Source organism: Hylobates moloch, unplaced genomic scaffold, assembly GCF_009828535.3.
Source record: "Hylobates moloch isolate HMO894 unplaced genomic scaffold, HMol_V3 SCAFFOLD_5, whole genome shotgun sequence".
NCBI lineage: Eukaryota > Metazoa > Chordata > Mammalia > Primates > Hylobatidae > Hylobates > Hylobates moloch.
Genome location: NW_026652280.1, coordinates 129,942,400 through 130,086,578, shown reverse-complemented (window position 1 = coordinate 130,086,578; position 144,179 = coordinate 129,942,400). Strand labels below are relative to the sequence as shown.

The window sequence follows — 144,179 nt, the reverse complement described above, 5'->3', positions numbered from 1 at the left end:
AGACGGGTTTTCACCATGTTGGCCATGCTGTTCTCGAACTCCTGACCTCAGGTGATCTGCCTGCCTCAGCCTCCCAAAGTGATGGGATTACAGGTGTGAGCCACCAAACCCGGCCCATATGTGCTTCTATATTTAAAGTGGAATTCTATTTAAAAAACAAATAAATGGCTTTCTTGTAGACAACATAAAGTTTTTTTCTCAACTCTGACAGTCTCTTTTATTTATTTATTTTTATTTTTTATTTTTGGGTGTACATAGTAGATGTATAGGATTATGGGGTATATGGGATATTTTGATACAGGCATACAATGTGTAATAATCACACCAGGGTAAGTGGGGTATCCATCACCTCAAGCTTTTATCCTTTGTGTTTCATATAATCAATTTATGCTATTTTAGTATAAACAATCCAATTATAAACAATTTATAAACAATCTAATTATATTATGTGATTTTTAAAATATACAATTAAATTATTATTGACCGTACTAGATCTTATTCATTCTTTCTATTTTCTGGTAACCATTAATTATCCCCACTTCTCCCTAACCCATCACCATTCACAGCCTCTGCTAACCATTCTTTTACTTTCTATCTCCATGAATTCAATTGTCTTAATTTTTAGCTCCTACAAATAAGTGAGAACATGTAAAATTTATCTGTCCATGCTTGGCTTATTTCACTTAATTAAGGGACCTCCAGCTCCATCCACATTGTTGCAAATGAGAGTTCTCATTATTTTTTATGGCAGAATAGTACTCCATTGTGTATATGTATATGTACCATGTTTTCTTTATACATTAGTCTGTTGATGGACACTTTGGTTGCTTCCAAATCTTGGCTATTGTGAACAGTACTGCAATATACATGAGAATGCAGGTATGGCTTTCATATACTGATGTCCTTTCTTTGGGGTATATGCCTAGCAGTAAAATTGCTGTATCATATGGTAGCTCTATTTTTAGTTTATTGAGGAACCTCCAAACTGTTCTCCACAGTGAGTGTACTAATTTACATTCCTATCAACAGTGTACAAGTGTTCCCTTTTCTCCACATCATCATCAGTGTTTGTTACTACCTGTCTTTTGAATAAAAGCCATTTTAATTCGAGTGAGATGATATTTCACTGTAGTTTTGACTTCCATTTCTCTAATAATCAATGATGTTGAGCACCTTTTCATATACCTGTTTGACATTTATATGTCTTCTTTTGAGAAATGTCTGTTCTAACTTTTTGCCCATTTTTAATTGAATTATTAGATTTTTTCTGATAAGAGTTGTTTGAGCTCCTTATATATTTCTGGTTATTAATCTCTTGCCAGATGGGTAATTTTCAAAAGTTTTCTCCTATTCTGTGGGTTGTCTCTTCACTTTGTTGATTGTTTTCTTTGCTGTGCAGAAACTTTTTAGCTTGATATAATCTTTGTCCATTTTGCTTTGGTTGCCTGTGCTTGTGGGGTATTACTCAAGAAATCCTTGCCCAGTCCAATGTTCTGGAGAGTTTCCCCAATGCTTTATTTTAGTAATTTCATAGTTTAATATTTTAGATTTAAGCCTTTAATCCATTTTGATTTGAATTTTGTATTTGGTGAGAGATAGGGGTCTAGTTTTATTCTTCTGCATATGGCCATTCATTTTTCCCAGCACCACTTATTGAAGAGACTGTCCTTTCCCCAATGTATGTTCTTGAAACCTTTGTCAAAATGAGTTTATTGTAGATGTATGGATCTGTTTTTGGATTCTGTATTGGTCTGTGTGTTTGTCTGTTCCCTTGGTCTGTGTGTCTGTTTTTATAGCAGTACCACACTGTTTTAGTTACTACACCTCTGTTTGAAAATGATATGCCTAGTTATACTTTTTTGGGCATTCATTCTACATGGTGTTCTCTGAACTTCCTGGGTTTGTGGTTTGTCATCTGACATTATTTAGTGAATTTCTCAGCCATTATTTTTTCAAGTATTTTTTGTTGTTGTTCATTTCTCTCTTTCTTCTCTTTCTGGCAGTCCCACTGCACATATATTACACATTTTGTAGTTCTACCACAGTTCTTGGATATGCTGTTCTGTTTTTTTCAGTGTTTGTTCTCTTTGCTTTTCAGTTTGGGAAGTTTCTATTGATATTCCCTTAAGCTCAGAGATTCTTTCCTCAGCTGTGTCCAGTCTAGTAATAAGCCAATTGTTCTTTATTTCTTTTACAGTAGTTTTTATGTCTAGCATTTCTTTTTGATTCCTTCTTAAGATTTCTATGTCTCTGCTTACATTGCCCATCTCTTCTTATATGCTGTCTGCTTTATCCATTAGAGCCCTTAGCATATTAATAATAATGTTTTAAATCCCCAGTCTGCTAATTCCAACATCCATGTCATGTCTCACTCTGATGTGTGCTCTATCTCTTCAAAGTGTGTTTCCTGCTTCTTAGTATGCCTTGTAATTTTTTACTGATAGCTGGGCATGGTGTACCAGGTAAAAGGAACTGCTGGAAATAGGTCTCTAGTAATGTGGTGCTAAGATATGGGGAGAGGGGAAGTGTTCTATAGTCCTATGAGCAAGTCTCAGTCTTTTTTGTGAACTTATGCTTCTAGACTGTGAACTTCACAAGTGTTTCTCAGTTCTTTCCTCTCTCCTTTGGTGGGAGAGGATGGCCAGAGCTGTGTGGAGCTGAGTATTTCCCTTCCTTGGGTCAGTTAGGCTCTGATAATACCATAGCAGGTTAAGCTCTGGTTAACTAGTTGCTCCCGAGGGCAAGCTTTCTTAAGAACAAAGTGCTCTAGCACGTTTAAAAATGGTTTTGTTTTCCCTCCTGCTATAGACATGAGTGAATTTTTCTCCAATATTTACTCTGTTAAACTGGTTGAACCCCTAGAGGTAAATATCACAAAACTGTTGAGCACTCTCCATGACTGGGTCACTCTGGAGTTTTTAACTCTAAGACTTGTCCACACTGAGCCTCCAGCAATTTGTTTATAGTTTATAGTTCTGGTTTGCCTACTGAAGCTCCGGTTCTTGCAGCATTTCCACTCATGTGTGTCTACTCTGGTAAACCATGACTCCTTGTATTGGCTTATCGGTCTCTCCAATCTTGAGGGAAGCAGTTTGCCTTTTTTCCTCACCTCTCTTATGGATCCTAGAAGAGTCGGCTATTTTTGAGTCTGCTCAGCTTTTTACTTGATGTTAGGATGAAGTGACAGCTTCCAAGCTCCTTACATGTGGAACCGGAAACTGAAATTCTTCATCCTGTTATAGTTCTTTAAGATAAACCTTAATTTGAATCCCACAAATTAAATGTGGCTAACCATTAAGATTTTTTTACATTATTTAGGCATTGTTAAAAAGAACATCGATTTTGAGGCTCAGATACATTATGGCACTATCTTCTGATTTGGTTGATTGGCAACATATTCTACAACCTAAATTCACTTTGGAAGGATTCCAAGTGAATTATCAAGCAAAACTCCATGCAGAGACCACAAAGTGCAAAATGAGAATCAGGCCATTTTTCACTTGATGTTTCTGTTTCTTGTTGTCATCTCCTTTCTTCATTTCCAATGAAAGAAATAGCATCCTAATGCAAACCTAGTTGAATAGTTAATGTGAGCTTACCCTAGCTTCCTGGCTGTTCCAGCTGTAACAAAATTTCCAGACTGTTAAGTTGAAACCTGTACATACTTTAAGGATTAACACAAATATACATACCTGTACTGCATAGATTAAGAGTCCTACAAAGGCTTGCATGATCCTCTAAGGTCAAACACAAGGGAATATACTAATGAAAAAAAGTAATAAAATTTCAACTGAATTAAATAATTTAGCAAAGCCCTTTTTCCATAAACCTATACAATACACATTTTTATGATATTTCAGGCATATAAACATCTCATTAAACCTACCTTAAATATATTCCTGACTTGTACTTTAATGACAAATTAATAATTTAGAGCAGTAGTGTCAGTGGGGAAAAAAAAATTGTCCAAGAAATATATCCAAGTGTGATTCACTTTCTAAATTTGTATTTGAATTTTTAAAAGAAGGAATTAAATGCAGATATCTGTGATCTCTTTCACTAAATGATCTTTCAAGTGTTTTTTGAGTTAAACTTTTGTCTTTAATCGTCTTTTTACTAGTCAAATCTCTCATTCCTATAATTGCAATATTTAAATATTTAATTTAAAATAAGTACATAATTTGAATGCCACTAATTCAGGTTAGTCCATATCTTCCACAACCAGGCCAAATTGGTGATATTTCCTGGTACAAATACAGGGAAAGTGAAATGCTTAGCAAACTATGCCTAGTACACAGTAGATACTCAATAAATCTTTGTTGAATTATTCAATGAATGAATTCTATAAAACCAGGAACTGAAAAACCAATGTGGATCTTTTTCTTTTCACAAAACGTCAACTCAAAAACATAGGAAAGGTGTCTTAGTGAAAGAGAAAGTGCATTTAATTCCTTCTGCATGAATATCCCAAAGATTTCAAAATCAATTTATGAAATGAATTTGTCCTGGATGTATTTCCTGAACCATTTTTTAAAAAGATGGTTCACTATCCAGGCAACCTACAGAATGGGAGAAAATTTTTGCAATCTACCCATCTGACAAAGGGCTAATATCCAGAATCTACAAAGAACTTAAACAAACTTACAAGAAAAAAACAAACAACCCCATCAAAAAGTGGGCAAAAGATGTGAACAGACACTTTTCAAAAGAAGACATTTATGCAGCCAACAGACACATGAAAGAATGCTCATACTCACTGGTCATCCAAGAAATGCAAATCAAAACCACGATGAGATACCATCTCACACCAGTTAGAATGGTGATCATTAAAAAGTCAGGAAACAACAGATTCTGGAGAGGATATGGAGAGACAGGAACACTTTTACACTGTTGGTTGGACTATAAACTAGTTCAACCATTGTGAAAGACAGTGTGGCAATTCCTCAAGGATCTAGAACTAGAAATACCATTTGACCCAGCCATCCCATTACTGGGTATATACCCAAAGGATTATAAATCATGCTACTATAAAGACACATGCACACGTATGTTTATTGCGGCACTATTCACAATAGCAAAGACTTGGAACCAACACAAATGTCCATCAGTGATAGACTGGATTAAGAAAACGTGGCACATATACACCATGGAATACTATGCAGCCATAAAAAATGATGAGTTCATGTCCTTTGCAGGGACATGGATGAAGCTGGAAACCATCATTCTTAGCAAACAATCACAAGGACAGAAAACCAAACACCACCTGTTCTCACTCATAGGTGTGAACTGAACAATGAGAACACTTGGACACAGGAAGAGGAACATCACACACCAGGGCCTGTCGTGGGATGGGGGGCTGGGGGAGGGATAGCATTAGGAGAAATACCTAATGTAAATGAGTTAATGGGTGCAGCACACCAACATGGCACATGTATACATATGTAACAAACATGCACATTGTGCACATGTACCCTAGAACTTAAAGTATAATAAAAAATAAATTAATTAATAAAAAAAGGTTCACTATCACTACTGTTTTAAATTATTAATTTGCCATTGAAGTATAATTCATGAAAACATTTAAAGAAGGTTTTGTGAGAGGTACTTATGCAGGCACACCGTGAAATAGCATTCTCTATAACTTCATGAGTATATAAATAAATACAATTATTTTTGAAATATTCAATGAAGGAGTTTTGCTGATATGATTATATAAATGTGCTTCTCAGATCTCCTGCAGTGGAGAGCAAAATTCACCAAAGCCTCAGCTGCTCATGCCCTTCAAGATCTACCCCAACCCCAGCCTGATCATGGCAAGACCACGTTCCCAGAAAATGGATATGGTGGGGGACAAGCTTAGTCCTGCAAGGCATGGCATTCCTTAAATGAGTTGCTTTGGCTCAAAAACTCCTTATTGGCCTGATCAAAACTCTTAAATATGGCTTTAGTCTGCAACTCCTACTACTGACTCCTTCCTTCCTCCTCTTCCTCACAGAGAGCAAATCTACATTGCACACCATCTGAATGCTCTTTCCACTTTCTCTGGCTCCTTCCCCTTTATATTTCACAGATATTTCCCCCAATAAATCTCCTGCACTCCTAACCCCACCTTTGTATCTGTTTCTCAAGCCAATCTAAAGAACAAGGCTGAGTAATTCAGTGTAGTTGAAAGTTTGATTGTTTTCTCTTTAAAATCTTCTCTGGGATTTGAGGATCATGCAGGCTTTCATAGGACTCTTATCCTATCCAGTATAGATGTACATACTAATAATAACCATTAATATATGTATAGAATTCGACTTAACAGTATGGAGCTTTTATTGAGACTGGGAAGGACAGCAGGACAAGGCAAGCCCCAAATAGCTGTTCAATTAGGTTTGCATGAGATACTAGGCCCCTGGACTGGAACTGGAGAAAGGTGTTGAAAATCAGAAAGAGAGAAACATGGCCTCCTTCTCATTTAGCCCATTGTTGACCCTGCTTCTGAAATGCTTCTAAAGTAAACTCAGGTTGTTGAACATGAAAGCCAGTCAACCAAATCCAAGAGATATTGCCATTATGTCTTGGAACTCAAGAATTATTATAACATTTCTTTAGGATCGAATTGTGGTTAAAAAAATGAATCTTAGTGGTGAGCCATGCCTTGATTTGTGAAATTAAAACAAAGTTTAGCTTTGAAGATCTTATAAAACTTCCCTATTTTAGTAGAGGACAAAAAAAAAGTTAAGATATGATTTTTTGGGGGCTGGGCGCAGTGACTCAGGCCTGTAATCCCAGCACTTTGGGAGGCCAAGGCAGGTGGATCATTTGAGCTCAGCAGTTCAAGACCAGCCTGGCCAACATGGTGAAATCCCGTCTCTACTAAAAATACAAAACTTAGCCAGGCTGTAGTGGCACATGCCTGTAATCCCAGCTACTTGAGAGGCTGAGGCAGGAGAAAGGAGAATCATTTGAGCCTGGGAGGGTGAGGTTGCACTGAGCCGAGATCCCTCCACTGCACACTAGCCTGGGTAACAGAGTGAGACCCTGTCTCAAAAAAAAAAAAGATGTGTTTTTTTTTTGTCAAAAAAGTATTCTTATATTTAAAGAGCTCTCAAATATATGCTTGCATGTTAGTTAATTTTAAACACCGCAGTTTACTCCAATTTAATCTTCACCACTAGGCTGACAACTCTCTAGATGTGTCCTTGTTTATCCAATGTAACGATTCTTTTTCTACATGTATAATTTCATATCAAGCATGTTTCGTTGTTTTAATGTTGTTTTCTTATTACAAACAGGAAAATAATTGTGAAAGAATGCCTGGAAGAGAAGAGTAATAAGTTGTATGACCTGTGAAAACATTAAAATGTAACGTAAAAACTACAGTAAATAACTACCATGAATTGGTTGACAAAACAGAGAAAACATTATTTGCAGTGATTATAATTGCACACCTGTGCAGAAGCAAGGTTTTAGTATTAACTATCAAGGAACACAGCTGAGGCATCTGCAAGACATATGAGAAAAAGAGTAGAATGTTGTAGAATTTTGAAAGATGTGAATAAATGAAGAGGCCAGCTAGTCTTGCTGAGGGTATACATGGGGTTTGGTAGCCTGTGAAGGGAACCACCACAAAGACCCCCCCAAAGTAACAGATTCCCAGGTTTCAGCCACATCATATGCTTCCTTCGCAAGTACAAGGCTGAATTCCCTTTTTCCAACAGGAGTGTCCTTTGGAAGAAATGTAATCACAAGTACATCACATTGTGCCTACATATTTCAATGCCTTTGCTTGGCCATAAAAAAGTAGGGAGTGCGGGCCATAGTGGAACTATAGCATGTGAAGGGGAGTTACGGCATAGACCAGCCACACTCCCTTCCAAAGACTACTGCCAGAGATAAACTCTGGGTTTAAATAAGATGATCCATAATTTACTAATATGTTTTCCTGATTGTAAATCAAGTATCTCCCCTAAAGCCAGTTCTAATAGAATATGAACTCAGGAGCAGACATCTTTGCAGGTTTTGCTCACTGTTTTATCCCAAGCACCAAGTATAGTGCCTGGCACAGAGTAAACACTCAAAAAACTAACTGTGTGTTGAATAAAAGATCATCCTCCTTCAGGAAATAGTGAGATCCTTGGGAGCAAGTTCTGTGTTTAATTGGTGTTTGTAAATCCAGCATCCAGCTTACTGAGACCTCCTTGGCATCAGTGAAGGCTTGCTGCATTAATAAATTGACTATTTAGAAATAGAACTAATAGAGAAAACACTTTCCTTCCAATCCAGAGATAGTACTTGGGAAGCTGTCTTTTGGTCACATGTCTGTGGCTTTTGTTTAGCAGGTGTCCTAGAAACTCTTCTAGCCAGCTATGAGGTTCAAGGATAAGAATGAGAGTGTAATTCGCTTTTCTATGAAATCCACACAGAAGCTGATGCAATGCTTAGGAAACACATTACAGTGCCATTTCCTAGACCTCAAGCATTCAAATATCACTTTTAGTGTTGCTGCTTGCCCTATGCCTTGCTGCACTGTTATGCAATATGATTTTCAACTATTATGAAATAATTTTAGACTCACAGAGAGATAGTACGTGTGCAGATAGTACAGAGAGTTCCCATATGCTCTTTACCCATTTTCCCTTAATGTTGACATCTTGCATAATCATGGTACATTTGTCAAAATTATGAAATTAACATTGGTACAACACTATTGACTAAGCTACACTGTATTTGTATTTGGCCAGTTTTTCCACAAATATCCTTTTTCTGTTCCAGGATCTAATTCAGGATACCATGATACCAATTTAATTATAAAGACTCCCTAGTCTCCTCTAACCTGTGAGAGTTTCTCATTCTCTCCTTGTTTTTTATGATCTTGACTGATGAACAGTTTTGAAAATTCTTGGTCAGGTATTTCACAAAGTGTTCCTCAATTTGGGTATGTCTATTATGTCATCATTAGACTAAAGTTATAGATTTTTGGGGAACAACGTCCCAGGGGAAAAGTGCACTTGTCCATTAATTTCTAATGTTCCAAATTATAATGCTATTTCACGAAGCAGTGTGAGCATTTCAAATCACATACAACACATATCAAAACTTAAGCCAGTTTTTGGTTGTGCAAAATCTAGAAATCTTGGTAAATAGTTTTTTTGCTTACCAGAACAATTTAATACATATTCTAGATACACAAAGGTAGGCTGGGAGTCTAATCTGGGGGTGGGAGGGTCAAGACCTAAATTAGATGGTTGAGTAAAAACATCTACTCCTGTTTTGCCCCTATCATTACTGATCCCAGCAGCCACTAGAGAAGAGGAAAAGAAAAATAGACTATTTGGTGGGCATACACTCAAGTTTTTTTTATATTGATGTCATAGGGGATGATACACTGCACAGTACTTGGCACATACTAACTGTAATAAATATTTGTTAGATGAATAAATAAATGACTGAATGGCCAGTCCCCAAGGCACATCTACTGGTACCAATGACAGAATATTGGGCTCTGGGGACAATGGATTTGACCTAGTATGTCTGGCAATTTTTCTCTTTAGATGTCACAATAACCCGCCAAGATTAGCTTTATAATAGATAGTTGAAGAGAAACTGCCAGTAGGATCACATCAGAGGCTATGATAAGTATAAAAGCTAGAAATTAAGTTGAACCACACAACATAAGTTCATTTTTGCTTTCTTTTTTGAACCAAAAAGAAGATCCTAGAAAAAATTATTCTTTCCATTATTTTAATTGGATATATGTATGTAACAACCTTAAGTAATTACATTTTGTATAACATTAAAATCAAGTGTATTGTGGGCAAAGATGACAAGAATTTTCTTTCTGTTGCCAGACTTAAGTGTAGTATATATTATTGGCAGTACTTCATTTTCATTATTCTCAAGGGGTTTACTTGGATAAATTCAAAAATGCACATATTACTGAGAAGGCAGTTTTCTATTTCTGAAATAATTCCCCCTTAAATAATGTTCCTGGCTTAAAGAAAATTTGGAAAAGGTTTTCTCTTTGAAAAAAAAAAAACTCAGATGATTGAAGAGATTTCACCTTCAAAGAGTTTTACTCCAGAGGGAGCCCCCTTTGAGAATTTTAAGCATTGCATGAGAAATGTATTCTTTGAAGATTTTCATGTTAAAAAACAGTTGCATGACTTGGGTATCCTCTTTGAAGTTTTTTTAAAAACAATATTTAAAGGATTTCCCCCTTCGAATACTTTCATGTTCCTGAGTTCTGTTTTTCTGAAAAATATGACTCTCTACACAGGTGGTTTGCGTTTCTTTTCATTTCCCCCCATTATTATTATAGCTTTAATTATTTTGTTCTAATAAGAGAGACTGAAGACGTTACTATGCTAGGGCTCCTCCTATGTACTGTAAAACTAAGATTGGCTTTCCCACCCTCTCCCTGCATGAGATCAGAATCAACAATACTGTAAAATTACTACCTCCCAAAAGGAACCAATGTAGAGATGTGACCTAACATTGGAGATTTTCTTTTTTTTTTTTTTTTGAGACAGAGTCTTGCTGTCGCCCGGGCTGGAATGCAGTGGCGCGATCTCGGCTCACTGCAGGCTGCGCCCGCCGGGATTCACGCCGTTCTCTTGCCTCAGCCTCCCGAGTAGCTGGGACTACAGGCGCCCACCACCTCGCCCAGCTAATTTTTTGTATTTTTAGTAGAGACAGGGTTTCACTGTGTTAGCCAGGATGGTCTCGATCTCCTGACCTCGTGATCCGCCCCCCTCGGCCTCCCAAAGTGCTGGGATTACAGGCGTGAGCCACCGCGCCCGGCGTAACATTGGAGATTTTCTAAGAGTTGTTGGTATTTGGTGAATTACTCAAGAGCATCGTAACTTGATTGTAGGTAACAGAGAATACCTCAATGAATAATTTAATTATCATATTCCTAAATCAAATCCAGCTAAAGAAGGGAGAAAGAAATATTTTAGGGTAGATTGGGAGAGGCATAACTTGACTAACAGCAGGTTTCTTTCATCTGCCTAACTTCTAGTGAGACTCTGTTTTATTTCCGAGGTGCCAAAGAAGACACAGCACAAATAAAACACCACACTTACTTTCAAATAGTTTAGGGGTTTACTTGGACAGTCTAACACAGAGTAAGTGTATAGTCTTACAAGGAGCCTAAAATGCACACAGATATCTACAACACAATGTCTTGTGTTAATAGGTGCTTCAGTGGAAAAAATCCCTTAGAGCTTAGAGAAAGGAAAGGCTATTTCTGATTAGGGGCATAAAAGTCTTTGTAAAGGAAAGGATATTTTATTAGGTTGGTGCAAAACTAATTGCAGTTTTTGCCATCAATAGATAAGCATTAAAGCAATGCTTCCATTTGGAGCATAGTAATCCATAATTGGGTCAAGGAAACAATTTGATGGGATGAGACTAGCATTTTCTTTTAATAAAATAGAATGGTAGAGAATAGAATGCAATATAGTTTAAAAAAAAGAACGTTCATCACAGAAAGTGGGAAAATGTGCTTTAATGAAAATTGTGTTTTATTTTTTAATTTCTGTGTATGTGTATGCATGTTTGGTTACAATGTAATAGATTTCTTACAATAAATCTCAGTGAAACCACTATTTTAAAAGATGGAAAAAAGGGTCCAAGGAGAAAAATGAGCTAGGAAAATGAATGCTAAATGACGAGTTAATGGGTGCAGGAAATCAACATGGCACATGGATACATATGTAACAAACCTGCACATTGTGCACATGTACCCTAAAACCCTAAACTATAATAAAAAAAAAAGAGAGAGAAAAATGAGCTAGGAAAATGAATGCATATTTTGTAAAGGCCTCTGCCTTTGGAAAGATGGAAACATGTTGAAGGACAAGTTAGTGCACTATCTAGAAGAGTGTTCACGAGAGGAGTGAGATAAGGCTGAAAAAGTAAGATGAGGTGAGAAAAGTGGTGAACTACAGAGGACTTGAAATCCAAGCCAAAGATTTCAGGTTTTGTTCTCATGTAGAGGAGAGCCATTGAAGATTTTTGGACAGGGGAATAACAGTGTCAGAGTTACGTACTAGGAAGATTAATCCATCAGTGATAGATTGCAGGAAGTAGGAATTAGGCCTGGGCAAGAGACTAGTGGTGTATTATAATACTGACTGAACAAGAGTGATGTTTGTTATTTCAAAAATAAAACATAACTATATGAAAAATACTTTATACATTCGTAATAACTAACATAGGATAAAGCATCATTGCTATTATCCCAAATAGAGATTTGTTTTCTTATAAAGAAATTAAAGTTTGAAAAACCTTCCCCTTTAACTGTGTTCTTTCAAATAAAAAGAATAAAAATTACATGATAGTGACACTATTGCAACACCGCCTACAAACAGTATAAAAATTGGGAATTAATTTGTAGGCCTTTTTCTGTTTTCTTAATATTAGCATTAGGCTTTCTTTTTCCTAGGCATGCAAAAATTATAACTCAGAGATTTCCTTTGAAGTTATAGCACCCTCATGTTTAGTAAATTACCAATATAGGTAGAATTTATATTACTGATATGTCTAAGAATTACCATAACTCAAGAAAACCCTTCAAAAGGCCAGATTATGTCTATGCCTCACTGTATTTCAGGCCCTAGCATAGTGCCTGATGCATAATAGGTAAGGTTGCCATATTTGACAAATAAAACTGCAGTATTCCTAGCAAAATTTGAATGTCAGACAAAAAATGCATATATTTTGGTGCAAATATGTTTTATTTCAGAAAAACAACAAATAATTTCTTAGTATGCATATGCCCCAAATATTGTATGGGACCTATTTACCCTAAGAAATTATTTATTGCCGGGCGCGGTGGCTCACGCTTGTAATCCCAGCACTTTGGGAGGCCGAGGCGGGCGGATCACGAGGTCAGGAGATCGAGACCACAGTGAAACCCCGTCTCTACTAAAAATACAAAAAAATTGGCCGGGCGTGGTGGCGGGCGCCTGTAGTCCCAGCTACTCGGAGAGGCTGAGGCAGGAGAATGGCGTGAACCCGGGAGGCGGAGCTTGCAGTGAGCCAAGACTGTGCCATTGCACTCCAGCCCGGGCGACAGAGCGAGACTCTGTCTCAAAAAAAAAAAAAAAAATTATTTATTATTTCTCAGATTTCACTGTGTCATATATTTTATCTGACTACTCTAATACTAGGTGTCCAGTAATGTTAAATGAATGAGTGAATGCTTATATGTGTATGTGTTTTATTGTGAACAAATATATATAACATAAAATTTACCACTTTAGGCCAGGTGCAGTGGCTCATGTCTGTAATCCCAGCACTTTGGGAGGCTGAGGCAGGCAGATTACTTGAGGTCAGGAGTTCGAGACCAGCCTGGCCAACATGGCAAAACCCTGTGTCTATTAAAAATACAAAAATTAGCCGAGTGTGGTGGTGTGTGCCTATAATCCCAGCTACTTGGGAGGCTGAGGCAGGAGAATCGCTTGAACCCTGGAGGCAGAGGTTGCAGTGAGCCAAGATCTCACCACTGCACTCCAGCCTGGGTGACAGAGGGAGACTCCGTCTCAAACAAACAAACAAACAAAAAAAGCAAAAAAGAAAAAAATCACTTTATTCACTTTCCAGTGTACAATTCAGTGGCATTTAGTACATTCACATTGTTGTGCAACCATTAATGTTATCCCTCTCTGGACTTTTTCACCATCCCAAACCGAAACTCTGTACCTATTAAAAAACAGCTCCCCATTCCCTTTAGTCACCACTGTTCTACTTTGATAACCACTATTCTACTTTCTGTCTCTATGACTTTGCCTATTCTAAGTACCTCATATAAGTAGAATCATAGAATATTTGTCCTTTTATGTCTGAATTATTTCGTTTGGCACAGTGTTTTACCATTCATCCATGTTTTATCATGTATCTGAATTTTACTCCTTTTTTAAGGCTGAATATATGTGTTTTTGTTAGAGCAACTTAGTAGAATGTGAGTATAAAGATGCCTCATAATCCTCACATAGTCTTTCAAGCTTTACCCCAATTCCAGCCCTTTGGGGGTCGGAGTTTTGATCCTTATTATTGCCCATTTACAGGCCAACAGCTTTCCACCCCCCGTAAGGAGTATATAGGGGTCGGAGGGCAGCACTACCTGCAATAGAATCATTGAACAAATACATCCTCTTGTTCTGTCCCTGTGTGATGCTGCCTCCAGCTGTCACAGCTTCCTCATTTCCTAAACACAGGAGCTTATCAGCCCAGTCCTTGCAGAGCCAGCCACCAGAGTCTTCTGGCTTTGCCAAATTTCCTGAACTTCTAACACATTGTCTCAACATAGATCCTTCCAAAGCTTTCTTTGCAACTGCTGCCATGTACTGGGGTGATAGCCCATTACAACATATCCAGTAAACAATTGCAGTAAATATTTGCTAAGATGAATTGAATTCTTTTGTATTATTTTGAAAAATTTACAGTCATTGACACATCACTGGCCATTTTGAAATCATGTTGGGTAACTGTACATTTAATTCCATGATAAGACTTTTTAAAATCTTTTGAAATATGTTTATATAATAATATTTTTATATAGCTGAGATGTGTTTGATTTTCAGCTCTTAAAGCAATTTTATGCCATTCTCCATATATATATGAGATGGTTGCTAGGGAACTATTCAAGGTAAATATCAAGTAATTTGAGTTTGGGCTTCAAAGGGCAAAGATCTAAATTTGAGAGATCAGAGAAAGATAATAGCAGTTGGTTTCTTTTTTTCTTTCTTTTTCTTTCCCACTTGAAAATCCAGAGACACATACTAAAGTCTCCTTTGTTCCTGTGCAAAATAAGTCAATTATGGCACCCTGTACCTTGCCTGTGATGACACTCATCGCATCTTACGGCACTTGTTTAACAGTTTACTCCTCTGTGCTATGCTACATACTACATGAGGATTGCTTTGTGTTCCCTCTTGTTCCTTCCTCAATTCCATGTTACAAATCCAGGCCCATAGTAGGCTCTCAATAAATATTTGCTGTTTAGGTGAATAAACTGGCTAGATGAATGTAATCATTTATTTGATTTTTCCCAATTTTGCCTCTATTTCTCTTTCTTCTAGAAGTGACAGCTAGGTGCGCAGGTGATCTAAAAATGGTGGTCATTTTGTGTAATTCATCCTGACCTCACCCCAGCAATGATTAGTACAAGAGTGAAAATATGATCCAAACTTGGGAAAATCAAAAGGAATTTTAGATTTTTTGCTTGTGGAAAAGGGGAAACTGTCTTTGTCTGGGGTTGCTAAACTAAGGAATTATAAACCCAGAGCTTAGAGGGGCCACTCTGTGAATAAAGCCAATAGAAGAGAACAGAACTGACAGACTGAGGCCTCCTGACAAGTTCTGAATTTCTGAATCCAACTCTGCCTGACCTTTTCTAACTTTGCACATTTCAGTTTCATAAGTTATTGTATTTCCTCTCACTGTTTAAAAGAGTCTGAGTTTTCTGCTACTTGCAAATAAGAGTCTTGCCTGAAGTAGCAAGTTTTAAAGTAGACGGCTAATATGAAAAACCCTAGTAATTATGAGTAAAATTTCTCATTTTCAAAGTAATGAGAAATTTTCCTCAAATTTTCCTCTGTGTGTGTGTGTGTGTGTGTGTGTGTGTGTGTGTGTGTGTGTGTTAACTGTATAGCAAACATTGCTGGTCTTCTCTCCAGAAAATATTGCATGGCTTTACACTGTGAATTAGCCATGCATTTTTAGTAGGAGTAACCTTTTCATCTATTTCTGTTCAGGTAAGCACATGGAATCATTTGGCTACAGTGGTTACTTTGAGGATGGGCACATGACCTTAGTAGGTCCAATCAGAGCAAAAATCAGCATTTTATTTTAATGATTGTGGAAAGAAAAACTCTCTCCCGAATGATGTGGTGTGCAGATATATGGCCTGAAAATTGCTGCAGCCATTTTGCTACTGAGAGGTGAAGCCAGCTGGACTTCCTGGGTCCAGTGGGGACTTGGAGAATTTTTCTTTCTAGCTAGAGGATTATAAATGCACGAATCAGCGCTCTGTGTCTAGGTAAAGGATTGTAAATGCACCAATCTGCACTCTGTAAAAACACACCAATCGGTGCTCTGTGTCTAGCTAAAGGATTGTAAACACACCAATCAGCACTCTAAAAATGCACCAATCAGCACTCTGTGTCTAGCTAAAGGATTGTAAACACACCAATCAGTACTCTGTAAAAACGGACCAATCAGCGTTCTGTAAAATGGACCAATCAGCAGGATGTGGGCAGAGACAAGGGAATAAAAGCTGGCCACCAAAGCCAGCAGCAGCCATGAGCTGGGGTACCCTTCCATGCTGTGGAAGCTTTGTTCTTTCACTCTTCACAATAAATTTTGCTGCCATTCACTCTTTGGGTCCGCACTACCTTTATGAGCTGTAACACTCACTGTGAAGGTCTGCAGCTTCACTCCTGAAGTCAGAGAGACCACAAACCCACCTCAAGGAAGAAACTCCGGACACATCTGAACATCTGAAGGAACAAACTCCGGACACACTATTTTTTTTTTTTCTTTTTTTGTTTGAGACAGAGTCTGGCTCTGTCACCCACGCTGGAGTTCAGTGGCGCAATCTCCGCTCACTGCAAGCTCCGCCTCCCGGGTTCACGCCATTCTCCTGCCTCAGCCTCCCGAGTAGCTGGGACTACAGGCGCCCGCCACCACGCCCAGCTAATTTTTTTTTTTTTTTCAGTAGGGACGGGGTTTCACTGTGTTAGCCGGGAGGGTCTCGATCTCCTGACCTTGTGATCCACCCGCCTCGGCCTCCCAAAGTGCTGGGATTACAGGCGTGATGGACACACCGTCTTTAAGAGCTGTATCACTCACCACAAAGGTCCGCGGCTTCATTCTTGAAGTCAGCGAGACCAGGAACCCACTAGAAGGAACCAATTCCGGACACACTACCAGGAGGAAAATCAGTCTGAGGACCATCAACACCCACAGGAAGATGCTTTGAAACTCAGAGAGAAGCAGAGTCTAATTCCTAAGCAATTCTACTCTACTTTCATGCACCAGTATGTTGTTCTCTTTATTGTTGAAGCCAATTGAATTTAGTTTTCTGCTACTTGGGTTTGAAAGTGTTCTATTACAATGTCTTAATTAAATCCCCAGTCAGTCAACTAATAAGACAAGATAAATTCACTGCAAAATGCCTTATTTTGCTAAAATATCTCTTTTTCAAAACCAAAGAGGCTAGCACAAGGTATGGCACATAGTAGGAGTCCAATAAATGTTGACTGAATTGGAACTAAATGTTTTAAATAATAGCTATTATTTTAACAAGTTATGCCAGGCTATGCTGAGGACACGTACTTTCCTCATTAAATCTTCAAAGTTGTAGTTTATTATTAATCTTCATTTTATAGAGGAGAAGACTAAGGATTCAATAAATAATTAGTCAAAGCTGTTCTGATTTAAGAGCACTTACATTTAATTTTTAAACTATTACATGCCATTTATAAAAGGGTTTTATGTTCTGAAGCTTGGCTAAGTAGTAACTAACTCACATTTGAACTATGAGAGCTTCGAAGGCCAAAAAGGGCAAATAAATTGACCAAGGTTATGCATCATGTTTGATAAAGGGTCCAGATAATTTTACCAAGTAGGAGCTACTTTCATTTTCCCAAAGTCTTCAGACCACTGAGGAGAAGGAAGTAAAGGGAAGGAATTTACTGTCAAGGAAGTCCTTTAATAAGGTGGTCTGGAAATTTTACTAATTAAGTCCCTGTTGCTTTATTCTTGCTCCTCCCCACTGAAGATCCTGGAAAATCATAGAGAAGTAGTTGTGGGGTGATTAGGTGAAAGGAAAAGAGAGCTGGAATGGAAAATGGAATGGGAGGTGTATGAGCCACTGTTAATAAAACAATAAATAATTAAGAAGACTTGATCTAACATGCAAGTGGAGAACCCTTTCAGGAGGCTCTTGCGATTATGGTGTGTTTTCTGCCAACTTGAACATGATGGATATAGGTTTTGGCTTTTATTCTAATTATATCTAACATTAGTTACTGACTTTCTTTTATGGTTTTACCCACTCTCCTGACACTCATCCCGTTGGTTAGGAAAGTAATAGTCAAAGTGCTAAACATCACTAGAGTACAGAAATAAATGTACTGACTGTGCTAGGCAGAACAACAATACCCCCTGCCCGCCCAAAGATGTCCATGTCCTAATCTCTAGAAATTGTAAATATGTTACCTTACATAGCAAAAGGGACTTTGCACATTTTATTATGTTAAGGATCTTGAGATGAGAAGATTATCCTGGATTATGAAGATGAGCCTAATGTAATCACAAGATTCTGTATAAGAGGAAGGCAGGGGTGTCAGTGAGATAAAGCAGGTGTAAAAGAAAGCAGAACTTGGAGTGAAGTGCTTTAAAGATGTTGGAAGGAGCCACAAGCCAAAGAATGCAGGTAGAAATGCATTTCTAGCCTTTGGTAGCTAGAAGAAGTAAGGAAATGGATTCTCCCCTGAAGGCTGCAGAGGAAACACAGCCCTTCCAACAGCTTGATTTTAGCCCTTCAAGACTAATTTTGGCCTTCTGACTTCCAGAACTATAAGATAATAAATTTAGGTTGTTTTTAAGCTACTAAATTTGTAATAAGCCCTTCAGTTTGTAGTAATTTGTTACAGTAGCAAGAGAAAACTAATACACCAACTAATTTTAATGGATGCTGATCATAAACACTGGCACAGCAGTAATCGTATATACTGGCTGAATAAAGTACTGTCTGCAGGAAAACCAGTCCCTATTCCAGGGATGTGATTCAAGCCTGAGCCAATGAATACAACAAATTCCAATAGCTACAATGATTACTTCAAGGATGATTACATGAGCCAAGCCATGCAATCAGAGTAAATCTCAAAACTTTTATAGAAGCTACTGAAAAAGAGACTACTGTTTGCCATTGGATGTGAAGTTGGAAGAATATAGGCCAGAATAATCTTCACACACTTAATGAAGGTCCTGTCTCAGAATAAGACTAACACAGAAGAATCAGAACTAAGAGTTAAAGAAGGAAAAGCAGATCCTTTTTTTTTTTTTTTTTTTTTTTTTTGAGACGGAGTCTCCCAGGCGGGAGTGCAGTGGCGTGATCTCGCCTCACTGCATGCTCCGCCTCCCTGGTTCCAGTGATTCTCCTGCCTTAGGCTCCCGAGTAGCTGGGACAGTGATTCTCCTGCCTCAGCCTCCCGAGTAGCTGGGACTACAGGAGCCTGCCACCACGCCCGGCTAATTTTTTGTGTTTTTAGTAGAGACCAGGTTTCACCATGTTAGCCAGGATGGTCTTGATCTCCTGACCTCGTGATCTGCCCGTCTCAGCCTCCCAAAGTGCTGGGATTGCAGGCGTGAGCCACCATGCCCAGTCGGAAAAGCAGATCTTAATGTAACTGTTTAAAGTTGCTTTGCTCAAATTTTTCAATTGTGTTATATCAGTTATCTGTTGCTGTGTAAAAATAACATCAAAACTCAATGGCTTAAACAATTGGCATTTATTATTGCTGGTGAGTTTACGGGTCTGGGTAGTTCTGCTGATCTAGTCAGGCTGGCTCCTTTTGATTAGGCTTGTATGTGGTCGTCTGGGGACTGACTGGTCTAGGATGGCTTCATTTACATACTTGGTGATTAGTTGCCTGTAGGGTGGAGCAAAGACAACTGGTTTTTTGTCATCTAGCAGACCAATGTATGCGTATTCACATGACAATTACAGTATGTATTGGATAGCGGAAATGTACAAGGACTCTTTACTCTTGTACAATGACAGTTATTTCTGCCAAATTCTATTGGTCAAAGTAGTCACAAGGAAAACCCAGATTCAAATGCTACTGAAATAGACTGTCTTGACGGAAGGAGCTGCTAAGTCACCTTGGAAAGCATGTGAATACAGGGAGGAATGAAGAATTGGGGATAGTTTTAAAATCAATCTATCACATGTGCCTAAAATGAGTTCTACTCTTAGACGTCTCAATTATAAGAACCAATAAAGTCATTTTTTATTGAGCTTAGTTTCTTATCTCTCATGTCTACCAGAATTCTAACTAACGCAATGATTGTTTGACCTATGCAGCCAGATTTTAGGCTACTAAAGGATGAGTTTCATATGCACATATATGTCCCTCAAAGTTACTCTTGGTTGGTGCTTGGAAATTTTACTGTTTTAAACTACCATAGTTGAGGAAATATCATATCAGGACTGCCCAATAGTAGCAACTAGCCACATGTGACTATTGAATACTGAAATATGGCTAATTTGTACAACAAATTGACTGGTAATAGTATTTAATTTTTATTCATTCAAACGTAAATCATCACATGTAGTATGTGAGCATGCTATAGGTTGAATATTTGTGTCCCCCACAAAATTCACATATTAAATGCTAACTCCCAACATGATAGTATTTGGAGGTCAGGCCTTTGGAAGGTAGTGGGGTTATGAGCTCCTTCACCCCTTCTGAAACATAAGGACACAATGAGAAGACAACCATCTATGAATCAGCAAACAGGTCCTCCAGACACCAAATCCGTTGGCACCTTGATCTTGAACTTCTCAGCCTCCAGAACTGTGAGAAATACATTTCTTTTACTTATAAGCCACCCAGTCTACGGTATTTTGTTATAGAAGCCCAAACAGACTAAGACAGAGGACTAGAGAAAACTGACAATATCAGAAAGAAGAAAATAAATCTCACCTATAACTAGGATGACTATATTACTTATTGTCCAAACTGATATACTTTTAAGAGTGAAAAGGGCACTAATGACAATTACAATGGGACAACAGGTGGAAACCAAAACTGATCCAAACAAATCAGGGTATAATGTCACTCTGCATAATCCACAATGTGCCTTAATGTAAGCTAAGAGCATAAAATGAGGCCAACATAATGTGGTCCGGGGACATATGCTCTCTGATGTCTGTCATACTGTAGGGATAGATTTTGTAGTATATAAAGAAGCAGATGGATGGTGTTGCTTTCAGTCAATTCTTCCAAAATAACTTTTCTCTGGCCAGAGCTTTGAAAGTCTTTGAGTAACAAATTGAAGATTGGCACATCAGGATGTATCTCTATTGAATATTGCAGATTAAAAACAGGCCCATGTGTTTTAACAGTCAGTCAAAGAGACGGTCGAATTTGCATCTTTGGAAGCTCACTTGGAAATTCTAGCAGGAGAACACAGCTGCTCGTATACTCTTGACCAAAGAATGGTCCTCCCTCTATGAGGGAGGTCATCCTCTTTGAATGAGCACAGGAAAGATGAACATGAAGGGGATACCCGCCTAGCTAGCCAGATCAGCCCAACCAACCCAAGTAATCAGTGGGGTAACAGATGTCACAGCCAGAGTGCCATCACATCCTGCATCTTTTATTAGAATTAGCAATGTCTTGTGAAAATATTTACTATCACTTTAATTCTAGGAAAATAGGAAAAAGTAATCTCTCATTTATGTGAATGATAATTTGCTTACAAAATGAGAAGGTAGTTTAACTGTGACTTAATAATAACGGTGTTTTATTTGTTTCATTACAACATTATAGAAACAATTTTATTTGGAAAATAAAACAGATTTTAAAGATTAAATGTAATCATTTTAATGTAACATTTCAACCAATATTAACTACTTCCTTTTCTTTCCCTTCTGAACCTAGGTCTTTACATTTAAATAAATATATTTATATTTAAAGTTAAATATAAACTATATACTGGTGGACATCATACAGTTGATTCTACTTTTTACCCAAACTGATAATATCTGTCTTTTACTTGGACTGTTCACACTATTTATATATAATGTAAGTATTGCTATAATTGCATTTAAACCCCTCACCTGGCCAGATGCGGTGGCTCAAGCCTGTAATCCCAGCACTTTGGGAGGCCGAGGCGGGTGGATCACGAGGTCAGGAGATCGAGACCATCCTGGCTAACACGGTGAAACTCCGTCTCCACTAAAAATAGAAAAAAATTAGCCAGGCGTGGTGGCGGACGCCTGTAGTCTCAGCTACTCGGGAGGCTGAGGCAGGAGAATGGCATGAACCTGGGAGGCGGAGCTTGCAGTGAGCCAAGATCACACCACTGCACTCCAGCCTGGGTGACAGAGGGAGACTCTGTCTTGAAGAAAAAAATAAAAAAATAAAAAAAAATCCCTCATCTTAGTTTTTTTCTTTTTTTTCCTATTTATCTTATCTGCTTCTTCACCTTTTTTTTTCCTAAATTTTCTTGCCTTCTGTTGGATTGAATATTTTTCTGATAATATTGTAACTTCTTCTTTGTCTTTTGGCTATAATTCTTTATAGGTTTTTTAATATGCACCTTTGACTGATCATAATCTCACTGTAAATAATATTGCATCTTTTCATATATAATTTAAGAACCTTAGGCTTAGGGGGCAGTGGCTCACTCCTGTAATCCCAGCACTTTGAGAGGCCAAGGTGGGCAGATCACCTGAGGTCAGGAGTTCGAGACCAGCCTGGCCAATAAGGGGAAACCTCCATCTCTACTAAAAATACAAAAATTAGCCAGGTGTGGTGGTGTGTGCCTGTAATCCCTGCTACTTGGGAGGCTAAGGCAGGAGAATCCCTTGAACCTGGGAGGCGGAGATTGTGCCACTGCACTCCAGCCTGGGTGACAGAAAGAGACTCTGTCTCAAAAAAAAAAAAAGGAACCTTACAACATTATCTTTTCATGGTCCCCTTCCACTCCATGTATTGCTGTCATACGTTTAACATTGACTAAATTTTTTCACTACAACATTGTAAAAAAAATTTTACTTTGAAAATAAAAGAGATGAAAATATTATATATCATTTATATGTAGTATTTTAACCAATACTAGCTACTTTCTTCTGTTTCAACTCATAATAAATAGTTGTTTATTTTTGCTTTAAACAATCAATTACCTTTTGAAGAAATTTTTTTTTTTTTTTTTTTTTTTTGCGATCTCGGCTCACTGCAAGCTCCGCCTCCCGGGTTCATGCCATTCTCCTGCCTCAGCCTCCTGAGTAGCTAGGAGTACAGGCGCCCGCCACCATGCCCGGCTAATTCTTTTCTGTATTTTTAGTAGAGACGGGGTTTCACCATGGTCTGGATCTCCTGACCTTGTGATCCGCCCGCCTCAGCCTCCCAAAGTGCTGAGATTACAAGCGTGAGCCACCGCGCCCGGCCCCTTTTGAAGAAATTTAAAAGTGAAAAAGATGTTTTTAAATACACCTTTAGAGCCAGGTGTAGTGGCTCACACCTGTAATCTCAGCATGTTGGGAGGACAAGGTGGGAGAATTGCTTGATGCCAGGAATTCAAGATCAGCCTGGGCAACAAAGCAAGACTCCATCTCTCCAAAAACAGAAAGAAAGAAAAAATGAAAATCAAAAAGTTAGCTGAATACAGTGGCACATGCCTGTAGTCCTAGCTACACAATGGGCTGAGATGGAAGTTATTCCTTGAACCCAAGAATTTGAGGCTGCAGTGAGAGATGGCTGCATCACCGCACTCCAGCCTGGGTGACAGAACAAGACCCAGTCTCTAAAAGATAAAAATGAAAGTGAAAAAAACTATATATATACCTGTGTATTTACTTGTTCCAGCACTCTTCATTCCTTTATGACGATTCAGTTTCTCATCTGGTATAATTTTCCTTTTACCCGAAGAACATTTTTATTACAGTGCATATCTGCTGATAAATTTTCCCAGCTTTTATCTGGAAAAAAATACTTTTTTCTTCATTTTGGAGATATTTTCTCTGAATATAGAATTCTCATTTGACAGAATTTTATTTTATTAATTTTTTTGGAGACAAGGTGTGTCTCTTGGTCACTCAGGCTGGAGTACAGTGGCACAATCTCGCTCACTGCAACCTCTGCTTCCCTGGCTCAAGTGATCCTCCCACTTTTTGAAGAGGCAGGGTTTGGCCATGTTGCTGAGGCTGATCTGGAACTCCTGGGCTCAAGTGATCCACCCACCTCAGCCTCCCAAAGTGCTGGGTTTACAGGCGTGAGCCACCCCACCCCTGGCCCAACAGAAGTTTTTTTCAACATTTTAAAGATGTCATTGCATGTCTTCTGGATTATTATTTTTTTTTCTCCTGGTGAGAAGCCTGCAATCATTCTTATCTTTATTTCCTTTGGCTGCTTTTAAGAGTTTCTCTTTATCACTGGTTTTCAACAATTTGATTATAATGTGGCTCCATGTGGTTTTCTTTGTGTTTATCATGCTTAATGTTATTTGAGTTCTGGGATCTGGGTGTACTGTTTTCATCAAATTTGGAAAACTTACAGTCATTATTTTTTAAAATATGATTAGCCCTTTCTTCCAACTCCAGTATTTTAATTATACTGTTTAGACTGTTTAATATTATCCCATGGGTCACTGAGGCTCTGTTCATTATTTTCAACTTTTTTTCTCATGTCAGTTTGCATAGTTTTACTGATTGCTCTCTGTAAGTTCATCGATCTTTATTTTTGCAGTTTCTAAACTCCACTAGGCTCATCCCAGCAAAATTTCATATCAGATATTATCTTTCTCAGCTCTAGAAGTTGTATGTTATTTCTTTTAATATCTTAGTCATATATATTATGTAATAATGTTATATACAGTAATCTGTTTATATCTTTTATATCTGTCCTCCTTATGTTTATATTTTTATTTAAATCTTTGAGCATATTTATTATAATATTTATTTATTTATTTAATTATTTTTGAGATGGAGTCTCGCTCTGTTGCCCAGGCTGAGGTGCAGTTGTGCAATCTCGGTTCACTACAAGCTCCGTCTCCTGGGTTCATGCCATTCTCCTGCCTCAGCCTCCTGAGTAGCTGGGACTACAGGCGCATACTACTACGCCTGGCTAATTTTTGTTGTATTTTTTAGTAGAGACAGGGTTTCACCATGTTAGCCAGGATGGTCTTGATCTCCTGACCTCATGATCCACCCCCCTCAGCCTCCCAAAGTGCTGGGATTACAGGCGTGAGCCACCACACCCAGCCTATAATATCTATTTTATTTATTTTTATTTTTATTTTAATTTTTGAGAGAGTCTTGCTTTGTTGCCCAGATTGGAGTGCAGTGGCATGATCTCTACTCACTGAAACCTCTACCTCCTGGGTTCAAGAGATTGATTGTCTTGCCTCAGACTCCTAAGTAGTTGGACTACAGGTGTGTACCACCACTTCCAGCTAATTTTTGTATTTTTAGTGGAGACAGAGTTTCACCATGTTGGCCAGGCTGGTCTTGAACTCCTGACCTCAAGTGATCCACCCACCTGGCCTCACAAAGTGCTGGGATTACAGGTGTGAGCCACCATGCTTGGCCTTATAATATCTGTTTTAAAGTATCTGCTAAAACCCATCATCTGTATAATTTCTGGATATATTCCTACTGATTGATATTTTTCTTGCACATGAGTCTCATTTTCTCCTTATTTGCATGTCTTGTAATTTTGGGTTAAGTTCTGGACATTGCAAATGTTGTCTGTGTGTGTGTGGTTTTTTTTGTTTTTTAGAGTATTGAATTTTGTTTTGTAGACATCTAAGTTACTTTTGGATCAGTTTGATTCTTTCAAGATTTGTTTTGTAGCCTGGTCAGGATGGTAAGATTAGTCCTATCATGAAGCTATGACCTTTCTGGGGTCCCTACTGAATTTCTAGGGAGTTCAACAAGGACTTTCTACTATGGCTTGCTGGAATTCAAATACCTCCCAACCCTGTGCGAGCAGTGGGATTTTCTCAGTTTACAGTTCCTCAATCATTCTTTATCAGCCTTATGGAGTTTCGCCCTATGCATATGCAGCTCATTATTCACCATCAGACTTAAAGGTAACCCTTTTAGCAGATTTCTGGAGCTCTTTCTGTGCTCTCTTTTCCCTTTAATTTTCAGTACTTCAAATTTCAGGTGACTTAGCCTCGCCTAAATTTGCTATTTGATATCAAGTCTGCTTTTCTTAACTGTCTCCTCACCTCACCAGAAAATGCCTTCAACACACAAAGCTAGAGAGAACATAGAGCTCATCTCATTTTTTTCCCTTCTGTTAGCCCTGCACTGCTTGTTTCCCAAATGTATGAAAACAGTTTGATATGGTTTGGCTCTGTGTCTTCACCCAAATCTCATCTTGAATTATAATCCCCTTAATCCCCACGTGTCAAGGGAGGGACCTGGTGGGAGGTGACTGAATCATGGGGGTGGTTTCCCCCATGATATTCTCGTGGTAGGGAGTGAGTTCTAATGAGATCTGATGGTTTTATAAAGGGTTCTTCCCCTTTCACTCTCTCTTCTCTCTCCTGCCACCATGTGAAGAATGTCCTTGCTTCCCCTTTGCCTTCCACCATGATTGTAAGTTTCCTGAGACCTCCCCAGCCATGTGGAACTGTAATTCAATTAAACCTGTTTCCTTTATAAATTACCCAGTCTCAGGTATTTCTTTATAGCAAGGTGAAAACAGAATAATACACAATTGTTTTTTTATATTTTCTCAAGTTTTCTGGTGTTTTTTTATTTTAATGTTTGGAGGAGGATCCAATCCCAGCTACTCTCTAATGACTAAGGACAGATTAATTGCACATTAGAGCAACCATGTTGTCCATTAGAGTGCAGTCTAGATTCTTGTCTGGGGTCAACTAGTCTTGACTATTTACTAGCAAAGTTTCTGTTTCCCCCTGCATGCAGTGCTGCTGTGTTAGCTAGGAACCCAGATTCTACCACATGAAAGTGGGTTCAGTTTGATCTACTCCTGAGAGTTGGAGATACAGCACAGTGATTTTTGAAGAAAAAATATACAGCAGACTACTCCTGTGCCCATTATGTTTTCTGTAGCTAAAGGGACTTGTCCCCAGATGCCTAGACCGTGGTGAACCTTATACTACTAGAGACTCACTCAGGATTTGGTCATTATTTCTTAACCCAGGTGGTATCACTTTAATATTCTTTAAAGTATTTGTGAACATTTATGTATGGTATGCATGAAATATTTCACAATAAAAATTAAGAGTTTTGCTTACAGTGAAGTTGAAACTTTAGAATTATGAAGTTCACGTTTTGTGTTTTAGCATTTGTGAGGTGAACATATTCCTGTGGACATATTGTGATCAGAAAACAGCAAGCAACCAAGTAAACAAACCAAGAAATATAAACCTACCTCGCAATGTTCTATCAATTCTAAAAACAAGATGTCCAGGGAAAATTATTAATTGTTATGAGGAACCTGATTAACTATATTTCAGTATTGTAGTACTATTAAAAAGTTGCTCAATCCAGGTGAATAAAATGTAGTTTCTACCCTCAAGGACCTACAAGGTGTGTATGGTAGTAGAGTCAGGGGAATGGGGACAGATCATAGGCTTAAGGAGATAATTAAGAAACAACAAATAAGAATGGGTGATGGAGAGTCACAGGATATTTTTAGAGCACAAAGGGAAAGATTTTTAGGTAGAAATGGCTCATTAACTGACTCTAATAAAGTAAACAAATTATTTAGGCAAAGGGCATGGGTGATGTGTTGTGAGGTAATGCAGTGTGGGAAAGTTGGGAAGGTCATAAGCAGACATAAACAAGGGCACTAAAACAAGAAATGGCATGGTGGGTGCAGAAATTATTGATGTTCTATTTGTCTGGGGCATAAAGTAAGAGACTGGGATTGCCTGGAAATGAGGCTCAACACTGTAGTTTTCACACCATGTTAACAAGCTTGAACTTTACCTACTTTAAAGGGGAACCATTAGAGGATTTTAAGAAAATTGGACCCATAAACACATCTGTGTTTCACATACGGTGGAGTGTGGAGTTAATATGGACAAGAACAGAGGTTAGAAGAGTCAAACGATTATTACAGTAATTGAGTTCAGAGATGGTGCCTGCCCCTAAACAAAGGTTAACGATGGAAGAGAGGGAGTAATTGACGAATCAATGACACAGATGATATACCATCAAGGAACTAGAAGAGGTAGCCAGACTAGAGGAAAGGAGTTTGAATGGTTTATGTTTATTATTTCATAGGAAAAGTTCTGCAAGTTAAGAGAGATTATACTTTATGGCTCTGGTTTTCTCAATGAAAGTAGTCTGAAAGTAAGTGGAGTATTTCATAAGATGCGTGCAGATTTAGACTACTAGTTGAGGGAAAGGAGGCTAAGTACAAATCAAAGAATTGATGGGCACTTAGGATCCAGCTGAGGTTGGAAAATATGACTTTATTGTGACAGCATCTAAAAGACTAGGAGATTTCTCACTAGCAGCACTCAACTGTTAGGGTGTAGGAAAGAGGAGATTAAAGCCCTGATTGGGGGTTTTGTTGGACTAAGTTGAGAGGATAAAGTTTCAGAGTTTGTCTGAGTAGTAGTCAAAAGCTTTCTTTAGGTGAGCAAAACCTATTTTTTAAAACGTCTGTCCAGTACTCCTATGACAAGGAGGAAAATTGCATTTATTGGAGTTTCTCTTGGGAAGAACGATGTACACTATTATTTGAAAGAACTATTTCTGGAATAGTTCCCCAAAGGTATGTTGAAGCAATAAATTATACGAAATGATATGCATAGAGGGGGGATTTTGTTTTGATCAACAGAGAGAGAACACAGTACAAAAACAAGAAAAATGGAAGAAAGAGAAGAAGGTTGCAGAAGTCTGACTCCTGTACAATATAACTCCTCATCACCACCCCTAAGTATTTGGGGACATACTTATAAATACCTAATGGAAACTAATTTATCATGTAAACTACACAAGAAACTAATGCAATGGATATTTCAATGCAAGGGATAGAGATGCAAAATACAGATGCAGGAACTGGAGGCACAGTGAATCATGAGAATTTAACCTCTCAGGGGTGAACATTGATGATTCACATTGTTTACCTTCATTGGCAGGAAGGCCCGCACTACAGTGTCTCAAGAACAAGATTCAAACTCTTACACACAGGAAGTCTTCAATAGATAAACTCTATTCTGAGGCTTCCCCTCAAGGATGTATAAGAGGAAATGAAGAAAAAGTGACTGGATTTCTGACCTTTCACTGCCTCTGAATAAACAACTCAAAGCACAGCTCAGTACTGTCATTTTCATATAACAAGGGCATGACATTTTCAAACATCAAAGAACTATGATAGCACATGAAAATTTTCTGAGCAAGACTGGGTAACCAAAAACATATGTGCATTCAGTACTTATTGTACCTTCCTGTGGCTGAGCTAAAAAGTAAAACCACTCTAAAAGCAACCATATACCAAAAGCCATAGGTATCTGTTCCTAAAGGTAAATGCTGTCTCCCAGGTCTCTTCTGGCTGATCCAAAAAAGACATTGTCTGGAAGCAGCCTGTCAGATTGGTCACTATAATGGCTAATGCTGGATTTATCAATAATCAGGTTAAATTTGTGCTTAGTATGTCAGCAAAGCAGGGCTGCCACATTTTTTTTCCCCCAATGAAATGCTTCCAAGTAATCACTGTAGGAAAACGTACTGAGCAAGGTTTGGAATTCTTTTGATTTGGGATTATATTGGGAGCTGGAGAGATAGAAACCATACGTTTATCAGTAATTATATCTTCAAAAATTATTCTGTGGCTTCTGAAGATGGGTATTATTGGCAGACATATTGGTGTTGGTTCTTAAACACAGAGATACCAAATTGAGACAGTCACTGAGGGGGAAAAAGGAAAATGTCTAAGTTCATTTGATGAAGATGAAGGACAGAAAATATTTTACAATATTGTCTTACACATTCAGCTATCAAGTCTTAAATAACTCAAACTCTTTAAGCTAACAATATGTTGACTAATAGAAGTCCTTAGGGGACTGATTTAATGAATAGATAATTATTCATAAAATAATCATAATTAGCATATCAATTGTATGTAAATCTACTACTTCTGAAGTATTATACTTGAGGGTGTTGAAGGTGCTTAGAAACACTTTATAGTCTACATTATTTTAAACCTTCTGCTTATAATTAAATTGTACTGTCCGTAAGCAAAGAATTATTTTTGGCAAAGAAAACTTCATTTAAGTCCAGTTCAACCTCAGATATCCTAAACAATCATGAAATCTGAATACTGCTGTTTTAAAAAAGATTTTATTGTAGCTTTTATAATTTCCTCCTCCTCTTCCTCCTTTTCCTCCTCTTCCTTCTTCTTTTAGTAATACAGGGAAGAAAATCCAGAAGATGTGCCTATATTTGACATGAGTAAAAAAGAGTCCAAAGATAATTTATAAAATTATAAATTATTAACAGTTTATCTTAAAATACACCATAATTGCTCATTTTGCATTCCAAAGCACATGTAACATCAGAATGGTCAGGCTGGTATCTTCTATTTAGCTATAGCCATGTAACCAATGGGATAGTGTGTTGCTTGTTACTGCCAAAACCCAACAAAACTTTTCCTTTTTATGGAAGATATGAGAAAAGGATAGCTTTTGATGAGATATAAATAAGCTGTGTCTCTGGTTACCATCAAAAAGTATTAATCCATTATATTAACCGAGGTAAAGTTATTATAATATTATTAACATTAATATCAGTGGGAAAATACCCTATTGGCCTACTATTCAAGCTTCGAATCAAAGATAGTTTCCAGGCCATACTAAGCATCCTTAAAAAGTAACTAACAAATATCTTGGAACTTAAATATCCTCTATCCTGTCAATATTAAAGAGAAACTATAAAACATTATACTGGTTTTTCCCTCCTCTTCTGAGATATCAAGAAACTCAAGTGGCCAATTGTTTTATTAAATAATCCTATAACTAAAAAAAGGTAAGATCTCATGTGCCGGCCGGGCGCGGTGGCTCACGCTTGTAATCCCAGCACTACTTTGGGAGGCCGAGGCAGGCGGATCACGAGGTCAGGGGATCGAGACCATGGTGAGACCCCGTCTCTACTAAAAATATAAAAATTTAGCCGGGTGTGGTGGCGGGCGCCTGTGGTCCCAGCTACTCGGAGAGGCTGAGGCAGGAGAATGGCGTGAACCCGGGAGGCGGAGCTTGCAGTGAGCGGAGATCACGCCACTGCACTCCAGCCTGGGTGACAGAGCGAGACTCCATCTCAAAAAAAAAAAAAAAAAAGATCTCATGTGCCAATTTTGAATCTCTACCTAAATATCTCATATACTGATGTATGTATACATGATAGTCCTTCTGCTGCTTAAAATCTTCCAGCACCTACCTATTGCATTGCCTTTAGGATGCAATTTACATTTATTAGCATGGTATACTCAGACATTTCAGGGACAGATTTCCTATTCATTGTCCAGTCCTTACCAAAATTCTTAATGCCATTATTATCTCTCTATCTAGAGGTTCCAAGTATTGCATCCTCTCTCATGACTCCCAGTCTTTGCACACACTGCTTTCTCTATTGGTAATGCCCTTCCCTGCTGTACCTACTGGCAACCTGACACATGAATCCACAATCATTGATAAAAGCTGATCATGTGTTCCCAACATTTTCCAACTCACATTCTGAAAAAATTGCGCAGGGATTCTCTCCTTTGTGCTTCTCCTGGTTATACTGGTGCTATGCTGAATTATAATCATTGATTTTCTTTTCTTTTTGCCAGAACTTGCTTTACTTGAGGTTGAGGACTGTTGTTGCTGTTTCATCTCTATGACTCTAGGATATCACACAGAGATTGCGACATGGTGGATTTTTTTTTTTTTTTTTTAAGACGAAGTTTCGCTCTTGTTGCCCAGGCGGGAGTGCAATGGCAGGATCTCGGCTCACGGCAACCTCTGCCTCCCAGGTTCAAGCGATTCTCCTGCCTCAGGCTCCTGAGTAGCTGGGATTACAGGCATGCGCCACCACGCCCTGCTAAGTTTGTATTTTTAGTAGAGACGTGGTTTCTCCATATTCGTCAGGATGGTCTCAAACTCCTGACCTCAGGTGATCCACCCGCCTCGGCCTCCCAAAGTGCTGGGATTACAGGAGTGAGCCACTGTGACTGGCCCAGATATGGTAGATTTTTAATAAGTATATGTTAAATAACTTAATTTTTAAAAATTTTGAAGAACCACAGTTAATATATTCCCATATCTTTGCCAGCCTGGATTATTATACCTGTAATCTCATACTGGCTTTTTTTTTTTTAATCTTCCTCAGGTCTCTGCTTAAATGCCACTTTATCAGAATGGCCTTCTCTAAACTCCCCATTTTAAAAAAAATCACTCGATCCTCACTCTATTACCCTCTTTCTAGCCAGCCTTGCTATCTTTCTATATAATAGTTATCATATCCTTATGTATATATTTTTTTTCTCCTTGTTTTTTTCTCTAGAAAGTAAGTTCCTTCAGAGCAGTCAGAGTATCTGGTTTCTTATCTGCTGTATCCCTAGTTCCTAAAATAGTGTTTGAAACATAGAAAGTATAAACTTCATTCATTTAACAAATATTTATCGAGAGTCCAGTATTGTTCTAAGTGCTTCTGATACATTGGTGAACAAAGCACTTTGCCTATGTAGTTTACATTGAGTTGCTGGAGTGGAGGAGTGAGGAGGGTGAAAGAAAGATAATAAAAAATAAATATAATAGACAAGGTAATCATGTACTATATTGGAAGACATACGGAAAAAATAAAGTGCAGTGAAGAGGATCAGGTGTACTAAGGAGTCAGATTATACTGTTAAATAGGGTGGTCAAATAAATATTTAGGAATAAATAATATTTATTGAATAAATAAATATGTATTATATGAATGAATATTTGTTTAATGAATGAATAGGTCTCCTATTTGGTCAATTATTTCATATATATTCCCTTATCTAGAACAGTGCCTGGCACAAAATAAATAACCAATAAATAATTATGGAATGAATGAATTAATAGACTTTGTTAAATTTTCAGTAGTAATTATCTCTGTATCCTCAGTGCAGCAGTTGAAATAAGTAATCAGATATTACAATCACTAATTTGACATACAACATTTATATGTATGTAAAGTAGCTGACCAAACAGAATATATACGCATACATACATACATAAACTTGAATTAGTTAAATAACTTTGGCTCACTAACAACAACATAAATGAAAATTTTGTGAACAGAAACTTACTTTTGTTTGAACTAGATAGTTCAGCTAATGTAAAAATAATTTAGAAATCTATATTCTTAAATAAGGTAACCTGATCATAGGACATCTGTGTTGGAAATAAATTTGTACAATTTCTAGTGATGTCATTCCTTTCACTGAAAAAAAGCTGTGCTGTGTTTCACCCGGATAGGGCTTTAGAGGAAGAGCCAAATCTCCTAAACTACCAATCTAGTGTTCTTTCCATTGTATCAGACCAATTCAAATCCAAATTTTCATTTCTGAGTTGACCTACTAGCCTTGTATAAATGCAACATATGTTATGTCTCTAGGTAAAGTCAATTTGTTTTCTGTATTTCAGTCTCCTAAGCTATAAAAAAAGATAAGGAAGAAAAAATTTGCCATCTGCTTTGTGAGCATATCGCTAGAAATAATAATGTTCCTATGTGAACTTCTAACTCCCAACTTTAGCTCATTTATCTTGAATATCTATATATTCATATATTCAAAGATTTTTATTGGGCTGGTTCAGGCACTGTGCTAAGCACTGAGGACACAGAGATGATTACCACTGGATAATTTTTTTTTTTTTTTCCCGAGACGGAGTCTTGCTCTGTCACCCAGGCTGGAGTGCAGTGGTGCGATCTTGGCTCACTGTAAACTCTGCCTCCCAGATTCAAGCAGTTCTCCTGCCTCAGCATCCTGAATAGCTGGGATTACAGGCGCGTGCCACCACGCCCAGCTAATTTTTGTATTTTTAGTAGAGACGGGATTTCACCATGTTGATCAGGCTGATCTCAAACTCCTGACTTCGTGATCTGCCCACCTTGGCCTCTCAAAGTGCTGGGATTACAGGCGTGAGCCACCGCACCCAGCCACCACTGGATAATTTAACAAAGCCCACTTATTAATTCATTCCATAATTATTTATTGGCTATTTACTTTGTGCCAGAAATTGTTCTAGATATGGGAAGAGCAGCAAAAAACAGAATATGCAGTCACTGCTCTTATGTAGTATGCGTTTTAGGAGATGGGAGGTGAGACAAATAATAATCAACTAAACATAGATAGGCAATGTTAGGCTGATTATCCCTAAGGAGAAAACTAAAATCCAGAAGGGGATAGAGAGTGATGGGATAGTTATGATTTTAAATATAACCATCAGGAAAGGCCTCTCTGAGGGGGTCACTTCTGAGCAATACCTAAATGAAATAAGAGAGAAAACTGTAAAGATGTGGGAGATGGGCATTCAAGGCAAAAAGTAGAGCCGGAGGCTGATCTGCTTGACAGCATGTTCTAGATACAACAAGGTGGCCTGTATGAGCAGTGTGCTGGAGCCAGCTAGTACTGGCCTGTGAGGACTAATTATGTGCATCTCTTCCCAACTCTGTGTTTATCATATTTGTAGCTTGAAATTGGCCATAGTGGGAGTACTTACATTAAGCAAATCAGCAGACACAACGAAGCAGTGCTTCTCTGCCAAAGAGCCGTTTCTTAAACTTTTACTGGCACACCACTGCTTTTGTTCCAGTGCACTGAAGAAAGGGAGATTAGTAAAGGCAAAATCATCTCATTAGGATTTAGATCTGACTTCTATGAGCCCAATTCACATGGTGGAGTCCTGGTCAAATGATTGTGCTTGTTTCCTTATAAATCCTTATAAACTCCCATACCCCAAAACTTGAAGTAAACTTGATAGTTACTGCTTTTCTTATTTGCAAACAATGTCAAAGAAAAAAGCCTTTCTTCCCCATCCTTGAACTTATGTGCCATTCCTACTTTTCAAAAATGTTTAGCCTCCTCCTTTGATCTGTAACATTGGTTTTATTGTGTTCACAATACCACCATCTAAACCTGAAAGAACATAAAACAGCCTAGAGAAAGGCTAGGAATAAAAAATACTAATACCTCTCAAAGTGAGTAGGACATAATAATGGTTTCATAATACCCATACAGAATGATATAGTACTTTCGTGCGGCGCTAAAATACTCAGCATCGTAGAACTGCTATCGTAATCTTTTTAGAACTTTTTGACAGCTATGAGTGTGATGGTAGTGATGGTGAAGCAAGTAACGCATTGCAAGAAATGTCGTATGACATTGTTTTCTTTTTCTTTTCTTTTTTTTTTTTTTTTTTGAGATGGAGTTTCGCTCTTGTTGCCCAGGCTGGAGTGCAATCGTGCCGTCTCAGCTCACTGTAACCTCCACCCCGCCGGGTTCAAGCAATTCTCCTGCCTCAGCCTCCTGAGTAGCTGGGACTATAGGTAGACATCACCACGCCCGGCTAATTTTGTATTTTTAGTAAACATGGGGTTTCTCCATGTTGGTCAGTCTGGTCTCAAACTCCCAACCTCAGGTGATCCGCCCGCCTTGGCCTCCCAAAGTGCTAGGATTACAGGAGTGAGCCACTGTACCTGGCTTCATTGTTTTCAATTAATTCACAGTGTATGCAATTACAATTAATGCGTAGACAGAATCTCATTTTTACTCTTTTTTATATAAGTGATAGAAGATTTCATTTATTAACTCAGATACTTAAATACAGATAAAAAGAGGTTAAAAGCAAAATAAAAGTTTTACTGGTTATGAATCTGGTTGCAAGTCATAGAAATAACTTGACTGGCTTAAAGAAAGGACAGAGAGACACACACATACAGAGAGACAAAGAGAGACAGAGACTCAAGGGAAAGATTAGCTTTGGATCTTAGGAAATACTGGAACTAGGAATTGGAAAGCCATTATAGATATAGTCTCTGTCACTTAGTTTTGTTCTCTCTACATCAGCTTCATTCTTTTATCCCTTCTTTAGATCTGTTATCTCTCCTCTTGGCCCACATTGTAGAAACTGGCTATCCATTATTTCTTTTTTTTTTTTTTTTTTTTTTTTGAGACGGAGTCTCGCTCTGTCGCCCAGGCTGGAGTGCAGTGGCGCAATCTCGGCTCACTGCAAGCTCCGCCTCCCGGGTTCACGCCATTCTCCTGCCTCAGCCTCCCGAGTAGCTGGGACTACAGGTGCCCGCCACCACGCCTGGCTAATTTTTTTGTATTTTTTTTAGTAGAGACGGGGTTTCACCATGGTCTCGATCTCCTGACCTCGTGATCCGCCCGCCTCGGCCTCCCAAAGTGCTGGGATTACAAGCGTGAGCCACCGCGCCCAGCCTATCCGTTATTTCTGGGTTGCCATGTTACCTTTCTAATCACAAAAGAGGGCCAACTGCGTCTTTTCTCCTATTTCTAAACTTCCGTGTGGAAGAATCTGACTAGCACACTTTGATAAGCTGCCTATTCCTGATCTAATCAGCTATGGCCTAAAAGACTGGGCTCACACAGAACAAATATGGCTGCTGAAAGCCCATCTGTTTGAAGAGGGTCAAAGAATTAGGAAAGAGATAATTCATACAGAAAAAGGATTTTTTTATGGGCTAAGCCGATACCTCGTAAGTGGCCACATCAAAATCTTTTTTTTTTTTTTTTTTTATGAGATGGATTCTCACCCTCTGTCACCCAGGCTGGAGTGCAGTGGCACTATCTTGGCCCACTGCAACCTCTGCCTCCTGGGTTCAAGCGATTCTCCTGCCTCAGCCTCCCGAGTAGCTGGGACTACAGGCGCCCGCCACCAGGCCCGACTAATTTTTCTATCTTTAGTAGAGACGGGGTTTTGCCATATTGGCCAGGCTGGTCTCTAACTCATGAGCTTATGATCCGCCTGCCTCGGCCTCCCAAAGTGCTGGGATTACAGGCGTGAGCCACCGTGCCCAGCCCAAAATCTTTCATAGTAAATTCTAGAGTAGAAAGGGACTTAAAAAAATCACCAAATCCAATCCAGTGCCCAGTACAGTGATCTCTCCTGCCATCTCTCTAACAGACGCATTCAGCCTCTGCTTGAACACACATAATAGTAGAGAGCTGACTAAAGCATCAGGCAGCTCATTCCAGTATGAAGCAGTTTTATTGTTAGAAGTTTCATTCTTAAGCTGAGCTGAAATGTGCCGCTCTATAACTTTAATCCATTCTGCTTTGTAGAACAATAAAAACATGCCTAGTTCCTCTTTTTTGTATGTCAGCCCTTTATTTATTACAAGCTAACATGTTCTTCACTAGTCTTCCCCATGGTAAACATCTCCAACTCTTTCAAATATTCTTTCTTGGACATGGATCCCCTAGCCTTCACTATTTTAGCAGTCAGTTGGCTTTCATTTGTCTAAAAAAAAAATTTGTTCTTTAAATGTATAAAGCAGTAAAGGAATACCTTGGCTCATATCAGAGTCAGTCTTCAGAAAGTGGATGATTCAGCAGCTCAGTTACTCATTCATCCTTCAACAAATGTTTATAGAGTGTCTACTATGTGCCAGGCATTTGTACTAGGCACTTGAGAGGCATCAGGGACAAAACAAATTGTCGTTCTAGAACTTGTATTCCAGAGGAGGGAGACAGATAGTAAACAATAAATGTAAAACTAAATAAATTATATAGCATATTAGCATATAATATATGCTTTGAAAAAAGAATAGAGCAAGAAAAGGGGGTTTAAGATTGTCAGGGAGGAATAGCAAGTGGCTGTATTAAATAGTGTGACCAGGATATTTCTCATTGAGAAAGGAGGACTTGAATAGAGACCTATAAATGAGGGAGTTGTCTAGGCGAAGAGGGAAGCAGGGCAGTTTGAGGGAAGAGCAGAGAAAGAGCTTAAACAAAGGCTCTAAGGTAAGACAGTGTCAGGCATGCTTTAGGAATAGCAAAATAGGCCAGTGTATTGGTGAGCAATGAGTGAAGAGATGTTAGAGAGGAGGTCACAGAGATGACAGTTTATAAACTTTTGTAAGGACCTTGGCTTTTGCTTAGGATGCAAGCAAGTTCCATATCTAGATTCTGAGCAGAGCAGTAACATGATTTTATAATTTTAAATGAATCTCCCTGGCTTTCTCCTATTAAGAATAGATTGTTGGGGCCGGGCATGGTGGCTCACACCTGTAATCCCAGCACTTTGGGAGGTTGAGGCGGGCAGATTACCTGAGGTCAGGAGTTCGAGACCAGCCTGACTAGTATGGTGAAACCCTGTCTCTACTAAAAATACAAAAATTAGCCAGGCGTGGTGGTATGTGCCTGTAGTCCCAGCTACTCCGGAGGCTGAAACAGGAGAATTGTTTGAACCCAGGCGGCGGAGGTTGCAGTGAGCTGAGATGGAGCCATTGTGCTCCAGCCTGGGTAACAGAGTGAGACTCCATCTCAGGGGAAAAAAAAAAAAAAAAAAAAGAATAGATTGTTGGGACACAAGAGTTTCTTTCCTCTTTCTGTAGGCTTTATGTTTAGGTAAGCACCTTTTGTGTTTTAGTGTGGCTGCCAACATTGATCAGAGCTATATGCTTCCATTGGATACATTTGTGTTTATCATCACACATAAATTTCATGCTTATTGACTCACCTTTGAACCAGCTCTGGGATTCAAGTAAATGCTATGCTTTGATTGGTTTTAGGTCTGAATTACCTGAAACTATCACCACGAAAGGAGAATGATCACTTTGATTGGTTTACCTCTGGAGCCGGGAAAGAGGGTCAAACCTACCCAACTTGCATGGCTACTCCACAACAAGAGCACAGAGTGAACACTAAGCTACCGATCAGAATGCCCTCCCTAATCATCCTAGTATAAGGAGAACTGTTTTCTTCATATTTATTCTTACTCAACATAAGTTGTGGGCAAAATTGAGTGGAACACAATGAGACTATGACAACCTTAACTGAATACTTACTTAATTAACAAAACCTAAGATTGTAATTGCTTCGGGTCAATGCCTCCTGATTTCTTTACAGGGACTGTTACCAAGCCACACATCTCCTTGTATGGAAAGTATTTATGCAGCTTGCTTTTTTTTTTAATACTGTAAATACGTATAATTTTTATTTGTCAATTAGAAATGAAAACAAAAGACTAAAGCAATAGGGCCATTGTGTACATCAATGGACTTTCTAGTTGGCAAGTTCCCATTTAGGTTAAGGGAAACTTAACTCCCTTTAGAATTCCTAAAAACCAGAATTAGGAATGGGTGTATATATCCACAGTAGTATACTGTCTCTCTCTATAAGTTCATTCAATTTTTTAAAGAAAAATTAATCCTTTTTGTTGTTCGGAGCTGTAACATCCTTCTCTAACCACCTTTATAAAACAGTACCCTCACCCAGCGACTATTTTTTTAACCTGTTATATTTCCTTCAAAACTCTTACCATCCTCAAAACCATTTAATTTGTCTACTTGCTCATAGTTTATCTCTTCCACTACAATGTAAGTTTCATGAGAGAAGGGCTTTTTTACTTCTGGTTTACTGTTGTATGCTTAGTGCCTGGAACAGTATGTGACATACAGTAAGTGCTCAGTAAGTACTGACTGAATTAATGAATTAATTATATAATGGATAAATGAATAGAAATGCTATGGCTAGACCACTACAATCTCAAGAAATAATTCATATACATTATAAAAATGGGAAATAACAAAAGTTGTTTGATGTTATAGAAAATTGAGCATACTTACTAGTTTGTAATTTTTTGTGTGTGTTGTTTTTGTTTTGTTTTTAACTTTTAAGTTCAGGGGTACAAGTGCAGATTTGTTACATAGGTAAACCTGTGTCATGGGGGTTTGTTGTATAGATTATATCATTACCCAGGTATTAAGCTTGGTACCCATTAGTTATTTTTCCTGACCCTCTCCCTCCTCCCACCCTCCACTCTCCTAAAGGCCCTAGTGTGTGTTGTTCCTCTCTATGTGTTCATGTTTTCATTATTTAGCTCCCACTTGTATGTGAGAACATGCAGTATTTGGTTTTCAGTTCCTATGTTAGTTTGCTAAGGATAATTTCCTCCAGCTGTCCCTGCAAAGGACGTGATCTCATTCTTTTCCATGGCTGCATAGTGTTCTACAGTGTATATGTACCACATTGTCTTTATCCAGTCTATAGTTGATGGGCATTTAGGTTGACTCTATGTGTTTGCTTTTATGAATAGAGTAGCTCAATTTTTTAACCTATGAGAGACCTTCCATTTATATTCATTTTATATTCCTTTCAATATCATTCAGAATGCTGATTCTGTCTTCCCAATACAAGTTATTTGTCATTTGCAAATTTGGTAAACATACTTCACTGTAAATATTAAATAAGAACAAAATCATATTCCCTTCCCCTTCCTTAAAAGGATACTTTATTTCTATAATTGAAAATGGGTATGGGGGTGAGGGGATCATAGTCTGAAGTGACAATCCTTCAACAGAGACATCTATTGCAAAACAATTAAGAGACAACCAAATTGGAACTATTTTCAGCTTCATTTCTTAGTTCTTCATTGCTACTGTAGAGAATTAAAACTACTTTGAAAACTTTAGAAATATTAAAAGATTTTGAAAAGGCTGATGCCTTTCATTTGTTGTAGTTCCTTTCTTTGTGACATTTTCAAAGAATTTAGTTTTGAAGTGTTATTCATTCCAGGTATGAGCTTAAAACCTGTATGTTGACTTAAACTACAGTTTTTTTTTGTTTTTTTTTTTCACTCTTGTTGCCCGGGCAGCTGGAGTGCAATGGCACAACCTCGGTTCACTGCAACCTTCACCTCCTGGGTTCAAGTGATTCTCCTGCCTCAGCCTCCCTAGTAGCTGGGATTACAGGTGCCCACCACCACACCCAGCTAATTTTTTGTATTTTTAGTAGAGATAGGGTTTCACTATGTTGGTCAGGCTGGTCTAGAACTCCTGACCTCAGGTGATCCACCTGCCTCAGCCGTCCAAATTGCTGGGATTACAGGCGTGAGCCACCGTGCCTGGCTCAACTACAGTATTTTTATTTGCAAATCACTTTCTTTGTTTTCATCTATGCGGCTGTTTGCATAAGGCCACATACATTATGATGTGGATTGTATAAGACTTTTGTATTTCATAGTTGATAATATTACAAAGCAAAAGGATGTCGTTTCCTTGGTATTTAGCATTTTTTCCCATCTTTTACTTTTCTGTGTATTTTTCTTTACTTTTCTCATTTTCTCCCCTAGTTTAGGTCTTTATGTATGATCATTCTAAAAACTGCTGATCCACTCAAACTATTGTGTTCTCTTCCAAGAATAATCTTTATTATGTGCGCAATATAGGAAGGACAGCCAGCTATGCTGAGCTTTTTTCAGTAAACATGGAGATAAGCAGTCACTATTGCTGAATACAAAAGAGGCAATGTTTGTGCTAAAACGGTCCTTTGCTCACTGCCATCTAATTCCTTCTCTTTTTTAATGTAAAATTTATTTTTATCAAAGTAACACATGCCCATAGCTTAAAAAGTAAATAGTTCTGGAAGATTTACCATGACATTTTTAAACCAAAAGTATCTGAGACAGGTTTCAATCAATTTAGAAGTTTATTTTGCCAAGGATGAGGACATGTCTATGACAGCCTCAGGAGGTTCTGAGAACATGTGCCCAATGTGGTCAGGCTACAGCTTGGTTTTATATGTTTTAGGGAGACATAAGATATCAATTAATACATGTTCTATCTGAAAAGGCAGGATAACTCAAAGCAGGGGCTTCCAGGTCATAGGTGGATTCAAAGATTTGATGATTGGCAATTAGTTGAAAGAGTTTATCTAAAGACCTGAAACAATAGGAGGGAGTGTCTGGTTTAAGATAAGGGCTTGTGGAAACCAAAGTTTTTATTATGCAGATGAAGCTTCCAGGTAGCAGGTTTCAGAGAGAATAGATTGTATTAAGATCTCTGTTTTAATGTTAATGCTGGTCAGTTCCTTGATTCTGAAGACAGGAGGGTATAGTGAGGCCACCCATTCCCATTAGGGCCTGAACACATGTTTTGGGTTAACTTTGGAATGCCATTGGCCAAGAGGAGGAGTCCATTCAGTTGGAGGGGAGGGGCTTCAAATTTTATTTCTGGCTTACAACAAAAACAAAACTCAAAAGTATACTCTTCTATCTTTTTATTTCTCATCCTGCAGTGTGATGCCCCAGAAGCATAAGAGATAGAAGAGTATACTTTTCAATTCTCCCTAATCATCCTGATATTTACCTCCATACTTCTGAAAAATATGTTCATGTGCCATTTTCTCACCTATTAATTCTAGACATATTCTATTGACTTCCTACTTTTGAAGATGAGAGTTTATAACCCTACCGCATACACATATGTGCAAATCTATATTTCTCTTCCTTCTCTGACAAAATTGTTTCACAAACTTAATTTTATTAGTATTCAGTGCTTATATTACTATCAAGATGTAGTTACTTTTACAAACCAAGCCACAGAGTGTGCTATAATTGTATTTCTTTACAACTTTTTCCTTATCCTGTAGTTAATTTAAAACATATTTCATGTGTTTTTGATTAATGCTTTCCTAAGCTTACCAATAGCACCACAAACCTGTACTAAACATATACAGACGTATTATGTTTTATCTATAAAAATTCCATATTTTTCTTAGAGACGTCTTTCCTTGAGCCTTCTGGTCTCATATTCCATTGTAATCAGAGCTATTGAAGCTTCTTTCACCAACATACAATTTTCTTCTCTTCTATAGTGGATCTCTGGTTTCCTGGGTTCAACATCTTCCTTCCTGGTGTATTAGCCTCATTGGGAAATACATCTTCCAGAAGATTCCAAATTTAAAAAATCCATAGAAAACAAATTTTTGACATTTGGTGTATCTAGATTTATGTTTATTCTATTTTCATATGTTACTGATAGTTTGGAAAGGAATACTTTTTCTCAGTACTGCACTCAGAAGCTTTGTGCTAGTCTGCCTAGAAGGGGTGTTGACAAGTGAAAAAAGTATCTTTGTACAGTTTCACCTTGAATTGCTTTAAAATGAGGCTGAGCATATTTGTTTTTACTTTCCTATAATATGTCATAATCTATTCATATGCTTTAACTATTTTTCTATTTGATTGTTCGCTTTTGATTTTGTATTTGTAGGAGCTCCTTATATATTAAAGAAATCAGTACATTTCCCTTTTTAAATGGTAGGAATTGCTAATATTTTACACCAAGGCTCACGCTCATGTAGGCAACTTGACAGCCTCTTTTAAAATAAAAAATATACTGTATCTAGTAATTTTTATTTATAGTATTTATCCAGAAGACATATTCACATTTGCAGGGAACATCTCAGAAACAAGGATATTCATTGCAGAATTGTGTGTAAATAGCAAGATTGGAGGCAATCTAAATGTTCCTCAATATGATCTAGATAAATAAATCATGATTTAGTTATTCAGTGGAATATTATGCAGGTGTATATAAACAATGAGGCAGCTCTAAACATACTGATAAGGAAAGATCTCTAAGATGTAAATTTTTAAAGTTGAAAAAATGTTACAGAATAGTGTGCATAATAGTTACCACTTTTGACTCAAAAGAAAAACTATATATATATAATCAATATATGTCTTTGAACATCTCTGAAAAAATGTATAATTAACTGGTAAGATGGTTTGCCTCTGGAACATGGAACTCAGTAGCTGGAGAGCAGGAGTAAAAAGTATATGCTTTTTATCTTTGTGACACCCCCTCCAAGTAGACATAGTACAAAGTTTACAAGTACTGTACTGAGAAAAAGCATTCCTTTCCAAACTGTCAATAACATGTGAAAATAGAATAAACATATCTCTGAATAAGCAATATGTTAAAAAAATGTGTTTCCTATGGATTTTTTTCTCTGGAACCTTCTGGAAGTTGTATTTCCCAATGAGGGAATATATCAGGAAGGAAGATACGGGATCTAGGAAACCAGAGATCCAATATAGGAGAGAATTATATATTGGTGAAAGAAGCCCCAAGCCAATAGCTATACAGCAGCTTTGTTGATATATAATTTATATCCTCTGAAATTTATCAGTATTAAGTGTTTAATTCAATGAATTTTAATATATTGTAGAGTTGTACCATCATCACCACAATCTGGTTTTAAAACGTTTCCATCATCCTGAAGCGAAATTTGTGTCCATTTACAGTTATTCCCCATTCCCACTCCCAGCTCTAGGCGACCACTTCGCTTTCCATCTCCACATATTTGTCTTATCTGGAAATGTATGTGATTTCATGTCTTTTGAATTTGTTCTCCTCTATTTTGTATTTTGATGACCTATTCAAAAGTAAAATACTATCTAATTGATCTTATTTTTATTCCTTCTTCTCAAATGAAGAAACTACAGGATGAAAAATGTAAATGTCTTTGGTAGTATAAGCAGTCAAGAGGTGGGGCTAAGAATAAAATCAGAACATTATGAACCAAATCCTACTTCCTATTTTTATTGCATAAATATTAGGCTTCATTTTGGCTTAGCATACACTGAAATTTAATCATTGGTCACATAAGTGTAAATCTCTGTAAAAGGTCAAAACATTTACCATTCAGATGGGAAAGAACAAATCATTATACTGCAAAAAGATATGGGTATGAAAATAATACTGTACAGGCACTTCACTTTTTATTGCCTTATTTTGTTAGGAATCCATAAACACTAATAGAATCTTGTCATATATTACAAAGATTGGCCATCTGCTAATGTTGAGATTAATAATCTACCCCATGGTTAACTCATAAAATCATACAAATTTAGATTTGGATAGAGGTTTAGAAATTTATCTATGACATTTTCTCAGATTTATTCCTGTAGAATAGCAGCCAATCTAATTACTTTAGTGACATGTTTAACTTTTGTGAAAATCTCTATATAGATTTATTTTTATGAGTATTGTTGGCTGTTAAAATCTAAGCTACAAATTTGTGGCCTGTTCCTTCTCAAACGAATAATAGTAATAAAAATAATAAGCATGATGATAACACTCTTTGCTAAGTATTTACTGTAGGTAAGTAGTTACTGAGCTAGGGAGTTGCCTTACATACATTAAGGTATTTACTTCACAGTCATCTAGGATGAAGACCCTATTTTTTTCTTTTTTTTTTTCTTTTGAGATGGAGCCTCGCTCTGTCGCCAGGCTGGAGTGCAGTGGCTCGATCTTGGCTAACTGCAACCTCCGACTCCCTGGTTCAAGCGATTCTCCTGCCTCAGCATTCTGAGTAGCTGGGACTATAGGCATGTTTCACCATGCCCGGCTAATTTTTGCATATTCAGTAGAGACGGGGTTTCAACATGTTGGCCAGGATGGTCTCAATCTCCTGACCTCGTGATATGCCCGCCTCGGTCTCCCAAAGTGCTGGGATTACAGACCTAAGTCACCGCACCAGGCCCAAAGGCCCTATTTTTAATCCTATATTCAGCAAAGGAAAGTTTCCTGGAGAGGTTAATGAACATGCCTAATGTCACACAGGTATTAAACGAAAGAGCTCAAATCTGAATGCCGGCTTTAATCAATATGCTTTTGTGTACACTGTTGCGTTAGCCTCATTCCTGACTCATGCTATGCTTTGTCCTCTTGTTTTATTCTTATTTCACTTCATGTCTTAATCTAGTACTTTATGTGCCTTGACTTGTAAATTACCTTGCATTTTTCTAAGAAAGTGTTAGCTTAAATAAGCAAGCAGATTAACTATTGTATGTTTGTGGTCTTGTACCATATTAGGAAAAAAAATAAAGAAAAATGTGTTTTTGTTAACACTGTAATTTCTTCTGCTGCCTAAGGACAAGCTTCCCTCCTCAGAATGGTTTGTCTTTGCCAAGATAAAGTAAGAACCAATCAATCAATATCGATCGAGCCAATGTGGGGAATAACGAGAATTAATACCATAGTTCCTGCCCTTTGGTAGCTTGCATATTTAATTGTTGAGGGAAAACATGTGTATGAAACCACAAATATGTGAAAAGTGATTATTAGTGGCACTAATAACAGATCCTTTATTTTAAGGTTTACGGTGAAGGGGGTTACTGTAGGAAATTTGATATGTGTTTTTTTTTTTTTTTTTTTTGAGACAGAGTTTTGCTCTTGTTGCCCAGGCTGGAGTGCAATGGCGTAATCTTGGCTCACCGCAACCTCGGCCTCCCGGGTTCAAGTGACTCTCCTGCCTCAGCCTCCAGAGTAGCTAGGATTACAGACATGCACCACCACCCAGACTAATTTTGTATTTTTAGTAGAGAACGGGGTTTCTCCATGTTGGTCAGGCTGGTCTTGAACTCCCAACCTCAGGTGATCTGCTTGCCTTGGCCTCCCAAAGTGCTGGGATTACAGGCGTGAGCCACCGTGCCTGGCCTTTTTTTTTTTTTAAGGATTGACAATTCCATAGGCAAATCAAGAATTTGTAAAACTTTGGGTGCTTTAAAGAGTTCTATAGCAAAGTGTTTGGACAAGATGCTCTTTAAGGGTCTATCCAATTTAAAAGTAATATTATTTATGGCCCGGCGCAGTGGCTCACGCCTGTAATCCCAGCACTTTAGGAGGCCGAGGAGGGCGGACCACCTGAGGTCAGGAGTTCGAGACCAACCTGACCAACATGGAGAAACCCTGTCTCTACTAAAACTAGCCAGGCGTGGTGGCCTGTAATCCCAGCTACTCGGGAGGCGGAGGCAGGAGAATCGCTTGAACCCGGGAGGCCGAGGTTGCAGTGAGCCGAGATTGCGCCATTGCACTTCAGCCTGGGCAACAAGAGCCAAATTCCGTCTCAAAAAAAATATTCTAATAATTATACAGAATATCATTTAGCATAGTGAAATTCCAATTAGTAACGGATAAGAGCTTTGCCTGAAGGAGATACGGAAAAACCCAGAGTGAGTATTGAGAGTAACTGGAGGGACACAGGGAGTATTTGTCATTTTTCAGAATTAGAAGTGCATTTGTGCTTGTGTGTGTTGGGGGTGGAGGTGAAGGGTGCAGGAGAAGGATGGGTACCGGCAAAGTCGTTACTCACTGAGCCAATTTTCAAGCGGGTGCCTCTCCCAATTTTGTTGAGCCTCTGATAAAAACACGTTAAAGTAAAATGTCCACTATAGGATCAAGTAAAAATTGAGATCGTAAGGTATAGCAAAGGGAGTCAATTTGCATAGCCCATTTTAATGCTTCTACTTTCTCTAACCAATCTGAAGACTCAGTTGTTCCCACTCCCATCTCCACTTTCCCTTTCATGCCTCCAAATGTTAAACTCCAACTATTGTAGCATTTTAACACATCGCTCCATTTGTGTCTATTTCCACCTAGGATATTGTGAATATTTTCTACAGGCGCACACTAATCACCAACTGAAGTGAGAATCACATTTTCCTCCACTTGGCTTGGTACTACAGGTCTTGAAGCAAAAGCCTATATTTCAGTCTAAGGAGTTCTACTTGCTTGAGAAAGTACTGTTGTTACCAGTGGTCTTGCTCAGTGGGGTAAAGATTTTTGTTTTAGAGGCTGGAGCCGGTCTGCAAATAAAAGATGGCTTAGGAGAAAAGCTATCCAATGTTTTTTCCTCGGCCCGCATAGGTTGACGGTAGCCAAGCTGGTACTTGGCTTGGAGTGAAAAGTGGAGGCTGCTTGGGGGCGTCCTGCAGTCAGGGCAGAGAGAGTGTGGAGAGCTGTTGGGAGGTGTCCCACCCACGTCCCCCCAAGGAGGGGAAACCAGGACGCCACGGTCTGCAGCAGCAGGCCAGGTTCCAGAGGGCGGCAGGCGGAGGGCGGAGGGAGGAAGGCGCGCGGCGGCGCGGAGGAGGCGTCGGCGGCGGCGCCCACTCCCCCTAGTCCCAGCGCCCCGCCGCTCGCCTGCCGCTGCCGGGCGCCGGCGCGCTCGGCTCTTTCCGCCGCCGCCGCTGCCGCGCGCTGGCCCGTGCGCCTCGGCACCTTCGGCAATTTCCGTCAGGCCCCAGCCGCCATTTTCTCGCCGCTTGTGTGGCTCGCTGGCTGCGTGGCTCGGTTCTTGTGAGCGAAGCTTTGTCCGGTTCGGCAATGGACGGGTATGTAATCGGGCCGGCGAGAAGGTGTGTGTGAGAGAGGAGTTGGACTGTCCTTCGGCCCGGTCCCGGGCCGGGGAGAAACCCTCCCGCGGCCCCTCCCAGGGCTGGGCTGCCGTTACCCAACCCCCGCCCCATCGCACACACCCCTCCCTTTGCTTCCCCCGGCGGGCTTTGGTCGAGAAAATGAGAAGAAAGCGGGCTTGGAGGCTGGGGAGGCATTGGGGCGATGGCGGGGGTGAGGATCCCGGAGTGGGAGCGGGCACCGGCGTGGCGGCGGGGGATGGGGTGGGAACCCCATAACGTCTCGTCGGTCTGTCCCTGCCCCCTCTAGGAGCCATTTCGATCCGTACCCTGGGACCCGACCCTTGGGTTAGCGGTGCCTGTGAGAGCGAGTGGGATGGGCAGAGACAGGCCTTTGGAGTGGGGGAGCCTCTGGGGGAAGAGAACAGAGGCACCCCTTGTGGACCCCAGCCATGCGCAACCTCTCCGGCCTCGCCCGGCCCGCCGTGGTCCGGAGAGATGCCGGTGGCGGGAGCTCCGGGGAAAGCCTAGTGGGAGCCGCTGGGCAAGGGGGGAGGGCGTGCGGCCGCGGGAGGAAGGGGGAGGGCAGATGTCATACTCCTTTGTTTTCATTTGAGTCTGGTAGTGGGGGCGGGAGGGAGGAAAAAATGCCTTTTTGTGGGGACTGAAAACATTCAAGGCTTGGCAAAAGGGCTCAGAAATTAAATCATCTAAAAAACGAAGTGTTTGAAGCCGACATCAGTCACATGGGCAAAAAGGCCAACAGCAATGGCAGAAACAAGAGCAGATAGTCAACAAAGGGCTATCTCTTTAGCTACTTTGGTCAGTTTCTGGAAAAACGACTACAAAAACCCAGAACCATGCTGCATCTTTGCGAACCTGAGTGAAGACAGAATGCTGAGTGAGGTGAGAGGCAAGACTGTGAAATGGTAGGGACCGATGTCTCCCTGATACGCTTCACACCTGAAAAGACTCAGTAATTTAACTCATTGTTAGAAAGGGGGCACACTTAAGGTCAAAAATACAGCAGTATGCAGCTCTTTTGGGAGTGTAGGCATAGTATCATTTAACAAGTACATTTATTAAAATCAGTGAGTATTTGAAGAAGCAAAAATTTGGTTAAGCGCCTAGAGTTTGGTGTTTTTTAAAAGATATGAAGAACAAGATTTTATAAAAGTTAACACAGTCTTAGAGAATTCAGATCATCCTAGATGTTACCTAAAGATTATTTTCCAGATGAAACAAATCCAGAGAAGTTCAGTATTCCCCCCAGATCAACATAAATTGATATCAAAACTTGCACTAGAATTCATGTTTCCTGATTCTTGGTTCCTATGGCGACTACTAAAGAGTTTAAGCGTTAAATTATTAATCTCAGTATACTGCCATTGTAGAAATGGCATGGTGTTTTGGGTTTTGTTCTTTTTGGCTATTGAATGTGTTGTTAAAAAATACCACAAGTTGTCTCACGTTTGAAAGTTACTTTTAGAAAACCAGGTTGATAACAGTACAGGTAAGTCACTGACCATCTGTGGTATTTTTTTCCCCATCTGTGTGTGAGTGGCTGGAAGATTTATGAATGATGAACTATCCTAAAAAGTTTTAGAGCCAAAGAGTGAGTGATTAGAAGAATAACAGGAAGTTGAAACTATTTATTTTTTCTTCGCAGAATCGTCACTGAGGTTGCAGTTGGTGTGAAGGTAGGAAAATACTATGTTTGAAACTGGGATTGTTGGATCTACTATTATCATAATTACTGGAAAATTTTAGCTTTTGCTTTTGAAAACTATAATGTAGCTAACAAAACCCAAGTGTAAAATGTTTCCTTTCATTTGTAAAGTTGGACCATATAAACAGTTTGTAATCACCATAAGTTTTTCTAGAACTGGCAGTCTGTAAGAATAACCTTTTAAAGTAAGTATGAATGATCAAGAAATTAAAAATGCTTTCACACATGGCTTCTTGTAATATAAAACGATACCCCAATTTTCTGAGGGGAAATAATGATTTTAAATGGACGGTAAGTGGTTTGACCTATATCTTATAATTTTGTTAATCTAAGTTTTTTGTTTTCTTTTTTTACTTTTTGGTCATATGAAAATGAATATATTTTGGTAAATAATAAGGCACATTAGAAATGAATTATCCTGATCCTTAAAAAGAAAGTTTTTGAGGCAGTTAGCTTCAAATTTGAATTAGAAGTTAAGAGCTGTTTTGTCTATTAAAGAAAGGCTTTATGGTAGAGATCCTTTGGAATCCTTCCTTTTTGGCTAAGAAAACTACTCGTCGTTTAAACTTTAGTTTTAATGCTTAACATTTTCTTGAGTACTTCAAACTTTTAATGTCATGATGTATTGTAATTTTTTTCGTTTGTTTGTTTTTGAGATGGAGCCTCTCTCAGTTGCCCAGGCTGGATGCAGTGGCATGATCTTGGCCCACTGCAACCTCTGCCTCCTGGGTTCAAGCAGTTCTCCTACCTCAGCCTCCTGAGTAGCTGGGATTACAGGTGCCCACCACCATGCCCAGCTAATTTGTATTTTTAGTAGAGACGGCGTTCCACCCTGTTGGTCAGGCTGGTCTCAAACTCCTGACCTCGTGATCTGCCTGCCTCGACCTCTCAAAGTACTGGGATTACAGGTGTGAGCCACCGTGCCCGGCGTGTAGTGTGTAGTGTCATTTTTCATTTGCAAGCCTGTGTCCTGAGAGGCTGTCTGCTTAGTCCAGTGATGCTGACTGTTCAAACATTTTTTTGGAGTTCTTAAAATTGTTTCCATAATGATGCGATGTTCTTTAGAATACTTTTGGGGATGGTACTGTGTTTTCTTGCTTATTTTCTGTCCTCTTACCTACAGTGAACTAGATATTTGTCCATTCTTTAAGCTTGTTTCTTGAGTTCATTTTGTACAGACTGAAGGAGAAATAATACGCTCTTTTTGGTGATAGTATTTTCCAAGTTGAATTAGTCATGGGATTTAAAATCAGGAATAGCTAAAGAGTACAAAATGGTAGATGTCGTAGGTTTCATCCAAACAGGTTTCTGTAAATTTTGTAAAAGAATAAATGATACAAGTGTGAGTTGTCCACTATTAGTGGAAAAGGAGAGGAGTTTGTAGACAAGGCTCAGAATGAATAGACAAAAAAACTGAGGAGACTCGGAATAGGATGTCCAGATGTAATAATGTATTGGTTACACCAGTTTTTTTTTTTTTTTTCTGAGACAGAGTCTCGCTCTGTTGCCCAGGCTGGAGTGCAGTGGCATGATCCCGGCTCACTACAAGCTCCACCTCCCGAGTTCACTCCATTCTCCTGCCTCAGCCTCCCGAGTAGCTGGGACGACAGGCGCCCGCCACTACGCCCGTCTAATTTTTTGTATTTTTAGTAGAGACGGGATTTCACCGTGTTAGCTAGGATGGTCTCGATCTCCTGACCTTGTCGTTAACACCAGTTTTTTTATTAGTTGTTTGAGGAGAACACTTTAGAAGATGATAAAAAAAATTGCAAACCATTTTTAAAAATCCATTGTTTAATATGAAGGTCTGAATAATTAAAGTTAATTTTCTGGAATAATGGTTAAGAATTTTTGCTTTGGTGTCAGGCCTGTGTACAAGTAATTAAGTGTTCTTTAAAACTTAAAACATTTGTAAATTTGCTTTAAAGACACTGATGCATGTGCATGTTTAAAAAAATTCAGGCTGGCCGCGGTGGGTCACGGCTGTAATCCCAGCACTTTGGGAGCCCGAGGCAGGTGGATCACAAGTTCAGGAGATCGAGACCATCCTGGCTAACACGGTGAAACCGTGTCTCTACTAAAAATACAAAAAAGTAGCTGGGCATGGTGGCGGAATCCTGTAGTCCCAGCTACTCGGGTGGCTGAGGCAGGAGAATGGTGTGAACCCGGGAGGCAGAGGTTGCCGTAAGCCGAGATCACGCCACTGCACTCCAGCCTGGGTGACAGAGTGAGACTCCATCTCAAAAAAAAAAAAAAAAAATTCAAACTGATTCAGTTATTTTTTTATTTCTTAGGTGTAGGTAATTGTGTTAAAATTTTGTGCCTTTTTTCTTGAAATTATTAATTTATATATTAGCACACATATAAACATCTTTATTTACATGATTGAATTAAACTATTGTTTTGGCCCACATCTTGCCTTTTTTTTTTTTTTTTTTTTGAGACGAATCCTCGCCCTGTCTCCCAGGCTGGAGTGCAGTGGCGTGATCTCTGCTCACTGCAGCCTCTGCCTCCCGTGTTCACACCATTCTCCTGTCTCAGCCTCCCGAGTAGCTGGGACTACAGGCACCCGCCACCACACCCGGCGAATTGTTTGTATTTTCAGTAGAGACAGGGTTTCACCGTGTTAGAGAGGATAGTCTCGATCTCCTGACCTCATGATCCGCCTGCCTCGGCCTCCCAAAGTGCTGGGATTACAAGTGTGAGCCACCGCGCCTGGCCAAAACGCCAGACTAATTTTTGTATTTTTAGTAGAGACGGGGTTTCACCATTTTGGCCAGGATGGTCTTGATCTCTTGACTCCATGATCCGCCTGCCTTGACCTCCCAAAGTGTTGGGATTACAGGCTTGAGCCACCGTGCCTGGCCCACATCTTGCCTTTAAAAAAAATAGCTTTATTGAGATATAATTTGACATAAAATAACCTACCCATATTAAATGTGGTGAAACCATCACCATAATCAAGATAATGAACATCTGTCACTCCCCACAGTATCATCTTGTGCCTTTGTAGTCCCTCCTTTCTGCTTTTCTTTCCCCAAGGAACCACTGATCTGCTTTCTGTCACTATGGATTAGTTCACACGTTTTATAGAATTTTAGGTAAATGTAATCATATGGTATGTACATTTTTGGTCTGGGTTAGTCCACTCAGAATAATTATTTTGAGATTCACCCATGTTGTGTTTCAATAGTCCATTCTCTTTTATTGCTTAGTAATATTACACTTCATGGCTATACAGCAATTTGTTAATCCATTCAAGTCTTGAGGGACATTTGTATTGTTTTCCATTTTGAGCTAATAAAAATGTAGTTGTGAACATTCCTGTGCAAGTCTTCATTTCTCTTGGTGGGGGGGGGCGGGGCTATGATTGGAAAGTCTGGATCATGTGGTAGGCATATGTTTAACTTTTTAAGGAACTGCAAACTTTTTAAAAGTAGTTGTACCATCTTACATTGCCATCAGCAGGATATGAAATTTCCAGTCCTTCCACATCCTCTCTAATGCCTGTTATCTTGTCTTTTTGATTATAGACATTGTGGTGTATATGAAGTGATACTTCATTGTGGATTTAATTTGCATTCCTCTAATATCTATGATGTTGAACATCTTTTCGTGTGCTTTTTGTCAACTGTTATCTTTGGTGAAGTGTCTGTTTATATCTTTTGCCCAACTTTTTATTTGGTTATGTATTTTAAATTGAATTTTGAGAGGTCTTCATTGTGGTTATAAGTCCTTTATCAGATATATGGCCTGCAAATATTTTCTGCCACTCATCTTCTCATTCTCAGCATTGTCTTTTGAAGAGCAACAGTTATTAATTCTGATGGACTCTACCAGTTTTTTCTTTTATGAATTGTAGTTTTGGGGTCTTGTCTGAGCCATTTTTGCCTGGCTGTAAGCCATGAAGATTTTTTTCCTTTTGTTTGTTAATAATAATTTTTTTTTAGAGACAGGACGTGACTCTGTCACCCAGGCTCGAGTGCAGTGGTGCAAGTGTAGCTCACGATAACCTTGAACTCCTGGACACAAGGGCTCCTGCTTCAGCCTCCCAAGTAGCTAGGACTACAGGCACACAGCACCATGCCCAGCTAATTTTAAAATTTTTTTATAGACCTGGGGTCTCTCTGTTTTGCCTAGGCTGGTGTTGAACTCCTGGCCTCAAGCGATCTTTCTGCCTCAGCCTTCTAAAGTGTTGAGATTAAAGGCATGAGCCACTACACTTGGCCACCTTTGTTTTCTAATAGAAGTTTTATACTTTGGTTTAACATTTAGGTCTCTTTCATTTTGACTTAATGTTTTGAATATGGTACAAAGTGTGGGTCAGAAGTATTTGGTTTTGCATGGGGACATCCAGTGTTTACAGCATCATTTGTTGAGAAGGCTATCCTTTCTCCATTCACTTAGCTTTGCAGCTTCATGAAAAATCAGTTATCTCTGTATGTTTGATTTTATGTCCGTACTCTACTCTTTTGTATTGACCCATTTTCCTTTACCTAGATGCTGGAAACATACTGTCTTAATCATTGTAGCTTTATATTGAGGCTTGAAACCACTTACTTAGTCTTGGCCCTCCAACTCTGTTCTTTTTCAAAGTTTTTAACTCTTCTGAGACCTTTGTATTTTCATATGAGTCAGTTTTTACAAAAACTGCTTGGATTTTACTGGATTTGACTTGAATCTGTAGAGCAATTTGGGGAAAATTGGCATCATGACTACAATTGATGTCTCTATTAGGTCTTTAATTTCTTTAAGCAGTGTTTTCTTTTTCAGTGCACAGGTTTTGTGCATTGTTTGATTAGATTTATCCATAAGTATTTTATGTATTTTGAAGTATTGTAGATGATATTTAAAAAACTTAATTTCCAGTTGTTTGCTAGTGTATAGAAATGATTATGGCATATTGCTCTTATGTTCTGAACCTTTGCTAAACTCATTTGGTAGATCTAATAGTTTTTTTTTATATATTCCATCAGATTTTCTTGAGAGGGAGTCTCAGTCACCCAGGCTGGAGTGCAGTGACGTGATCTTGGCTCACTGCAACCTCCGCCTCCTGGGTCAAGCAATTCTCCTGCCTCAGCCTCCTAAGTAGCTGGGACTACAGGTGCACACCACCATGCCCAGCTAATTTTTGTATTTTCAGTTGAGGCAGGGTTTCACCATGTTGGCCAGGCTGGTCTCGAACTCCTGACCTCAAGTGATCCACTTGCGTAGGCCTCCCAAAGTGCTAAGATTACAGGCGTGAGCCACCACCCCAGCCTATGCCATTACATTTTCTACATAGACAATTTATACCCAATTGTTTTAAATAGTTTTCTTCCTTTTCTATCTGGATGCCATTTTTTGTCTCCTTTTTCTTGTCTATGGTATCCAGTACAATGTTTAATAGAAGTGCTGAGAGAATATCTTTACCTTGCTCCTGATATTAGGGTGAAAACTCTAAAATTTCTTCCTTAACTGATACAGTTCACTAGTGAAGCCATGTGGGCCAGATGTTTGTTTTCTTTGTTGGGAGGTTTTAAACTACATATTCAACTTATTTAATAGATAAAGGGCTACTCAGTTTGTTTAGTTCTTATTGAGTGAACTTTGGTAATTTGTGTCTTCTGTAGAACTAGTCCATTTCCTTTAAGTTGCTGAATGTATTTGCGTAGAGTGGTTCATGATACTACTATTTTTTTTTTTTTTGAGACGGATCCTCACTCTGTCGCCCGGGCTGGAGTGCAGTGGCACCATCTCAGCTCAATGCAACCTCTGCGTCCCGGGTTCACGCGATTCTCCTGCCTCAGCATCCCAAGTAGCTGGGATCACAGGCACACACCACCACACCTGGCTAATTTTTTGTATTTTTAGTAGAGACGGGGTTTCGCTATGTTGGCCAGGTTGGTCTTGAACTCCTGACTTGTGATCCGCCTGCCCTGGCCTCACAAAGTGCTGGGATTACAGGTGTGAGCCACTGCACCCAGCCACGATACTACATTTTTACACTTTTGATATCTGTTGAATCCTTAGTGATGTCAGCTTTCTCATTCCCAATAGGGATAATTTGTGTCCTCTTTTTTCCTTGTCTGTCTGGATTGAAGTTCATTGATTTTATTAATCTCCAAAATACCAGCTTTTGGTTTCATTGAGTTTTCTCTGTTTTTCTGTTTTCTATTTTATTGATTTCTGCTGTTTTTATTTTGTTTTGCTTTGTGTTTAGTTTGATCTTCATTTTCTTTTTTTTTTTTTGAGACGGAGTCTCGCTCTGTCGCCCAGGCTGGAGTGCAGTGGCGCAGTCTCGGCTCAATGCAACCTCTGCGTCCCGGGTTCACGCGATTCTCCTGCCTCAGCATCCCAAGTAGCTGGGATCACAGGCACACACCACCACACCTGGCTAATTTTTTGTATTTTTAGTAGAGACGGGGTTTCGCTATGTTGGCCAGGTTGGTCTTGAACTCCTGACTTGTGATCCGCCTGCCCTGGCCTCACAAAGTGCTAGGATTACAGGTGTGAGCCACTGCACCCAGCCATGATACTACATTTTTACACTTTTGATATCTGTTGAATCCTTAGTGATGTCAGCTTTCTCATTCCCAATAGGGATAATTTGTGTCATCTTTTTTCCTTGTCTGTCTGGATTGAAGTTCATTGATTTTATTAATCTCCAAAATACCAGCTTTTGGTTTCATTGAGTTTTCTCTGTTGTTTTTCTGTTTTCTATTTTATTGATTTCTGCTGTTTTTATTTTGTTTTGCTTTGTGTTTAGTTTGATCTTCATTTTCTTTTTTTTTTTTTTTGAGACGGAGTCTCGCTCTGTCGCCCAGGCTGGAGTGCAGTGGCGCAGTCTCGGCTCACTGCAAGCTCCGCCTCCTGGGTTCACACCATTCTCCTGCCTCAGCCTCTCCAAGTAGGTGGGACTACAGGCGCCCGCCACCACGCCTGGCTAATTTTTTGTATTTTTTAGTAGAGACGGGGTTTCACTGTGGTCTCGATCTCCTGACCTCGTGATCCGCCCGCCTCAGCCTCCCAAAGTGCTGGGATTACAAGCGTGAGCCACCGCGCCCAGCGGATCTTCATTTTCTACTTAGTTAACATTGAAGTTGATGTCATTAACTTGATACTTTTACTTATATAGGGGTTTAGTGCTATATGTTTCCCTTTTAAGTACCGCTTTCATGGCATTCCTCAAATTTTGACGTGTATATTTTTATTCACTTCAAAATACTTTTTAAAAAAATTTCTTGCACCCATGGGTTATTGGGAAGTATGCTATTTATGTTATTTAATTTCCAAATATTTGGAGTTTTCTGTATATCTTTCTGTTATGTGTTCGTAATTTTAGTTTTATTCTGGCCAGAGAACGTATTTTCTAAGACTTGGATCTTTGTAAACAGGGAGACTTGTTTTATGGTCCATATATATGTTGTTAAGTATTCACTGAATACTCTGATGATTCTCTGCAGATTTGGAGAAATCTCTGTGCAGCTCTTTTCTCTGGTACTTTGACCTGTAAACTCTAGTTACTTTGGTCTTCTCAGGCTCTCAGCTCTTTCACAATTAAAGTAGTCTTTGAGGCTCAGCCTGCTTTCCTCATAGCTGTGCTATGGCCTGGACACTCAAGGGAGTAAGCTGAGGCAAACATGGACTCATTTGTTTTCTAACTTTCAGAGATTATTGTCCATCATTGCCTGATCTCCAGTGTCTTGAAAAGCAGTTGTTCTGTATATTTGCTTGATTGTTTGGTGTTGTTTTGGCAAGGCAAATCTGGGTCATATTATTCTATCTTGACTGGAAGTAGAAGTCCGCTGGTTTTTTAAATTACATAATATGGTCTCAACAGTTGTAGATCTACCTCATACTTTGTTAATGACAATGGAGGATACTCTTGTGTGGCTGCACCACAGTGTAGTTACTGGACATACCACAATTTAGTTTCCTACATTGATGGACATTTAGGTTTGATTCCAGTTTGTCATTATAACGTGTGGACATATTTAGAATAGAAGTAAAAATGCTATGTCAAGTGAAATTTATACTTAAAGAGTTACTGAAAACCACAATGCCAGAACACTCATTTGTTTTTCACAAGTGTGTATGGGAGTGCCTATTTTTCCATATCCTTGGCAATTCTAGGTTTTATCAAAATTTAGAATACTAGCTTATTTTACAATAAAAATTATTTTGTAATTTATATTTTGAAATGGGTGCGCTTTTTCAAATTTGGCTATTTATATCTCATTTTCTGTGAACTGCCTGTGTACTGGACCTAGTTTAATGGTCATCTTTATCTTATCACAGTTCTTTGTATAAAAAAATTGATTTCATATGCATTGTAGATATTTTTTCTTTGAGTTTTTTTTTTGCTTTTTTGATATTCTTTGTATAGTTTTAGGCATATATATATATTTGGATTAAGTGATTTCACTTTTTAAAATCCATTTGATATGTAAACGTTTTTGGCCTCAGCTTCTCCATCTTTAAAATTAGGATCTTAATAGTTCCACAAACTAGGTCTAATGTTAATGTATTTACATTTAGAATATCCAAGTATTTATGGCTTTAGGATACAAATGAAATCTCATTTTCCATTATTTTATAAATTTGCTGTATTCAGCTTTTCTTGATTTTAGACTTTTTTTGTTAGCCCAATGAGACTATTAAGAAAGAATATTTGTGAGTTTGTAATAGGAGATTTGTTGCATTTCCTTAAAATGGCTTTTTTATTCTTCGTAATTTGTAACGTCAGGGGTGTCATTTCTGTACTCTTAACCATTTTGCCAATGTGAAATCCTTGCAAAGTAATGGGCCTATTGGGAAGACAGAATTGTATGAAATGACTGTAGAATAATTCAGGATGGTCCCCAATATGGTAAAATGTTAACTTTTTAGATGTAGATTTTAAGTATGGTGAAATTTGTAGCAGTGTTCTTTAGTAAGTTAACTATTAATATATCAAGACCTATAACTGGACAACTAATAACCTATTTCTTAAAATACTAGCTTTTTCTAAGTATTCTGAAAGTACTGGTTGTAAATTGCTGAACTCACGATTTAAATTTTAATATGACTATTGAATTCACCATCATTGGCTTGCATAGAAAATTACAATCAAATAATACTAAATGTAACTTTTTTGGTTAATAGTTGAGTGTAACTGGTTGTTCATTATAGATGTGTTATTCAAAACTTTGGGTTTTTAGGTTTTGACTTTTCTTAAAATACTTTTCTTAAATGCTACTTAATGCTTTCTCTAAGGTATTTTTATTAGAATTTCAATTAACAGATATTTTAATGTCTGCGAAATGACAGTACTATGTTAGAAATTGATGTATTGGCTCCTTGAGGGCAGTGACCCTATTTGTTATGTTTGTTCCTCCATCATTAATAGTACACGTATTAAATAGTGCATACTTAATATTTAATAACTCTTAGAAGTGTCATAGGCTTTAATATGCCCATACTATAATGAGCCATTTATCAATAAAAAGATAAATACCAAGACTATGTCTTTTAGGACTTCATCTAGTTAGGGAAATAAGGACTCAAGGTTTTAATTAAGTGCTATATGGCTACAGTAGGAAAGATTGGTTTGGGTTGGTAGGCTCAGAATAGTGGTCTGTGACCTAGCTAGATTGGGAGATAGGAGAAGGAGGGGAGAGCATTAGGCATTGAGAGAATGGCATAACTGAAGTTGTGTCTATAGGTTGGCATAAATTTACAGCCATTGATAGTGAGTTGAATAATTTGGCCTTTATGGCTAACAGCTTGTATATGGATATGAGAGAAAAGATAGAATGGCAGATAGGTTATATAGAAGGCCTCAATTACAGGTTGTGAAATTTGTACTTCATCTAGTAGGCATTATTCTATATACCTGTAATTTTTCCACATAAAAGTAGCTCATTATTCTGCTTTTTTTTTTTTTTTTTGCTATAGCAAATTTATTGTAACAACACAAATGTATTATCTTATAGTTTTGTAGGTGAGAAATCTGACACAGGTGGGCTAAAATCAAGGTGTTAGCACGGCTGTGTTCCTTTTTTGCAGGATCTGGGGGGAATTTGTTTTCTTGACATAACTCGGCTCTTAGCCTCATCTTCAAAGAAGCAATGGCAAAGAAGACTGTCTCACATCACATCACTCAGACACATTCTTGTGCCTCCGTTTCCCACTTACCAGGGACCTTGTGATTACAATGGGCCCAACTACATAATTCAGGATAAATGTTTAAATTACAGATCAATGAAGTGGCAACTGAAACGAGTTTTAACCTATTCACAAGAAAGGGCTTTGCTGGAGTGGTGGCTCACACCTATAATCCCAGAACTTAGGGAGGCTGAGGCAGCAGATGGCTTGAGCCCAGGAGTTTGAGACCAGCCTGGTCCTCATAGCAAAACCCTATCTCTACAAAAACTTTTAAAAATTAGATAGATCTGGTGGCATGGGCCTGTAGTCCCAGCTACTTGGGAGGCTGAGACAAGAGGATCACCTGAGCCCAGGCGGCAGTGAGCTGTGATTGTATCACTACACTCCAGCCTGGGCGAGAGGAGATCCAGTCTCAAAAAAAAAGGAAAAGGGCTTTCCTGAGGGTCAAATGAAGTACAGTTGACCCTTGAACAACATGATTTTGAATTACACAGGTCCACTTATGCATGGATCCACTTATACAGAATTTTCTTCTCCCTCTTCCACCCAAGACAGAAAGACCAACTCGTCCTCTTCCTCCTCAGCCTACTCAGTGTGAAGACAGTGAGGATGAAGACCTTTATTATGACTGATCTCCAAAAAGATTGGCTTCAATATTTCATGGAGTGCTATGAATTAGAATCCTGAGTCTCTATATTGTTAATTATTTTAGTCTCTTGGTCTATGTGTGTTCCTAAACTGTAGTAGCTTTCTTAATTTAGTTCTAGGCATACTACATTAGGGGATACGGTGGTTAGGTGATATTTTCACTTTAAAAGTAATAAGGTGTCAAAGAAAGTTATCAGAAGAGATTTTTTTGAGCAGTACTTCTTTTTTATAACTATTATAATGAATTTTAGACCCAATAGTATCATGAACCATTGTGTATCTATCATTCAGTCCCCAAAACCATCAGCAACCCATAGCTAAAACGATGATATCCACACTCTGCTTTTCCACTTCTGTTATTTTGAGATAAATTTCAGATATTCATATTGTTTTATCTGTAAAGGCTTCAGTGTATATCTTTAAAGAATAAGGACTCTCCTCTCTTTTCTTTTTAAAATATAATCAAAAGACTATTAGGACACACACACACATTAAGTTACTTCATATTATAAAATGTCAAATTTGTATTAAATTTGTCTCAAATTGTCTCATAAAAGTCATAGTATTTTTATAGGGTTTTTTTTTTTAGTGGGGGAAGGAGTCAACAATAAAATAAGATCAGCAAATTTAACAGGTCGTTATTACCTCTTAAATATCTTTTAACGTACAAGTTCTCCGTCCCTGTTTTTTTTTTTTTTTAAGTTGCATTTCATTTGTTGAAGAAAACTGGTTATTGGTCTTACACAGATGCCTATAGACTACATTTACTGATTGCGTTATGATTTTGTAATTTAGTATGTTCTCCATATTTCCAGTAAATTGGTAGTTAGATCTAGAGACTTGGTCAGGTCTCTATTTTTTTGGTAATATTTTTAAGTGGTGGGTTTTTATTTCTGTTAGACATGGTTTCTGACTTTTCGTGTATGTCATGTTTTTCCCAGGAACATTTCTTATACTTTACCTTGTTTGTGGCATAGTCTGTGCTCGATAATTGTCTCCTTTTTTTTTCTTTTCCTGTTTTTTGAGAGACAGAGTCTCGCCCTGTTTCCCAGGCTGGGGTGCAGTGGCCCAGTCTCAGCTCTGCAACATCTGCCTCCCGGGTTCAAGCAATTCTCCTGCTTCAGCTTCCCAAGTAGCTGGAACTACAGGCGCCTGCCACCACACCTGGCTAATTTTTGTATTTTTAGTAGGGATGGGGTTTCACCACGTTGGCCAGGCTGATTTCGAACTCCTGACCTCAAGTGATCTGCCCACCTTGGCTTCCCAAAGTGCTGGGATTACAGGCATGAGCCACTGTGCCTGGCCAATAAGTGTCTCTTAATGAGTATTCTTAAAGGATATCTAAAAAGAAATGTAACTTAAAATTCACATAATAGTAATACTATACAATGTTAACATTTAATGTAAGTTGGAACTATTGATGGTGGACAAGAATGTTTTCTTGTCAAGAACATATGATTTAGAATGAAAAGATGAGGGTTTGACTTTTACAGCATTGAACAGGTTAACCTCTGAGCTGCAGTTTTATACATTTTTAAATGGTTTTAGTTGTACCTACTTCTAAAATTATTTTGAATGTTAGATGAGATAAGGAAAAGACTTACGCTGAAAGGATGAGAATGGTGGTTGTTGTAGTTCTTTAATCTGTAAATCTACATTTGGAGGGAACACTTTTATGGAAATCAAATACTTTAAATTAAATTTCTAAGAGATCCTGGAGTTCAGGTTAAAAATAGCTGCAGACAGCACTAAATATCTTTATTAGTGAACAAAAAAATAAAAATAACTTAGAATTTAGCACAGAGAAACAAAGAGATGAAAATAGCAGAAGGGTTAAAAATGTGTTGGAAAGGAAGAGAAGTTCTAACGAGTACCTAATTAGAGTTCCAGAAAGAAATTAAAGATTGCAGAAAGGCAAAATTTGAAATGCTAAAAAGGCTGACAATTTTTCAGAATTGGTGAGCTATATGAGTTCTTAGATTTAGGAGGCTCAAGAAAACCTGGACACATAACAGTGAAAGAGCAGAGCACCAAAGACATAGAGATCTTTATAGCAGCCAGAGAAAATCAGATTCCCTGAAGAATAAGAACTAGAAAGTCCCAATATGCTTCATCAGCATAGGCATCCAGAAGATAGTGGAATAATATTTTCAATGTGTCGAGTGAAAATAGCTGCCCACCTATTATTTTATAGTCAGCTAAATTATCATATAAGGAGAAGAACAAAATAAAGACACTTTTTGAAACACGTCATTCTGCCTCCAAAAAAAGCAATTTAGGAAATGTATCAACAGACCCACTGAAGGAATTTCTGGAGCTTGTACTTCAGGAAGAAAGCCAATGACACCAGAAAGGAAGTCTGATATAGAAGTGAGGCTAATCAAGAAATTGGTAGGTCTGTGAGTAAATCTAATTACTGACCATATAAGAATGTAATAGCAGTGACTGATAAGGGGTTTAAAAATAGAATTAAAAATATTAAATCATAACAATATGTAAGAGAGTGGTAGAGACACTGGAGTTTGAGTTCTGATGATCTAGTATTGATTGGAGCTGTGTTGTGAGTTACAGTAGCTACTAGTCATTTGTTACTGAGCACTTGACATGTATGTAGTTTAAGTTGATCTTCTACCTTAGTTGAAAAATACACATTTCTAAGCCTTAGTCTGAAAGAAGAATGTAAAATATCCCAAGTTTTCATATTGGTTACATGTAGAGCTGATAATATTTTGGTATTTTGGGTTAAATGAAATATATTATCTGTGTTACCTTTTCCTCTCTCTTCCTGTCTTCTTTTCTTTCCTTTTTTTAAGATAGGGTCTTGCTCTGTCCACCAGGCTGGAGTGCCATGGCATGATCATGGCAGCCTCAACCTCCTGGGCTCCAGTGACCCTCTCACCTCAGCCTCCCAAGTAGCTGGGACTACAATTGTGTGCCGCCACACCTGGCTAATTTTTGAGTTTTTTTGTAGACAGCGTCTCGCTATATTGCCTAGGCTGGTCTCAAACTCCTGGGCTCAAGTGATCCTCCCGCTTTAGCCTTGCAAAGTGCTGGAATTACAGGACTGAGTCTGGCCACCTTTTTCTTTCTTTCTTTCTTTTTCTTTTTTTTTTAGGTGTAGTCTCGCTTTGTTGCCCAGGCTGGAGTACAGTGGCTCTATCTCTGCTTACTGCAAGCTCCGCCTCCCGGGTTCACACCGTTCTGCCTCAGCCTCCCGTGTAGCTGGGACTATAGGCGCCCGCCACCACGCCTGGCTAATTTTTTGTATTTTTAGTAGAGACGGGGTTTCACCATGGTCTTGATCTCCTGACCTCGTGATCTGCCTGCCCCGGCCTCCCAAAGTGCTGGGATTACAGGCGTGAGCCACTGTGCCCGGCCCACCGTTTTCTTTTTACTTTTAAAAATGTGGCTAACAGAAATTTATGAGATTATATTTATGGTTGATACTACATTTCTTTTGGACAGTGCCAGAGTGAATCAGATAAGCTTGCATTTTAAAATCCTAAGGGTGAATGCAATAGAGATAGAACGCAAATAATTGGGGAGGGGGGTTGACTGAAATTAAAGATGTATAATCCAAAAGAAGGCAAAAAAAAAAAAAAAAGGAAAGACACAAAGTGAGCTTATATGTTAATAGTGTGGAAAGGTTCTATGAAGGGTTTCTTAGAGCCTTTAAAGGTAGAATTTTCTTGTCTGGTTCCAGGAAAGAGTGGCATTGTTTTTGTTCACTTTTAAAGCTACAAAAACAAGTAATGATGAGGAAAATTGGGACATGTTGAGGAAGTAAGTAATTTTTTGGAATGTAGGTTGAGTTAGAATAGCAGAAGACAAAATTTAAAAAGTAGTTTTTGACAGTAATATGGAGAGCTTTGAGAGCAAAGGATTTGCAGTGAGAACATTTGAAAATTGAACCTGCTTTCTCCTATCAGTATTTATGTTTAAATAAACTTGATTCTTTGTATTGTTATATGTGTTTGCATAACTGCTGTTGTAGTAACGTTTCTTTTTTTTACTAGCTTGCTTTCAAGTCACGCTGTTGATTAAATATTTATGGGCCATTTTAAGGCTTCTAATCTTTATTTGTGATGAACTTTTGAGGAAGAGTTAGGTTTTATAAGTGTTGAACTCCAATAAACACAGTTCCACTTTCCTTAACTTCTCAGAAAGATACTTTGCTATTTGATACAGATAATTGTCTAGGCAAGCTATTAGCAGGGTTTCAGGTAAGACATACGTGTTTGCTATTTGTTTTAAGCAAACTCTTCCCTCATTTATTCAAATTATAGCAAACATCTACTACACCCATTTCCAGTTCTTTGTCTTAATAGTTCAACTATTATAAAGGGAGTGGTATATATATATATAACTCTTGCTTGGCTTTGGTTTGATTGAATTAATAAGGCGGGTTTTTTTTTGTTTGTTTTGAGATGGAGTCTCGCTCTGTTGCCCAGGCTGGAGTGCAGTGGTGCAATCTCGGCTCACTGCAAGCTCCCTCTCCCGGGTTCATGCCATTCTCCTGCCTCAGCCTCCCGAGTAGCTGGGATTGCAGGTGCCTGCCACCACACCTGGCTAATTTTTTGTATTTTTTTTTTTTTTTTTTGAGACGGAGTTTTGCTCTTGTTGCCCAGGCTGGAGTGCAGTGGCACTGTCTCGGCTCACTGCAACCTCCCTCTCCCCGGTTCAAGCGATTCTCCTGCCTTAGCCCCCTGAGAAGCTGGGATTACAGGCATGCACCGCCATGCCCGGCTAATTTTGTATTTTTATTTTTCTATTTTATTTTATTTTATTTTATTTTTTTGAGACGGAGTCTCGCTCTGTCACCCAGGCTGGAGTGCAGTGGCGCGATCTTGGCTCACTGCAAGCTCTGCCTCCCGGGTTCACGCCATTCTCCTGCCTCAGCCTCTGGAGTAGCTGGGACTACAGGCGCCCGCCACCGTGCCTGGCTAATTTTTTGTATTTTTAGTAGAGACGGGGTTTCACCGTGGTCTCGATCTCCTGACGTCGTGATCCACCCGCCTCAGCCTCCCAAAGTGCTGGGATTACAGGCGTGAGCCACCGCGCCTGGCCTAATTTTGTATTTTTAGTAGAGATGAGGTTTCTCCATGTTAGTCAGGCTGGTCTCGAACTCCCAACCTCAGGTGATCCGCCCACCTCGGCCTCCCAAAGTGCTGGGATTACAGGCGTGAGCCACTGCGCCCAGCCTTAATTTTTTGTATTTTAGTAGAGACGGGATTTCACTGTGTTAGCCAGGATGGTCTCAGTCTCCTGACCTCATGATCCGTCTGCCTCGGAAATACTTTGCATTGTTGCATTGATTGGGTTTGAGCCCCTGTTGTACTTAAGTGATTATGAATAAGTCTTTTATTCTCTGAATTTCCCTTTCCTAGTTTGTAATGTTGAGCATAATAATTCCTAACTTGCATGATTGTTATGAAGATTAAATAAGACAATAATATTGGTAGGAGCTCTTTATAATCTTTCTCTCTTATGTACAATTCAAATATATGTCGGTTTAAATACCAAAATACCACTTTAAAAAATCTGGGCTGAAATGGACACTTCTAATGTAGGAGTAGTGCTTTAGGAAAGAATGCTTTGTTTCATATTCTTTTCCTAGTGTTTTATGTCTAGTAACTCATAAGGAAAAAATGATCAGATAAGTATATTTTTAAATGCTGATTACAGCATTATTTAAATAATAGAAATAACAAATTTTCGGTGATAAGAAAATGAATAAATTCTCTTCATAAACATTACAAATGTTTTTAAAATATTTTTCCTATATGTGAAAAGTAGGATTAAAAATAACTTTGACAAATGCATACAATTTATGTGTGTCCCCAAAAGTTGGAGGGCAGTGTACCAAAATAGTTTTCTTCAGGTTGATGGGATTCGTTTTTTATAATTCTTTATATATTTTCTCTATATTCCACATTTTAAGTATTGTATGATAGTTATTAATATTGATAAAGTTATTAATATTGCTTAATTGATTAAACACTGACATTTTCTTGTTTCTTTAAAAAACTTTGCATAACTTTATATAAATCTTTTTAATTGTACAAAAAGCACATAAAATTTACCATCTTAACCATTTTTAAGTGTACACTTAAATTGTTTAATTATTGTTATGTGTACTTAATAATATTACATTGCGAAACCCATCTCCAGAACTTTTTTCATTTTGGCAAACTGAAACTCTATACTGATTTTAAAACTCCCCATTTTGTCCTCCCCCTGGTAACCAGCATTCTATTTTCTGTGTCTATGAATTTGAGTACTTTAAATACCTCACATAAATGGAATTATACAATATAGGTTAAGCATCCCTAATCTGAAAATCCAAAGTCTGAATGCCACAAAATCTGAAACTTTTTTTTTTTTTGAGACGGAGTCTCACTCTGTCGTCCAGGCTGGAGTGCAGTGGCGCGATCTCTGCTCACTGCAAGCTCCACCTCCCAGGTTCACGCCATCCTCCTGCCACAGCCTCCCAAGTAGCTGGGACTACAGGCACCCGCCACCACGCCTGGCTAATTTTTTGTATTTTTTTTTTTTTAGTAGAGACGGGGTTTCACCATAGTCAGGATGGACTCTTATCTCCTGACCTTGTGATCCACCTGCCTCGGCCTCCCAAAGTGCTGGGATTATAGGCCTGAGCCACCGCACCCGGCCAATCTGAAACTTTTTCAGCACTTACGTGATGCTCAAAGGAAGTGCTTAGTGGAGCATTTTGGATTTTAGCTTTTCAGATTAGGAATGCTCAGGTTGTGTTTGTCCTTTTGTGACTGGCTTATATTCACTTAATATAATGTCCTCAGGGTCCATCCGTGTTGTAGCATGTGACAAGATTTCCTCCCTTTTTAAGTCTACATAGCATTCCATTGTGGTACACAAAAGTTCATTTGAAGCCCCCTGTGTCATAACTCAGGCTTCCATAACAAAATACCATAGACTGAGTGACTTCAGAAATTTATTTTCTTACAGTTCTGGAAACTGGGAAGTCCAAGATCAAGGTACCAGCAAGGCAACTTTCCTTCTGAGGCCACTTCTGTTGAAGTGAGGCCGCCATTTTACTTTGTGTGCCTCACATGACCCTTTCTTTGTGAGCACACTTTGGGGGAGTGGGTAGCAGAAGCTCTCTGGTGTTTCTTCTCATAAAGGCATTAATCCCATCATGAAGGCCCTACTCTCATGATCTCATGAAATCCCTCAGTTAACTCCTAAAGGCCCTATTTCTAAATTGTATCACATTTGAGGTTAGGACTTCAGCATGTGATTTTTGGGGAAAGATAAGCATTCAGTTCATAATACCCTGCATATAGTTGACCCATACTTCTCCACTCCAGGTAATTACTATACTAAATTTGATGTTTACCATTCCCGTAAATTTCTCATTTACTACATGTTTATGTATTTTTATCTTAAGCAATATATGGTTTTGTTTTGCATGTTTAAACTATAGATGTACTGTCATGCTGTATGTATTCTGTAATTTGCTCTTTTTGTTCAGTGTTTTTTTTTAAGTTTATATATATATCTAATTTCCGTTGCCATATAGTATATGATATATGAATATATCATCTTGACAAATGAGTTAATATTTGACGAGATTGATTTGTCAAATATTTTAAATTCTTTTGCATTACAAACTGCTGCTGTAAGCATTAATATGCATATTCTAACATGTTAATATTAGAGTTTCTCATAGATTGTGTCTTTTCAAATCGATTGAATATTAACATTGCTTTCATAGGTGATTGTACTAATTATACTGTTAGTGTTGCGTGTAGATTCTTGTTTCTATACATTCTTTGAAAATCGACATTGTTGGACTTTTAAATTTTGCTGATCAAATGTACATGGGAAGGATATCTTGTGTTTTTAATTTGCATTCCCTATCAATGCTTTATTTTAATGATATATTTTATTAGTTTATTGGCCATTAATGTTTCCTCTCTGTTAAATGCCTGTTTATATAGTTTGTTCATTTTGTTTTTGACTGTAGTTTTATCTCTTTTTAAAATTGATTCCTGCTCAGCGCGGTGGCTCACGCTTATAATCCCAACACTTTGGGAGGCCGAAGCAGGTGGATCACTTGAGGTCAGAAGTTCGAGACCAGCCTAGTCAACATGGCAAAACCCCGTCTCTCCTAAAAATACAGAAAATTATCTGGGCTTGGTGGTGGGTGTCTGTAATCCCAACTACTTGGGAGGCTGAGGCAGGAGAATTGCTTGAACCCAGGAGGCGGAGGTTGCAGTGAGCCACGATCCATTGCAGGACAGAGCGAGACTGTCTCAAAAAAAAAAAAAAAAGCATTGATTCCTAGGGGTTTTTATATACTGTGCACACTAATTGTTTGGTTAGTTTTTTGTTTTGTTTTGTTTGGTTTGGTTTTTGTTTTTGTTTTGAGAGACAGTCTCACTGTGTCATCCAGGCTGGAGTGTAGTGGCTCGGTCACAGTCACTGCTGTCTTGACATCCCAGGCTCTAGCAATTCTCCCACCTTTGTTTCCTGAGTAGCTGAGACTACAGGAATACACTACTATGCCCAGCTAATTTTTCAATTTTTTTGTAGAGATGGAGTCTCACTATATTACCCAGGTTGGTTGCGAACTCCTGAGCTCAAGCAGTTCTCCCACATTGGCCTCCTAAAATGCTGAGATTACAGGCATGAGTCACTGTGCCTGGCCTGTTTTGTTACATGTCCTACAGATAACTCTCTCCACTCTGACCTGTTTTTTTTACACTGATGAATAGTTGGAAATTTTAATGTGACATTTATGTTTTTCTTTTAAAAAAATATTTAACCTAAGGCCTTACATATAGGCTTGTGTATTTTATTTGAAAGTATTAAAATTTTGATTTTCACATTTATGGCCTTAATCTACCTGGAATTTATTCTTTGTGTAGCGTATGGTACAGGTTTAATTATTTTTTCTATATGGATAACAAGTTTAGTACCTACTTGATTGAATAGCTCAGCTTTTCTCCAATGATCTGTTTTCTCAGCTCTTCAGGTTTCCATATATTCACAGAACCATTTCTGTGCTGTGTGTTGTAGCAGTACAACAGTGTCTTAATTACTAAGGCATCAGCATTAAGTTTTGGAATCTTGTACAGTGAGTGTCAAAACTTTGTTTTTCAAGATTGTCTTGGTGTTTTCTTCACTGTGTTTATGTTAAGATCATTTGGCTAAGTTCTGTGAAGGCTTTTTGGGTCTTATTTATACTTGCCTTAAATTTAGTAGTTAATTGGGAGAACATTATAGTTGCATTATCAGAATAAAATGGCAAATTTTTTTTAGCTGAAAGGCAGGGAGCTATAACATTTCTTTGAAGAATTTTCCACTTTCTTCTTCATGGTATTTTCCCTAAGAGACATGCTTAATGCAGAAAATATGTTAAAATGATTTTAAACACCTTATATGTAAGGGATGAGGGAACAGGGATACTTGGACTAATATTTCAATATTTCTAAAATTATTAGTTTATTGAGTACGTTCCTAGAAAACTGTTTTATTGAGAGCTTCAAACTTCTCAGAATTGTGTAGCATTTTTGAATTCTCTCTTTTATTACTAATATCAAGCACCTATGTTTTCTCCTATTTCTTGATTTGTCTTGTCACAGAATTTATTTTACTGGTCTTTTCAAAGAACCAACCTTTTTACTTGTTTTCTTTTTTGTTGGGGGCAGTGGAGGGATTCACTTTAAGTTGATCCTGAACTCTTTATTTTCTTGTTTTAAAATGCATTCAAGGTTAAAGGTAATCAGCTGATAACTTTGGCAATTTTTTTTTTTTTTTTTTACTTTTAGAGTTCTCTTTTTGTTGTAAACTTCATTATAAAGGTTTTAAGCTACACAAAGTAGAGGGAATGGTATGTAATACGCTCTTTTTTTTCTGTTGGATAATACTAATGCAAATCTCAGATCATTTCATATAATCTGCAGATATATCAGAATGTGTCTCTCTCTTTTATATGTGACATTGGTACCATTATAAAGTTTAAAATAATTTCTTGATGTCGTCTAATCTCCAGTATTCAGAATACTTTTTTTCATTATTTTATTTTTCTTGCCTTTTCTCTTTTGTTGTTGTTAAATAAACTGAGTCATCTGTACAATTTCCAGTTTCTGGCCAAGCACGATGGCTCACGCCTGTAATCCCAGCACTTTGGGAGGCTGAGGCGGGTGGATCACGAGGTCAGGAGATCAAGACCATCTTGGCTAACACAGTGAAAACCTGTCTCTACTAAAAATATGAAAAAATTAGCCGGGTGTGGTGGCAGGCGCCTGTAGTCCCAGCTACTTGGGAGGCTGAGGCAGGAGAATGGTGTGAACCCGGGAGGCGGAGCTTGCAGTGGCACCACCGAACTCCAGCCTGGGCGACAGAGCAAGACTCCGTCTTAAAAAAAAAAAAAAAAAAAAAAAAATTCCACTTTCTGGATTCTGCTGATTATACCGCTGTGTTGTCATTTCATATGTTCCTCATGTAAACAAGTTTACCTGAAATACAGGGGTTGATCAGACTCTGGTTTAATTTTTACCAAGAATATTTTGCAGATGTACTCTATGTAATTCCTATTGTATCTCACTAAGAGGATCAGAATGTCTCGTTACCTCTTCATGATATTAACATTTATCAGTAGGTTCAGGTGTCAGCTTGATCCATCTATTACAGAGTGCATCATCCTTTCACCTAATAGTTTTTAGTAGCTAATGATTGCATAATTTTATTAGGTATTGCAAAAGTGGCTCTATTCTTTTTTTCTGCGTATATTAGAATTCTTAAGAATTTTGTCCATCAACTATTTGGTCATACATAAGTACCCTTTTTATAAGGAAAGCAGGAGAGATTTTGACTTCTTAAGTTTTCTGATGAGTTGGTACCCTAAAACCTCCAGTATAATCAATATGAGTTCCTTTTTGTTGCTGTTAGTATCGTCGCAACAGCAAAGAGTTTAATAACATTTATTTTCTAGTGTATTGCAGAAATCATTCTTTCTTTAAAAATTCTAAGCTGTTTTATTAAATGAAAAGACAACAGTGCTAAGCAGCTTGTATGGTGTGTGTGTGTGTGGTTTTTTTTGTTTTTTTGTTTGTTTGTTTGTTTTGGTATGAATGTTAAAAACACGGTGGCTCAAGCCTGTAATCTCAGCATTTTGGGAGGCCAAGGTGGTTGGATCACAAGGTCAGGAGCTTGAGACCAGCCTGGCCAATGTGGTGAAACCCTGTCTCTACTAAAAATACAAAAATTAGCCCTTTGTGGTTGCGCGCGCCTATAGTCCCAGCTACTCGGGAGGCTGAGGCAGAAAAATTGCTTGAATCTGGGGAGGCTGAGGCAGAAAAATCGCTTGAACCCGGGAGACGGAGGTTGCAGTGAATCGAGATCGCGCCACTGCACTCCAGCCTGGGCGACAGACTGAGATTCCGTCTCAAAAACAAAACCATGTATATATGTAAGTTTGAGGAACAGAATTGTATGAAAATTCAGGATAATTAATAAAAGTAAACGAGAACTTCTTTATATTTTCTTTTTTTTTTTTTAGTTTTCTCAGTTAATGTTTGAATTTTTTTAATGTAGAAGATGTCAATGGGGTTATCTGGGGAGAAGGATTATAGTCCATGATTCCTCTTATTGTATATATACCTGTATTAAAATATGCAGTAAATGCTATTTTAAAAAATGTCTTATTACGTAGAAAAGAAGACCAGAATACTAGCTCTCCACATCTCATGTCTTGATCAGTGATGATTAGCTAGCAAAACAACCATAACTTAGGGATAGCTTTATTTGTGGGAAGTGTCGTTTAGTATGTCATGTATTAAAAATCATTTGTAGTCTTTCAGAGAGCATCTTATCTTTCTTGTAGGTGATAATATTGGCTGTCTATGTAGTGTCTTAAGTTCTTTAAATTATCCTTATTCTTACTTTTTGTGTACATTGTTTATAAAATAATGTGATCATCTTAATCTACCATTCTGATTATGGTTTGATCATTCTTGTACTATTTCCACTTGTTAGTAAAGCCGTTATACTGCATAAAAATGATGATTATAACATGCCTGGTTTTACTTAAGTGTCTTATTTAAACTTTCTGATTGTTATTCTTTCTTATTCAGGTTTCTTATTGTCATGGTTTACATTCGTTTTCAGGTGTAATTGTCCTCTCACAAATGTATCCCATTTTGGGTGACAAAATGCCTGATCACCTTATCCTTATAGTTTTATCCCTAGAATCTTTTTTGTTACATTAATCAAAGTTTATTTGTGAGAATGTTATGAAATATAAGAAAACGAACATCATGAACCTGCCACTCAAATAAAAAAACTTGAATATTACCAATACTGTTGTATATTCTACATGCAACAATATTGCTTTTTTTTTAGAAAGAGTCTTGCTCTGATACCCACGCGGGAGTGCAGTGGCGTAATCTCGGCTCACTGCAAGCTCCGCCTCCCTGGTTCACCCCAATCTCCTGCCTCAGCCTCACGAGTAGCTGGGACTACAGGCGCCCACCACCACACCCGGCTAATTTTTTGAATTTTTACTAGAGACGGGGTTTCACCCTGTTAGCCAGGATGGTTTTGATCTCATGACCTCGTGATCCGTCCGCCTCGGCCTCCCAAAGTGCTGGGATTATAGGTGTGAGCTACTGCGCCCAGCCCAATATTGCTTTTTAATCCCCCTTCTTACCCTGTCATGGGTAGGTGGCTGCCACAACTTTTGACTTATTTTTTCAATATGGATTTTTCATGTAAATGACAAAAATATATTTAGGTTTTTTTTAATTTATGGAAATGGTGTGCCCATATAATGTTTTCCATGTCTTGTGTTCTAATTCGTTAATGATTCTAATAAATAGCCGTATTTTTTGGGTAGTTTTATAATACTCATTGCTGTGATATACTCTTTTGTGAAAATACCCATTTTATCTCTTTTATTGGACATTTGGGTTGATGGACATTTGAATATTTAAAGATTTTGACTTAGGCCGGGCGTGGTGGCCCAAGCCTGTAATCCCAGCACTTTGGGAGTCCAGGGCGGGCAGATCACAAGGTCAGGAGTTCGAGACCAGCCTGGCCAACATAGTGAAACCCTGTCTCTACTAAAAATACCATAATTAGCCGGGTATGGTGGTGGGTGCCTGTAGTCCCAGCTACTCAGGAGGCTGAAACAGGAAAATCGCTTGAACCCCAGGAGGCGGAGGTTGCAGTGAGTTGAGACCGTGCCACTACACTCCAGCCTGTGTGACAGACCGAGACTCCATCTCAAAAAAAGAAAAAACAAACAAAAAAAAAGATTTTGACTTTAAGAACAATACTGCTGTGAACTTTTTTGTACTTGTTAATGGTGCATTTATGCAAGCGTTTTTGAGAGGGTGTATTTAAAGATATAGGTATATATTGCTAGTGTGTAAAATAAACTTTACGAGACAGTACTAGATTATTTTCCAGTGTATTGTTCCTATTTATGTTCTCACCAGTAGTGCGTAGGAGTTCTTGCTGTTTCAGATCCCCACCAGCAGTTGGCTAGGTATTTAATTTCTTAATTTTTAATGATTTGGTGTATAGTATATTCTCTGGTCTTCCTTTGTCTTTCCCTGATGATTAATGAGGTCTTACATCTTTTTTTCCCCCCACATTTATGGCCATGGATATTTCTCTCTCGTGAAATTCGGTTAAATGCCTGTTTGTGTTTTTTGCTTCATAAAAATGTGAGTTTATTATTTAACTGATTTTGTAGTTTTGAAAAATTGCTGGGGGCAGTGGCTTGCGTCTGTAATCTCAGCTATTTGGGAGGCTGAAGGAGGAGGATTGCTTGTGGGGCTCAGGAGTTTGAGGCAGTGAGCTATGATCATTCCATTGCACTCTGGCTTGGTGACAGAGCAAGACGTTGTCTGGGGAAAAAAAAAAGTGTGTGTTTTACGGTTACTGATTGTCTTTTGGTTATTTGTGTTGCTGGTGTCTTTTCCCAGTTTGTAGCTTGCGTTGTCACTTCTTTATGCTGTCTTCTCTGTCTGTCTCCCTCCCTCCCTCCATCCATCCCTCCCTCCTTCCCTTCCTACTTTACTTTACTTTAGATTCAGGGTTACATGTGCAGGTTTGTTACATGGGTATATGGCATGAAGCTGAGGTTTGCAGTACAAGTGATCCTGTCAGCCAGAGAGTGAGCTCAGTACTCAACAATTAGATTTACAATCCTTTCTCCCTCCCCCCGCCACTAGTTCCCAGTGCATATTGTTGCGGATTAATACAGATTCTTAATGTATAGAGTTTTAATGTGGCCACAGATTCCCTTTGGATCTTAGATAAAAATAATTTATATGATCCCATTCTTTACACATTCCAAATTTTCCTTTGCTCTTCTGGACATCTTCCATGTTTATTGCTGGAAGTCTTGAAGGCAATCCCTAATAACAGTTTTTAGCTTTTCAACTGTTGCTGTGATATGGTTTCTTATAAAGAGATTTTTGTAGTAGAATTTATCAGTATTTTCTTTCATGTTCAGTTTTCTTGTGTCTTAATTTAAAAATCCTTACATACTCAATAGTTCATAAAGATATTGTATTTTCTTCTGAAACTTTAAAAAATTTTGCTTTTTATGTTTATCAGAAAATTACTTTTGTGTATTGTATTTAATAGGGATCTGGTTTTATTTTTTTGCCCTTATTAAGATAGTCAATTAAATTGAAATCTCTAGTGACTTTTTCATATTTCAGGTGTATATATCATAAGGTGAAGGCTGAAAAAACAATCGTAACAAAATGCAGAACATAGTGGCATAAACAGAAGGTTTTTTTTGTTTGTTTCTTTTTCTGTCATAGCAAAAGTCCTGCTGGTATAAGAAAGTGGTATCAATCTGCTCCATAAGGTTATTCACTGGGCCAAGTTTCTTTCACATTGTTGCTTCACTAATCCCTTTTGTTCTTGGCTATGTGGTCTGTTGATGTGTGATTGTGCTCTCCTTGTTTAAAAAATGTTTTCCCTGTAGTTGTCTATTTCGTTGTCTTTTTTAAAAAAAAGTCAGCTTTTGATTTTACTGATCCTCTTCATTGTACCATTGTGTTCTCTATTTTTATTGGTTGTGTGAGTCAGGGCTTTTGCAAGCCTTTAATAGGTAGGTGGTATTCAGTCCACCTCTTCATCATCTTGGTGGCACCTCTGTTTAAGGAGACCAGGAATACTCACCTGGGTACGTACCTTTCTTCCTCTCTGATAATCTGCTTTTCCTCAGGAACTTAATATTTCTGTTCTTGCCCTGTGTCTTTCTGTCATGTTTCCCTAGGCTGACATCTCCAGAGGAGAAAATGTTTGGTTAGTTCTCAGTCCCAAACCATAGCAGGGCCCAGAGACTCTTGTCACTCTCAGCCTTCAGTCCTTGGTTGCCTTCTTGGCAGACCTGGCAGCTCTTCCACCTGAAAGTGATACATGGTATTAATAGTTGGACTAGACTATTATGATAAACAGAGTATCTAATAACCATGAGAATAAAAAACAAGAAATTTCTAACAATGAAATGAGCGCCAGATGGCCTTTAATCTGTACTTACTGTTGCACATTTTTTTTTTAAGTGGTTTCTTTCTCTGACGTGTAGGGTGTATCTTCCTATTTCTGCGTTTTCTTGTTTCTGTGGAATGTTAGTTTCTCTTGAAATGGTCATTGATATTACTCAGGAAGAAAAGTTTCTGTGGTCAGATTTAATAAGAGATATCTATGCTAGTCAACATTTAATTTCTTTTAGTTGAATCTAAAATTGATATCATTCTTAGATGAATTAAAAATTTTTTAAAGAGCACGTATTCTTTAGTAAGTATTTTGATTCTAAGTACCACTAATTTGATTTGTTTCAACAGTCATTAATGTGGGGCAGTCATCAATCACTACCATTGATCATTTATTTCATATGCATTGTAAGTTAAATGACCAGGCTGAAATAATTCAGGTGAAATTATTCTGTCAGTTAATGTGGTAATGTTAACATTTATCAGTAGTGCTGAATCACTTCTTTTGGTCATAATAGTGGTAAGCTTTTTGCTCAGTGCAAAGACAGGCATAATTGCTTTTTTTAAAAAAAATGTAAGTTGTAAAAATACTCCAGTAATTTTTGTAAAATCTCAAAATTGCAAATAATTTGACTTTGTTCTCAGTAATGAAGGCTGTTAAATCTGCTCTCTTAACAGCAGGTATGAAATCGTTTGAGGAAGAAAAAGTTCATAAATACAAACTTAAAAAAAATGGAAAGACTTTTCTATGCAAAAAGATGCATTGCAGGAAGGAGGAAGAGTGTCCTTCATAGCACACCACAAGTCAGTATTAGAGGCTTGCTTTTCTACTTGAGTAGACCCAAGATTCCCCACCTATTGTCTTCCAAAATTACCTGTGATCCACTGCAATCACAAGTTTTACAGTGGAATACTCTAGGTGTATGGAAGGATTTGAATTCACAAATAGTCAAACATCAAAAGAATAAGCTGATAATAATACATTTGAAAAGAGGTCAGGTATATTTTTGAAAACTAGGAGAGTTAAAGTGTTTTTGTGAACTTGGAAACAAAGCATTAACAATATTTTACTTGATTAGGAATTTTGTTCAGGTGAGTATAACTTTAAGCATCACTTAAGTTTTGTTGTTTGTTACTTTTAGAATATCTGATCTGGACTTCCATGGATTTATGGAAGGGCTGGGTTTATTTCTCTATCCTGTGGTGAGGGGCCAACTTTGATTTTGTATGCGGAGTAACTTGACCTTCAGTTTCTTTGGTCTGAGAACAAAGGCCAAAAAATATGTAACAGTTAATAATAACGTTAATTCACTTACTTAGTCAATAAATATGTGGGGACGCTGTACTTGGTTGACACTTGGGAATATTATAGTGAGCACTACTGATGTGAGCCAGGCACTTTGCCCGGTAATCATTGTCCGTGTATTATTTAATTTAATCCTAACGGCTGTGATGTAGATGTTATCCCTATTTAACAAATAAAGAACTTCAGGCTTAGAATGATTAAGTACTGTTACCTAACTGATAAGTGGAAGCTGAGCTCCAGAGCACCCTTTCTTAATACCATATTTTCTACTTGTCATGAAAACATGAAGAAAGCTAGGAAACATTTTCTGTTGTTGATAATGAGCCAATAATGTGTATCAGTGGTTCTTAAACTTTAGCATGCATCAGAAACACTTGAGGATTTTTTTTTAAAACCTGGGTTTTTAGATCCCACCCTCAGAGTTTCTTATTCAGTAGGTCTGGGATTGGACCTGAGAACATGTACTGTCAGTAAGTTTCCAGGTCTAATCGTAGTATTAGGGACCACACTTTGAGAATCACTAGAGTATTCAATTAGATCTTAGGGACTACACTGTGAGAATCAGTAACGTATACAATTCTGCTCATCATGTTCTTATAAAACTATGCTATGCCAAATCTTCCATATCTTGATTAGAAATTGGTTAAGAAATTAGGCTTGGTGTAAATACGGTATCAACATGGCTTGAAACTGGTTGTATTTTTCTTTTTTTTTTTTTTTTTTTTCTGTGCATTTGACGCTAATAAGTAGAAAGCTCTTAAAATATTTAAGGGAGACAACCTATGGATATCTGTTTACTGTTCTCATATTTGTTGTAGTACAGTTTATTCATTATGAGTTTAAATACAAATTAGCGAAAAGCTTATGGTTTATTTGGATTTTTTGGACTTTCTGAAATGCTTTGATAATTCATTATCTCCTTTGCACATTTTTTTTCATTTTGATCGTTGCATTTAACTTCTTTGTACTGATTTTTTAAATCAGCCAGTATTGATTTAACCTATTTTAAATACTAATATCCATGTATGTAAATATACATAACCAAGGCAAAACAGTTGATTTTAGCTAGTTTAAATATTAGTCCATTCATATTTTTGTAAATACATAACATTTTCAAAATAGCTAAAATGTCACTGGCTGGTTTGAACAACTGTGCAGTTCCCAAAGAGATGAATGTATAACCTTTTCTGTAAAGAATTTTAAGACATGACCTTATTTTTTTTACAGAAATCTCTTATTCCAAAGATTTTGCCTTTGCTTTCAGTGTTCTAGCCACTGAAGTATATACCTGTTTAATTTTGATGATGATGATATTGATATCTAACTTACCAGAATGAAGTTCTAATTTTCTAAAGACCTGAATTATCTGGATGAATAAAGGACCATTGGGATGGAGGATTTATAGAACATTTCTGAGAAAGTCTAGCTAGTGTGGCTTTGGTTTGTTTGTAAACAATTGAGATAGCTTTCCAAAGCTTTTGCTTATAGAATCTAATCACTTTTTCTATTTGTTGTCTTTTGGACTTAGATTAAAGAAGGGAAGGGAACACTGTTGCCTTTGTGAGAATGGGAGAGGGATAGATGGGAGAGGAGAGGGATGAAGTTAATTTTTTATTATAGGGATTAACATTTTTAACTATTCCTAATAGTGTAACATTTGACATTTAAGTGAAAGGCTTTTAGATTAATATTTTTAAATTTAAAGATGTCTTATGCTAATTTGTTTTTGTTTTTATAGAGAGGATCTGACGAACTACTCTCAGGCAGTGTTCTCAGTAGTCCAAACTCTAATATGAGCAGCATGGTAGTTACAGGTAAGTGTTACTCTTTTAGCACTCTGTCATTTGCCATTTTAGGGGGCAGAATGTTAAAACTCAAATTTAATTCTGTTATACCAGGAAAGCCTTTCTTTTTATTTATTTTTATTTATTTTTTTTTTTCGAGATGGAGTCTCGCTCTTTTGCCCAGGCCAGACTGCAGTGGCACTATGTCGGCTCACTGCAAGCTCTGCCTCCTGGGTTCATGCCATTCTCCTGCCTCAGCCTCCCGAGTAGCTGGGACTACAGGCGCCCGCCACCGCGCCCGGCTAATTTTTTGTATTTTTAGTAGAGACAGGGTTTCACCATGTTAGCCAGGATGGCCTCGATCTCATGACCTTGTGATCCGCCCGCCTCGGCCTCCCAAAGTGCTGGGATTACAAGCGTGAGCCACCGCGCCCAGCCTCTTTTTAAATGCTGTGTTGAAACATTTTAGAGTAAATTTTACTAGAGTATATATGAGCTGAGTGAAAAAAAAAAAAAACACACGAAGTTGGTAACTTTGGTGAACAAGTTACTCTTAAGTTTGATTGCTTTCCATTTTTGAACCACAAATGTAATTCTTTCTCACATTATAGTCCCTTCATGTGCCCCTCTGGTATTTTTATTTTGTTTTTATTTTTTGTGTTTGTGTGTCATATAATATTTTTACTTTAAGTATTTATGCCACAAACCCTAAAACCCAAATTTTAAGTAAAAACCAAAGAATTCAGCTACATAGTTATTTAAAACCATTGCAACTATGGTTGTTTGTACTGATTTTTTAAATCAGCCAGTATTGATTTAACCTATTTTAAATACTAATATCCATGTATGTAAATATACATAACCAAGGCAAAACAGTTGATTTTAGCTAGTTTAAATATTAGTCCATTCATATTTTTGTAAATACATAACATTTTCAAAGTAGCTAAAATGTCACTGGCTGGTTTGAATAACTGTGCAGTTGCATTGCAACTATGGTTGCAATGGTTTTAACTAATTTTTTGCTGAAAACAGTATTTTAATTCTGAGTTGATCCTTTTATGTTGTCTACCTGCATTTAAGATGATTTGTTTTAATCTTCAAAGTTAGAGTTAAAAAAAAATTGTATATGTCTGAAATAATGTTGTTTGTTATCATCTGTCAGTAAAACAATATAGACCAAATTTTAGACCTTAGTTTTATGGCTGATGGGCCAAATTTTTTTTTTTTTTTTTTTTTGTATTTAGTTTTGCTTGAATTGACGTGTTCTCATCTGAATGGGCCAAATTTTGAATTTGATTATTATTATTATCAAATGAATTTACCTCACAACTCCACAGTTTACATTATTTACCTGAAACCAAAGTTCCTTTTTCCGTATTTTAACTTTGAATTATTTGCTTGAGGAACAAATTATATTTGGCAATAAAAGGATCATGAAAGACTAGAAGACATTTTGATTTCCCTTAGGTAGCTGTGCTTATGTATACGTACATCTTGACACACACAAACACATATCTCTGACAATTCAGTTAATTAAAAATTATAAGGACTTAACCGATAATAGTCATGATGTGAAGATAAATTTGTCAGCAGGTCATTATCATTGATTTTGCTATGTAATGATTACAAAGCAAAATCACTGGGCCTTGATTTTGATAGTCAAAGTACCATGTACACATAATTGAACAAATAGAAGTGTGCAACTCTGGTTTGTCAGTTTCTCTTTTTGTTTTTATAATGCATACTGTGATTGATAATGGGAAATTAATTTGGAATTAGTTTCCAAATATTTAGGGCCAGTGACAGAGTAACTAGTAGCAGCCTTGGCCCTTTTTTCAGTATCTCCCCAAAACCAAAAACTATGTAACTGAATACAATACGTGGAACAACTGTTGTTTGGAAGTGACGAGCAGACGGTATAAGATCATCCTTGAGAGAAGGGGTGCACGCGAGGTAAGTATCATGAACACTCTGGCTTTCTGCCTTGGACTATTTTACTGCTCTAAACCACAGAGAAATGGAGAGCCCATACAGGTCTGACTGAGCTGAGGAGACCAAGAGTGGGTGTCAGAGCTGCTCAATCATTTGGAATTTATGGAGAAGTCCTGGAGAAAAGAGAGCTGTCCAGGGGTTTAGGAATAGAGCAGGGGGCAGAATTTAGTGTGGTCATTCACTTCATTCAGAGTTTTGGATAATGACTGGGTTACATGTGTGCAGGTTGAGGCTTTGCCAGGTCTATCAGAAATTGTCTGCTCTGGGGCTAAATGGTGATTCCATAGGTTGCACAGTACTGTGAAACATTGGAGTTCTGAGAAGTCAGAATCCAGACATCTTGCAGGGTACTTCAAACACTCAATTTAGACTACAGAAAGCCTGGACCTGAATAGAAAGGATCACACCCTGTAGGAAGTGCCATCTATTAAGACTGAGATAAAAACCAAAAACCTAACCCAATAGGAAGTGAAGGGATTCACCAGTTAATCTAACCAGTAACTGATGAAAGATTAACCAGTAATTTAGTTGCCTTCCAAAACAAAACAACACCCCCAAGAAAGACATGATATAGTTTTCCTGCAACTATCTTCCATAATATCTAGCATACCATCAAAAATTACAAGTGATGTGAAGAAGCAGGAAAGTAACCCATGAAATATAAAGACACATTTAATAGGAACAGATTCCAAAATGACCTAGAGTTAGAATTAGCAGACAAGGACGATAAGTATTTTAAGCTGTAAAGGAAAAGATTGAAATAATGAGTGATGGAGGAGTGTGCTTAAGAGATAAAAAAAACTATAAAGAAAGCATGTAGAAATATTCTAATTGAAAAATACAGTTTTTGAAATAGTTGGGACTAATTTCACTGATTGGAACTAATAGCAGATTGGAGACAATAGAAGAAATGTTAGTGAACTTCAATACAGATGAATACAGTGATTAAATCTGTCAGAGAGGAGAAAGTATACCTAATGGACAATGAAGCAGTCTGACATATAATTTGAATTTCAGAGTGAGAATGTGGGGGAAAAAACATGTATCTGTTTGAGAGAGTAATGACTGAGAACTTCTAAAATTTGATAAAATATATCAACTTACATTCCTGAGAAGCTCAGGTAAACTCCTCATGTAGGCTAAATAAAAAGAACCATACTTAGACACATAGTAGTCAAAATATTGAAAACTAGAAAGGAAGAGCAAATCTAAACAGCCATGAAAAAAACATCTAACAGGAGACCAACACCTTGTCTTAAAGGGGAAAAAAAAAGCGAATTTCTTTAGACTGAATGGGATGACATTAGATAACTTGGCTCTGCAGGGGATAAGAGGAGTACTGGGAATGGTTAACATGTGTATAAATTTTAAAAGGGCTCTCTTCCTATCAGTTTCTTTGAAAGCCTTTATGTAAACAGCAACTTTGTATTATGGAGTTTATTATGTAAATTGATATTTATATAACAACAGTTAGTACAAAGTGAAGATAAATGGAATTCTTAAGTGGTAAGGTTCTTATATTTTACCTGAAGCGATATACAGTGTTAACTCTAACATAAAAAGATTCTGTTAAGGTTGTATATCAAAATTCTAAGTGTAATCTCATTTAAAAAGATATAAAGAAGTATAATGAAAAGCCAATAGAGGAAAAATTGGAACATTGACTACCTGTTTTCAAGAATTACTGCAAAGCTACGGTAATTAAAAATAGCATCATAATGACATAAAGAGAGATAAACAGGTCAGTGAGACAGAGCAGAGAGTTCGGAAGTTAACTCACACAATTATGGATAACTGATTTTTGACAAAGATGCAAAGTCAATTCAGTGGAGAAAAAGTAGACTTCAACAAAGGGTGCTATAGCAGTTGGATCTATCCGTATGCAAAAAAATGATCTTGGATCTGTATCTCACACTACATATGAAAATTAACTCCAAATGCATCATGGCCTAAATGTAAAACCAAAAATTATAAAACCTCTAGAAAAAAATACAGAAAATCTTTGTGACTTTGGATTAAGCAGAAATGTATTTGATATGACCCTAAAAGCACAATCTATTAAAAAATGGAATTTGACATCAGAATTAAAATCTTCTGCCATTCAGAAGAAACTTAGGGAATGAAAAGACAAGCCGTAAACTGGAAGAACATCATAACAAAGCATATAGCTGATAAAGGACTTATATCCAGAATATTAAAAGATTCAGTATATGTAAAATCAACAGTCAAGCAACAAACCACTCAATGAATTGGCCAAAATATTTGGAACAGGTAGTACAGCACAAAAGATACACAGATGGTAAGTAAGCACATGAAAAAGCTGACCAGCATCATTAGTCATTAGGGAAATGAAAATTAAAACTACAGTGAGATAATATTACAAACCTATTAATAGTGACTAAAATTAAAAAGAGTGCCATCTTGGAAAGCATGAGCTGGGAAGCATGTGGAAGACTCATAATATTCACAATACTGCAGATGGGAATGTAAAATCATAGTACTTTGGAAAACAATTTGGTAGTTTCTCCATGATCCAGGTTATTTGTCTCCTAAGCATTTACCCAAGAGAAATGAAGGCATCTGTTCATTAAAAAACTCTCATGTTTATGTTCATAGCCATTTTATTTGTAATCACCAAAATGTGAAACAAACATTCATCAACAGATGAATTAATGAGTAGATTCCTGTTTTGGCATCATATGCTTTTCCGTACAGTGGAATACAACAGCCATATAGAATGAGCTGTTGATACACACAACAGCAAGAATGAATCTCCAAACAATTATGTTATGCAAAAGATGGGAGAAAAAAAGAATGCATCCTGTATGATTCCATTTATATAAAACTCTAGGAAATGCAAACTAATCTAAAGCAAATTCATGGTTCCTAGGAGTTTAAGAGTGGGAAAGGACAGGCAGGAGGGGTGGCAAAGGGACACAAGAAAACTCAGGGGTGATGGACATATAAATTATTGTGATGGTGGTTTTATGGACGTATATATATGTCAAAACTTGTCAAATTTTATAATTTAAATACATGTGCACATACTAGAATGGCCATACTTCAGAACATTGATAACACCAAATGCTAGCAAGGATGTGGAGCAACAGGAACTCTCACTTATTGCTCGGTGGAATGCAGAGTATTACAGCCACTTTGGAAGACAATTTGGCAATTTCTTAGAAAACTATATGGCCAGGCACAGTGGCTCACGCCTGTAATCCCAGCACTTTGGGAAGCAAGACGGGCGGATCACCTGAGGTCAGGAGTTCAAAACCAGCCTGGCCAACATGGAGAAACCCCATCTCTACTAAAAAATACAAAATTAGCCAGGCGTGGTGGTGCATGCCTGTAATCCCAGCTACTCAGGAAGCTGAAGCAGGAGAATCACTTGAACCCAGGAGGTGGAGGTTGCAGTGAGCCAAGATTGTGCCATTTCACTCCAACCTGGGCAACAAGAGCGAGACTCCATCCCAAATATACTTTTATTGTATGATCCAGCAGTTGTGCTCCCTGGAATTTGCCTAAAGGAGTTGAAAACTTAGTCTGTGCAGAAAGTAGCACATGGACGTTTTTAGCACCTTTCTTTATAGTTGCCAGAACTTCACAGCAACCAAGAAGTCCTTTAGGTGAATGGCCAAATAAACTGTGAATGGCCAAATAAACTGTGGTATATATTCAGACAGTATAATGTTAATCAGCACTAAATGGAAATGAACTATCAAGCCATGGAGAACCTTCAGTGTATATTACTAAGTAAAAGAAGCCACTCTGAAAATTCTACATACCATATGATTCCAACTATATGAATATGACATTCTGGAAAAAGCAAAATTATGGAGACAGTAAAAATCAGTCGTTGCTAGGGTTTGGGGGTTGAGGGAGGGATGAATTGGTGGAGTACAGAGGATTTTAGGGCAATGAAAATATTCTGCATATACTATAATGATAGATACATGTCATACATTTTTCCAAACCCATAGAATGTAAGACACTTGGAGTGAACCCGGAGGTAACTACAGACTTTGAGTGATTATAATGTGTCAGTGTAGGTTCATCAGTTGTAACAATGTGCCATCTGGTGGGAGATGTTGATAAAGGGGAGGCTATTTGGGGCAGGAGGCAGGGAAATCTCTCTGCTTTCCTCTCCATTTTGCTGTGTACCTAAACTTACTCTGAAAAATGTCTTTGAAGATTTACTCATGTGTTTGCATTGCATTTCTTTTGGATATTACTTGTCTAAGTAGTCCAGTTAAAAGACAAAGATTGTCAGACTTGATTAAAGAGCAAGGCTTAACTACGCTGTCTATATGAGGGTCAAGTGGAAATACCAAGATGCAGGTTGAAAGTAAAAAGATGCAAAATGATATTCCGTGCAAACAGTAAGCACAAGAAAGTTGAAATGATTATGTTACTAGACAGAGAAAAATTTAAGACAAGAAGTATTACCAGATATAAAAAAGCATATTTCACAATGCTGAAGGGTCAGTTTATCAGAAAACATTTCTTAATTTGTATGCCAATAATAACAAATTAAAGTATATTAAGAAAAACATCACAGAACTAAGTAGAGAAACAGAAATCCACAATCGTAGCCTGATTTTTTAAAACATAATTTATGGTAATTGATAGGACAGTTACAGTCCTATCCCCCAAATAAAAAGATACATAATTTGAAAAGTGCTATCATGTTGGCTTAACTCACATTTATAAAACTATACCCACTAACTGTAAAATAACTTCAGGTGTACATAGAACATTCACAATGATAGACCTTATATTGGATTATAAAATAACTCAATAAATTTCAAATGATTGACAGCTCATGTAGTATCTGGCTGACTATAGTGGAATTAAATTAGAAATCAAAAATAGACATCTAGGAAAGTACCAAATATTAGAAATTACACAGTTGTGAACAATGCATGGATTATAGAAGTGTTACCACAAGGACATATTTTTGACTGAATGAAAATATATCAAAATTTGTTGGATACGACCCAAGGGTGTGTATGGTGAAAAGTATGTCTTCAAATACCTATATTACAAAAAAAGGTTTAAAACTCCCTATTTAAGACTGACCAAGAAAAAAGACATAAATTACCAATACTGGAAATCAAAGTCAAGATAATCACTTTCAGAGAAAGTGGAAATATACAGAGTATAATAGTATAACATAAATAATATAAAGTAGAGATAGCACTTTCAATAAAAGCAGAGATATATAGAATATAATAGGAAAATAAGTCAATATTACTAATGTTGTTAAGGCTAACAAATCCAACAACTTAGATGAAATAAGTTTCTTGACAAATGCAAACCTGACCTAAGTATATAGCTTAACAGCTATTGGAATTTATAATTTAAAAAATCTTTCCACAAAGATTACTCTAGGCATAGATGGTTACACTATTGAATTTTATGAAATTTTAAAGAAATAATATCTGTCTTTGAAAATGGAGGAGGGAATACTACCCTGTTCACTTTATGAAACCAGTATAACTGACAGCAAAACCTGACAAGGGTAATATATCAAGATTTCAGACTAGTATTTCTCATTAACCTAAATGCATATATTCTTAAGAAAATGTTGGTAAATCACCTCCAGTAGAATATGAGAGACAATTCTGAGACGTATCGCAGGATTATAAGGTTTGTTTAACATTTGAAAATGAACTCAGTGTAATTTGTCACAATGATAGAATGAAGAAGGAAAAATCTCTCTCAGAAAACTAAGAAGAGAAGGAGCTTTTACAATGTAAATAAGGGGTATCTACTAAGAACCTACAACAAATTTCATACTTAATGGAGAAATATTGAATGTTTTCTTCTTAAAAACAGAAATGAAGCAAGGATGTCTGTTCTCTCAATTTTTTCCCCCTAGCTTTCTGCTTACATTAAGGCAGGTGAAATAAAGATTGTAAAGGAAGAAAGAAAATCTTATTCACCATTCAACATGCTTTTTAAAATAGAAGACCTAAAGGAATCTACAACAGATTTGGTAGAACTAATAAGTGAATTTAGAATAATTATAGCATACAAGTTCTATATACAGAAATAGTCTCCTTATACTCACAGCAAATTCTTAGAAAGTGAACTTTTAAAAAATCTGTTTATAAAAGTATCAGACAAAATATCAGGAAAAAAAATTTGACAAAAGATGTGTAAGACATGTACACCAATATGAAACACTGCTAAGAGAAGTTTTAAAAAGACTTACATGAAGACATAGACCATGTTCATGAATTAGAAGGCTCAATATGTTAACATGCCAGTTCTCCCTAAATTGGGATGGCATTGAATCTATAAAAACTTATAAATTGAGAGTAGATTCTAAAATGTATGTGGAAATTAAAAGGAACTAGAACAATTAAAACCATTTTGAAAACGTAAATTTTGCCACTGTTCTCAAGACTCACCTCAAACCTGTAGTTAATCCAAAACAGTTTACGACTAGCATAGTAGTGACATAGAATAGTGTTCAGGGAATAACTCATGCATTAAAGTTGCCTTGATCACTCAATGAAGAAAGAGAAGGCCTTTCAGCAAATGTGCTAGAACAGCTGAATATACATACAAAAAAGCAAAAGAAACTCAAACCCTACATCATTCCATGTAAAACAGTGAGATTAATTATATAAAAACTCATATATAGAGTTTTTAGGAAAAAGCATAGGATATGCTTGCAACTTTGGGGTAAATGAAGATTTTTTAAAATAGAAAAATTACTCAAAGGAATATATAAACTTGACTCCATCTAAATGGGAAATTTCTGCTTAATCAAAAGACATTGTTAAGACACTGAAAAGGCAAGGCACAGACTTGGAGAATAGAATATTTGCATATCGATACATATATATGACTGTATTAGTACATGTGAAAACATGGGTGAATATTGAGCATTTTATGAAGCAAAAGAAACCAGACAGACCTGAAAGAGTACATAGTGTGATTCCATTTCTTGAAAGTTTTAAGAGCAGATCATTAATTTTTTGTTTAGAAACCAGAATGTTGGAGATTAACAGAAAGGGAACATGGTGGCATTTTCTGGTGTGATGGAAACATCCTATGTTAATAAACTAAGTTGCAAAACAAATCCAAAATTTGTTTGAAGCAGTAGATGATCTCTGAGAACTCTGAATTACCAGTAGTTGTGTCTTGCTGTAATGCGAAATATGAGATTGGGAATGACTAGGTGAGTCCATGTAGGCAGGGGCCTAGATACGGGATTTGATGTGTGTGTGTGTGTATAGCTTGGACTTCACCAGATTTACATTTTAGAAAGAATTTTTGTTCCATTTGTATTTTAGAGGCAGGATCAGTATTGTATAGAGGGGAGAATAGTTTTAAAACATTACAGTAGTTTGTTCCAAAGATACCAAGGTCCTGAATTTTAGGGTCTTGGAAGGAGAATATGCAAGAAATGATAAAACAAGTTATCTGGAAGAAGAGAAGTTTGGAATAATGTTAAAGAGTTTTGTCTTAGCATCACTGGGTTGGTAGATGATACCATTAACAAAGGGGGAAAAGTAGGAAAAGGAGACTCATTTTTGGTGGAAAGAAAGAATAATCTGCTACTGTTCTATTTTTTTAACTATGCTTTAGGGATGATATATAATGTACTTCATGACCCAAAGAATCAATCTAATCTTTTTGTAGTGATGGCATAAAATTCCTTTAAACCTTGTTTTAATACAAGAAGTCAGTTTATTTAACCTCCACGTACAGAGGAAATACTGAGTTTTAAGATTTTTCTGTTTTTTTTTCTGACAAAGATGAAAGTCTGCAAATATTCTAAGAGACACCAATTTGAATACTGTTGCTTTTAAGAGCAAATAGCATAAAAGACCTTTAAAAATTCGTGATTATATTTGCCTGGAAAAATACTCCATGTAATTCAGATGACTCAAAAGGACGTTGGTAGACAATGTTACAAGGACACTTTTATAGCTATCAGATATAGTACAGGATTTCATTTTTATGTTCCAGCTTCCAGCTTTATCTAAAATATTTCTTGTAATTGTAATAGATTTTACTGTAGAATTGTTTCCTAAGGGAAAGAAACGTAAGCCTTTCCCTTATCTGTGCAGACTTTTCTTTCTCTGTACCTGTTGAATAGGTGCTTTTTGTCAAAGAAAAAATTAATTTTACAGGTGAGAAAATTTCATGTTATTAGAAACTTAATCTCAGGTAAATAAATGTTTAATAAATTGATACAGTGAGGACATTTTCTAATGAATTGGTTCCTTCAAGAGATGTAAAAGTGAAATATTTCAAAAATACAACTGTTCCCAAGTAGCATTAGAATTTGATTTTGTTAAATTTATAACTATTTAGCAGTGACTACGAGGCTTGACAATTCTAAGGTACAGTCTCTTTAATTTTCTGGTGATTTCTTTGTAGCTACGGAACTGGAATATCCCTTTAGGTATACATATTTGTGCCAGTGCTGATTGTTGCTCTGTAATAGCAGGATTTTTTGAAAATTATTGCTAAACATGACATTTTGCTCTACCTGAAAGCAGTTAAACCATTCCATAGAGTCTGGAACATTTTACTTAGAACTCTTATAAGATTTTCATTTTAACTTTTACAGACATATTTTTGGGGTGATGTCGTTTCGTTTTGCTATAATGTTTTGAAAGTATTCCAGTAGATTATTTCATAGTTTCACTATTTATGAAGGTTTTAACAACTCATCTTCTTGCATATAAAGGTAGTGAGAGCCTTATTTCATAGTGTTACTATTTATGAGGGTTTTAACAACTTATCTTCTTGTATATAAAGGTAGTGAGAGCCTTCTCTAGGTGCCTTCTGTGTTTTTCCAGCTCATGCCTAATATACTTTTGACAACTAGGCCACACAATTACTTGGAAAGACAAGAGTTAATAGTTACCTTTTACAGAAACCTAGTGAGGCTTTTTGTGTGGTGGCTGTTGCAGAAACAGCCAACAGAATAACAGAAGTACCACCTATTTGCATCTACCTGCTTTTTTTCTCGTTAACTCTTCTTTGGAATTTGTTTCTCATACAGGAAAGAGTAGCAGCATTCATTTTTTTTCTTGGAGTCTTTTTATTTTGTTTTTTGTTTTTCTAAAGCTAGAAAACTGCCTTGAAGTCTAAAACTGCTTAGAATTAAAACTGCTTTGCCTCTCAGTTTCATATTTGATAAAGAGAGTTAGGAAGACTTTTATAAATGTGTGTCTCTGAAAGACTTGGAGAATGAAGATGTACTTAAGTTTTGTCACTGGTTTTCATTGGACAGCAGTATAAGGTTTTGCAGTATTGTATTTTATATTTGTACACAGTTGAAAGTATAACGGTGAATGAGTAGGACTAAAATAATTTACAAATTATATGAGAAAGTAGGCCAGGTGCTGTGGCTCATGCCTGTATTTCAGCACTTTGGGAGGCTGAGGCAGGGGGATCACTTGAGGCCAGGAGTTCGAGACCAGCCTGGCCAACATGGTGAAACCCCATCTCTACTGAAAATACAAAAATTAGCTGGGTGTGGTGGTGCATGCCTGAATTCCCAGCTACATGGGAGGCTGTGACACGAGAATCACTTAAACCTGGGAAGTGGCGGTTGTAGTCAACCAAGATCACGCCACTGCACTCCAGCCTGGCAATACAGCAAAACTCTGTCTTAGATAGATAGATAGATAGATAGATAGATAGATAGATAGATAGATAGTAGATAGATAGATAGATAGATAGATAGATAGATAGATAGATAGATAGATAGATAAGATAGATATTGTGAAACCCAGTGCTAGAGTGTTTATATTTAATAAGTAAAGTTAGGTAGAGTATCGGAACAGAAACAGCATGGGAAACTAACAATTTTGGGGAATGAATGAGTAATCAGGATTCAAAGCAAGTATCAAATGAGTCGGGGGAAATTAGAAAAGTAGAAATGGAAATTTTTAGGGGTGCTATTAGAACAGAGATATTCGGTGAGGAAGAGAGGGTTCACAGTTCCTTGTTGACTGATAGATGTGGTGATTTAACAAATTACCCATGATCTTGCCGACACCCATTTATGTAAAAATTGCTAGTAAAAGCTAGTGGAGAACAAAGGTCAGTCAGCAGGAGAAAAGTGATGTACTGATCAGAGGGGAAGATCCTGGCTTTAGAATTGAGGTAAAAAACTGGTTTTGAGTTTGGAAGAGAAGTATTCAAGTAGAAACCATTTTAAAATTTTGTTTGCTTTGAATCCGTGATTACATGAACATCTTCCCTAAGCAAGAGACTTCAAAAGAGTTGAATAATATATGGAAAATGGTGTGCTTAAAGATTTTTACATTCATATGCAATGAATAAAATTTATATGCATAAATAAAAGCATTACCTCATGCCTTCTTAACTGAACATAAACGTTTGAATTATTACTGGTTTTACACATCCAAACAAAAGTTCTGGGTTTACTGGAGGAATGGAAGGGAAAGATCTCTTTCATTCCCCCAGTAAACCTTTCCCATTAAGGATCGTGGGAAGATGCTGAAGAATCGTAGAACTGTAACACAGACAGACCTAACATAAGCTGTGAACCACACATTTTTGGACCCTTTTTTGGTGTTACTGGAGTGTTTTTATATTTGAAAATAGGCTTTGTTATATTATTAAAGGAGTCCCCATTCCCAGTTTCACGTTCTCATAGAATCATTTATTTAAAATGAAGACTTTTTATAATATTTGGCACTAAGATTAATACTTAGTAGTCACCCCATGGAAGCTATTAACTAACTGAGGCACGTGTCAGGTAGTGTAAATGTTGATAGTTTACTACAGTAACTGGCTTGGTCTTTGGGAGAAAAGGACAGATCTTTTTTAGGCAACCTGTATGTAATGTAAAGTTTATTTTTGAGATCCTTCTATAGTGTAGTTGTTGAAGAGCACAGACTATGGAATCATGCTCCCTAAGTTTAATCCTTTCTCTACTACTTCCTATCTATACCACTTAGTAACTATCTAATCTTGGGCATTTAACTAATTGTTACCTGTAAATGGAGTTGATAGGTCATGATGATAGCAATCTGAGAGTTGTAAATTGCCTGGCATGTAGTTAATTAGCAGTGAATGTTAAATATTGATGCAAAATAAAATTACATCTTTTCTCTATTTTTCCAAGAAGTCAAGATCTTTGTCTTATCCTTTGATTCTCGTAAGTCTCCTACCTTCTTTCTGTGTTTTTCAGCTGTTTTACTTCTGCTCAACATCCACCATCCAGAAAACATCCAACACAAATCCAAAGTAAATTATTTAGTTTCCTTAATAATAGGTTTAGGCAGGCTTTTGCCTTTTGGGAATTATTTTCGGAAAATCATTTGAAAGGGGAAGCCTTTTTTCTCCTTATGGGTACAGTGATAGGTAGTATCTTTATTGGTCTTTTTTTTTCCCTTGTCTTTCTCCCAGAAGGAAAAGGACAGACCAAATTAGGAGAAACTGAAATTTGCTTTTTTGAGTATCCTGATACTGTAACCTATAACACATGGGGCTTTAGGTTGGCTTGTGAAGTATTTGTTCTTGTTATTCAAACAAACTAATGAACAAGAACAAATTATCAAGTTTCTGTACTCAGACTGCTTTGTCAAAAAAAGGTCTTAGTCCTGTATCAGAAGAATATGTGTTCCTTGTTGACTGATGCCGATTGTTGTGTGTGCCAATTACATGTTTTAAAGTATATGTATATTTTTTGGATTCTTTGCTTTAGCTTATATTTTCAATTAATGGACCTAGAGATGATTTTGTTAGATAAAATACTACAAAATGCAAAATTCAGTCTCTTTCTTTTGACAAATTCAGGTGCTCTGTGCACACACAAATCATTGTCAGTAGTGGAAGGACATGTGATAGCTTCCTGTAGTTTTTTCATATTTCTGGAGTGGTGAAGAGCTAGCCAGCCAAGATTTTCAGGGTAATATATTCAGAAGCCAGAGCTTACTCTTCTGTACAAAGACAACCTAAGGGGATTTTTAAATGCATTGGCTGGCCGTTCAAGTATATAAATGTAAGTGAAACTCCTAGAGTAAAATATGACTTAAGTATAACTTGAGTCCATATATTATCTCTTAGAGATACCTTCTCTGATCATCCAGTGAAGTCATTACTACTATCATCTTCCAGTCCTAGACAAAGTCACTTTTAAGCACATCACTGTTTTACCTCACAGCACATACCGTAGAAAGTATCTGGTTTAGTTACTAGTTAGTCCAGCTCCCCACTATAAGGTATCAGGAATCATAATCATCTTGTTCACTCTGCTGTACCCTCAGAATGTAAAACATTGCTAGACACATCCCTGCATACCCAGTAAATGTTTAAGGAATTAATGAGTGAATTAATTTTGAAGATACTTTGGAGACCAAGATAATTTGACAGTCTTATAGATATTGTTGAACATACATAAACACATTATATTGTTTATAGATTGTGTCGAATGTTTTGGGAAATAACCATAAATTACCTAAAGTTTCATACAAAATGGAGTATACATGTATATTTCTGAATGTGTCAAGATCTTTTATTTTAGCTACAGTCTCAGAAATATCCTTGAGAACCTAAAAGACTAAGAACCATTGATCTGGCATAGTAGATATACTGCAAGTCCTTCAAACAACTGTATTTAAATATTACCTATTTTATAGGCATTTTGAATAATATTTTTATTTTTTGGTGAAGATTTGGAATGAAGACAGTTAACTAATTTGTTGATTGAATTATGTTACTTTAAATCTCACGGTAACAGAATAAGGTAATTAAGTTCATGAGTGATTTAGAGTATATTGATGTTAATAGTCACAAAATATTAGGTAGTTTAGATGGTAATAGTATTAGATAAGCCATAATATGGATTGACCATTATCATTTTTATAAACATTACATTCTTTGATCCCACCTTCAAGTACATTTTTCAAATCAAACAATTTATAATTTCTCAGGTAAAATTATAATCTTCCTAATTTTTGTCAACCCAGTTTTTTCACTTTTTAAAAATGTTCATATTAGTTCATTATAAGATGATTAAATTACAAGATACAGTCATAAATCTTGGGAATAGCGATGGGGATATCCTCGGAGAAATGCATTGTTAGGTAATTTTGTCACTGCATAAATGTCATAGAGTACATTTACACAAACCTGCTACACACGTAGGCTATATGGTATATGTAGCCTTTTGCTCCTAGGCAACAAACTTGACAGCATGATACTGTTCTGAATACTGGAGGCAGTTGTAACACAGTAGTAAGTATTGATGTATCTAAACAGAAAAGGTACAATAAAAATATGGTACTGTAATCTTATCGGACCACCATTGTATATGTGGCCTGTCAATGACCAAAATGTAGTTATGTGGCACATGACTGTGATTGTATTCTTAGTCATTGGACAGTTTCTTTATGAGATTACATTTTAATGTTGTTGCTTATTAATAATTACTTTTTATAGTACTGTTGAGAAACATTAACAGCAATCTTAACTAATTGATAATTTCATTTAATAATAATAGGTGGATATGATTTTATTCCTTTGAAAGCCTAGCGTTTGAATTTTCAAGAATTACTTAAGTATTCTCAGCTATGTTTCTAAGTTCTTTTTAGAAATTTGTAGTTTTTTTACACAAATAGGAAAATTCATACATTCTTTTATTGTTGATATATAAAGACTGTTTTTTAATGTCTTTCAGCCAATGGTAATGATAGTAAAAAATTTAAAGGAGAAGATAAAATGGATGGTGCTCCTTCTCGTGTACTTCATATTCGAAAATTACCTGGGGAAGTAACAGAGACTGAAGTTATTGCTTTAGGCTTACCTTTTGGTAAGGTGACCAACATCCTTATGCTGAAAGGAAAAAATCAGGTACACTTCTTTCGGGGTTTATGAAATGTTAAACCCCAAACTATCCAGCAGGTGTGAATTAATTATAAAGGGGAGAAAATAGTAGGTTATTTTCCTTAAAGAACAGAAGTCTTATTCTCACTTTTTTGAGTAGATGTCTGTGGGAAACTAATGCTAGGTAGCCAAAGTGAATGAATCACTATAGTTTTTAAGCTTTGCCTTTTGAATTCACTTTAGGGCTCTAATTGAGTAATTGTTACGAAATTGTGGAAAATACAAATGAAGTATTTCTTTTACTGTGGCTCTGTTCTTTGATATCAGAAATCAGTAGGGGTAGTAGTCGCATATTAAGCTTTATGAGAATATGAAATTTTATTTAAAAATGTTAAATGATACCATTTAGAAGAATTTATGAAATTTAACACTCCCTTTTATATACTTAAGGTTAATCTGACATTTAATTTGTAATTTTGTTCTTTGTCTATACAATTATACTGCTTTTTAAATGACTTGGAAGTCTTATATTCTCTAGGGTAGAAGTGGTAAAATTCTGATGCTAGAAAATGTTTACGTTTTCTCTAGCATTTGTTGCGGGAATAGCTTTGTGGGTGTGAAAAATCATAGGTGGAAGGCAGAAGCAGCATGTACTCAATTTTCTTCTGAGGTTAGCTTTAACTATATACCTAAACTTCAACAAGAGATTTCTAATTCTACTTATTAGAACATTTAAAAGTAACTTGAAAGATTATATTCTAGATAATTAATTAAAATCAGCTGAATAGATTGCTTAGCTATTAATTTTATTTGAATTTATAGTATTAAAATTGTGCTACTTAAATTTTCAGGCATTTTTGGAATTAGCAACCGAGGAAGCAGCTATTACTATGGTTAATTACTATTCTGCTGTGACACCTCATCTTCGTAACCAACCAATATATATCCAGTACTCGAATCACAAAGAACTAAAGACAGATAATACATTAAACCAAGTAAGTATGTGTAGGTACATAAATAAAATGGCCTAGAACATATTATGAATCTCATAAACATTAATAGGAAGGAAATGTTTACCTGTTCAGATGTTCCTTATAGGCATTTTCTTGTTATTTTTAAGGTATTTTCATGCAGAATGTTTCTGAGTATTAAATACTATGTCATTTTGAATTCCTTTAAACCCCTGGTCAAATGTTCTTTTTCTTGTTGCAAGTTAAAATTTTTGTGTAGAAACTTACCAGGTAGGATTTATTATTAGCATAAACTATTTATACAACTCTCCTGCTTAGAATTTAAGGTATGAAGTTCAATGCCTTTGGTTATTTGACTTTTTTATAGGTCTTAATTTCTTACAAAAAATTTTTTTTGAAGATGTGTTAATGGTTTTCCTGGAAAAGAAATCTTAAGGATGAAGAATATATGAATGTATTGATGTTTTAAAAATGTAATATAGAAGATATTATTTAAAATTAATGTATTTAAAAATAACATTAGAGTGTTTTCTGACCTACATTTATAAGACTGCTGTAATGATCTAAAACTTTAGCTGTTTTAATATAGTTTTAAAACTAATGATATCTTTCTCTGTCAGTAAAATACAAACTTTTTCTTAATAAAAATGTAATGGAAAACTATTCCTCATAGATTTTTGTCACTTTACAAAGTGACAAAATCATTTTGATAGTTTATGGAAAGTAAGCTTGTAAAACTTTTTACCTAAAAGATAGGACTGAAATTTCAGATGCTTTTTTAATTTGATGATGAGTTTTTAATTTCTTTTGAAAAAGAATGTACGCTTCTAATAATTTATCAAGAGGAAGAATACCAAAAGAAAACATCTGCTCTTCTTTCTTTTGACTTAGATTTTTTTGCATTTTTAACTTGTTTTTAACAAATAATTGTATATACTTATGGTGTACAATGTGATATTTTAATACATATATATTATGGAATGATCAAATCTGGCTAGTTAACATATTCATCACTTCCAATACTTACAATTTCTTTATGGTAAGAGCATTTAAAATTCCTTTAGCTATTTTGAAGTATACAGTGGAATGTGGAAAAACTGTTTTTCCTCTGCTCACACCACAACAATCAACATAGAAGGCTTCTGTGGCCACAAATGTGGGGGAATTTTTTTCCATGCCAAGCAAGCAGTCAGGTCTGCAGTGTTCTCCAACTTAGCTCAGTTTCAACACTGTCTGCTGGGAGATGGCATCAGATCCCACAGGTTGAGGGCTCAGTCCCACAAGATCTCCTCAGACACCAGCAAATCAGGCCTCTGGAACTTCTGATTGCCCAGCTTCAAGTTGGGGTTCCCACAACCCCCTTTTTGGATTTCATTAATTTGCTGGAGCAGCATACAGAACTCAAGGAAACATTTATTGAGATTTACTAGTTTATTGTATAGGATATTACAAAGGATAATAAGCCTCTAATCATGCCTTGGTCTTTCAGGTGACCAGTCCCCATCCTAAAGTGGGGCTGCCAGCCATCAGTCAACTCATTAGCATACAGAATATATCACTTTGGAGATTTATTAGGAATTTAGAGTTGTATGCCAGGAAATGGGGTTGAGGACCAAATGTCTATTTTACAATGTCACAATACAATATTATACATTACAGTAGTTGCCGTGCTGTGCGTTAGATCACCAGAACGTATTCTTCCTGTCTGAAACTTTGTACTTTGACCATCATCTCCCCTTTCCCTGTTCACTCCTCCCTCCTTCAGCCTCTGGTGACTCTTTCTACTCTCTACTAATGTGAGTTCAGCTTTTTTAGATTGCATATGTAAGTGAGATAATGTGGCATTTGTCTTTCTTTCTTTGGCTTATTCACTTAGCACACACAGTGTCCTCTTAAAATGACATTTAATATCCCATTTCTAGTTCATTATTATTTAAGTAATTTGCAAGTACATTCTCATTGCAAGTACAATCTACTGCCTGCAAAACATGGGTAATGTACATCGTAATTATTGAAAGAAGCCAAACCAGAGTAGAATACATCTGATATGATTCCGTTTATGTAACTTGGAGGAAGCATGAGTATGGCTTCTAGAGTCTTGATAATATGCTGTTTTTTATCTGGGTAATTATTTCACAGAGATGTCCAATTTGTGGTATTTTATGGAGCTTTATTACTTAGGTTTTGTGTCCTTTTCTGCGTATGTGTAATATTTTGATAAGAAGTTTTATTAAAATCGAGGTTTGCAAGCCAACGCTTCTCCATGAATTATAAGAAAAAATATATGAAGTCATTAAAAACATGAAATTATAAAGAAATGTATGAAGTAATTTGTTACTGATGTGAGAGAACATGATTGTTAAGCCATAAAAGGAAGATAGAGAACAATGAATAGTATTAAATAAAAGTATGAATAGTATTGAATTAAAAAGTATGAATAGTATTGAATAAAAATATGAATAGTATTGGAAAAAAGTATGGAATAAGTATTATATATATATATATATATATATGCTTGTAGATGTAGCTAGTATCTCTGGAAGGATACCTAAGATAATACTGTGAGGGGTTGGTAGGGGAAAATAGACTGGGTGACAGAGCTGCAGGGGAATTTTTAATCTTTTATACCACTTTTATACCATGATCATGGATTCCTATTTTAAAAAACACATTTTATTATTTGAAGCAGCAGATGTTAGTGTTTTTCTAAGTTGTAGTAGTCTATGCTTGTTATTATAGATAAATACAGTAAGAACATGTTCACTAATGAAGAAGATAATATTGCAATGAGCTACTTAAAATATTTTAATATATTTAAACATTTGAATAGATTCTGCTCTATAATTTTACCAATTTACAATTATTTTTTCAATAATAGTATCAAGATGTCTACAAAAATTATCACATTTCAAAATGTTGAGTTTTAATTAGTAAGTCATTTTGGCTAATACATAAATTTATAGATAAAATTAGGTAGCATTTAAATGATTGTTTAGATATGTATCTGGACTCTCAAGCTGTGTGATCTGTCGTTATATAATATTTTAGTAAAATGACTGTTTTTGTTTATTCTCCTGAGTGTCCTAATTCTTTTGTATTCTCTTTCATTAACCTGTTAATACAGATTTTTCAAACTGTAAACCTATATATAGGTATTTGTGGTATTTGTCATTGTTATATTTTAGAACTGTTTGCCTTTGTATGTTTTTTGCCCACAGATAAGGTGGAAAGAAATATTTCCTTATCATAGACTCTGTCATAATAATAATAACAAGAAAGGGATAATAGTAATAAAGGCAGTCTTTTGGAGCATTTAACATAATATTTGATTGACAGATTTCCTACAAATACTGTGTTTATTCAGTTTTATGGGTATATTTTTTTGCATTTTAAAATCTCAGAAATTTGATGTGTTCTACAATAGTCTATCTTCCATAGTTAATTGGCAACATCTTATTAGTCATACATAAAACAATAGTGCATTTTATAATTGATGGTGTATTTGATACCATAAAATGTATGGGAAATATCCTTCATATTTTATCTTGAAGTTTACCTGAGAATTTTGTGGTTTTGGACTAGACTACACGTCGGTTTCTATTCTAAAAATTTTGGTGTCAGAAGTTAAGTGTAGTATGAAAAATGTATTTTCTGAATGTCCCTATTTTAAGATTGTATTAGAAATAATAAGCTTTATGGGAGTTCTTTTGGATAATTCAGTAAGCCCCTTGTTGAGATTTATAATGTACCTGTTTTATGGAGTGATTAATGTTAAAGTTTTATTGTTCTCTAAATTTCTGTTTAAAACATTTTCTGATGGGTACATTTGTCTGTAAAACTACATCTTGTTCTTTTGAGAATAAATTACATATCATACCTTTGCTTGTTCAACACTGATCCCAAAGCCTGGATAATTTTTTTGAATGAAATACTAGTAGAATATTTGATTTATTAAACAGGTAGTACCTGGCTCATGGCAGGTGCTTAAAAATATTTGTTGAGTGGCCATTTAATTTTGTTTAATCTGTGTAAGTTCTAGGAACAAAGTGAACTAGTAGTGTAACAGGTAGCAAAGTATGTGACAATAATGGGTATGTTTCTAAATTACATAATCTTAATTTCCAGCGTGCTCAAGCAGTTCTTCAAGCTGTGACAGCTGTCCAGACAGCAAATACTCCTCTTAGTGGCACCACAGTTAGCGAGAGTGCAGTGACTCCAGCCCAGAGTCCAGTACTTAGAATAATTATTGACAACATGTACTACCCTGTAACACTTGATGTTCTTCACCAAGTAAGTTTAATCTGCATAATAACCTACAAATTAGAGAAATAATAATATAGTAAATAAGTAATGTTTTGATTTTAATATTTTAACAGATATTTTCTAAGTTTGGTGCTGTATTGAAGATAATCACATTTACAAAAAATAACCAGTTTCAAGCTTTGCTCCAGTATGGTGATCCAGTAAATGCCCAACAAGCAAAACTAGTAAGTCTTTCTTTTGAGATGGTGTTTTTTTAATTGAAATGTATATGTAGAAAAAAATATATATGTATATATACTTAATAAAATCTTGTAGCATTATAGATAGTAGAAATTGATGGCATTAAAATAATATTAAGAAACTTTAATATTTATCATAAAAGAGAAATATTTATTTTTAGGAAAACTGTAGTTGTAGTTAACCACAATGTAGGCTTCTATTATTTAACTTTTTTTTTTTTTTTTTAATTTAAGGACAAAAGTTTGTACTCTTAAGAAAAAAGCAGGACTGTATTGTGGATGTGCACCAGCATAAGATTTGAAGTGGCTTTTACTGGGAATTTCAAAATAATTAGTTTTCAAGAGAGTTTGGCTGAAATATACAGATGTGGCTCAAATGCTATGATAGGCTCTCAGTTTATTTAAAACTATATATTCTCTTTAATGTCTTTTTTTTTTTAAAGGTTTTATGAATAGGTTTCTAGTCACTTTTTATTCATATCATTTATCTTTTTTGTCATTGTTATATATGGAGGATGTAAGGTCATTGAGAGATGTAAAATTTCCCGTCAAGGCTGCCACTGAAAACTGCATACCACATCTTTGCTTCCAAGTACCTTAATCTTCTGTTTGTATATCTTAAATCTACTTTTGCTCTGTCTCTTTTTGTGCCATAGTATCTCATTATTATTACTATTCCATTATTAAGCTATTAAAAATTCATTATTAAGCCATTATTATGAAACCATTTAATAAGCTTACATTTGTCTTAACTGGTTTTCTTCCTTTCATTCTTTCTTTTACTTTCAGATTAATTATTGTCTCTAATACTTAAATGCTTCCTCCAGATCAAGATTACTTCTGTGGAGCCCAGACCATTTTTAATAATTGTTTCATTGCATTTCCATCCTCACAACCTCATTTTGGGAGCAAAATTAGTTGTAGGTAGCAGAAAGGCTATACAAGTAATAATAGCATAATTGTAATAGTTTACCAAGTGCTGTAGTCTCATTTTTTTTGACCACTACTCTATATTGTCAACAAAACAGGGTTTTCCCCTGCGTTACAAGAGGATGCTAAGATTTAAAGAGGTGAATTACTTACAGTGAACACCACCTATAAGGTAGACATTTTTTCGGTCTTAGCCTTTCTCTCCAGTATGCTGCTTCTCACTGGTTCTCGGGTATAATCTAATCTTATTATGCTTTCCACTTCAGGCATAGGTTAACAATTAGAATTCTCTCTCTCTCTTTTTTTTTTTTTTTTCCAAAAAATGATTATCCTCCTTTAACATGCCCTGGCTACCAAAATCAATGTGGTATGAGGTTTTATGAATAGGAGACAATATAGAAGTCATGGTTTCTGTGACATTTTTCACAACTTCAAACATTTAAATATAGTCTATATTTTTCTTGGTGTGGAATATTTTCCTTGCTCTTCTGACCCCAAAGAAAAGTATTTGTTAGAGGACCAATTAAATGAAATTTGATTGGGGATTATACTGTATTTGAGCTATAATTCTTATGGGGAAAATAGTTTATATGTGTATCTTGTCTGAAGTAATACATAGTTACATTTAATCATCATAAAAGTACCTCAATTATGTCAACTTTGAAATTTTTGTTTAATCTTCTGTGAACAGATACTAAGCATCCAACTATAATATTGATGTTTGTGCACAGATATGCACTCAGGTCTTCTTGACAAAGATCTAAAGTTATAATTCTAAGAGAGTAGATAATTGTTTTTCTAAGTACTTATTCTGTTATCAGAACTCACACTTCGCTTATTAGAGAAGGAAAAAGAAATTTGTTTCCTAAACTTGCTTTGCCCCATTACCTTGTAATTTACCTTTTGGTAAAATTTACATTTTTGATAACTACAGTAATGTTGATTTTACATGCCTGCATCTGGGCTCTACTTAGAGAATATCACATAATATTACATAATCTGACAATTGGTACCAGTTTAAATCCATCAGCATCAACTACAAATAAGCCATCTACTCTACTTTCAAAATCTCTTCACGTTTCTTCAGTCAACAGTTTTTCTGTTTTTCACAATGCGTATATCAGATAGAAATTTTCCCTTCTACCATATCTCTCCTCACTCTCACTTGCTTGAAGAGGAAAATCACATGGAAGCTTCCTCAGCTTTCTTGCAAAATCTGCTAATACTCAACACTTGTCTTTCTCTTTTAATAAAAGGCATAGATGTTTAGTTATCTAAGACCAATAAACACCAAAGCCTATCATCTTCTGCCTCTCAAGAGACTGCACTATCTGTCATCTCCTCTTTCTCATTTATTTCTCTCTATATTGGCCACTTTTCACCGGTTTCAAACATTTTCAGCTTCTTTCATTTTAAATGAATTTACCTTCAACTTTCAATCCATCCATCTATAACTCATTACATGCTTTCTATCACCCTGCCTCCCCTCTCCCTTTTCACTCATAACCAGGCTTCTTAAATAGGCTATCTTTGTTGTTTGTTATCTCCTCATTTCTCTACTTACTATAATTTGGTTTTAGCATTGTTGACCCAAATTGCTCTTCCCTAGTGTCACCAGTGACTATTAGAGTAGCTAAATGCTAGTAGTATGATTTAGTCCTTGTCTTACTTAATATCTAGATAATATTTGGCACTGTGCACCATTGTCTTAAAATTCTCTTTTTTCTTCGTCTCTGATACGTCTCACCTAGATTTATCCTACCTCTCTATTTCTTCCTTGTCCTGTAACTCCCCTTGTACCTGGGAGGCCTCACCTGCTCTCACAGCTCCATTAAACCTCTGTGATTCAGACAGAGTTCACATCACATTTTCTAGCTCAGACCTCTCCTAAGAGACCCACACTAAGAACCTGGCAGACTAATGAATATCTTCAAACTTAAGTGTGTTCAATCCAGCTCCTGTTTTTGGTGTCCGCTGTGTTAGTAAAGTGCAAGATACCAACTTCAGTCTCATTAACAAGCCAATAAACATGGTATTTTTCCCCTTCCTTCCAGCCTGTCATCAGATATTATTGATTATACCTCCTAAATTTTTGTTGAATCTGGCCTTTTTTCTCCAACTCTTTTGCTACCACTGCAGTCTAAGCCAGTGTTACTCAAGATGCTGATCTCTCAAGGTAGTAGTGTGTGTCAGACTGAAATCAGCATACTTCTAGCAACAGTATGCTTAATGTCGATATTGGCATAAATTTTGACACAGACTTCTTATATTCATGCAGAGTAGCCTGGGCTTCTGGACCGTCAATCATAATTTAAGTAGCATTGATGTAGTAATCATTCTCTTTCATGTCTCTACTTCCTTGGCCTTCTGACTGAACTCACCATTTTGACATCTTCCCCTACCTCCATTATTTTTCCACAGATTACTAAAAATCATCTCAACCTCAAGTCATATTGCTTCTAATCACAATACCCTTTAGTGACTTTTTTATCCTTGCAATAAAGTCCACAGTCCTTATCATGGCTTATAAGACTGTAAATGAGTCCTCAGCTTGCCTCTCCATCCTCTTCTCATGCCTTTTTAGCTATATTGGACTTCTTTAAATTGCTTGCATATACTGTATTTTCTGTGATGTCTCGATTTACAGATTGCTGTTCCATTTGCTAATACTATTTTTTCTCTTCATCTCTTTATGCCCAGCTTCTGCTTCTCTTTGTCTTTCAAGTATCCGTTTAGAAGCCTCTTCCTGAGATAAGTCTTCTGTAACATTTCAACTAGATTAGATCCCATCCTTTCTTAGTTCTCAGTATCACACATAAAATTTATAATTCGTTAAATGTGTATATTTTCTTTTGGACTGTAAGTTCTGAGTACCACGTCTGCTTTGTTCTCTGCTGTATTTATTAAGCATTGACATTTAGGGTGAAAATCAGAAGTCATAGTAACAATCCTAATTATCAATGAAAAGTATTTTATGCAATCCTCATTTATTAAAGAAAACACTTGAATACCTTTTAGAAAATATTGTTTATTTATTGGAAAGTAGTGTATTAGGCAAAGATGTGTCTTGGCATTCTAATTCAGCTTTTATGATGTTGAGGAATGTAATTACTTGATGCATAAAAATATCAATCTTTTTAATAGTATAAAAAGACAGATAATGTAATCTCCTTTTCGCCTGGGATTTAAAAATTGTTTTACATAGTCCTTACATTATAACACACATAAGTAGGAAATGGTTCTTTTTGGTTTTTGTTATTAGAAACAGCTTTTCAGAAACATTATGTCTTTATTAGGAATATCTTTAGTTGACACTGGACAATATATTGTGTATTCTGGAAGTCCTGTTTATATGATCATTTTATTTTACCATATAAGTGGTTGTTTCTTATTATTTATTTCTTCCAGGAGATTCCATTTCATCACTAACTGATAATAAAAATAAATGTGAGATAAAACATTTGCGGCAGTAAGATTGTGTCATTCATTTCCCTCTCATAGAGTACACATTGCTTTATGCAGATTCTTTGAGACACCTAATGGAATTATCCTTTCCTAATTTCTTGGGCAAAGATTCTCCTTGACATCTGCTTAATTTACAATCTGTATATTTTGCATTCATATTAATGGAGAATTTATGATGAAATCAGTGGTTTTAGGATGCTTTAGGAAAATCCTGCATAATCTACAAGGGTGGGATTATTTGATATTGGTAAATAATTAGTCTGAAGTATTACATTAGTATTATATGCTTAATTTTGTGTTGTTGATTTTGATAATTTTTCATGACTTGCCAAAAATTAAAAAGTAAATATTTAAAGAATTTGGAAGTTAAGGTTTCTCTCAGCGTGTGTTAAATCTGATTCCCAACAATCTCTTCAAAAAAGTAAGTTATAAATAGTAAACAATGAGAAAAATGGAAATAGTTTTATTTTGGCTTTTCATGTTTTCAGTCCGTATGCAATGTTTCATTGTGCTGCTTTAATTATGCTTTCTGTGCCTAGTATCTTTCCTGTGTTTTGATTTCCATGTTTTAGCCATAAACTTTAAATTTACATGAAAATTTTTTTTCTGATTGTTTTTGCTTACTGTCTAAACCTTCGCTGTGAGTAGGCACATTTGGAAGGTTTTTCTGCAAATTATCTTGAGCTTTTACTGTCAGAAATCTTTGCTCCAACAAGATCACCGCATTCCTGATTGCTGATCCACAGGACTGGTTTGTGTGCTACTGCTATTTCTTGGGATTTTGCAAATATATGAGCTTGAAGTGAGCTTGCATATATTTTTTAAATTTGATTTTATTCCCTTTCTTATTTGTGGTCATCTACTTTAGCCAACTATTTAAAATACCTGGATTTTTGTTCTCATACACCCTCAGCTCCTATTTCTTTCCTCCTTTGCTAACAGATGATTAATTTACATCTTGTTTGCTTATTTCTCTAGCTCTTGTACCTTAGGTATACTTGTGCATCTTTCACCTACATAAAGTTTTTGTTTTTGTTTTTAATGTTCAAAGGGAAAATTTCAAAGTTTCCTGGAAGGCTTTCTAACAATTTGCATATTCATTGTTAGATAATTTGGCAGTCACCTCAGTATTGCTGGGAAAGAATTCAGCTCCTAAAAAACTTAGTGTATGTTTAGTAATTTTGTATCAGCACTTTTAGCATTAACCTAGTTACTGGGACTCAAACCGGGCTCTTTTCTCATAAGGTATCATTTTCTCTTTGATAACATTGAAGTAGTCACCTAAGAGTGAATTTTGCTACTTGTCTTTTGGTATTTATCTATTGTATAGAAACATCAATTCTATTACTTATCTCACATTTTCCCTATAGGAATGCTACATTAGTAAATGAATACCTATCTTCAGCGCTTTGTTTGCCTTTACACCAGGGTGTTGAATTAATAGTTATGTTATTCTGGCTGATAAAGTTGATTGATACATGGCTTCCACTTTATGTGATGATAGGTACCTTGCCTAACCCAAATGTAATTCAAATTCTGATGTGTATGAACTCTCTTTGAGTTTTTACCAGTGCTGTATTGAAGTGGATGAACCTGTGTTGAATTATTTTCTAGGTTAGTTTTTAGCTAGGTAAATTAGTCCATAAAAAAATTCGTGTATTAAGAGAAAAGGTTTTATATTCCCAGAGGTGAGAATATTTGAATTAAAAGCTTTATATACTTAAGCAACTGTGGAGGTTTACTTTTTCCATAACACGACATGTTTATTCTTCTAATGAAAAGTTAACAGTATGTTCACCTGTTCTCTAGTTTGTTTCCAGCTTATATCCAGCTGAACTAGAAATGGTGATTATATAGGAGCAGAAAAATACAAGATAATCATAGCGGTAACATAGTCCTTTATAATTCACGATGTATTTTCACATATGTTGTCTTTAATTTAGTCCTCATAATAACCCTGTGAAGAAGCATGACAGCCATTGTCATCATTCCTGTTTTCCCGATTAATAAATTGAGATTTGGAGAGGTTAAATAACTTGCTTAAGATGACCTAAAAGAGTCTAGGCTTTTAATTAATCCTAGACCTGGCACTTGTCAGTTTCAGAACTTTTCTGGAACGACATTGGATTTGCTAATTTCATCAAGATAATCTGATTGGGGGTGAACGTTCAGGTTAAGGAAAATACTAGTTTTTTTCTTTTTTGCCTCATTTTATGGGAATTACTATTATGTGTTAGGATAATTTGGTTTGAAGCAACTTTGTACAATGTGGCATCAAATAGCAGTTACCTTATAAAACTACTGAATCATGTAAGTACTGCCATCCAGCAATAAATATATGCATAATAAAATTAATCTTATTGAGCAGAGTAGTGTGGTACTACTTTGGTAGCACTTCCTGTTTGTGACCCTTATTAGTTTTTTTTAAATTAACCTATTTGCAATTTTTAAAAATTAAAAGTATTAGCATGGATGCTTAGCTGGTTGTGTTTTAGGTTGAAGTAGCATTTTCTATTTAAGGAAGATAATATTTGGGGGAAACTAATACATGGACAGCTGGAATAGCAAAATTCGATATATGAAATTTGAATCCTTTTCCTGGTAGCTTTTAAGTTCGAGTTTTTGTTGTTGAGTTTTATTACTAAAATTAAACTTTCACTAATTTTTATTTTTTGTTTAAGATTGCTGATATACCTTATTCACTTTTACAGGCCCTAGATGGTCAGAATATTTATAATGCCTGCTGTACCCTAAGGATTGATTTTTCCAAACTTGTGAATTTGAATGTAAAATACAACAATGATAAAAGTAGGGATTATACTCGACCTGATCTTCCATCTGGGGATGGACAGCCTGCATTGGACCCAGCTATTGCTGCAGCATTTGCCAAGGAGACATCCCTCTTAGGTATGATTTTTATTGTCTTAACCACTTTTCTCCCGTTTTGCCAAATGGAAAAGTACCAGTAAGTATAATGACTCCCCCCATTTTGGACCTTACCAAATTGTGTTAGGTTTCATGAGTTTTCTTTTTCTCAAGTGAGAAGGCATATGAATACTGTTAAGAAAAACCCGAAGTGTTCTTCATAAGTCTAATTAAAATTATATGTTAGTTTTGTTCCTTTTAGTACTTTCAGCTTCTCTTCCATGCCACTCTCCCAGAACAAAAGAAGAAAAGCTCTAATGAAGAGATACTGTTGAATTCTTAATGCCATATTTACACTTTAAACTTGATGTCACTATACCTGAGTCTAGGCCTGAAGTTCTTGTGTGTGTTTTTCAGTGCTGATCTGATTGTTTTAATTTAGCATTGCATGGAAACAGTGAAATGTTAAGAGACAAAACATACATAATGGGTGGAGGCATATGGGATTTTTTTTGAAGCATATTGTAGTGGCCTTTTCAAAAAACAATTTAAACTAGAAGGAATTTTTTGTAAAATTAATTTTGCTGTTTCTTTGCATTTTGTCTTAATCATTTATATTTTACTTTGTACCACAATGGACTTGAACCACCTCATAAAAATACAGTGCAAACATATGCAACTTATAGTTGATAGAGTGGAATCAACATGAAGAAAAAAATAAAGGAAAATCTTACTTTGTAAGTAAAATGTGCAAAGTGATTTATAAGTTAAGCTGGAATTTTAGAATTTCCTTTTATTTGGTGTATTTCTTGATTTCTAGTATTTGTAAGATTATCTTTAAGTCATGATTTTTATATATATGGAACTCAAAATTGAGAGTTGACAAACTAGCTTTTACAATTTAGATTATGTCCGTCATTTCAAAAAGAAAAAATAGTATAATGAAGTAGTTATTGGAAATATTTACTTCCCAATATATAACAATCATGCCATCAGTTTGTGAATATGAAATCTGTAAGCGGTATATATGTAGAGAGAGATACTCTAAGGCAGTTGGTATTTGATTCTGGTAACTAATCAGAATTAACTACCTGTTAATTCTGGCAACTGCAAACCTGACCCTTTATTCGAATTTTCTGGTGTATCTAGCACAAGTCATAGTGTTTATTATGACTGTAGTAGATGCTTTAGTTCACTTACACTCTTTTGTGTCTAGCTTAATTCGTAATTCAAGTTACTAAGATGGAATATTTCACAGTGTGCAGCAGTTTTTAAAGGCAAAGAGTGAAACAGTGAAACATGGTTTTTGCTTATAATTATTACTATAGATTATTAAACTCTTTACTGATAGACATTGTTTTAGAAAGAATCAGAATTTATTGAGTAGCTTCTAGGTCATAGGCATTCAGCTAGGCACTTGGCAGATACATTACTTTATTAAAATAGATGGTGTCATCAAGATTTTACATATAGTTTCTAAGAAGTTGAAAAATTCACATGCAGCTCATCAAAGAAACAATTTAAAGATAAAATACCAAGAAACACCAGTTAGTATTAACAATGGACTACAATAATCACTTCTTTGGACCCTACTGAGCTATGTGTATTTGCCCATCTGAATATACTTGGATGTGCTTGGATCCTGGGTGGGAGGCTTGGTTAGAAGTCACCTGGATTCTTCTAGGGAATTTATCACCATTTTTCTTGTGATCTTATGACCTTGGTGAAACTTTTAAAACAATAAGAAAGTCATTTGTTTTTTCTTTGAGACGGAATCTCACTCTGTTGCCCATGTTGGAGTGCGGTGGCGCCGTCTCGGCTCACTGCAACTTCACCTGCCGGGTTCAAGCGATTCTCCCGCCTCAGCCTCTCGAGCATCTGGGACTACAGGCGTGTACCACCACCCCTGGCTAACTTTTGTATTTTTTCGTAGAAATCAGATTTCACCATGTTGGCCAGGCTGGTCTGGAACTCCTGATCTCAGGTGATCCGCCCGCCTCAGCCTCCCAAAGTGCTGAGATTACAGGTGTGAGCCACCATGCCTGGCCGCTTTTGTTCATTTTTTAAGTGTTCTATATTTTTACATTAAAGGCATGTAAATTAAGTTGCTCCCTTTGCCAAAAAATTGTCTAGTGTCTTTTTCCACTTCTGTGTTGAATTTTTTGGTATAACGCATTTTTGTTTCTGCCTCACAAGAAAAAGGAAAAAATGTTTAGCCTCTCCTAAGTGACTTCATTTTTGTATCTGTTTTAATGTTTTTGCATCTTCTTATAACTGGGCTTTTTAACTATACTCAAAAATAGGTTAAAAGTAGGTGAGTTAAAGGTTTTAAAAATCAGATAATGGACCCTGGTTTTGATAATTCACAAGAGATAACTGTTTATTTTTATATTTTTTATGTAAATACATGTTTCTGTACAAAATTAAAATTGCTCTGTATTTGCAGATTTGCATTATCTTTTATTGTAATTGACATTTTACTTAGAATTTGTTTTAAAAGATAGTTTTACTATCTGCATAGCATGTTCATGGGTATGTCGTACCTTTGAAAGTGGACATGTAGGCTATTCCATACTTTTTATTAAAACACCCTTGTACTTTTTTGCCTCTCAAATTATTTTCTTAGACTAGATTCCTAGAATTAGAATTATTGGGTCAAAGAAAATGTTAAAGCCTATTTGCATTATTTGCAAATTTCTTCATCTAAAGGTGATATTAACTTAAACTAACATTAATTATGTATGAGGCTGGGTGTCCTACTTTTTACCCCATCAGCATACTATTTTTTAATTTCACAAGATTAATTTGATAGGAAAGTGTCTATTATTTTAATTTCTGCTAAGATTTAGTTTACAGTCTTTAAATGTTTATTTGATAGTCACAATTCTCTAAATTGCTTGCCTACATTCTTTCTGTTAGGTTGTACAGTAATTCTTATAAAATGCATAGTAAGGATATTAATATGCATATTTTGGATGAGCCAAGCCTTCAGCTTTATTCACGTATGTTAGGTCAGTTTTTGGAAAAGTATTTTTCAATAATCTATCTTTTTAAATAATTGATCTCAATCCCAAAGTATTCATTTGTAGGACATGAAGACACAATTTTCTTCTTCATACATTTGGTGAATATTTTGATCTCAGTTTCCACTTTTGTTTTTGCTTTTTAAACATTGTTTACGGTGATATCCAGTATCACATGAGTGAGGTCATGCCTTTTAGAATAATAACTGAATCTTTTCCTCTAATTATTTAATCAGATGACTTCAACAGACTAGTATTGGTGGAATTAACTTCCTGCTCAGTCTTCCTGTAACAGTACTTGTTCAAAATGAAATAATTGATAGAGTATTTCAAAAATTTTGTAAGAACACAAATATAAGGTGATACTCTTTTGCTAAATATTTGTAGGGGGCTTCACTTTACCTTTTATGATTTTTATATTAGATCTAGCTACTTGACTGAATTTAATTACTTTAGAATCAGTACTATAAATTTTAATTGATTTATTTTACACAGTAATTTTTTAAGACTAACATTTATGTCTGGCTTTTCTGTTTCCTTTAATGCTAGGTATCACAGTGTCTCAGAAAATGTAATTTGTTCAAAGAAAGAAGACTAAGTGCTTTGTAATGAGTTTAAAATCTGACATCTAAAATACATAATCACAAACGTGGCCGACTATTAGTCATTCACATACTCTGTTTCAAAGAACACGGTGATCAAAAATCCTTCAGATTATAAATTGAGACATCATTATAATGGATCATTTTATCATGTTAAGAGGTGTAGTTAATTTATTAAGGGGTAGATCACTTTTAGAAAAATTGCTGGAAGTAATTTTTCATGATCATGTTATCTACATTCTAAAAATTAGGAGAGAGAGTGTGTACAAAGAGTATTTATTTTAGAGCTTTCCTTGTATTTCAAATTGAATAACAGGCATTCTCATCATAAAGTTTTTAAGAGAAAGGCAAAGCAGACTTTTTGTAGGAAGTCATTGACGTTAAAACAGTTATCATTGTGAACAGATACAACATTTATTCATGAAGGTAAACATATAGGTCTTATAGAACATTGTTTCTCAAAATTTTGCTGCACATTGAAGTCACCAGATTCTACCCCAGGCTGAGAATAGTTAGAGTGGGTCACAGGCATTCCTATGTTTTTAGGATCTCAAGATGGTTTTACTATGTAGCAAGAGTTGAGAATTACTGCTACAGAAAAGAGCTTGTAACTTAATGTCGTTTAAATCTATTTTGGTACAGTTCTGCTGGCACAATTTTAATTAGCTGTTAAACTGAATTTTAAATTTTCTATATGTTTGTGATACATAAAATTAACTGGAAAACATTTTGATTTTCTTTGTTACATTTGTATGGGTTATTCATTTGGTAATATTTATTAATTTATTATTAGAGATTTCAGCTATATGCTAATATAATGAATCCCATACACCTGTCATCTTGGTTCAATAGCGCTGACACTTAGTTTTATCTATTCAGTTTTTCTTTTGTATTCTAAAGCAAATCCTTGACATTATGACATGTCTTCTCAAATATTACCTTAGTATCTCTAAAATAATCACATTTTCTTACCAAACCATAATACGATAATTACACTTACCAAAATTGACAATGATTTCTTAATGTCATCAAATACCCAGCTCACATTAAAGTTTCCCCAATTATTTTGAAAATGCTTTTAAAGTTTGATTTGTTCAGAACAAGGTCCTATGGAGGGCTGCACATAGTATTTGGTTGTTATATCTCATTAGTCTGTTTCAGTCTGTAATAGTCCTCTCCCTCTCTCTACTCCCAATCTCACGTCCATTTACTTATGAAGTGATGTGGTTATCCTTTTAGAAAGTTTTACAGATTAGACTAGTCTGGCTGTTTCCTTAGAGTGTCATGTTAACTTGTTCCTCTATCTGCTGCGTTTCTTGTATAAACTTAAAGTTAATTCCAAAGGCTTGATAAGATTTAGAGACTTTTTTTTTAAAGTGTTTCTTGTGCTTCCTATTGTGTCTCAGTAGGAGACATCTAATATCTGGTTGCCCCACTTTTAGTGATTTTAATGATGCTTTAAGACTGATTGTGGATTTGGGTATTGACATTCTGATCCTTTCGTTACATTTTTTTGTACTAATGATTTTCGTATCCACTAATGGTTGCTGCCTTAATTAATTTCACTAGTGGGTTGCAAATATTGCTTTTTCTCCCCTAATTCACATATTCCTTCTCTACATTAATTAGCTGAAAATCTTTATAAAGTAGAATTTTCCTTCATCAACTAGAATTATCAACCTTGTAATTCAATTTGTGCAGGACAATTAGTTAAATTCTTGCATTTATTTGCTAATTTTAAGTTGGTGCCCGCTTTTGTTTTCAGGTAAGTATTTAAACCAGCTTATGAACAGGTACATTATAGATTCTTCCCACTGTCTGCTTTAAACTTTTGAAACTGTCAGTTGTTTACAGGTTCTGGTAGCCCAGAGTGGTTTGAAATGGTGACCTTAGCCCAGATGTATGTAATTATTTAATTTGGCCTTGACCAATGGCCCAAAAAAAGAAGGGGGTGGGGTGGATAAAGGACTAAACAAAATTAATTAAAATTTAGAAATTTTTCTCTCAGAAGGAATTCATGCCCATAAAACAAAGACCAGGATACATTCATATTTTCTCGGTAAATACCAACAGCTTATAAATCACTTTTCTTGTATACATAATTGTGAAAGAAACCATCCAGGTATGCATGTTATGTATTCATTGAGAGGATATACATCTCTCAGGTGTTTTTTGTTGTTGTATGTGTACTTTTGTGTAGTCTGCCTGTTTATTATTTTTGAATAGGATGATATGTACAATTAAAAAAACATCTTTTGTGAAATGTGGTTTTCTTAAATACATTATTGCATTTCATCTACAGTGATGAAGGGAAAAACTACAAAGCTAGACAGATTGCAAATTAGTATTGCAGTAGTGAGGTAATAGAGCAATACCCATATATTTTCTTACAATGTATGTAGGTAGTGCCTGTGTTCTTTACTTTTGTGTGTGTGTATGTGTTTTTAAACAAGATTCATTGTAGTCTTTTGGATATAATTTAATAAATTTAGGCTGTTCAGGGTTTCAGTATCCTACAAAGATGAATGCTGCTTCTAAGTTTTTGGGTTTCTCGAACCAGAGCTTAGAAAGAACAAAAATATGGCATGGTATTTTCATGGTTTAGTAAGGCTACTTTTAGTTAATTATTGTGATGTAGGCTATTAAGTAAACTTTTCTAAAATGAAACCCCAGAGAAAAGGGGTTTTGAAGATACATATATACTGGTTTCTAAGAACTAATCTTTTTGGATCGTTGGTATTGGTAGAAAGGATTCGCTGTGTTTTCTGCCACCACTGGATCTCTGTGTAAAGTTTGGCTCCACTATGAAAATGCTTAGATAGATCCCTTTGCAATAGTTGCCATCCTAGGAATAGCTCGAAAAGTATTAACTTAATACTAGTTACTTAGATTCCACCTCTGTTGCTTGGAGGTTTTTTTTTTTTTTTTTTTTTTGAGACGGAGTCTGGCTCTGTCACCCAGGCTGGAGTGCAGTGGTGTGCATTCTCGGCTCACTGCAAGCTCCGCCTGGTTCACGCCATTCTCCTGCCTCAGCCTCCCAAATAGCTGGGACTACAGGTGCCCACCACCACGCCCAGCTAATTTCTTTGTATTTTTTTTAGTAGAGATGGGGTTTTACCAGTTAGCCAGGATGATCTTGATCTCCTGACCTCCTGATCCTCCTGCCTCGGCCTCCCAAAGTGCTGGGATTACAGGCGTGAGCCACTGCCCCTGGCCTGCTTAGAGTTTTTTATGTAATTATTTTGTGGCACAAACATTTAAAATACTGTAGCTTAGAATGAAATTGTCTCAATCCTAGAAGCCAAAAGTTTGATGGATATGAATACTAATATTAGCTAACCATTTTTGTGTTCTGTGTCAGGCACTGTTCTTAGCCCTTTACAAGTAAGTTAATACATCATCTCTAAATGTAGTTACCGTTATCGATCCCATTTTATAGATGTGGAAAGTAGGGCACAAAGAACAGTTTGCTCAGATTCCTTTAACTTTTGAGTGGCCGAGCCCTAGCACTCAAAGCCAGGTAGTCTAGTTCCAAAGTCCGTACTCCTAACTAATAAATAGTGGAATAAAATTAGATTAGCTTGACATTTTAGCCTGTCGTCTTCTCCCCTGTAGAATAGTTATCAAGAATAGTAATATACGTATAGTAAAAATGTAAGTCCCATCATTTTAGCTTTTTTTTTTTTTTTTACATACTAAGATATTTTTTGTTACCAAGTCCATTCAGTATTTAGCCTGATTATCTTATTGATTAAAAAACCAAAAATGAGTATTGTTCATGCATTGATTCAAAATTGGGTACAAAATAGGGGTAGATATGTAACATGCAAATAATAAACTGAACTTATATTTTTTATCTTTGACAACACACTAAAATTTATGTCAATCTTATTTTTTCAAAATCCTTTTCTATATTTTATTAAGACTAATTATAGCAAATAATAGCCATAAAATTAAACCAAAAAACTCATCTACTGCAGACATATTTGAAAGCTATCCCCCAAGAAAGACCAAAGTAATCACACATACCTAAACATGCTAGTATTTCCCAGAAATATTAAAAATACATAGATTTTGAAGCACATTGCTGAATGCCATAGTAACACCAAACTAAAAAATACATGTAAGTTAGAAATTGATATTTTATTTTCAACATAAATCAGAAATACTTGGTCTGAGGTCACACGATAATACCTGTCCTAATGTCCCATAACTTTGGCTTTCTCATTTCATGTGTTTTAGTATCTGAGAAGTAAAAAATAATTGGAGCATGTCTCTTTATATGTGCAATTTTAAATGATGTTGACTTATTTGGATTATTGAACTGTCCTCTGCTTTGCTATAGCTGAATTTTTAAAATGTTAATTTTGAAGTCTTAAAATGTGTCTTTTGGAAAAAACATTGGAAGAACTAAAGTAGATACAGTTGTTCATTTAAATTTTTTATTTTTCATCTTTTATTTTGTTTTGAGGTGGAGTCCTGCTCTGTTGCCTGGGCTGGAGTGCAGTGGCGCGATCTCCGCTCACTACAAGCTCCGCCTCCCGGGTTCACGCCATTCTGCCGCCTCAGCCTCCTGAGTAGCTGGGGCTACAGGCGCCCTCCACCACGCCCGGCTTATTTTTTTTGTAGTTTTAGTAGAGACGGGCTTTCACCGTGTTAGCCAGGATGGTCTCGATCTCCTGACCTCGTGATCCGCCCACGTTGGTCTCCCAAAGTGCTGGGATTACAGGCGTGAGCCACCGTGCTTGGCCTCATTTAAAATTTTTTAACACTGGATAAAATTTTTATTTTTGAGTCACAAATTAATTTGAAGCTGTGTTGTTTAGAGAGCTTATTCAACTCAATTCCATTATAAGTAATATTTGAATGAATGTGTTTTGCATCTGGAATGATTTTTATCATCTGAGTAAAGGAAATATGTTTGATGGTAGTTGGGTACTTTGAAGGTGTTATGGGCTACAGATGAGAAAAAAATGTTACTACATCATTTCATGTTTACATACTGACCAGCATTTTCAATGAAATAAGCTTATTACTATAGGATTATAAAATATTTTTCAAAGGTTTAACTGTCCAGGGCAGATAGTTAAGACTATGTGATCATCCACTAAAAACTTTTCACATAGTCTTGCTTAAATTGATCCATTATGTTTACCCATTATATTGTTCTCAGCTGTAGTTTTAAGAAATTTATTTCATTTATTAATACTTTCCATTATCTTCCCCTTTTCTGTGACAATCTGTTGATACTTGAAGACCTCTCTTGTATTCACCTTAGAGTTACTATTTTTAAGGCCAAACAGCCTAAATTCTATGGTAATCAACTCCAGCCTTACATAATGAACTTCTGCATAAAGATAGGTTTAAATCCAATCAGATTGCAGATTTTATTGAAGAAATTGTGTTTTTAAGAGTTGACAAATATATATTGTATGGCTAAAACAAAGAAAATACTTCTGTTGCTTCTGCATTTAGTAGAAGAAAAACTATATATGTTTGTGACCAAAGTATAAAATATGATTCTTTCCAGGGAGGTAAAGGTTATGCAGAAGATTTTCACTAGCAGCTCTAAAAGGCTACCCTCAATTAATTGCCATGAACATTTCATAGCCCTAGAACGATGTTGGCTCATTTCAGTGTCATCCTGGTTTATTCATTTATTGTATTATTCAGCAGTCATTTTAACACTGCTAGACACTGCAGGGATTCAGAAGAGTAACAGGGTTTCTGTTCTCATGAAGCTTATCAGAGACAGCAAACATATGAGTTAGATCTAATTGGAGGCATACTGAAATGTATAGTGGAGTTAGTGTGGTTATCAGCACATAAATGAGTGATCCATCAACAAAAGGAGAAATTGGGAGGGTTTTATGGGCCAAAAACAGCATGATTAAATGTGATAGAGTATATGTCACGTTTTAGGAGTGATAAACATTCAGTTATGTGTGACGAATAGGATAATTGAAAAAATGAAAGGTAATGATGCCAGAAAGTATTATGGGACAAGATCTTAAAACCAGTGTTATCCAGGGAGTATGAATTTTATATGGGAATTCTTAAACTCCTTTATGACTGGAAGATGAGTGTCAGAGTATCTGCGACCATTTGATGATATTATATACCAAGTTTTAGATGTTTGGCTTTTTTCAGGTTATCAAAGGGGGGAAAATGAGTTACGAACCGTTGCTGTGAAGGATTCATCAACTATTTTTAGGCAGTTGGGTAAAAATGACCAATTTAGTTTTAAGAAACCGACTGTGGCTCCAGAGTATGTTGGAGAAGTGAAAATGGAAACTAGGAATAACAGGTAGGAGACTATTAGTCTAATTAAGATGTAATTATAAATCTAAGCTAAGAATGTAAAATGAGAATGCAAAGTAAGAAATATGGGGAAAATTATATGTAGAAGTAATAGGACTTAGCATTTTATTGATGTAATTGATGAGAAAAATGAAGCATGTGGTGGAGTCCACTGGACAGTAGGAAATTCAGCCTAAGACTTGGGCAAGAGTTCTGTGGAGTTGTGAGTTCAGAGGCCAGAGATGTGATATTTAAAATTTTGGTTTAAGATTTCCCAGATATAAGAGAGCAAGAGGATTATAGCATTGTAATTAAACTTTAAGCAGTGCATATTTATGTTATAGATAAGAAATCTAAGGATCAAATAGGATTAAAATTAGTAGTGATTATTCAGTACACTAGTTACATACGATTATTCACAAGAGTATATAAATCAAATTACAAGGAATTAAGGATATAAATGTGATGAGAAAGTATGCACTGTACTCTGAGGAAGTGTGCCATAGAAAGGAAGAAGAAATAGGATGGTAGTTCAGGAGTAAAGCAGGACCCAGTGGGGGGACTGTTTGCAGTGAGGCAGTATGTATAATCATTTAAAACATGGGCTTGGAGTCCTCTCAGGTTCCATGTTTGTAATGGACATAATGATAATCCCTTTCATTTAAGGCTGTTGTGAGGATTAAATGTGTTAATGTGCGAAGAACTTTGCACAGTGCCTGGCATATAATAAATGCTTGCTACCTATTAACTAGTATTTGTTTCTAAGGCTAGTTTAAGTCCTAGAATTGATTGTAAGGATTAGATCAGGAGTATAGTGGACATGTTGGGATTTAAATATAGAGATGCTTTTTGGGACCATTGTTAGAACCAGAAGAGATTTTTTATCAAGTTCACACAGAAATGTAGGTGCATTGGCTGGGCATGGTGGCTCACACCTGCAATCCCAGCACTTGGGAAGGCTGAGGCAGGAGAAATACTTGAGGCCAAGATTTTGAGACCAGCCTGGGCAACATAGTAAGACCCCAACTCCACCAAAAAAAAAAAAAGTAGGTGCAGAGCTGGAAGCAGAACCAAAAGCATCAGTGTTACAGTCATTATTCTTTCCTGTCACCATTATATGTCTTTATGAAGCAAGGGAGAAAGAACAGATGAAAGAAGTGAGGATTTTGAAGTTGGTTGAAAAATTTGATTGAATTCTGATCTGAAAATTATAAGGCACTTGTTTAACAAGTTGAAAGTAGGAAAGTAGACTTAAGACTCTACTAGATTTGGGGAAACTCTCAAAAATGGACTGGAAATTCAGCTAAAAGTGGATAACAAAATATTTCTAGAATTAGCATTTGTGGGGGGTGTGTGTTTTCACTCTAATATTTGTCAAGCCCAGATGAAAGCATAGAAAGAATGTAAGTGGATTTATCTAAGTCTGGAATTGTGTAACATTAAAGGAATAGTTGCAAATGAGCAGAGTGTTGGCTCAAGCTTAGGCTCTATGGTAAAGTCAAGTCAAGGGAGAATAGAAAGGGGGGTCACCATAAAGGTCAAAAGTGGGTTTAGTGGTTGTGTGGGAATAGGAGGATCAAGAAAAGAATGAAGTTAGGAAAGGAGATATGTGTTGAATGACCATTACAAAAGGAGAGGAAAGAAAAATGAAGATGTAGCAAAAGAAGTTGCTAATATGGATGGCAAAGTAGACGTTTTTAAGAAATCATGAGACCAGAGTCCTGGAAAAGTCATAGGATGATGCAGGGAATGGAGAAGAAGGCAATAAAGCCAGGTGCTGAAGTCTTTATGTAATAGGAGGAGATGTTCCAGTAACCCAATGGCTATTTTGATGGGAAAGAGTGTGGTATGATTGGGTGGCATTGACATCGGAAGCCATCCTTATTGATGGTGGTGGAACAGCAGTTTGAAAGTAACATTGTTGGTGAGGTAGAGTGGTGCATGATGCATCCTTATTCTTTCCTTTGGAGAAAAGTTGAGGGAGACCAAAAATGACTTTTTGAGGGAACTGTGGAAGTTTCATTGGAAGAAAAGTAAGTTTTTAATTAAAAAGTTAATCTGAGGAACAGGTAGAATAAAAATGTAGTTGTTAGTGGTAGAAGAGAATGGATTCCATAGGGCAAAATAAGAACTCAAGGGAAGGTTGGTGGAAGAGGAAGAGGATTCAATTGTTTCAAGAAAGAATAGCAGTTGTCATCCTTATGAAAAGTAAAATTTTTATTTTCAAATCAGGAAATAAAACATAAAATGTGCCTTCCACACCCCTTGGTATACATGGGAGATTGGTTCTAGGACACACAGTCCCACACCCCACCTCCTGCCCCCATACACCCTCTGGATACTCAAATCCACTGATGCTCAAGTTCCTTGTATAAAATGGTATAGTGTTTGCATATGACCTATACACAACCTCTTATATGTACTTTAAATCATCTCTAGATTACTTATTATTACCCAGTACAATATAAATGTTATGTAAATGGTTGTTATACTGTATTGTTTAGTGAATAATGACAAGAACAACTTTCTATACATTTGCTTTACACCATTGTTTTCCCCCCAAATATTTTTGGTCCAAGGTTGGTTGAATCGGAACCCAGAGATACAGAGGGCTGACTATACTTTAAGAATTAGAATTAGCTGGGCATGGTGGTGGGTGCCTGTAGTGCCAGCTACTTGGGAGGCTGACGCAGGAGAATGGCGTGAACCTGGGAGGTGGAGCTTGCAGTGAGCCGAGATCGTGCCACTGCACTCCAGCCTGGGCGACAGAGCGAGACTCCGTCTCAAAAAAAAAAAAAAACACACACACACAGAAAAAGAAGGGGCTGTCAGGCATGGTGGCTCAAGCCTATAATCCCAGCACTTTGGGAGGCCGAGGTGGGCATATCACTTGAGATCAGGAGTTCAAAACCAGCCTGGCCAACATGGTGAAACACTCTCTTACTAAAAATACAAATATTAGCCAGGTGTGGTGGTGGGCGCCTGTAATCTTAGCTACTCAGGAGGCTGAGTCAGGAGAATTGCTTGAACCCAGGAGGTGGAGGTTGCAGTGAGCTGAGATCATGCCATTGCACTCCAGCCTGCGTGACAGAGTGAAACTCCATCTCAAAAAAAAAAAAAAAAAAAAAATTAGAAGGGGCTTTAGAGTCCCACCACTAATGCTCTTCTGTTCAGTAGTACACAAGACTAATAACTACCAGATGTTGTGAACAGGGAAAAGAAGTAAGACCAAAAGAAATCATAAATTACTTTGGATGGAACTTTTAGAATGGAAGATGGAGGGATAAATTTGACATTCTTCAAAATCATAGAGTAAACTCTCACAAGTAAGGGGAACCTAAGGAGACAAGATGATTAAATGTAATAGGAGATACTGGAACAACAAAAAAGGGACGTTAGATGCAATTTGAGGAAATCCGATAAAGAATGGACTTTTGTTAACTTACTGATATTGGTTGATTAATTGCAACAACTAATAAATTGCAATACCATACTAATGTATGATGCTAATAATATGGGAAAACTAGGGTTTCCAGGTTATATAAGAACTCTGTAATGTCTTAAATTTGTTTGTAAATATAAACCTTTTAAAATAGCTAAAAATTATAGATACAATTTCTAAATGATTTAATTAACAAAACCAGTTTAATTCTTCAGTTGGAATGAGCAAGGTTAAGGATACCTGTGTTTCAGTGTAATATCTGAAAGGAAAAGAATAGATACATAATTTATATCACTTCTCTCTGGACTTAGGGTCTCTTGTCATATACATGACTGGGCATCCATCAGCTTCAGTGGAGGAAAGGTTAGGAATAATAGTGTCAGAACTAACATGAGAATTTTAGGAGATTACTGAGTCACTCAAAATGTCTGGGTGACCCAGCTGATGAGGGCCATTTCACATGAAAAAGATTCCTGCAACACCTTCTTTTCTTCAGCACATGATCGTTTATGAAGCTCTTTTACATTGTTTTATCTTTATGGCAATCCTCAGAGCAGATCAAGCTTTTTTTTTTGAGACAGAGTCTCGCTCTGTCACCCAGGCTGGAGTGCAGTGGCGCGATCTCTGCTCACTGCAAACTCGGCCTCCTGGGTTCATGCCATTCTCCTGCCTCATCCTCCCGAGTAGCTGGGACTACAGGCACCCGCCACTACGCCCGACTAATTTTTTGTATTTTTGGTAGAGACAGGGTTTCATCGTGTTAGCCAGGATGGTCTCGATCTCCTGACCTCGTGATAGATCAAGTATTTTTATCCCTCCTCCTCAACATGTGTAAACAGTTTTTTCCCCACATATCTGCTGCCTTAGCTAAAGACACAAATCATTAAAGTTAAAATTATAATTTCTGTAGCTAAAAGTGATCTGTTAGAGCCAGTGTATACAATATGTGTAATACGCTTTCTGTAACTTTCTCAAAGGGCCCACGGTGAGTTTATTGTTCTCTCATTTAGCTGGGAGTTAAAAACAGAATTATTTTCTAGAATGTATTAATTATGATATAAATAGTGCATCATGAAATATTTTGTAGGTTTTTATATTTTTATTGCAGCAGACAGCATTTAGATTAAACCTAAAATTACCTGATTGACAAAGTAATTTTTCAGACAAAAGTATATTGAGGGAAATTGGAGAATCTTCAGGGGCTTTAAAAGTCCAGGAAAATCTTAGACTACTCCAGTGATTTAGAACTGTGTAAAGTTCTAAATTTAGTGATTTAGAACTGTGTAAAGTTAGAACTGTGTAAAGTAAGTAGTTTTTCTAAGTTATCAGCCGAGGGGAGGAAATAATGAAAGAGAAATACATACGAGTGGCATTAAGGACAGGTGGTGGCTCCTCTTACCTATTAAAGCATTCTTACACCATACTGTGAACTGTGTAAAAGGAAGGATCACTGGACATAATAGATCATCTGACAAGGTGGCCCAGAATGGTGGAAGTAAATCGACAAGTGAGGAGACTGAATTAGCATTCAGACAGTGGGGACCTCACACCCTTTTTTGGTAAGATTTTTATTACCTCCTTAGAAAGAGGTAAATTCATCTATTTCGAGCCCAAATTTTTCGCTCTAGAAGATTGGCAGTCTTATTTTTACTAAAGTACAAGATTATTTAGTAAAAGGTAGCATTCTCTGGCTTCTTTTTTTTTTTTTTTTAATGTTTCAGATCTATCACACTAAAAAGGGCATTAGGCCAGGTGTTGTGGCTCACACCTGTAATCCCAGCACTTTGAGAGGTCAAGGTGGGAGGATTGCTTGAGGCCAGCAGTTTGAGACCAGCCTGAGCAACACAGTGAGATCTCAGTCTCTACTAAAAATAAAAAAAATTAGCCATGCCTGGTGGCATGTGCCTGTAGTCCCAACTACTTAGTAGGCTGAGGTGGGAGGATTGCCTGAGCCCAGAAGATAGAAACTGCAGTGAGCCATGATCATGCCACTGCACCCTAGTGTGGGTGACAGAGCGAACCTTGCCTCAAAAAATAAAGGGTGGGGAAGCTTTAGCCTAGACTTTTAATTCTCAATTACCATTATAAATTTATTTTAATTATTAACTAATTAATTCTCAATTACTGTTTTTCCATGATAAGGCTTGATGTTCTAAACAATATTATACCACCAAGTTATCTCTACTGGAAAACCCAGATTTCAAGAAAAAAAAATGTATTTTGAAAACAATTATGTCTTAAATATTTAAAATTCTTTTTAACATGTTTTTAACCATCTTTAAATTTTTTTGGTAAGTAATTTTCATTAGATTGTTTAAATGTATAGTGACACGGTAGGGTTGTATCTCAAGATATGAAGCAGTTTTTCATAAAAATAAAGTATTAACCTTAGGCTGGTATGTTTAGATCAATACTGAATTTAAATAGATTGATAATTTTTTTATATATTTTATGAATTTGTAATTTTTCCTGATATTTCAAGAGGGAAAAATGAGTAGGAGATGACTGAGAGCTGTAAAGTTTGGGAGTGTCAATTAACTCAGCATTCTTTTAAAAAATATATGTCATATATTATAGCATTTTCTTTTATTTGAAGTGAGTCAATGTATCTTTTAAATTCCTTAGTAATTTTTGAGCACTCCATATGTACAAAGCATGTGAATATTTGGTAGCATTTTACAAATGTCCAGAGATTGTGAGAGTTCCTGAGATCCTCGTAGGGGTCCCACAAAGTTTAGTATTACTTTTCACAGTAATACTAAAATGTATTTTGCCTTTTTTTTACTTTTTCTCATAATAGCATACAGTGGTATGACTCTGAAGGCTAATAGTATGTGTGTTTGTGTGCTTTAAAACGTTCGTGGTTTTGGCCAGGCGCAGTGGCTCAGACCTGTAATCCCAGCACTTTGGGAGGCTGAGGCGGACGGATCACCTGAGGTCAGGAGTTCAAGACCAGCCTGGCCAACATGGTGAAACCCCATCGCTACTAAAAATACAAAAATTAGCCGGGCATGGTGGCGGGTGCCTGTAGTCTCAGCTACTCGAGATGCTGAGGCAGGAGAATCACTTGAAGCCGGGAGGTGGAGGTTGCAGTGAGCCAAAATCTTGCCATTACACTCCAGCCTGGGGGACAAGAGCGAGACTCCGTCTCAAAAAAAAAAAAAAGTTTTTGGTTTTAATTTCGGAAATAACAACCATTAACAGAACCCACATTAACAAAAACTCCTTGTGATTCTCCATAGTTTTTAAGACTATAAAGGGGGCCTGAGACCAAAAAGTTTGAGAACTTTTTCACTGTGGGATAAAGTTTAAGACAATTATAGTTAAATAAGCAGGAGATACAGAGTATTTTAATTAACAGTAGATGGTTATAAGAGTCAAGAGATGTACAGAGAAAATGCTAGTGATCAGATTTTTTAGATTATTTTAATTTTGGTAACTATAATTCCTCAGTTAAGATTTTTTGGCTTAGTGGGCCCTAGAATTACTTCTTCCTGTTAGAATTAAAAGTGAAACCAGAAATTAAAGTGATTTAATTTTTTTATTGTGGCAAAGATCTAGTCCAAATATCTTTGATGGACTTTTTAAAAACAGGCTTTTTATTGTTAAAAAGGGAATTTGAGGCTCGGTACTCAACTTCTTCTGCATGCCATATTGAACTTGGTGGTTTTGTGTTTGTTTGCCATCAGTTGGATCTCATATGGACTATGGAATTTAATAGAATTTTTAAGATACCGTTTTTCCTAAAAGGTAGCTAACTAAAGGCAGGAAAATAGGAGAATGATGCAACAATACAATGACTACATCTGGAGTTTCTGCTACTAATAAATAATTGTATTGTCAACTTTAGTCAAATATTCTGTGCATTCAGTCAGAGCTATCTGAAAATACTGACGAATAGTATTACAAGGTGAGGAGGTCACTTCTCAAGACTGCAAGAAAAAAAATTATTGTGTGTAGGAATGCATGCCTAGGAATTAGGAATGTATACTTGACAACAAGGGAACATATCCATTGAATGTTAAATGAGAATAACTTATGGGGAGGATAGTGAGAGGTATAGTATTTAACATGGAAAAGTTAGTAATATAGTAGAATATTTGGTTGAAAAGATCCACATTGGTATATTCAAAGTCACACTGAAGACTTGTGCATTAGTAAGTATTAAACATGAGAATTTTTAATTTTAAAATTGGATCCTAATTTCTGAGATTTACTTTAAGAATAAAAGGGGATGAAACGAGATTGGCCATGAGTTGATCATTGTTAAAGCTGGGTGGTGGCTACATAGAGGTGCATTATTTTAGTCTCTTTACTTTTGTATATGTTGGAAATCTTCCAAAACAAAATATATAGCCGTAAAAAAAAGGGAGCAAAGTAAGAAAAAAGGAGAGCCTAAAAAAAAAGGTACAGGCAAAAAGCTGTGAAAAGAAACTCATCAAGAGCAAGAGTATTAAATGAGAAACATATGCCACTGACAGAGTTCTCAGAAGAGATAAAGGCTGAATTAAAAAGAGATGGAGGGGAAAGTTTTATAAGTCAGAAACTTAGGTTAAGGATTGTGAATATTAAAGAGCACTTCAGATTGCCAATGAAAGGTCATAGTAGTTTCTATAAAGTAAAAAGATCAAAAACTTGACTTAAAAGAGTAAGATCTCTAAAACCAAAGGTAACAGCAGATTCTTATGAAATGCACCAGAAAGCTGGAAAGAAAGAAGAAATAAAATGTGAACTTATGGGGCCAGAGTGTTAAGGGCCTGTTCTACCCAGGTATGTTATGAAATCAAATTCATTTAGTTTGGGTGTTTGTTCCTTTATGTTGGGAAGGTAAAAAAGAACATATAATTCGTTTCTTGAGTGAACCAGTATTTATGAGAAATAAGCTGGGTGTGTAAGAATTTAAGGGATGAAAGTATTCCAAGTTGATTGGTAATTGAAAAGTAGATGAAGGGTGCTAACACAAAAGGGAATTCTGTCTAGAATAAATGACTGAAAATGTGGTGACTTAAAGATAGTAGGACAGCAATAAGATTGGAAACTAGAACAATAAAATAAGAAGGAAATGATAACATAGATTGGGAAAGGATAGGAAAATACTGAGACAAAATCTGTTGTATAGTGATGGTTTCTTGTTCTTTCAACTGGAGAGCGTTGTGTTGAAGGAACTTGTATTCATTATAATTACTTGAGTGTATAATTAAGAAGGCAAGCACATTTTGCTAAGATTTTCTTTATTTGCATGAATTAAATAATGATGTTTAGAGTGATTTGTCTCTAGGAGATGAAAGACTACTACCTTTGTTTCATAAGCTGTAATTATTTGATTTCAAGTGTGAGTTTATGAAGAAGATAGCACTTGCGGAAAGAAGTGAATTACCATTATGTCGAAAGTGATACTTTTTTACATTTGGCCTTTTACTGCAAATCATGGAAGTGAATTTTCCAAGCCTGTGACTTGGAATTATATTCTTCATGCTTTGTTTGCTTTTCCAGAGGAAATAGAGTATTATATATTTGATATTTTAACATAATACAGGTATGTATTTTAGTTCAAATAATTAATGGTTTTGTTGAAATCAATTATTTTTCTTTACTACACATCAGCAAACAATTTTTCTAAACACTATAAAAATTAACTTTCAGGAACCATTTGGAATGGTCAGCCGTAAGCCATGCAGCCATCGTGCTTAAATTGGTTTTTGTAAACGACTTGTGTGTGTTTCGTAAAATTTGCTTTATTTTAAAATTAGGGCTTCCTGTTGCAGCTGTTCCAGGAGCTCTGAGTCCTTTGGCTATTCCAAATGCTGCTGCAGCAGCTGCTGCAGCTGCTGCTGGCCGAGTGGGTATGCCTGGAGTCTCAGCTGGTGGCAATACAGTCCTGTTGGTTAGCAATTTAAATGAAGAGGTTAGTAAAATAATCTCTAATGTTTATTCTTTAACTCCATTTCATTCGTGAAAGTTTTTCATGTTTATTTCATTTTGCACTTGCCTTTCTTTTTATGTACATTCATTAGTCAAAGTATTTTCTGTATGTTTCTACTTCTGAATAAAATCTACGTATTGTTTAGGTAATACTTTATTTCCTTAAACAGTCATGTCTCTTTATATCTATATCTATATATGTATATTTTTAACCTAACCTATTTTTCCTAAGAAAAATATGGTGAAGTACTGTAGTTTGGCTTATCTTTTTGTTGTTCTCAAAGGCAAATGTGATCTAATTTGCAAATTTAACTGTAAAACAATTTTGCTCTTTGCCTTTTCTAATTATTTGCTTGTTCATTTCATGCTTATGTGTCATTGCATTTTTTTTAAATCTTATTTTATGTGAACTACTCTAATACATTTTTCTTTGAAGGTTCTTCCAAAGATCTTGACGAGGCACTCTTCCAGTCTTTCTTAGTAATTTTTTCTTTGCAGTTATTAGTCATTGTCTTCTAAAAATATTTTTAAACTTTATTCCCCCACCCCTTCCTTCCTTACCACCCCCCCCCCACCCAGTTAAATAAAATTTATTGCTAAGTTATTTTCTTTAGTTGTACATTTTATGTCTGGTATATTTTATTTTGAATGCTATGGAAGCTGGTATGAAATGTGGGAAGCTCAGTGTATCAGGTTTATGATGTCTAATTTGAATATTTGTTTCATTTTTAATTGGCCTCTGTTAATATGAACATTAGCTTATTTTATCCATTTAATACTATTATCATTCACAGTTCTGCATGCTAAAATGTTTGAATCAGAGTGCCTTTGTTTTTATTTTAAGACTTTTGCCTGCATTTCATAACCAGCCATGCTTATGCAGTTAAAGTTCAAAGTTTAAAATGCCTATGCATGCTTTCCTTCCCTATGTTGAGATGAAATGCTGTAATTTACTCTTTGATATAGATGTACTTTACCCATATTTGTCTTGGATGACTACATTTTACTCAGTTTTTCTTGTACAGTACATAAACCATTTTCTGACCAAATTCCTGCATTTCCTATGTACTGACCTATATTTTATTTTGTTTTTGTTCCCCAATTCCTTATTTTTTTCTTCTGCATTGCTGTTTCCCTTCCCCATTTCATCCTTTTCCCTGTGTGTTCACCTTCCCTTTCCTTGTCTTTTCCCAAATGCCCATTCCCTTCCCTGTCTTATCCTTTATTTTCCTTGTCCTTGTCTTCATTCCCTGTCTCCATTCCCTATGTTCATGCTTCTGTGCTTGAACAAATGTTCCTCGGACCAACTTGCCCCAATTAACCGCCTTGAACCATGATCCATGACCACCTCACCATTCTGCGGGAACCACCCTTCGTTATGGATGATCTGTTCATCTCCGCTCTTCCTCGACTCTTCTCTCTTCTTGTCTTACGCTGCTTGCTCTTCTCTCCTTCTAAAGATGGTTACGCCCCAAAGTCTGTTTACCCTCTTCGGTATGTTATTGTTAGCACTATACTTTTATTATTGATTTGATTTTTGTTTCACCTTAATTCTTATTTGTAGCTAGCACTTTGGCTTAAAGTTGAATAGTAAATCTTTTGCTATTTTTCTTTGCTATTTAAAACTCTCCATAGACACAAAATTTGTTTTAATGCATGCTAATTTATTTTGCATGGTCTTTAATTTAATATCATTCACATAGCTTTGAGGGTTTATCAAAAATTATTCTTTTCAAAATTCACTGTTCAAAATCTTGATCTTCTTTATTCATTTGTGAGAATGATGAGATTGAGTGATCATGTTGATGTCTGAATGTTTCATTGATATGTCAGAAAGATAATCTTTAGGTGACTTTCACGTAAAATTAATTCCATTTTTGGATTACCTCTCTGTGGCTCCAAAAAAGGTGTTTATGGAGATGTGCAGCGTGTGAAGATTTTGTACAATAAGAAAGACAGTGCTCTAATACAGATGGCTGATGGAAACCAATCACAACTTGGTAAGATTAAACTATGTTTTATCTATACATCTTCACTTCTGCTTTCAAATGCATAATGTGAATCTGTGAATAAAAATAAACTCCTTTTCATCAGTAAGAAATTATTTATTTTAATGGCCAGGGCTCAAAATGTCATTTTAATGTGAATAGTTGTATGTGATGAACATACTTGTATTTTTCTGCTATCCTCCTACTGTTTTTCAAATGCACTCGTAATAGGAAAAGATTTTAGCTTCAAAATTGTAATAATAGTTTTACATGAGAATTGTATCATTTATATTGAAGATTCATAGTGATTTTTATTCTAGCTACTCCTTGTTAATAGAGGCTAACTGTTCATATAGTCCATAGAATCCTTCTTAATGCCATGTTATTTTAATTCTTCTAAAGTCTTGCGATACCAGGTTCTTACAAAATGAAAAGCTTGTGCTAAAAACACTGTTGTTAATCCCTTTGGGAATCTTAAAAGGTACTTTAGTCAAGTTACACTTTATATCATTACTTAATTTAAACTTATGTCGTTTGTCTTCGTACATAGTCGAATACATAAATCTAGAACACACCTGCACATTCACACCAGTGATTGACTGTAAATGCCAGGATGTTCTTACAGTTCTGTTCATTGAGATTCAGGGATAATGGTGCTTCAGACTGATTGTATTCGCATTGTTAATTTGTAAATTTACCATTTTTGGTGTAAGAACGAGTGTATTTTTGCTCAGAGATGAACAGCTTGTTATACTAGACCAATTTTGGCCTTTGGCATCACATAGAAAATTTTGAATTTCAAACACATAATAGGTTTGAATTTTAGTGTTTCTTGGCAATAGTCTTAGCAACTCAGATGAGGTATAAAACTATCCATCTGGCTCTCCATTTTAAAAATGGTGGTATGTGTCTTAAAGAGATATGCAAGTGCTGATTATGTCAAGATACTTAGTATATATTTTCCTCTTTCTCTGTGTGCACTTCTGTACTCTGGTTGGAATAGTCATTGCTGTTGCTTTCATATATGTTGTAAGTAGCGCTTAACAGTACTTCATAATCAGAGTGTTCTCAAATATGTCATTTTTTCCCCCTAATTGTTTGAGGTGTGGGTGGCATTGTGTCATTTAAATAAGGGATGCATAGTCTTTATGGTTGATAATTACCTGTGGTAGAATTACCTCAGATCTTCCGGATAGTTTTTGTTTTATGTAAAGACTTTTAAGTAATATTTTAATTTTTTGCCATACTTGTCTGCTTGGGCTGCTGTAACCAAAATACCATAGACTGAGTAGATGAAACAACAAAAATGTATTTCCTCGAAGTTTTGAGAAATAAAACTTTGGGGTCTAGAAGTCACAGATGAAATTGCTAGCAGATTGTTTCTGGTGAGGTCTCTCCTGGCTTGCAGCCAACCATCTTCCCCATGTGTTCTCGTGTGGCCTTTCCACTGTGCAAGCATGTTAAGAGTCTCTTCCCCTTATAAGGATACTAGTCCTGTTGAATCAGGGCTCTACCCTTAATGACCACATTTAACCTTAATTACCTCCTTGAAGGTCCTGTTTTTAAGTACAGTTACATTGGGGGTTAGGACTTCAACATACAAATTTGGGGAGGACACAGTTCAGTTAATAGTATTTAAATTTGTAAATCATTTATCCCCAATTTTGTAAGGTATTGTCACTGAAGTTTTGACTTGCTAGTAGGGCTTATAACTTTTGGACTATCTGTAGTGGTAAATAATTAATCATTTCTCATTGCTGCTAGGTAGATTTTGCTTTCTTGAACTGTGTGACCATAAAAATATGTACTGACACCATCACTTCCTTTAAAACACACACACACACACACACACACCCCACACAAAACTCTATGGTGTACTATTGAGAACAAATAAATGAGGCCAAAACATTTTTTTGTTTCTGTACTCTATTCTTATTATTTTTGGTTTTCAAGGGGACTCTGTTTGTGAGTATTCATTACTTTGTGTTGTAGGCAGATGTCTTTATGCTTAAGAGGTAACATGGGAAAAATGTAAGGAATATTAAGAGATACTTAGTAATGTTTAAATGTGAATGGAATTGTAAATCTTACAGGCCATGTTAAATTGTTTCAGACCAGAATTTTAAAATTTGCAAACATTAAGATGTTTTCAAAGATTAATACTCTTAGAATTATTCTTAGAGTATTATTGGGTAATAATTGTGTAATTTGTAAATTCTCATCTTTAAAAATAGTATATTGATCTCCAAAGATTAAAATAAATTCTAACAAAATGCCAAATAGTTTATTCATAGTAAAATAATTTAGTTTCTCTAGTTCATGTTTCAAGAACTATTTTTTTAAATGCCTGCTTTTAATATATAGCTGCCATCTCAAAAGTAAACTTAGTTCTTGTTTATAATAAGCCTATACTTTACAAAATTATATCAAAGTGTTCTGTAAAGTGAGTGGAAATCATTCTGGTGTTATGTTACTTGAACAATTTTTGTATATATTGGTTTTCACTTCCACTGTTAGGAGTAATGAGTAATTGCCACACTTTGGGGTATTGCTGTTTTCATAAAAGAGAGATTTTACCCTCCAAAACAAAACAAGGGAAGGAGAGGGAGACAGCAAATTATACGGGGAAAAATTAAAAATTATGGTAGAATCAAATTCTGATGCATCAATAATAGTGAAAAATGTAAAGGAATAAATTTTTCAGCTAAAAAGATTGTCAAACTTGGTATTTGAAAAGTACCTATATACTTTTTACAAGAGACATGTGAAGCAGAAGGATATGAAAGATTGAAAGGAAAAGGATGTAAAGAGATGCTAATATACTGGGCAGGTAGTAAGCAAAACAAAACTTAAATACCTTTATTAAGACAGAGAATTGATAAAGGATTTAGTTCACTAGAAAGATTCAACAGTTCATGTATATGTGTGCCTAGTGAAATAGCCTCAAAATATATAAATAATAAGTGGATAGAACTACAGGTAGACTTGAGCAAATCTGTTATAGTGGTGGATTTCAATTCACCTTTCTGAATTACATGTCGGACTGACCGAAAAAAAGACAAAATCAACAAAGATACAAATGATACGATACAATTACCTTAACAGAATTATGTGTCGAAGTTATGCATCCAACACAGTTTTTAAACGCATATGGAACATTTTTGAAAAATCAGTCACATACTAAACCATAAAGCAAGCTTCAGCTAATTTCAAAGAGTATCATACAGACCTCATTCTCTGACTATTGCACAAGTAAGTTAGAATTAATAACAAAAAGATACATATAAAATCTGTATCCTGAGATTTAAAAATAAGTCTCAGTATTGCATGAGTCAAAAGTTTGTTTGTTTTTGAGACAGGGTCTTGCTCTGTCCCCCAGGGTGGAGTGCAGTGGTGCTATTGTGGCTCAGTGCAGCCTCGACTTCCCAGGCTCAAGCAGTCCTTGCATTTAAGCCTCCCAAGTAGCTAGGACTAAAAGCATGCACCACCTGCCCAGCTAATTTATTATCATTTTTTTTTTTCTGTAGAGATGAGTTCTCACTATGTTGCCCAGACAGAAGTTATTTTAATGGGAATATAAAAATACTTAAAATTAAGCGATAAAGTACTATATACAAATTAGATACATGTGGTACAGTGAAAGAGATGTCTTGACGGGAAGTTTTAACTTTAAGAATAACAGTGTTACCCCCAGGGAAGGAGATATTAAAGACAAGACTAGAAATCAATGGTATAAAAGACAGTTGAGAGAAAAAAACATGCCACAAGCTGGATTCTTTGAAAAGACTAAAAAAACAAACAAACATCTAAAGATTGATTAAAAAATGAGAGTGGTAACACAAAGAAATATTTTTTGAATTATAAAGGGGAGAACCATTGATAAAGCTCCAGTTTCCACATAATATAAACACCACCTATGTCTGTAAATTTCTTGAGGTCTTTTAAAATTTTTATTATTCATTAATATTTTCTTCATAGATGGATTAAGGGAAAGGTGAAAAATTATATTCAATCAAAAATGCCATTTCAGTTGTGAAACGTTGACTTTTTCCTTTATTATTGCCTTGTCCATTTATGCCATGTTTCTTGGAATAGGAGACTTCAAAGTGTAAGATTCACATTGTTTAAAATTTTATTCATTTAAAATTAGTAATTCAGGTAGTTTCCTTCTGCTCTGTTTACTCATTGTGTACTTTCAGTTTTTGACAAAGCTTTTGTTTTCTTTTTTACTTAAAAATTTTGGTATTCTAATTATCCTCCCCCTTCCCCTTTAGATCACTTCAGATCCTATTGTCAGCAATCAGCTGGCTAGAACTCTCTCGTTACCTGGCTACTTCTTGAGGTAGCTGTTTGGTTATTTTGCTTTATTTTAATCCCATTCATCTATCACTCATCTGTTATGTATGCAGTTACTATGCCTGGGACTTGTTATTTTCTTATTCCTTCCCTCCATTATCTCAAAGCTCTGCTGTTTGTGCTGTCTTTTTATTTAGACAGCTTTTTTTCTGACAACCTTAAGTCTACTTATTTATATCACTTTATTTCTCAAACTCACACTTAATAGCACATTTTGTCTGAGGTAGTTTATCTAAACAAAAGTTTGTTCACTTAAAACAGTTATAGAACTTTAAAATTGTATAATTCAGTGGGTTTTATTGTAAAAGGATTTTATGTACTGTCTGTAGATAATTGGTTTTACAGGTGTAAGCGTAAATTTGCAAGTATATGAAATTAAGTATGTGAAATGCAGTGTGAGAAACAAATGAGAAAATTCAGGCTTGTGAGAAGATTGTTTTGTTTTTTTTTCTATGCTTAGCCTTGGCAAAAAATCTGAGAAAACTTAAAATATATAACACTGGAGTGACAATCAGGAAGAGTGGACTCTTTTTTTTTTTTTTTTAATTTTTTTAAACAAATTAGGGAAGTAAGTTCAATGGCTAGTGGTTATCATAATAAGAAAAATTTAAGGAAGTTATAGGTAAAATAAGAATTTACTGTTTGTTTTCTGAATGGTACCTCATATTTTGACAGCATTATCCTTTTAATATCTGTTTTATATTTAATTAGTTTATTATACATGTAAGTATGATGAGATTTCGTGGATTTAACCAGTTCTTTGTATCTTCTGTGTCAAAATGTATATTGTAGTATACTGTTTATATTAGAAACTCTTTGAAAGTGGATGTTCTATTCTCAGTTTCCTGATCTTCCACATTGTCTTTATCTGTAACTCTACTGTTTTTTGTTTGTTTTTGTTTTTGTTTTGTTTTGAGACAGAGTCTCACTCTGTCACCCAGGCTGGAGTGCACCATGGCACCATCTCAGCTCAATGTAACCTCCGCCTCCTGGGTTCAAGCAATTCTTCTGCCTCAGCCTACTGAGTAGCTGGGACCACAGGCACGAGCCACCACACCCAGCTAATTTTTGTATTTTTAGTAGAGACGGGGTGTCACCATATTGGCCAGGCTGGTCTTGAACTCCTAGACCTCGTGATCCACCCACCTCAGCCTCCCAAAGTGCAGGGATTACAGGCGTGAGCCAACGCGCCCAGCATCTACTGTTAATACTTTAATGTTTTTATCTAGTTGATTATAGTCATTTAGACCTTCAGTTTAGCCAAAGTGCATGACATATTAGAAATGGTCTTTTTTAGTTATTTTGACTGGTGAATAAAACATATAACTGTTTCTAGCATCAGACCAGTTCATTTAGTTTAAAAATGATCCAGCAGCTATGTCAAGAAATAGTCATGTAACGTTCTATTTTCACACACTGCAGTACGTTCTGGGGTAGAGACAAAGGTTTGGATTTTGGAATATTTGCATTATACCAATTGAGCTTCCCGAATCTGAAATGCTCCAATGAGCATTTCCCTTGAGCATCATGTTGGCACTCAGCTTTGGATTTTGGAACATTTCAGATTTCAGATTTCTGCATTAAGGATACTCAACCTGTACAGACTGGGAAAGGTATAAGCCATGTTAAAGAATGAGTTTCGACTTTGTCCTTAAGGGTTTTAGGCAGGTATTGACATGATCAGATTTGTAATTTATGAAGGTCATCAAGCTGCTGTATAGAAAATGGATTGGAGAAAAATATCCAACAGGAAGACAAATACGAGACTAAGTTATCCAGATAAAAAATAATGGCAGTGAAAAGTCGAGAAATAGATCGTGAATTTGAGAGATAATTAGGAGGAAGGCTATCACAATATTTAGCAATTAGGATGTGTAACAGAAGGGAGAAAAAGAGCTAAGGATGCTTATTAAGTTTCTTTCTTGTATAGCTCACTATATGATTTGTTAGCAGGATTGTTGAGGAAGATAGATATTCATAATCTGGATTTTCATTCTATGAAAGTAGCTGGCTTTTTTGCCAGAATGCCTTGTCAAGTACAAATGAAAACGTACTTAAGTCTTGTCACCAATGGCTATGGTAAATTGGTGATTTATTTTAAAATCGTAAGAAAATTCAAATTTTTAAACTTACTTTAAAAGAATTATGTTTTGAGCTTTGATATTGTTTGTTAATAGACATGCTTTCTTTTTATAGCCATGAATCATCTTAATGGACAGAAAATGTATGGAAAAATTATTCGCGTTACTCTGTCTAAACATCAGACTGTACAGCTACCTCGAGAGGGACTTGATGATCAAGGGCTAACAAAAGATTTTGGTAATTCCCCATTGCATCGTTTTAAGAAACCTGGATCCAAAAATTTTCAAAACATTTTTCCTCCTTCTGCCACCCTTCACCTATCTAATATCCCGTAAGTATATAAGCTAGAGTGTATTAAGGAGATAAATTCTATTTTGATAAAATATGAAATTTATTATTAATCTTCACTTTTTCTTCCCATTCAATTTTCCTAGTCCATCAGTAGCAGAAGAGGATCTACGAACACTGTTCGCTAACACTGGGGGCACTGTGAAAGCATTTAAGTTTTTTCAGTAAGCAAGCTTCCTTATCTTTAAATTAGTGACCTGATAAAATTTTTTTTTAAGTAGTTTTTGTTCTTTTTGCTTACAGAAATTTTTGATTCTGGAATGGCCAAAATTCAAGTATTTAATAAGCCCTTTCTAATTTGTATGAAGTATCTAATTTTGTAATTTTGTTTCAGAAGAGATCACAAAATGGCTCTTCTTCAGATGGCAACAGTGGAAGAGGCTATTCAGGCCTTGATTGATCTTCATAATTATAACCTTGGAGAAAACCATCATCTGAGAGTGTCTTTCTCCAAGTCAACAATTTAAAAACGGGAAGATGAAGATTGGGGGTGAATCACATTGTTCAATGTCATCACCTATTTGACTGTTCAGAAAAGTGGGGACCAGAGTTTGATTTTTTTTGATTTTGTTTTTTTTGGGGTTTCTTTTTTTTTTTTTCTCCATGCTGTTATCATTCCTTGGTTATAAAATGAAATGGCATATGTAAAGGCAGAGTTGTTAACTGCTATATTTCATCTGTTCTATAGGGAAGCCATTTTGTCTGTTTAAAATTTCAGTTTAATTTTGCTTTTTTTTCTCTTTCAACTTAGTTGACATACGTGCCTTAAAAAGGAAAACTAGTGTTGCTATTGTGCATTTACTAGAAAAAAGGAATTGGTTGTTTAGGGCACACTGTTATATGGGAATTAAAATATGTTTAGGCAGGGGTGTGTAAAAAGGTTAAGTTTTTGTTTCTCCTGCTTGGAACTTATTTTGAATTACTGGCTTGTCACCTTTTTTTCTATTTAATCAAATAAGATACATGATATTGAAAGAATAAAGCAGCATTTTTAGTTTTTACTACCTTAGGCTTTATTGCTTTGAAAACGACATTGGCCTTTTGTATCTCACAATTCTGGTCTAGATTCAGTTATGAATGTAGGCATTAGTTAAAATTAACAAGATGCAGAGTATTAATTTCTTAAGACAACAAAGTGATTTCTGTAAGTTTGAGCCCTATGTGGAAAGCATTGTGGAATCTTAACCTTTTTGTACACACTCTTGTGGGACGTATCATATAAATGTCAGCACTAAGTAATGTCTTGTTTGTGGCTGAATATTTTTCGTAGATGTTTTTGAAGTTGACATGACTTACGTGCATTTAAATATATATTGCCATCCTTAGTTTGTAATTAAGATTTGGAATATGGTTGTGGATTTCTGAGCATGTGCAGACTGGTCTAGCTAGTTCAGGAACTGGTGCATGTATTTTTCAAAGATAAAGAAAGTGTACTGCGAAAATATGCAGGAAGATTAATTTTGTGGCAGTTTTCTAAAACTGACAACCAGGTGGGACCAAAGTTTATGTGCCTTTAGTCTTAATTTACCTTGCATTGTAATATTCAGTTTTAATAAATCTTCAAAATATTTTGTATTTAGGAATAGATCTGACTTTAATAAAAACATGGCTCAGAATCTACAGGTCAAATTAATTTGAACAGTTCTTGTCAATCTGAATTGTTGATTCTGTTTAAATGACCAATACTTTTTGAAATTGATGTACTTAGTTTCAAGATTCATAGATTCTGTTATCTATGTAGACAGAATGGTCATGTATATTTTCTATTAGTTGAGTTTTTACATCTTTAGAAATGTAAAATTCAGTATAGTTTGAAAGCGGCACAATTAAAAATTAATTTTCTAACAAAGTTGGGAGGTTTGATGGTTGTTTAATTTCATTTTGTGTGTACTCTGCTTACCTCTGTAGCATGCTCAATAAACACTTCTGTAGCTCTATATTCACCTTTTCTGTCTTTCTCTGCTGCCTTTTCTCTCTCCTCTTCTTTGTTTTCACTCCACTGTGCTTCTGAATTCATGTTTATTCTCTGCCAGGGTGGGAAAGGAGTAATAATATTACAATTCTATGGCTTTATACCATAAATAAATCTAGATGCTGTGAAAATATACCAGCTGTTTTTTTTTAACTTAAAAGATGGTAACTGCTTTTCAGGAGGACACATATTAAACATTTCCCACCCTGTTATAATCTACTGCTTTAAAGACATAACTTTTATTGTAGCTTGTTAATTCTATCTCTTTTGTTCTTGTTGTTTTTTTTTTTCCAGTAGATTTATGCACTAATAGATCTTTTGGATTTGCCATGCTCTCTTGCTGCAGTTTCATCTTTCATCTTTTGTGTCTGCTAAAGATTTCTTACTAATCTTAGACTACTTTGTGAGTTAACAAAAAGAACTTCATGTTACTGGGAAGAAAGAGCAGCATATCGTCTGCTTTTGCCTTGGGTGGGAAGGATGATGATATACATTCAAGTATTTGAAAACTTAGAGTAATTTGCATTTAACAACTGAAGATGTTACTACTTTAACTTTTTAAACAGTTAGAATTAGGGTGCTATTTATATTCAAAATATTTTGGTCAGTTTTTCTAAACAGATACATTGGTATCAAATAACTTTGGAGTTACGCATGTTTCTTAGGTTTGTTCTGTTATAAAATATCCCACACTTACGTAAAACTTATACATAGGATAATAAAAAGTAAATGAACATAAAATATGTTTTACTATACTTAATGTAGTAATTCAGTTACCTCCAAGAAAGAAGAATATAATAAGTAAAACAATTTTGTTTACACTAGTGTCACTGTTGTCATCTGAAGAAGAACCATTAGAGTCAACAGTTTGGGATGATTTGGAAGCTAGGTGATCTGTGTTTTTTTCTTAAAATAACATTGTAGCACAGAGGAACTCTAGCAGCATGGGATAAGTCTAAAGTCTAAAAAACCAGTACCAGGGTTAGTGAACAGTAATTGAACAAAGTTTCTCACGGTGAAGTTTTTCTCATATTAGTGGTGGTTATAATATTTGAAAGTAGGTTCTGTCACCTTTTCAGGTGCTCATTGTGGGTGGGATTGCCTTGGGAAGGAGAGACTAAGTCCTGAGCTGTGTGTGTGAACTTAGTTTGCGCAGTTGCTAAGCTGGTGGGAGCTCCCAGTCTCCCTAGTGGGAGATAACCAGAAACCAGCTCTTCCTGCCTAAGGACTACAGCAGATCCTATACTCTTACAGTATGCCCTAATACAGCCTTCCTTCCAAAGCACCAAGTCACTAAAGGGGGATTTTGACATTCTAGAATATTTTTAATTCAGTATGTTAAATTAACCCAGGCCTTGGCATATAGTGAATTGCTTATTAAATGTTAGATAAAAATAATAACAGGTTTGTCGTATATTAGTACTCTGTGCCTCTTAGAGTGAACTAGCTAACAATGAAGTATTCTTAGGACTTAGCTGCTTTGTTAATAGAGGTCTTAACTTGAATATTTAGAAATAACTTTAATCAGAAAAATTATTTTTTGATATTAAGATGTATTTTGGAAATGGGTTTTAAAGCACCTACTTAAGAGATATCTACAGTTTAATGTTAGCATTTGAAAGCAACAAAGAAAATTTTTCCTTAACCAGGAAGTGTAATGAATCATTATATTAGAGATTAACACTTTGGAAGCATTTTAGCCCCTAGAGTTAAGGTTAGTACAGGGAAATTATGGTGATTAGCTTAATTCATTCATGTACATCTATTTGTATCACCATATAATTACTAGGGAAAGGACAAATCACTTTTCAAAGCCTCAATATTATTTGTAAAATGGAGGCAATAAGTTCTGCTCTGCTCCCCTCACAGGATTATTATAGAGGCTCAAATAGGATAAGTGAAGGAATGCTATGCAATTAGTAAACTGTTATGCCAGAGTTCCCAGACTGCCAGATTTGCCCACAGTAAACTTCATTATCCACAATACATGTTATCCTAATAACATCTTTTTGCTACAAAGAAATACTAAATGTTTTAAAATTATTTACTAGTTTCATAAAGCAGAAAGATGTAAAATGCAGTTATAGAGAGCATCCCAAGCCAAATGAAAAGAAACCATGGATTTAGCTTTATATTTCCTGTTTGAACTTGATAGCCCAATCATAAAATGCACCTATTTAATTATAGACTGCACTTAAGATTTCATATGTATAAAAAAGTTGCTGTGAAACAAAGGTAATTCTAACACTCAGGAATTTCAAGGCTAAGGAAGAAAGACATATTCTCATGAGCAGCTCTGAACTTCAAACAGGATTTTCTGGCTGTCTTAATATATTAAAATGGAGCCAAAATCTGAAAACGTTTTTTTCATTCAGAAGAAAGTACAGAATTCAGTGAAACTGAGTATACTAGAAAATCTGATGGCAAGAATTCAGCAGAAATTCTTACTTTTAAACCGTAATATTCATTGATTATCCAAGACCTTAGTTTTATAGTTATTCTTTGTTATTTTCAATAGTGTCTCTTTGAATTTTTTAGTTTCGGATTTTGAAAATAAAAGTGTACATGTTAAAGTTACAGAGTATTAGATTATTCACATTAAGAACTGTTCAAATACGCGGAAAAATAAAAAACTAATGAACACCTATGCACTTCACTCAACTATATCACTACCTAACATTTTCCATGTTTAAACGTAATTATACATTAGTTGAAAGAAAAGGTTACAGAATGAACTGAAATCCCGCATGAACCTCTTTGTGACCTTAGTTCAAACCTTATTCTTTCCCAAGAGGTAATTGTACCTTCAATTTAGTATTTTATTATTCAGTGGTTGCTTTTCAAGAGGAATTTGTCCTATATTCTGTAGGCTAAGTTTCTTGTTCTGCCTAGTTATAGAAATGGCAAATAATATAATATTGGGTGTTTAAATAGTACAATATTGTTCAAAATACACTTTATAATTTTTAACAGACTGTTTGGACATTGATAATTCCCTTATCAAATCTCATGACGTTTAACCAATTTTTAACAAGGATTTTAAATCGTGTTTAAGAAATAAGTCATTTGGACCTCAGGTTTCTCTTAAAGATATAAACAAGGAGCTGTATCATTGGTATTTTAGAAGCTGAATTATGTGTAAGATCCTTAAATACAAACATACCCTTTGTAGCTTCACAGAATCACCCTTTTTGCACTTCTCTCCCTTTTCTTCCTCCCTCCTTTGCTCCCATTTCAATGGACAGAAAGACTGTGGCATCTCTATTTTCATTCACTTGGTTTATTGTCGGTATGTTGTATAGGTTTTTGAATCAGAAAATTTTAACATTTTTAGATATTACAAACATACAAAAAATAGAAGAATATAACAAACCCTTGTCAGCTTCAGTTAGCAACTTAGATCTTCCTCGTTTCCTCCACCCAATTCTCATCTCCTTTATTAATGCAAATCCCAGACATTTTATCAAGAAATTTTGTGGCATATATTTATGTTGTTTTATTCCTGGTCATAATTGCTTTCTCTAATATCTAGACTAGCCTAGCTTGTCAGTACTACTTTTCTTCAAATCCTAGAACCTCACTATTAAAAATGCAGTCACCAGACCAGTGGCAAATTAGTATCACCAAGGAGTTTACTAGAAACTCAATCTATGATCCTACTGAATCTACATTTTGACAAGATTGGCAGGTGATGCATTTGGACATAAGTTGGAGAAACACTCAATAGAATGCATTTTTTCAGTTCTATAAAAATCAGCTTCAAAGTTTTTTCCTGAGTGTGGAAATTACTTCATTAGTAATTTTAAGTTATGCAGATACATAGTTAATACCAAGAAATAATTGAACTGAAAAGGAACCCGGATATCTAGTTTTAACCTGCTGTTTTAAAGATAAACAGTTCCAGAGATCAAATGAATAGTTTAGCAACATATTTATTGTAACTTACCTGTAGTTAGAATCCAAGTCCCTGGCTTTCCAATCCAGTCTTCAATGTATTATACTGATCAAAAGAAATACAGGCCTGCTATTATTCGTAAATTTAAACTATTATGTACAAGTTGATAGCTTATAATAGAAATCAGTATGATTATTTAGTGTTAAAAGTCTAATCTGACAGGGAAGGAATGTCCATGTGAATTGATTTTTTTTAATAGAATGCAAATTAATACACTTAATTCCTGATTTGTTTATTACATTTTGTGGTTTAATAAAATGATACTCGGGTCATTTTCATAAATACCTTTTCTATTAATGCTTCCTCAGTCACATTCTCTACTCCTATTGCATAGCACAGTCTAACAGTTGAAATGCCTAAGCCTTACTGAATGATGACTCTGATATTCCCTCTGAAAGTTAGAGCTGTACTGTAAAGATATATTACCTGTGCAAAGTATGCCTTCAGGGGCTATTCCCCATAACCTTAGCAAAATTTTAAAATATTCTTATGGCTAGCAATTTTATCTATTGTCATGTCTTACTATTTCCTGCTTACCACCCGCATTTGTCTCTAAACCTTGTTGCTGCATTAGCTGTCCATCACTTAACACTGTTTATTTCTGTTTTTCTTCCATCATTCTCTTCTTTGCAACTAAATGACTTAGACTTTTTATAACCATAATCAGCCAGTTAGATTCTTTTTATTTGTGGTTAATGAGTTGATAAATGATAGTGCATTTTATGTAATATTCAGGTGTTATGCTATTTTTATCTGGTTCAACTTAAAACCTCCCTGCCCCCCACTCCCTTTTTTTGTGGGGTTTTTTATTATTATTATTTTCCAGTTTTGCTTTTTAACTTCTGGGATTGCGGTGGTTCCAGATGGTTGAAATCACTAGTAGTGATTTACATGAAGCATTCATGTATTTATTACTGGTATATTCAACTATAGTGGAGGGAAATTGGTCGAAGAATTATGGTTAAAGAGCTCCTTTAAAAAGGAGATTTGTAGAATTCTAAAATGTGATTCCGATTCATATAGTCATGATTCTTAGAAATTAGCCACAGGAAGAGATAGTAACATTGCTATAGTTGTCTTTGCCCTACGTTTGGAGTTTTATAGTGTAAAATATATATTATAAATACATTTTTACTCTGGAAAAAGCATAGACATTGACATGAGACATTTAAAAACCATTATTTTCTCATCTGTAAAATGGAGAGAATTACTTCATATGTTCACTTATAAGGATTATGTGAAATACTGTTCCGTTCCATTAATAGTTTTTCTTTTCCTCTAATTGAGGGTGGGGGCAGTTTTTGGCATTCTATTTATGGAAGGTTTTTTTTCCCCTAAAATCATTTTGACCTCTCAAAAGACATTTGCTATGTACGTTGGACATTTGCTATGTACATTGTAGAGAATACAAAGATAAACAGAACCACAGACATTGGAAATGCATATTCGTTCTAGCATATTTAATTTATTAGGGAAAAATTTAACCATAATGTGAATTTCATGTTTACTTAAGATTTCATCCTGAGAAACAAATGAAAGCAGGAAATTACAACCAGCTGAACCAGCTGTGTAAGAAATATATATATGGTGTGCACACATGTACATACCTCAGACATCTATTAGCATTCTCAGTTTTCCACAAGTTAAGAGCCACGCTCATCCATATCTGGTGCTAATAACTTCCCATCCAATTTCAGATAGCTGTTTTCAACACATCTGACACCCTCTTTTTTTCAAGCAAACTTCAGGTCTTTTTCAAGATAAAGTCATTTATAGTAGTATTTATATATTAACCATTTAACATGTAAACTGTGCTGCTTTAAGAAATTAATTCTATCCTTTTTAGTGTCACAGATGAAGATTTTGAGTGTTGTGCCCTAACCTTATCATTTTCCTCATAAGTCCTGTGGTTTTTATTGTATGATTTTGCATAGTGTGGCAATTCTTGGAAATGCCTATGTTGTGTTATAGTATAACTGACTTACTACTTTCAAATAGCTTCTAGTCTGATTCACGTTATGACAGTATACAGTACAGCAAAATAAGGACATCAGGGAACAGGAGGCTGAGCATATCACCATTTACCAATGGTAGCTTGAGCAAGGCACTTCATTTATCTAAGTCTGTACAATTTTCTCATCTGTACAATGGAGGTGATGATAGTACATGTCTTTTCTGTCTTGTGTTATTTGTAGTTTCGAGTAAGATAACTTATGAAATATGCTGTAGAAATACAGGGTTGGGAATATCTAGTGGTACAAAAATCAACTTTTGGCCCAATTTTAAGTTGAGATAATTATGAGACATTTTTTGACCTCAAAGTCTTTGTTCTTTTCTCTCTACACCATTGTGAATAACACTGTACATATGAGATTAATTTATTACTTTGACTTTCCATTTTTGTTTTGTAAAGTAGTAGTTTAATTTTTTGTATCTATTTATAAAGTTAACTGCAGGAGTGTACCTGCAATTAACTTTATACAGTTAAGAAGAGGTTGGTTTCAGTTTTAAAGATTGTATGTCAGTGTAAAACATCCATTATTATGCTTTCAAGTAAAATAGCTCCTAAAAATATGGATTACTATCAACTTTCAAGGAAAATAGCTCCTAGAAATATGGATTACTAGCCACATAACGTTGC

At 36.1% G+C, this 144,179-nt stretch overlaps 1 protein-coding gene across 5 annotated transcripts; it reads left to right on the top strand.

The window, feature by feature from the left end:
* Window positions 1-47,770: 47,770 nt before the first annotated feature.
* PTBP2 (polypyrimidine tract binding protein 2) lies at window positions 47,771-137,716 on the top strand. 5 transcript variants are annotated; one of them, XM_032155294.2, is made up of 14 exons: window positions 47,771-47,871; window positions 49,562-49,592; window positions 78,945-79,020; window positions 94,670-94,842; window positions 95,667-95,810; window positions 99,912-100,076; window positions 100,163-100,273; window positions 107,395-107,590; window positions 126,666-126,820; window positions 128,298-128,331; window positions 128,745-128,837; window positions 135,378-135,594; window positions 135,698-135,775; window positions 135,946-137,716. In XM_032155294.2, the coding sequence occupies exons 1-14, from the start codon at window positions 47,864-47,866 to the stop codon at window positions 136,076-136,078; spliced, it is 1,614 nt and encodes a 537-aa protein (XP_032011185.1). In that variant the 5' UTR covers window positions 47,771-47,863; the 3' UTR covers window positions 136,079-137,716. The 5 variants fall into 5 exon arrangements, with proteins under 5 accessions (XP_032011185.1, XP_032011189.1, XP_032011187.1 ...); XM_032155298.3 differs by having other exon boundaries at window positions 47,783-47,871; window positions 126,681-126,820; window positions 135,949-137,716; XM_032155296.2 differs by having other exon boundaries at window positions 47,783-47,871; window positions 135,949-137,716.
* The last annotated feature ends 6,463 nt before the right edge of the window (window positions 137,717-144,179 follow it).

Coding starts and splice junctions, on each gene's coding strand:
- PTBP2 (XM_032155299.2), top strand. CDS start 77,128: ATGCGGAGTAACTTGACCTTCAGTTTCTTTGGTCTGAGAACAAAGGCC. Junction 126,821..128,297: donor TTAGCAATTTAAATGAAGAG/GTTAGTAAAATA, acceptor CTCCTTCTAAAG/ATGGTTACGCCCCAAAGTCT. Junction 128,838..135,377: donor TGGAAACCAATCACAACTTG/GTAAGATTAAAC, acceptor TTCTTTTTATAG/CCATGAATCATCTTAATGGA.